Source organism: Ictidomys tridecemlineatus, chromosome 11 (assembly GCF_052094955.1).
Source record: "Ictidomys tridecemlineatus isolate mIctTri1 chromosome 11, mIctTri1.hap1, whole genome shotgun sequence".
NCBI lineage: Eukaryota > Metazoa > Chordata > Mammalia > Rodentia > Sciuridae > Ictidomys > Ictidomys tridecemlineatus.
Window position 1 is genome coordinate 126,153,856 of NC_135487.1, and position 136,963 is coordinate 126,290,818.

At 52.2% G+C, this 136,963-nt stretch overlaps 7 protein-coding genes and 1 long non-coding RNA gene across 21 annotated transcripts in view; 3 read left to right on the plus strand and 5 right to left on the minus strand.

Annotated features, from left to right (window-relative positions):
- Positions 1 to 3,872, minus strand: part of Bcan (brevican) — a 16,806-nt gene extending 12,934 nt beyond the window's left edge. For 2 of the 4 annotated variants that reach the window (XM_078027366.1, XM_078027364.1), the window contains exon 1: positions 3,694 to 3,872. The gene's annotated coding sequence lies outside the window, so the exon portion shown is untranslated. The remainder of the gene's footprint in view (positions 1 to 3,693) is intronic. The other 2 variants (XM_078027367.1, XM_078027365.1) reach the window with 1 other exon arrangement.
- Positions 3,873 to 17,666: 13,794 nt separating this feature from the next.
- Positions 17,667 to 23,384, minus strand: Hapln2 (hyaluronan and proteoglycan link protein 2). Of its 9 annotated transcripts, none has more exons than XM_078027372.1 (7): positions 22,730 to 23,384; positions 22,335 to 22,508; positions 19,755 to 19,899; positions 19,178 to 19,531; positions 18,880 to 18,996; positions 18,585 to 18,767; positions 17,667 to 18,272 (listed from the first exon to the last, which is right to left on the minus strand). In XM_078027372.1, exons 3-7 carry the CDS (start codon positions 19,888 to 19,890, stop codon positions 17,992 to 17,994), a joined length of 1,071 nt encoding a protein of 356 aa, XP_077883498.1. In that variant the 5' UTR covers positions 19,891 to 19,899; positions 22,335 to 22,508; positions 22,730 to 23,384; the 3' UTR covers positions 17,667 to 17,991. The 9 variants fall into 9 exon arrangements, with proteins under 9 accessions (XP_077883498.1, XP_077883497.1, XP_077883496.1 ...); XM_078027371.1 differs by having other exon boundaries at positions 22,335 to 22,520; XM_078027370.1 differs by having other exon boundaries at positions 22,335 to 22,533.
- A 7,956-nt stretch (positions 23,385 to 31,340) lies between these two features.
- Gpatch4 (G-patch domain containing 4) lies at positions 31,341 to 39,896 on the plus strand. The gene is made up of 8 exons (XM_005331396.5): positions 31,341 to 31,781; positions 34,697 to 34,825; positions 35,290 to 35,363; positions 35,459 to 35,551; positions 35,651 to 35,734; positions 37,912 to 38,003; positions 38,362 to 38,412; positions 38,619 to 39,896. Exons 2-8 carry the CDS (start codon positions 34,747 to 34,749, stop codon positions 39,391 to 39,393), a joined length of 1,248 nt encoding a protein of 415 aa, XP_005331453.3. The 5' UTR covers positions 31,341 to 31,781; positions 34,697 to 34,746; the 3' UTR covers positions 39,394 to 39,896.
- A 446-nt stretch (positions 39,897 to 40,342) lies between these two features.
- Naxe (NAD(P)HX epimerase) lies at positions 40,343 to 43,388 on the minus strand. Of its 2 annotated transcripts, none has more exons than XM_005331395.5 (6): positions 43,156 to 43,388; positions 42,949 to 43,057; positions 42,719 to 42,829; positions 42,522 to 42,635; positions 41,082 to 41,229; positions 40,343 to 40,533 (listed from the first exon to the last, which is right to left on the minus strand). In XM_005331395.5, the coding sequence occupies exons 1-6, from the start codon at positions 43,377 to 43,379 to the stop codon at positions 40,394 to 40,396; spliced, it is 846 nt and encodes a 281-aa protein (XP_005331452.3). In that variant the 5' UTR covers positions 43,380 to 43,388; the 3' UTR covers positions 40,343 to 40,393. The 2 variants fall into 2 exon arrangements, with proteins under 2 accessions (XP_005331452.3, XP_005331451.5); XM_005331394.5 differs by having other exon boundaries at positions 40,343 to 40,596; positions 43,156 to 43,387.
- Positions 43,389 to 45,175: 1,787 nt separating this feature from the next.
- On the minus strand, positions 45,176 to 54,551 carry Ttc24 (tetratricopeptide repeat domain 24). The gene is made up of 9 exons (XM_078027865.1): positions 53,750 to 54,551; positions 53,413 to 53,616; positions 52,388 to 52,516; positions 52,110 to 52,222; positions 51,278 to 51,376; positions 49,062 to 49,159; positions 48,788 to 48,966; positions 47,520 to 47,613; positions 45,176 to 47,063 (listed from the first exon to the last, which is right to left on the minus strand). Exons 1-9 carry the CDS (start codon positions 54,438 to 54,440, stop codon positions 46,982 to 46,984), a joined length of 1,689 nt encoding a protein of 562 aa, XP_077883991.1. The 5' UTR covers positions 54,441 to 54,551; the 3' UTR covers positions 45,176 to 46,981.
- A 6,926-nt stretch (positions 54,552 to 61,477) lies between these two features.
- Positions 61,478 to 100,978, plus strand: Iqgap3 (IQ motif containing GTPase activating protein 3). Its single transcript, XM_005331393.5, has 38 exons — positions 61,478 to 61,600; positions 63,929 to 64,016; positions 65,812 to 65,968; positions 66,698 to 66,775; positions 68,496 to 68,572; positions 69,208 to 69,275; positions 69,364 to 69,477; positions 69,707 to 69,885; positions 70,341 to 70,419; positions 70,994 to 71,157; positions 72,412 to 72,499; positions 74,134 to 74,297; positions 76,086 to 76,243; positions 77,994 to 78,115; positions 78,218 to 78,381; positions 80,173 to 80,263; positions 81,203 to 81,370; positions 81,461 to 81,600; positions 81,703 to 81,873; positions 85,155 to 85,238; positions 85,398 to 85,469; positions 85,570 to 85,639; positions 87,452 to 87,660; positions 89,028 to 89,180; positions 89,391 to 89,554; positions 90,274 to 90,498; positions 91,441 to 91,581; positions 92,883 to 92,967; positions 93,353 to 93,585; positions 93,912 to 94,044; positions 94,171 to 94,273; positions 94,870 to 94,996; positions 96,634 to 96,721; positions 97,500 to 97,712; positions 98,147 to 98,313; positions 98,553 to 98,654; positions 99,132 to 99,240; positions 99,820 to 100,978. The coding sequence occupies exons 1-38, from the start codon at positions 61,564 to 61,566 to the stop codon at positions 99,931 to 99,933; spliced, it is 4,899 nt and encodes a 1,632-aa protein (XP_005331450.1). The 5' UTR covers positions 61,478 to 61,563; the 3' UTR covers positions 99,934 to 100,978.
- Positions 100,979 to 112,018: 11,040 nt separating this feature from the next.
- LOC144368467 (uncharacterized) lies at positions 112,019 to 120,345 on the minus strand. Of its 2 annotated transcripts, none has more exons than XR_013428223.1 (2): positions 120,027 to 120,345; positions 112,019 to 113,091 (listed from the first exon to the last, which is right to left on the minus strand). It is a non-coding gene; the product is annotated as an uncharacterized LOC144368467 (long non-coding RNA). The 2 variants fall into 2 exon arrangements; XR_013428222.1 differs by lacking the exon at positions 120,027 to 120,345 and adding an exon at positions 116,848 to 117,309.
- A 6,767-nt stretch (positions 120,346 to 127,112) lies between these two features.
- LOC144368768 (myocyte-specific enhancer factor 2D-like) overlaps positions 127,113 to 136,963 on the plus strand; it is a 27,867-nt gene continuing 18,016 nt past the window's right edge. The window contains exon 1 of the mRNA XM_078027866.1: positions 127,113 to 127,177. The gene's annotated coding sequence lies outside the window, so the exon portion shown is untranslated. The remainder of the gene's footprint in view (positions 127,178 to 136,963) is intronic.

Sequence of the window (136,963 nt, forward strand, 5' to 3'; positions counted from 1 at the left end):
GAGGCCCTGAGCAACTCAGTGAGACATTGTCTCTAAATAAAAAAATATAAAAATGGCTGAGGATGTGGCTCAATGGTTAAGTGCCCCTGGGCTCAATCCCCAGTACCAAGAACATAAAAGAACCCCTGTATCAATGCACAGCATGAGGCACACAGTAGGAGATTAGTAAATGCTTATAACAGTTGGCCTTCCCTATCCGTGGGTTCCATATCTGTGCATTCTGCAGATCAAAATATTCAGGAAAACCTGTCTGCACTGAACACGTACACATCTTCTTGTCATTATCTCCTGAGCAGCGCAGTGTAATAATGACGGTTTCTGTTGAACTGGGAAGTGTAAGAAGTCCAGAGATGACTTAGAATCACAAGAGGTTGTGCACAGGTCATATGCACATAGTAGGCCCCTTTATATAAGGGACCTGAGCCTCTGCAGAGTTTGGTATTCATGGGGGGGGGGGAGGGGCTCCTAGAACCAATGCCCCCTCCCCCATTCTGGCAATAGTACTTAGAACTCCACCTGCCCTCCCGGTGCCACATGCCTTCCTTGAACCAGAGCCTCCTCTTCCCATAGGACCCCTCCAACCTTTCCTGCCCATTCCTTCCTCCCTGGGGACCATACCCACCTGGCCTCCTCCAGGAAGGCCTCCTGGCCTGAACCTGGGCAATGCACAAATTCTCCCCAGCCCAGCCCCTCCTCTTCCTCTGTGTGGGGGTTTTCCTTTTGGTTTTTGTGCAGGGGATTGAATCCAGGGCACTCCACCATGGAGCTAAGTGGTTGAGGGGTCTTGCTAAGTTGCCCAGGTTGGCCTCAAATTTTCGATCCTCCTGCCTCAGCCTCCTGAGCTCTTGGGATTCCAGGTGTGGGCCACCGTGTCCAGCCAGCCCCCTGTCCCCTGCCTCTGCTCTGCGCGCCTGTCACCCTCGGACCCCCCTTCCCCACCGCCCTCCCTCTTCCTCCCAGCCATTCCTTTCTGCCTGGCTCGGGCTTTCCCACCGGATCTCCCGGCTCACAAACCAGCTGGGACAAAGCCCCCGTCTCTGCCAGTCTGGACCCCATCCAGCCTCTCCTCCCCCACCCCACCTTTTGTGAAGGCTCCAGGCTGGGGGGAGGCTAAGGGGGGTGAGAATAAGAGGGAGCGAGCACCCCTTCCTACCCCTGGTGGTCAGACGCTCCGGAACTCAGAATCCTCTTCTAAATATCTCAAGTCTTCTGAGAGGTGGAGTGGGACACTGGGAAACGGAGACTGATGCCCAGAAAGGGACAGAGCTGCCCCTAGGTCCCCAGCAAAGACAAGCCGGGCACAGGCCAACGTGCCCTCAGGAGGGAAGGCTGGAGAGCTAGTGTCCAACATCAGCTTTAAGGGTCAAGCTAGACTTAGAAGAACATGGGGACCCGCGTTGGCCGTGGAAGAAGCTGATGATGCAGCAGGAGGGATGAAGGTTAGACTGCAGGCAGGACTCCTAGAGATCAGGCTTATTCTTACTGGCTACTCACGGCGCTCCTGGTACACTGAATGTTTAACCTCCATCTTCCCTGCCCTTTCAGGGTCTGCCTTCATACATGTCCTCTCCCTCCGGAGCCTGAACTGATGGGAAATTGTCCTCTCCTCCTGGATCCTCTCCTAGGCTCTCCTGCCTCTCCTCCACTTCAAGCTCTGAGCCGGTCCTACTCAGGGAGGAGAGGCAGGAGGCTCAGGGCCTCTGACAGGAGGAGGTTGCTGACAGGGCCAAGCAGGGGGTGCTGAGGCCAGCTCCGGGCTGGGGACCCTGGGCTGGAAGGGGGACTTTTTGGCGTGAGCGGCAGGGCTCACCGGTGCCAGGAGACCGTGTGCCCTGCGTCTGAGCTGGCTGGGCCCCTCTCTCTGGTGGAAGCGGAGCTGTTCACAGACCTCGGCTCTCTGACAGGCGCCCGGAAGGCCACCCTCCCCGCTCTGCCCGACAGGAGGACGAGGGAAGAGGCTCTGAGGTCAGGGAGGACCGTGGAGACCTGGAGGCCAACCCACCCCATCTCTAAGAGTGGGAGTCCCAAACCAGAGGGTCCAGTTCTTGGAGAGCGCCATCTCTCCTCTCCCCAGGGTCACCCGGGAGCCCTAGATTTGGATCCGGGCGTCCAGGGGCTGGGTCCCTCCCCCGCCCACACCACCCTCTCGCTCCAGCCTGAGTCTCTGCCCTTGTCTTATGTCCCAAGCTGTTCAGGAACTTTCCTCCTGTTACAGGTCATTGCTGTTGACCATGGACGTCCACCTCCTGCCCAGACCCGGTCCACAGGGAATCAGGAGCCCGCTGCACATGTGCCAACTTGCGCGTCCGGGCACGCGGGACACCCACCACCTGCATGCTGAGTGCCCACTGGGTGGCAGTCCAAGGTCTGCTCCAGAGGACCTGAGCCCCAGCCAGCAGGGTCAGTAGGGAGGCACGGAGGCCAGACCTCCACCTCAGCAGGAGGGAAGCTCTGGGTCACGCCTTAGTGACTGTCTGAGGAACAACTTGTGCATACACAATACCAGTGAGGCCCCGGGGCACGATCCTGTAAATGGCCCTATTTATTGCAAGAACAACTAATAATAGTGTGAGCCACATCCCCAGCCGAGCTGTTGCAGACCCTGTGAAGTCTGAGATGTGGGGGACACGTCCTCAGAGGCAAAGTCAGCTGTAACCACCCAGGCGCTGGGACCCTGTGGGAGGGCCTATTGGGAACACGGTTCACCGAGGAATGAACCCAGGAATGCATGACCACTGAGCCACCTCCCCAGCCCTTTTTGAGTTATTTTGAGACAGGATCTGGCTGAGTTGCTTAGAACCTCTCTGAGTTGCTGAGGCTGGCTTTGAACTCTCCATCCTCCTGCCTCAGCCTCCCCAGCCTCTGGGACTAGGGAACACGGTTTCTGGACCTGACTGGTATCAACTGCCATCTATGTGATGCAGATCCCGGTGCCAACAAAATCAACGTCCATCCCTTGCTGGTCCTGGGATTGGAGGAGGGTGTGGGAATACCTGGGGCAGGAAGCCTCCAGCCCCGGGCCGGTTAAGAAGGGAGGACGAGGAATCCCAGTCCCAGCCAACTGTTCCCAGGGTCCACAGGAACCAGGCCCCCTCCAACGGCCTCCGTGGATAACCTCTTTGTGCTTCCTTCAAGTAAGGAGGAGCCCAAGGTTCAAGGAGGTCGCCCAACTTGCCCAAGGTCACACAGCAAAGTAAGTGGCGGAGCTGGGAGTCCCGCTCCAGAGTGGGCGCCGCCACCACCCTGTGCTGCGCGCCCTGGGGAGGTTCCCAGAAGGCGGCCGCGGTTCCTCCCGGGGACCCACCGCTCCTGCGTCGCCCAGGGCCAGGTCGAAGTCCTCCCCGCCTGGAGGGGCGCGCATCGGGCAGCAGGACAGAGGGGCGCTCCCGTTGACCGGACCCGGGCTGCAGCCGGACCGCGAGCAGCCGAGTGCGCGGGTGTGCGCGGGTGTGTGCAGGTGCGCGGGTGTGCGGGTGCGCGTGTGCGCAGTGTGCAGTGCGCGCGCCCAGGCACCGCTCAGGGCTCCGGTGGCAGCAGGAGCCGGCGCCGGGACCGCTCCCCCGACCCCGCCGGGCGCCCGGGTCTGCGAGCCGCGGCCTCCGAGGCGGGGGCTCCGGGTGCGAGGCCGGAGGCCGGGGGGCGCCCCTCGCCTCGCCCTCCCACGCCCGGCGGCCAGGCTGCGGCGGCACTCACCTTCCTGGGGCCGGGTGCGGGCGGCACTGTCCAGCTCGCCGCCTCCTCCTGGGGCTCCGGGACCCACGGCCGGTCCTGCAGCCGGTGCGACTGCGGCGGGCACTGCGCGGGCGCGAGGGGAGGCCGGGCCTGCAGGACGCGCGGAAGAGGGCGCCGGCCTGCCGGGCGCCGCACAAAACCCCCTTTCTTCACCCCCCACCCGCCCTGCCCTTCCCTGGGGCCACCCCCCCGCCCCCTGTCCCGGAACGAGAGGGGCTCGGGGTGGTCACGGGACCCGCTGCCTTCTCTGCGTCGGTTCCCGGCGGCAGCGGAGAGGGCAAGGACAAGCGAAGTAGGACATCGTTCCGGGGATACGATGAGGACTTGGAGTAGGAAGGGAGGGCAGAAGGGGCGGGGAGGGAGCGCCAGAAGATGATGTTGTAGCTGGAGGGATGGAAGTTAGACAACTGGAGGGACTTCCCATTGGTCAAAGAAGGAAGAGGAGGGACTCAAACTTATTAGGGGAAAGGATGAAGGATCCTGGAAGGAGCGATACCCCGCCTCCCACCCCCAAAATGGGAAGCTGTCTTTTGGAGACAAGGATGAGGTGCAGATGACCGCGGCCGCCTCCCTGGGGGATGTTCTGATTGGGTTCTGACTCCCGCGGTGCTCCCACTGCCTGCCCAGAGGAGGAGCTGACTTTGCAGCTGGGGGGATGGAGGTTAGACAGCAGAATCACGGGTGAAGCAAAGCGAGTCAAGAAACCTCTAGCCGAGGGGGTGCCGGGGCACTCTGAGCCGGTGCCGCTGGTCATGCAAACCAATGTGCAGAGTCGCCGCGTTGCCGGGCGCCCAGGGCCTGCTGGCCAGGGCCGCGGCTGCTCCATGTGCGGCGGCTGCCAAGGGGTGGGCCTAGGCCCCAGCAGTTGTCAGGGCTCCGAAGCGGCCAGAATACCAATGACGCTCCCCTCCGCTTTCCCAGGCCCTCTGCTCGGCTCCTCTCTCCCTCCCCCTCCTGGGACCCAGGGACACCCCTGGCACGGTTGCTGGTGCCTGGATCCTCTCCTGGACAGGAGGGCAGCTTTGTGATCCCCGTAAAATGCAGCCACATCCTCAAAATATTGCAAGCCCAGTGGGGTGTCCACCGCAGGCACAGGCTCCCACGGGCCCTGGCTCCCCGGGGACTGCACCCCAAGTCCCTCCTGGGGGTTCTGGACAGCTCCCTACCAGAAGCCCACCCCCAACCCCACGGCCTGGGCTTGCACCCCGGGGCCAGGGGCTGAGTTCCCAGAGGCTTGAGGTGGAAGAAGAGTCCAGCCACTCCCCAGAGGTCCCTCTACTGTAGGGACAGAAAGGTCTGGGTGGCAGTGATCAGATCCCTCCGCAGGTGGCTCGCACAGATGCAAGACTGAAGGGCACAGGGCAAGGTGCCTCTGGAGGCCGGGGAGGAGGCGGCCTGGCTTTGTTCATTTCATTAAACACATATTAACTCAATATTAACTAAATGCCAGCTAGGAACCCACGTGGGCCAGGCACTGTTTAGGATCCAGGATTACAGCGCCCGGCCCCACTGTCCTGGAGAAGCTGAAGAGTTGGAGAGGTGGTACCTCTGGGGACGAGGCTGAGCAGTGCCTGGTGGCTCCAGGGCCTGTTTGCTCACCTCGACCTCCCGACTCAGGGCTGGAAGAGAGCCCCCGCCCTCAGGGGGGTATTGACAGGGTGGCCTGTGTCCCCTGCCCCCACAGGCTGGGGCTCGCCCCACCAGGGCTCCACAGACAGGGCTTCAGGCCAGCCAGCCTGAGCCAGGCCACCAAGTGGCTGACATTCAATCCCAGTGGCTGCAGTTCCTGGGGGGGGGGGGGGACGGACCTGCCTGGGACCAGAGAAGGCCCAGGAAAGTGACCTTCCCGGCCACCCCCCTCATGACCAGAAGTCCAGGTGCACTGCTGCTGCCCTCGGGGAGTCCCACCTTGACCCAGGGCCAGCACCTGGGGCAGTGTGTTCAGGAGGCCGGCTCCTGGTGAGGGAGCAGGCACAGGGAGGGACAACGGGGAGGGACAGGGAGGAGGGGGAGCCTCAGCACTGCAGCCAGAGTCTCCACCTGCCATTTGCAGTGGGAAATCTCAAAGGGTGTCACTCCTCTGACACCATTTTGTCACCTGTACACCTGCTCTGATGGACACCATTCACCTGCACTGGGGGAGGGGCGACCCAGTCCACAGCTCCTGCTCTGAGAAGATCTGGATTTTTTTTTCTTTTTTCATATTTATATTGGTACTTTTTTTTACTTTTTTAAAAAGTATTATTATTAGTAGTAGTAGTAGTAGTGGTACCGGGGATTGAACTCAGGGGCACTCAACCACCAAGCCACACCCCCAGCCCTATTTTGTATTTTATTTAGAGACAGGGTCTCACTGAGTTGCTTAGCACCTTGCTTTTTGCTGAGGCTGGCTTTGAACTCGAAATCCTCCTGCCTCAGCCTCCCCAGCTGCTGGGATTACAGGTGTGGGCCACCAGCACTGGCATAAAGCATTATTTTTTTTAACTTTTATGTTATTTATGTATTTTTATGTGGTGCTGAGGATCGAACCCAGTGCCTCACAGGTACTAGGCAAGTGCACTACCACTGAGCCCCAGCCCCAGCCCCACATTATTTTTCAAAATTGTTTATTTGTTCTTTTTAGTTACACGTGAGGGTAGAATGTACTGTGGCTTATTGAACATGCATGAAGTGTAACTGCCCATTCTGTGGTTGAACGTGATGTGAGTCACACTGGCCGTGTGTTCCTATGTGAACATGGGAAAGTGATGTCCCAATCATCCCACTGTCTTTCCTGTCCCCATCCCCCCCTTTCCTTCATTCTCCTTTGTCTAATCCAGTGAATTTCTATTTTCCCCCCTCCTGTTGTGGGTTAGCATCCACATATCAGAGTATATTAGGCCTTTGGTTTTTTGGGATTGGCTTATTTCACTTAGCATGATAGTCTCCAGTTCCATCCACTTACCAGCAAATGCCACAATGCCATTCTTCTTTATGGCTGAGTAATATTCCATTGTGTATATATACAACATTTTCTTTATCCATTCATCTATTGAAGGGCACCTGGCAGGCTGGGGATATAGCTCAGTTGGTAAGTGCCCGCCTCGCATGCACAAGGCCCTGGGTTCAATTCCCAGTACCCCAAACAAGAAGGGTCCAGAGCTTACCCATAGAGAATTGAAGATCTGGGTCTTTTCCTTTGCCAGACAGTGTTCGGTGTGTGCAGCCCTAATCTGCGCCAGAAGCTCACAGCTCTCCCCTGTGAATGGAGATGGGGCTCGTCATTGGGGAATGGAGTCTTCCTGAAGTTTTCTCAACAAGGCAATGAGCATCTCTTTAAGATCCTTTCAACATCTCTAGCTGGGAAAGCCTTCATGTTGTCTAACCTGCACTCTGAGGTGGTAACTGCTGAGTAGGGACTTTCCTTGCCATTACAGAGCCCTTCATCTGGATGCACAGCCATACGACTGTCCTCCATTTCTATTTGCTTTCTGAGAAAAAGCCCCTCCAAATCCACAGGTATTCGCAGAAATCAAGCAGGACCCACAGAAGCAGGAAGGATAAAAGTCAGACTCCAGGTAGAAATCTCAGTTATCTTCGGAAGGAGGACATTGAGACCCCCAAAGTTGCAGTAAGGTTCAGGGGCACACAGTAGGGAATTAACTGAGACCAGCGCAGAAGCCCAACTCTGCTGCCTCCGGGGCCAGAGGTCCTGCCAACACGGAGAGAGAGCCCGAGGGGGAGAGGGTGGGCAGGAGAGAGAGTGGGCAGCTCTCCCTGCCTCCTCCACGTGCAGCCCAGCTGGCCGCCTCCCAGCCTCCCGGGCTGGGGAGGTTTCCAGCCTCTGGTTAAGAACAATCCAGCTCCTGCGTCCACCCCGCCCCCATGCAGGCCCAGGCCAGGACCCAAGTGGGGAGAGCCTCCCCCATCCTCCTCCACCCGTCAGCCCTGGCCGCCCTTGCCGGGCTCCCATCCACAGTGGGCGCTGGGAGAGCCCATCCTTCCAGAGTTTCCTACGCGCTCCCACACCAGGGGGTGGGAGCCAGGCAGCTGAGTTCCTCTGAGGTCTTGCCCGTCGCGGACACCTGGGTCCAGGCCTGGGGACATGGGATGCGCGGCTCGGCGCTGGCCCAGCTGTGTTCAGAGAATGGGGGCTTTGACAGCGTCTGAAAGACCCCAGCGCAGGCGGGCGGGGGGGGGGGGAGGGCGCCTGGGGCAGCTCTGAGGGCCCTGCAGCCGCGGGGGCCGGTGGCAGAGATGTGGGAGACCCTGCTGCATCTGCCCGGGTCCCCGCCTGTCCCCGACTCTCACCAGGGGGTACAAGTGAGAGCGTCCAGAGGTCACTGCCAGCCTGCTCCAGGGACAGCAGCCATGAAACCAAACCAGGGCTCACCCCAAGTCTGTGCCCATCTACTCTGCAGCAAAGTCTGTCCCCACAGGAGGTTCCCTACAGCCCCTCTCCCCGCCTGCCCAGGGGAGGCCCCTCGCTTCTCCACGTGGCTGGGACCCTAATGTCTTAGCCTCAGTGTCTTCATGCTTAAGATGGAGAGAACCCCGACTGGACTTGATTTTACTTATTTGGTATCGGAGATTAACCCAGGGGTGGGGTACCACTGAGCCACCTCCCCAGGCCTCTGTATTTTCTATTTTGAGTCAGGGTCTCAGCCAAGTTGCTTAGAGCCTCTCTAAGTGGCTGAGGCTGCCTTTGAACTCTCCATCCTCCTGCCTCGGCCTCCCGAGCCACTGTAATGACAGGTGTGTGCCACCACACCCGGCTCAACTCCCGATCCGGCCAATTCACGGGGTATAGTGGGTCCAGTGAGTCTCCCACCCGCTCCCCCTTAGCGGTCACCCTCCAAGCCCAGGGCCGCTTGCTCCTGAGGCTGTTCTTCTGTCTGCAGGGTTTTGCTTGACCTGAGTACACAGCCATCAGGAAACGAGAGGGTTGGTTCTGTTGGTGGCGATCCAGCAGTGACAGACGGGACACTGGACAATCAACACCTCAGCCTTCACGGCCCGGGTGGGAAGACTCGGAAGGAAGTCCGTCTCCCAGGGTCTCCCAGCACAGCCATGAGCTGTTCAGTCACACACCCCGTCCCTGTTCACATGCCTGTCACTACCTGAGAACTCTCAGTGTCACCCCATCATGAGGACACCTAGGCACAGCAGCAACCCCCATGGTGTGTTTGTGGCTAGGTGTCAGCAGGTTCAGAGGTCCAATGCGCAGGTGGCCCAGGTCCCATGTCACCTACCTCTGCTATCCCTCGTCTCTTATCTTGCCTCACCCTGTACCTTGTGCAGTTTTCTTTAAGACCGGACTTCAGAGGAGCAGACCTCCAGGCCTGGTTTATGGACCCCTCCATCCATCCGGCACAGTGGTGTGAGCTCAGTACGGGGGCACCCCGTAATCCCAGCAGCAAGAGGGTCACAGGTTTGAGACGGGCCTCAGCAACTTAGCGAGACCCTCTGCAACTGGCAAGAGCCTTGTCTCAAAATAAAAGGGGCTGGGATGTAGCTCAGTGGTTCAGTGCTCCTCCTGGATTCAACCCCAGTGCTACAATAAATTAAAAAACGTTAAAAATAAATAAGCCAGGGCTGGGGTTATAGCTCAGTGGTGGAGTGCTTGTCTTGCACGTTCGAGGCACTAGGTCCAATCCTGGGCACCACATAAAAGTCAGCAGATAAAGTAAAGGTCTCGTGTCCATCTACAACTAAAAATGTTATAAACAAACAAATTAACCAGGTATGGTGGCGCACACCTGTAATCCTAGCAGCTCCGGAGGCTGAGACCAGAAAGAGCGAGATGGGAGGGTGGGAATAAAGAAGTCAGAACGGAGGTCTGTGGATGGACTCAGGGCAGGGAGCACCCGGTACACAGAGCTCTGTGTCTTAGGTCAGGGCCGTTACAGAGCCCCCACTGCAGAAGAGGCCTTGAACAGCTAGGGGACACAGGACTCCAGGGCATGACAGGCAGCCTCTGTCCTCCTCCACGTGCGGGCTGGCACGAGGGGACCTGGATGAGGTAGCTGTGCCATGGGTATGGAGACTGGGCCGGGACTTGGCAGCCGCAGAGCCCCGCGCTCATCCCCAGGAGCCACCACCCCGGAGTCAGCCCCCACACCAGGCAGGGTCTCTGAGCACGGTGGTTACAATGTGTCTTTCCAATCTGGAAGGAGTGGCCGTCTGTCCTCCTGGGATTAGTGCGTATTCTGGGCGTGGATTTGCCTTACCTAAGTGCTTTGGCCAGCACCGACATCCAAGGGCGCGATGGAAATGAGTCCCCTTATGGTCTCAACCGTCAGCGAGAGGATCCACTTTGGCTGGGCGCAGCGGCCCGCGCCTGTAATACCAGTAGCTCTGGAGGCTGAGGCAGGAGGATTGCAAGTTTGAGGCCAGTCTGGGCAACTGAGCAAGGTCCTCAGCAACTCAGAGAGACCGTGTCTCAAAATAAAAAATAAAAAGGACTGGGGCTGCGGCTCAGTGTAGAATTCCCTGGGTCCACTCCCCAGTGCCGGGAAACAAAACAAGGTCCACCTTATAGAGAAGGAAATGTGACAGGAGGCGCGTGACCCCGATCCGTTGGCCCTACAATATACCACCTCACCGTCAGTGCCCAACTCGATAGTTGACCAGCATGGCCTTTTTTTTTTTCTTTTGATACCGGGGATTGAACCCAGGGGCACTTAGCAACTGAACCACATCCCAAGCTCTTTTCTCTTTTTAAATTTTTAAGAAAATAGTTACTTTTTAGTTATAGGTGGACACAATATCTTAATTTTATTTTTATGTGGTGCTGAGGATCAAATCCAGGCCCTCGCACCTGCTAGGTGAGTGCTCTACCACTGAGCCACTACCCCGGCCCCCCAAGCTTTTAAAAAATATTTTATTTTGAGGCAGGGTCTCACTAAGTTTCTGAAGCTGGCTTCGAACTCGAAATTCTCCTGCCTCAGCCTCCTGAGCCACTGAGATTACAGGCGTGCGCCCCAGCACCTGGTTTAGCGCGGTCTCTTTACAGCATATCCAAAACCAGTTTGGAGAGAAGGTCCTCTGGCACTGGGCTGCTGCTGCTCAAAATGCAGCATATTCTTTGGAGTATATTCGTTGGGTCCTTATGCAGTGCTGAATCCTAGGTAGCTAGGAATCACGGGCACAGGAACCAAGGCCTGAAAACGACCACCTCCCTCATCATCAGTCCTAGTGGCCCATTGGGGAACTGGTGCTTCCACTTCCTATCCAGTTAGGCTCTGCATGACCAGAAGCCCTGGTTCCTGGGGCAGAGGACGCATTACCAGAGGTCACAGTAAAGGTACCACGAAACCTAAGGCCACAGCAACTACGGGGTCATTTTGGGCACCTCATGCCAATTGGTCAGTAGGTAAAGAAAGAAATTATGTTGGCATAGACATTTGATTTGTTTTATACAGTGAATGGACCCCAGGGGTGCTCTACCACTGAGCTAGAGCCCCAGCCCCCCAGCCCTTTTAATGTTTTGAGACAGGGTCTCACTGAGTTGCTCAGGGTGGCCTTGAACTTGCAATCCTCCTGCCTCAGCCTCTGGGGTTACCATGCACGGAGGATACTTGATTTTGATTATCCCATAAACAAGAAGTGGTAGCAACAGTGGTTGGTGAAGAGTTTGATATTGAAAGACTGAGGCCTTCAGGGATGAGAGTCTGTTTTTCCACTGGAGAGCTCCAGAGAATGAATCCTAGAGGAGGGAAGTGTTACGTGTGATGCAGGCTTGGAGCTATAGTGACTGTAGTTGGTCCCACTGACCCTTCCGTTGTAAGACTTTCTTTCAAAGCAACAGAAATCTTGAGCAAGGGATGTAGCTCAGTGGCAGGGCGCTTGCCTAGCATGCTGGAAGCCCTGGGTTCACTTCCCAGAGCGGAACCAGAAATAGCAATGAGAAGCTGAGGCAGGAGGATCATGAGTTCAGAGCCAGCCTCAGCAATTGGGCGAGGCCCTACACAACTCAGGGAGATCCCATCTCTAAATAAAATACAAAATAGGCCTGGGGAGGGCGCTCCGTGAAAAAGTATGGAAAGAAAAGAACTAGCAATCAGTCGTCACCTTGAAGCATCAGCGTGACAGGACAAAGGGAATCAGTAGATCTAACACAGGCACAAAGGATCTGAGCAGGCAGAGTGGATTGCAGCGGTGACCCAGTTTTCCAGCATTCACCTCTACAAGGAGAAGGGATCTTTGTGACATCTGTGACTCTGCCTGAGGGATTTTTTTTTTTCTTGTTGTGAGAACACTTTTGGACTCAGGACAAGCCAGAAATGCTTGAGAGCTAAAGCTCCCAGAGGGGACTCAACCAACAGTGGAGGTGACAAATAAAATGTGTATGAATATATGCATATATATGTATTGGTACTGGGGATTGAACCCAGGTGAGCTCCACCACTGAGCTACGTCCCCATTTTTTATTTTAATTTTGAGAAAGGGTCTTGCTAAGTTGCAGGGACTGACCTCAAACTTGGGGATCTTCCTACCCCGACCTCCAGAATCACTGGTCTTACAGGTATAAGTCACCACGCGTGCCCCCTAAAGTACAATTTTGATAATGATCAGATTGGACAATGGAGTTCTTCATTATACCATCTTCTCTCTGTTGAGTATCTTTGAAATTCTCAGAAATAATAAAAAAGATTTAATGCTATGAGCGACATTCAGGGTAGTGGTGTGATTCACTGGCATCATCTCTACGGGTGTCAGAAATGAGCATTGCAGCAGATGGAAGGCTCTTCCCATGGCCTTTTTTGCTGCTTTGGGTAGTTTCGGTTGTTTGTTTTGGTACTGGCCATCAAACCCAGAGCCTTGACCTTGGCCCTGGGCCTACCAGGGCTGCACCCCGAGCCCCCTGGTCATGGCTCCTGGGGTCTCTGGTCCAAGGCTGAAGGCACTGTACTGCAGAGAAGCCCTTTTCCTGCTGTCTGAACTGCGGGAGCCCAGGGCCTTGGTTTCTGGGGATGTGATTTTATCATAGGCTAGAACATGGAAAACTCTGGGGCTGGTGGGTGGATGGGAGATTCCCAATGCAATACGTCCCAGAATCTGGTCCTGGGTCTCCTGAGCAGATAGTCCCAGTTCTGCTTCTAGTCCCAAGTAGGATTGTTCTCTCCTGCCCCCTTGTGGTTGTGCGGGGCTATGCAATTGGTTCTGGCCAATGAGGTGTGATTTTAAGGAACAGGTGTCACTTCTGCGTGGAAGACTTAATTGCTAGGGCTCTTTCTTTTTTTCCTCCTGGAGTGATGATTGAAGGCATTTGAGATGGTGGCTGCTCTATCAGCCTGGGTCCTTGAATGTCTAAAATAAGATGACGCCTCTTTTTTGAGGGGTGTGTGGGTGGTAACCAGGGATTAAACCTAGGAGTTTTTATATTTTATTTAGAGACAGGGTCTTGCTGAGTTACTTAAGCTGAATTGCTGAGGCTGGCTTTGAACTTACGATCCTCCTGCCTCAGACTCCTAAAATGTTGGGATTACAGGTGTGCACCACTGCACCTGGCTAGATGAGCCCTCTTATTGACCACATGTAGACTGAATGAGAAATAAACTTTTGCTGTTTTAAGCCCCTGAGATTTGGTCTAGCTAATCTTGAATAATACGTTCACATGCAACAACCAGTCCTACAGGCTGCCTGGTACCATCCTGAACAATAATTATTACTGTTGCTATGTTATTGTTACCATGGTCATTACAGGTGCCACTTTTGAGTGCCTCTTGTGTGGACCAGGCATATGCAACCCAGTGTATGCAATGTTTCCATTAATGTTTACAACAAATTCAGGAAACAGTTATTATTATCCCATGATCAAGATGAGAAAACAGAGGCTTAGGGCCTCTGTTTGGCACAGATGTTTTACTTGCTGTATTGTGGTCATTGAAGATGCTGTTCACTCCCTGATCCTTAGGTGATGTCCTGTGCAATCAATGCTTTTTAACAATGAGAGCAAAATGATTGAACAGTTATTGTCCCTTGGAAGACAACTTTAAAACGTGTATCAAGCACCATTAGAATATTTATATATTTTACCCCACTCATAATTATGGTTTAGGATGTTACCAGGCAGCCTGTAGGATTGGTTGTTCTATGTAAATGTATTATTCAAAATTTGCAGTGTGGTTGGATTACTTGAGCAGTAAATACAATCACGTACAGCATTTCAGTCAATTGAGGACCCCATATATAATAGTGGTCCCATAAGAGGATCATGGAGGTGGGAGGGAAGAATAGAAGAATACTGGACTAGACAGCTGGGACTGAAGGGAAGGGTGGAGCAACAGGAAATAGGAAAGACAGTGAAATGAATCTGACTTAACTTTCCTATGTGCATAAATACACACAGTGAGTCCCCACGTCATGTACAATCACAAGACTGGGATCCCAATTAGAATAAGATGTATCCCATGTTTGTATGAATATGTCAAATTATGCTCTATTGTCATGTATAACTTTAAAGAACAAACTTAATTTTTTATTAGAGCTTTATAATTCTATATAGTCGTTGGGTTAACATACCATTTTGTGTGTGTGTGTTTGTGTGTGTGCTGGGATTAGAACCCAGGGCCTTGTACATGCAAGGCAAGCACTCTATCAGCTGAGCTATATCCCGAGGGCTTAAAAAAAAATTAAAAATAAATAATGTTCAAAAGATGATAACGGAGCTGAAATGTTCCTATTGCCTAGTGAAATTAAAGCTAAAGAAAGGCAAGAGAAAAGGAAACTTCAGAAGAAAAAGAAGTCCCAAGAAAATTCACAGTGAAGGGCTTGCAGAAGCTTTGTAAACCTCAGAAATCTCCTTAAAAAGTTTGAAAGCGTGGATGGGGCTGTGGCTCAGTGGTAGCGGTTTTTTTTTTTTTTTTTAAGAGACAGAGAGAGAATTTTAATATTTATTTTTCAGTTTTCAGCGGACACAACATCTTTGTTTGTATGTGGTGCTGAGGGTGGAACCAGGCCGCACGCATGCCAGGCGAGTGCACTACCGCTTGAGCCACATCCCCAGCCCCAGTGGTAGCACTCTTGCCTGGCATGTGTGAGGCACTAGGTTCAACTCAGCACCACACATAAATAAATAAAATAAAGGTCCATCAACAACTAAAATAAATAAAGTTCGAAAACACAGACCCAACACTGAAAGGTTCTCATTTATAGAGAAGAGTATTATCCACATGTAAGCAAATCACCATGAAGAAAGAAGCAAACCACCATGCACACAGTTCTGCAGAGTGCCACCTCTTCAAGAGCCTCAGGAGGCCCTTCAGGGGTGATTCCAGAGAAGGCGTCTCTGTCAGAGGAGACGCAGCTCCGGCAGCTCCCAGTGTGTTGCTGTCCCTAAATACCTTCCAGGGGGACAAGATGTGAAGGTAGCAGACTGTGGCAATTATGATTCTGGCCTTGTGTAGGCTAATATGTGTGTGTGTGTGTGTGTTAGTTTTTAACAAAAAAGTTTTTAAAAAATGATTAGTAAGGGCTGGAGGCGTGGCTCAGTGGTAGAGCGCTCGCCTGGCCTGTGTGAGGCCCTGGGTTTGATCCTCAGCACCACATATAAGTAAATAAAAAAGATCCACTGACAACTTAAAAAAATAAAGAATGATTAATAGATGAAAGCTCATAGAGTGAGGATATAAGGTAAGAAATATTTTTGTATGGCTGCTATAATGTTTGTTTTCAACTAAGTGCTATTACAAACAGACTGGAAGAGTTTTTAAAGATCTCAAAATTTATGAAGTAAAAAAGTTACAGTGCAGGGGAGTGTAGCTCAGTGGTAGGGAATTCCTCTAGCGGATGTGGGGCCCAGGGTTCAATCCCCAGTATCACCAAAAACAGAACAATCTAACAAAAAAAAGGGGGGGTGGAGTTACAGCAAGCTAAGGTTAATTTGTTAATGAAAAAAGAAAAATGTTCTTTATAAAGTTGCTGTGGCCTAGAGTGTTTATAAAGTGTACAGTAGGGCATCAGGTCCACTCACTGCATAGTCACTGACTCACCCAGAGGAGCTTCCAGTCCTGCACACTCCACTCACCGCGAGGGCCCTGGACAAGCTCACCATCTTGTTGTCTTTCATACCATAATTTTACTGTAACTTTTCTATTTTTAAATCCCCCAAACACCATTGTGTTACAATTGTCTACAATACTATGTCCAGTAACATGCTGAACAGTTTTGTGGCCTAAAAGCAAGACTCCACCCTATAGCCTAGGCATACAGTAGGCTCTACCATCCGGGTTTATGTAAGTGCACCCTGTGATGTTGGAACGAGGAGAAAATCACGTGAGTTCTTAAAAACATTTCCTTGTTGTTAAGCTATACATAACTGTGTGTGTATGTGTGTGTGTTTGTGTGTGTGCGCACACGTGCATGAAATACATGAAAAATAAATTGGTAACATTAGAGTTTGTCTATTGATTAGTAATTTTAGCCATATGTTTAGAGGGTCATTGTTCTAGTTCTGGGTTTGCCTGTGGCCTCGAGTTTGGTGTTTATCTCCTCTGGAAGGATTAATTTCCCATTGATTTTAACAGCTCTTTCCTTTTGAATTTTTATTTAATTAATTAATTAATTAATTAATTAATTAATTAATTATTTATATGTACCAAAGATTGAACTCGGGACACTCCACCACTGAGCCACATCCCCAGCCTTATTTTGTATTTTATTTAGAGACAGGGCTCACTGAGTTGCTTAGTACCTCGCCTTTGCTGAGGCTGGCTTTGAACCTCCAGTCTCAGCCTCCTGCGCTCTGGGAGACTGTCAAGATGTAAACACATTTTGAAATATGTTTAGGTCCACAGTATATTTGTTCTCTGGGGCCCAGAGGGCAGGCCTCGGGGTGTGCAGCTCTCCTAACAGGAGAACTAGAGGAACCCTAGGTGAGTGCGCGGCGCCCCCGCGTGGCACCTGTCGCAATAACAGTCTGGGTTCTCCCGCTGGGGTCCTGGGCCAGGAGACTTTCCTGCTCTCTCCCTTGGCCTGTGATAGCCCCTTTTTTTTTTTCCCACCTTTTAAAAATCACATTTATTTTTATACATTTACATATCACATATTTCTAAATTTGATACATACCATCACATATCAGGTTTGAGTATTTGTACAGCATGTTTCTGTGTTTGGTAAGTTACATTGTAAATATTTTATTGCCTGTAGTATGCCTAGGGTGCTTCTTACTCCAGCGTTATGTTTGATTGTATAACCCTTATTGAAATATTTAGAATCTTTTAAGTCCTGACAAAGGCACCTAGGAAGTGGGCCCCAGAGATATGCTAGGCACTTTTACCTACACTTTTTAATTCTCAGTTTGGTCATTAACGTCCCCACTTCAACAAGGAGGCTGAGACCAGAGGGGTCAGAAAAGCCCTGGTATCGGAGTCCTTCACCCTCGTCCTTCACCACTCCGCGTTGGAGCCTCCCTGTTCCTCTTCCTCCTGTTCCTTGGAATCACAGGGTGACCCAGGTCGTCAGGTGTAGCCTGGGTGTGGGACTTCAGCGCAGGTGTGCCATCGCCCTCTTCTACTGCACCTGCATGGCCTGCCCTGCCCAACAGGGGCATTGTTCCCCAAGTGCGACCAGGACACTGGGTCCCTAGTGTGTATGAACCCTCCAAGCGGGCCGTGGACTTTGCTCTCTGGGGACACTGAACTCACGGCCGGAACCTCCCCCTTCAGGCCGCCCTGTTCCTCCAGCTGCTCCAGGAAGCTCCGCGCCGCGTCCAAATTGTGGCTCGTGGCACCATCGGCCCGCAAGGTCCGGTCCAGTAGTTGCGCCCAGCGCTACCAGCCTGTGATAGCCCTTTTGTCGCAATGCTGTCTTCTGATAACCCATCCTTTGGAGGCAGTGGATCCCCTCCTCCTACCCTGTCTTCTCAGGCGCGCAGTCTGCACGCTGGGTCCCGGGTCATTCCTCCCGCACACCCACACCCGCACGCTTCCCAGCCTCATCAGACACCGAAGGTCCCCACGTTATTTTATTACTGTACGCAGAGGCCAGTTAATTCCTCGGGGCGACCCTCCGCCCTGTGTGTCTGCGTTCTCTGGGATAGGAACCCCGTGGGTCTGCGGTCCACCGGTCCAAGGGTCGCACGCAGCCATGAGGGATGCCACCACCTCCCCTCCCCAAAGCCGGGCCAGCCGGAGTCCATGGCCCGAAGCCCCTGGCTGGGAAGGCAGGTCAGGACGGACCGCTCCGAGTGTGGCGTGACAGAAGGCTCCTGGGAAGGGGGCGGCAAGTGACCCCGCCACCACTCTTCTTGGCGGGCGCTGATGAGGGCCGTGGATTCTACTCCGCGTAGCAGTAGGTCCCGTAGGCCGCCTGCTGGGGTCTGGGGAAGCCGAAGCTGCGCACCCCGGGGTCCGGGAGGCCCCCGCAGCGCGGCCTTGGCGCAGTGATGGGGAAGCGCACGCTGCCGTCCGCCAGCCAGCCGCCGTCGCATTGGTCCAGCCCCGAGAACTTCCAGGCGGCGTAGAGGTGCCCGACCTTGGCTACCACCGCCCCGCGCCGCCGGCACGCCGCGTGCGCTTCAGAGAGCGTCAGTCGCCCAGGCACGAAGAACACCTGGCCTAGGGACCAAAGCAGGGTCACTAGCCGCGAGGAGCGGGGAGGCGCGGTGGCGCCAGGATTCAGACCCCCGGGCTGCGGAGCAGGGCGCAGGGCCAGCACCACTCGGGTGGTGGCAGAGAAAGGGTTGCGGCAACTGGCTGCAGGTGGGTTTCTGAACGGGGAAGGAGCCCCGGCGGCGGGCTGCTGGAGGGACGGCGGAACCTCGGGAAGGGAGGCCACCGCCGGCGACACGCGCTTTGCGCCCCGAACTTTCCGTCCCTATTCTTCAGACCCCGCCCCAAGTCCCGGTGGCCGGCTCCTCCGCCCCTCACCTGCCAGAGCCGAGGTGAAGCAGAAGGCGTCGTAGCGGTCGCGCTTGCGGTCGCGTGGCCCGTAGCTGCGGATGCCCGGCCGCCCTCGGCCGCCGCACGGAGCGCGCGCGGTGAGCACGGGGTAGCGCACGGAGCCCTCCAGCAGCCAGCCCGCGTTACACCAGTCCAGCCCCTCGGTCCACGCTGCGCAGGGCGGAGGGCGGGGGAAGACAGGCGTCAAGGCACCGGGCTCTCCGGTTGGGCCCCGGGTGACACCCGGGGTGGGGTCGGGCGGTGCCGGGGCTTGGCCGCTCACCCTGGTACAGCTGGCTGTAAGTGGCCAGGCGTCCGTCCTGCTCCTCGCACGCCTGCTTCGCCTCGTAGTAGTTGAACTGGTACCGGCCGCGGCTGGGTTGGTAGGGAAACACCACACCTGCCGGGGCGGGGAGTCGGGCGGGGCGACAGGTGGGCGGAGGGGAGAAGAGGGCGGCGCGGCCTGGGGAGGCTGCTGCGAGGACCCGGGAGCGGCCGGACGGTGCTGGGACGGAGTTCTGGGACACCCGCGCCAGGCGACCCTGTCCAGGGAGGAGCAGAAGGCCGCGGAAGGGCCTCACCTTCCAGGCGCAAGGTCAGCGCCACGCTCTCGTCCTCGATGCCGTTGACCAGCTCGCAGCGGTACCGGCCCTCGTCCTCCAGGCGCACGCCCTCGATGACCAGGGAGGCGTCCAGGCGGTGGCCCCTACGCATCCTGGCGCGCCCTCCCAGAGGCCCATAGCCCCGGGCGTGCAGTCCGTTGGTGATGAGGATCAGTGTCTCCCGGAGCTCCCCGGGCTCCACTTTGCTCCAGCGTACCTTGTAACTGGGAGGCGAGGCGCCCAGGACGCAGGGTAGCGTGGCCGTGGCCCCACGACGAGAGTGAATGACCTCGTGGATGGGGGGCAGGAGGTAGTGGGGGCCCGGGTGGAATGCTGGGCAGAGGGGGCCACAGTGGCAGGAACCCCCTGATCCTCACTGCGCCAAGTGCCCATGCAGACCCTGCCCCCAGAGACTTTCCCCTGGTCCCCTGACCCTCTCCATTGCCCATTCCCCACTGACTCTCCTAGTACCTCTAACAGCGGCCCTTTCCACTCTTCCCACCCCTGATGGCTTCCCCCAGTGTGTTCCAGGTTCTGGGCTGGGCTGGGGTCTTACCTGAATCCCCCAGGGCTTTGTGGAAGATGGCAAAGGCCCAAAGGAGAAGGAGTTGGCACAGTGCAGGAAGGGTGAGGCCACCTGGCATGATGGGCCGTGGTCGGAATGCACGGTCTGCAGGGCACAAAGGGGACATTCCCTAGGACTGGGGGAATGGGGTGGGGAAAGAGGAAACCCCTTAGGAACTCCAGGAGGGAGCTATCCAACTGGGAAGCCCAGGGGGCAGAAAAGGAGCTGGTGACAAAAGGAAGGTATGGCGAGGGGAGGGAGTAAAGACCCCACCCACTCTGCCAGAGGGCCATCCCTCTTCCTGGCCCACCTCCCCTCCATCAGCAGGTCCTGATATAGCACCTCTGTCCCCTCCCATCCTAGGTGCTACTTCCTGAGCGTGCCATCCAGTTGTCATCTCCAGTCTGTCCCCCCCACACCCCTTCTCCATCCCAAATTCAGAATAAATATAACCTTGACATCTCCTACTTGAAACAATGGCTCCCCAGTCTCCTGACTACAGTTTCCCTATGATCCAGTCTCCCCTGCACGGCTGAAATCACCTGGTGCTGTCCCTCACCATCCCCCACTCTTCACTGTGCTCCAGACTTGCTGGACTTCTGGCAAATTCCAAAGCAGCCCAAGTTGAAGGTCACGTCCTTTACACAGGCATCAGTTGGCCCCCACCCCCTCTGGGAAAACTTTTCTCATTCCCAGTTTGCTATATTATAGTGCACTGTGATCTAATGTACTGGACTGGGGATTGTTTTTCCTTAGAAGTAATTTTATTAGTATCTAACCTAATGGTGTGAATTTGAAAATAATCATGTGCATGTGTAGATTATATAAGTGAGGTTTTCCAGAAGTTATAAAGTATAAAATTATAAAGCCATAAAAACTATTTCAGGACTGTGGTTGTGGCTCAGTGGTAGAGTACTTGCCCAGCATACAAGAGGCACTGGATTCGATCCTCAGCACTATATAAAAATCAACTAATCAATCCATATATTATTAAAAAACTATTTCAAATGCAATTGTCTGTTTTGTCAGAAGATTCCCCCCTTCTTTGTCATATCTATTTTAAATTAGACTGAGGACCCCTTGAGCTGGTTTTATTTTTCAAATGTGGCTCTTCCACATCCTAACTGCAGAACTTTAAACAAGTTATTCAACCTCTCTCTGCCTCCTGTCTGCATTAGTAAAATGTGGATAATAATAGCCTACCTACCTCACTGAGTAGTAAGTAGTTGTGAGGATTTGATGAATTAATATGGTAAATATAAAGTGTTGAAAGCAGTTCCTGATACAGAATGTGTGTGTGTGTGTGCGCGCGTGTGCTTTCGTCACCATCATCTCCAGTTCTTAGCTCTTGTTTGTGACACACAGTAGGAGTGACTGTGGGTGTTTTAATGAATGAACTTACATTAAGGACCTCTGAGAGGAAGAGAGAGGGTATGGGGAGAGCAAGGAAACTTCCTGAAGAGTAGCCAGAAATCTAAAGAACTGAGCTCCATCTTCCTGCAAATGAGGGCCAGACACTAACGTGCTGGAGAAACAGTTTAGACATAAGTAAGAAGTTCCCAGTAATTCAAAGTGAGAGTACTTGGGACAGGATCTGAATGAGAGACCCTCTTGCACTGTTAGGAAAACCTGCTAAATAAGGGTGACCATGGCCAGGTGTAGTGGCACACACCTGTGATTCCTGCAGCTGGGAGGCTGAGGCAGGAGGACTGTGAGTTCAAAGGCAGCCTCAGCAACTTATTAAGGCACTAAACAACTCAGGGAGACCCTGTCTCTAAATAAAATCCAAAAAAGGGCTGGGGATGTGGCTCAGTGGTTAAGTGCTCCTGGGTTCAATCCTCAGTTACCCCGCCCCCACCAAAAAAAAATAAAGAGTGACATGAGAACTGACATTGAATCTGGAACCAACTATAATGACAGCTAGCATCAACATCTTAAATGTTCAACATGTATAAAGACATGAATTGGCGTGAACATACTTTATACAAAGATGTGAAAAATTGTGCTCTATATGTGTAATAAGAATTGTAATCCATTCTACTGTCATGTATTTTTAAAAATAAATAAAAAATTAAAAAAGAACTCTGAAATGACTAAAAAAATGTTTAAAGTCAAATATGCCTGACACCACTTCAAGCACTTTGTGTATATACTTATATACATAAGTGTGTATTTCCCCTTCCGAGCAATCCTGTGAGGACAGGAACTAACAAACACCATATGACACATGTTGAAACAAAGGTGCACACTTTTTAGGAAACTTCAGTGTGGTCCCATAGTAAGAGGAAGGATCTGCTGGGATTTTAACCCAGATCTGACAAGCTCTTTATCACTGATCTATATTTCTGTATTGTTTAAAAGATATTTTCTTGTCAATAGACATTTATTTATTTATTTATATGTGGTGCTGAAAATCTAACCCAGTACCTCCCACATGCTAAGCAAGTGCTCTACCACCGAGCCACAACCCCAGCCCCCATATATTTCTGTATTTTAAAATACAGTGTTTTCACATAGTGTTTTCATCCTCTGGCCAAAAATGACACGGTAGCCAGCAGCCCCATTGCCTACCTGTGAGAAGCTGGTCTCTTCCAGAGACGAAGGGAGCAGTGCTCAGCCGCTTTCTGTCCTGCTCAAGGCAGTCAAGTGGGTCCTGGTAAAGGTGTGTCTGGGTCTCTCTGGAAGTCCAAGCACTTTGAAGCCCCAGGGCTTGAGCACTTGACCAAGTGGTTACTCCCTTTATACCTGTGAGAAAGGCTGCATCCCGGTGCTCAAAGAAGAAGAAGAGTGCTGGAAGCTTCTCTCAACCATCGGTCACTAAGCCAGGCTAAGTGACCTGTGTCCAGCCCTGCACCTTTATCTGTGGAGCTCACCGTCCTGGGACCAGGAGGAGACGATGGGCTTGGGATGAGGGGTGGGAACCAGGAGGGAAGACGGAGTAAAGGGATCATCTCAGAACTAATTACCTGGAAGAGTGCAGAAAGCAGGTGCCTTGTTTCTTCTAAACGCTCTTGAACCAGAAGGGGGTGGACTGACCAGTGGGCGTGAAGGTGTAGGACCGGTGGGATGGGAATGAAGCCTGAATGTGGCTCACAGATCCATAGCAGTCAACCTCGGTTCCTCTGCACTTCCATGTGGGTCTCATTTAGGCAGCTCCTCTACCTCCCTTCCCAGCACCTCTGCCCACCGGCGGCTGGGTGTGCATGGCCCTTTAGGAAGAGGCTCTTAAGGTGGGCTGCTTCAAGGAAGCTGACCCCTTCTATCCAGCTCTGCCCTCCCCATCTGTCCGTCTGTCTGTCCTTTCCTTCTCTGTTCCCACCCATCGGAAGCACAATTTCCCATTGTCTCTGTCTTTCCCCCTATTGTTGACTAACAGGGCCCCTTTCTTTATGCCGTGGGTAATGGCAACGAAATGTCAACAGCTGGGGATGTGGGATGCAGGACCGGCTGGCACATACCACCGGAAAAAGAGCCTGGGTGCGGGGCGGGCTCCGGACAGGAATTGACATCCAAGGAGAAGAGAATGGGCTGAGGGGGAGAGAACAGGTGGTGGGAAGGTTGAAATGGGTCTCCCTCAGAATTCCAAGTTGCAAGATTCTGAAGAGATTTTATCTGAGTCCAGGGGAGTGGCCTGGTGCTACTATTAATGCAGAGACATAGAAGAGGTGGAAATTAGATGAGGAGGAGGACTTTTCTTTCTTCCTTTTTTTTTTTGGGGGGGGGAACCAGGGATTGTACCCAGGGGACTTAGCATTGAATAAACCACACCCCCAGCGATTTTTATATTTTATTTAGAGACAGGGTCTCACTAAGTTGCTTAGGACCTCGCTAAATTGCTGAGGCTGGCTTTGAACTTGCGATCCTCCTGCCTAGCTTCCCAAGCCACTGGGATTACAAGTGTGTGCCAGTGTGCCTGGCTTAAAGTCTTTCTGTTGAGGGATGATTCACATATTCAAAGAGCACACAGATCTTAAGTGTAAGATCAATGACTTTTTTACCTGTGTACACATCATGAACACAGGTAACCCCCTCCAGATCAAGATACAAAACATTCCCTACAATCCAGAATAAATCCAACTCCTTTTTGCTTGTTATCAATAAATATATACATGGGCTGGGGAGGTGGCTCAAGCGGTAGCGCGCTCGCCTAGCATGCGTGCGGCCCGGGTTCGATTCTCAGCAGCACCACATACCAACAAAGATGTTGTGTCCGCCGAGAACTAAGAAAAAATAAATAAATGTTAAAATTCTCTCTCTCTCTCTGTCCCCCTCTCTCTCACTCTCTCTTTAAAAAAAAAAAAAAAAAAAAAAAAAAAAAAAATAAATATATACATACATCCCCATTAATAGTTGCTTAGGAAAATTCAGGGCTTTAAATTGCTTCTTAGCTTTTTTTTTTTTTCCTCTGCTGAGCAAACCTACATCTGTAGCGTTGGGCTTCTAGAACCATACAGTTCCAGAACTGGGGTCACCTCAGAACAGTGAGCTTCCTCATTTACCAGATGAAGAAGAGATGGGGAAAAGGGTGGTTTGTCCCAAACCAGAACTTTCTGCTGTTTTCCACTAATCCCTCTTTGGTTTCTCTTCAAGTCACAAGAGCTCCAGGTTCTCATTTGGACCACACAAGGGCACCCCAGTTATACTCTTCAGGGGTCCAGTTGGCTGTATTCCTTCTGTTCACTCCATCCCTGTCCCCAAGCCTTTCCTTCCTCCTCCCTGGGCAGTCTCTCATGAGAGAAGACAAATAGCCCCCTGTCTCCTCGCACAGGACACCCTGATCCAGTGCATCTGATTGGCTTCTTCCCAGTTCAAAGAGAGGGAGAGGGAGAGGGAGAGGGAGAGGGAGGGGGAGGAGTTTGAAGCCTGGATGGTTGTCTCTTTCCCAGGTTCACGGATCCTCCTCCTCTCCTCCAAATCACTTCTTAACTGTGGCTGGAAGTCTTTGGTATGTGAACCCACAAAGGCTGAGCTGGACAGAGAGGAAGGCCTTGAAGTATTTGATAGATGCAAGAGGAACCCTTTGAGGATGTCCAGAGATCACATAGTAATTAAGTAGCCCAGATAGTTCATCGCCAACGCTAGGGGAGTTCTTCCTTGCCACGAAAGAAGAATCCCTCCTGGGGGCTGGGGATGTGGCTCAAGCGGTAGCGCGCTCGCCTAGCATGCGTGCGGCCTGAGTTCGATCCTCAGCAGCACCACATACCAACAAAGATGTTGTGTCCGCCAAGAACTAAGAAAAAATAAATAAATGTTAAAATTCTCTCTCTCTCTCTCTGTCCCCCTCTCTAAAAAAAAAAAAAAAAAAAAAAAAAAAAAATCCCTCCAAATGTAGAAAAAGGTGAAAGGAGGATTGCTTTGTCTCCCTCCCGCCCCCGTTGTGTTTTGTTTTATTTCTACTGAGCCACACAACACCTACCCCACTTTAAAAATTTTATTTATTTATTTATTTACTTTGGTGCCAGGAATTGAACCCAGGGCTGCTTAACCTCTGAGCCACACCCTCAGCCCTTTTTTATTTTTTGTTTGAGACAGGGTCTCACTAAGTTGCTGAGGCTGACCTCCAATTTGTGATCCTCTTGTCTCAGCCTCCCTGGTTGCTTGGATTACAGGTGTACACCTTGTACACCACTATGCCCAGCTTTTTTTTTTTTTCTCTAAATCTTATTTTAAGGTAGGGTTCTGCTAAGTTGCCCAGACTGGCCTTGAATCAGTGTGGGCAATTTGTGAGCCAGCCTCCCAAATCTCTGGGATTACAGGTGTGCACAGCCCCTCCCAGGTAATTTGAATAAACATAAAAATGTTGGACACAGCTCAATGGTAGAGTGCCCGCCTGGCATGGGAGAAGCCCTGGGCCCCACAAAAAATTTTAAAAGAATCCAAAACTCCAGGCGCAATGGTACACACCTAGTAATCCCAACTACTCAGGATACTGAGGGAGGAGGAGCACAGCTCTAGACCAGCCTAAGCACCTTAGCAAGACCCTGTCTCAAAATAAAATTAAAAGGGCCAGAAATGTTGCTCAGTCATACAGAACCCCTGGGTTCCATCCCCACAAAAATACATATATAAAATAAAATGAAATTAAGGTTGGGAGTGTAGGTTAGTGATAGAGCTTTTGCTTCGCAAGAGCAAGGCCTCGAGTTGGGTTCGATCCCCAGCACCGAAGAAAAAATGAAAATTCCCCTTTAACACTTTGTTATCTATCCTTCCAATCGTGCAAGGCACTTATATATTATACATTTACATTTCCATACATTATACATATAATTTAAATGGTAACATGCAATACGAAAGATCGCCAGCAGGTGGAGCAAGAGGGCTGCGTCAGCCGCGCGGAGGGCCTCTGCAGAGTTCTGGGCGCCACACCCAGTTCCTGCCAGGGATCACCAGATGTTTAAGGCAGAGGACGCTCAAATCAAAGACTTCACCGCTCAGGTGGTGTCCTCCGACTCAGAGCGCCCTGCGGACGCTTGTTTTTCTTGTGTTAGGCTAAGCTCTAGTTGTGAAAGAGGGAGACCCAATTTCTCAAGATGCCTTGCTTCATGTTTGGGGCAGCAGGCCAGGAGAAGAATAAGGCTGGGATTCCTTGGTGTCTTTTTTGCATGGTGGTTCCCTTTCCCATCTCTACTCTGGCTGGTGTTGAGATCTTTTATACAGTCCCTTTCGGATTTTTTTTTTTTTTTTTTTTGGTACCAGGGATTGAACTCAGGGACACTCGACCACTGAGCCACATCCCTAGCCCTATTTTGTATTTTATTTAGAGACAGGGTCTCACTCAGTTGCATAACACCTCTCCTTTGCTGAGGCTGGCTTTGAACTCTCGATCCTCCCATCTCCGCCTCCTAAAAAGCTGGGATTACAGGCCACCACGACTGGCCCCTTTCAGAAATTTTTCCAAAGCTTTTTTGTTTTTCTTTCCTGTCTCTCTCTTTCTCTTTTTTTTTTTCTCTCTCTCTCTCTCTCTTTGGTACCCAGGATTGAACCCAGGGGTGCTTAACCACTGAGCAACACCCCCAGCCCTTTAATATATATATATATAAATTTAGAGGCAAGGTCTCACTGAGTGCTTAGTGCCTAGCTAAATTGCTGAGGCTGGCTTTGAACTGGAGATCCTCCTGCCTCAGCCTCCTGAGCCACTGGGATTACAGGCCATGTGCCACCGTGCCCGGTTTCCACAGCATTTTTGCTGATATTTCTGAAACTATTCCATTTGGATTTAAAAAAAAAAAAAAAGCACAGGGTGCAATGGGTGTTGCACACCTATAACCCCCAGCTTCTCCAGAAGCTGAAGCAGGAGAATCACAAATTCGAGGATTACATAGGCAATTTAGCAAGTTTCTGTCTCAAAATAAAAAGGACTGGGAATGTAGCTCAGTGGCAAAGTGCCCCAGGGTGCAATACCCAGTAAGGAGATGCCAGAGAGAATGAAAAAGAAATAAAAGAAAGCCAGTGTGTTGAAACCTGTAGTCCCTAGGACAACTCTAGAGGTCCAGCAAGCACTGCAAAGGAGAGCTGGCCACCAGCGTTTACACAGGCTGGGGTTCCAAGCCCCTTGAGAGAAGTGTGGCCATGGAAAGGCGAGGCACAACTAGAGGAATGGGACTCAGGGGTCAGAGACAGGTCTTGACCCAGATCCCAGAGAACAGTGGCTCCAATGGCAGATGACAGCACTGCGTCTAGAGAATAAATAGTGAGCTGCACCCACACTGACGGCAGTACTAACGCTGTGAGCACATTTTAGCCCACTTCCTGTCTCTGTGCTCTGCCTGGCCCTCAAGTTACTCATCTTCAACTGGAGGCAATTACATAAAATATGGGATAATGGTGAGAATCAAAGAAATCACCCCTCAACATCCACAGGGGATTGGTGTTAGGACCACCTGCAGTACCAAAATCTGGATGCTCAAGTTCCTTACGTAAAACAGCCTTGTATTTGCATGTAACTGTGGCACATCCTTTCAAAAACTCTGCTGAGCAACATCCCCAGCCCTTTTCATTTTTTTGAGACAGGGCCTCTTAAATTGCTACAGGCCTTGCTAAGTTGCTGAGGCTGGCCTTAAACTTGCAATTTTCCTGCCTCAGTCTCCTAAGAGGCTGGAACTATAGGCGTGGGCCACCACATCTGGCCCTCCTGTATATTTATTTATTTTTAAAATTTCACATTTTTTTTTTAGTTGTAGATGGACACAATACATTTGTTTTGTTTATTTTTATGTGGTGCTGAGGATCAAACTCAATGCCTCACACCTGCCAGGCAAGCTCTCTGTTTTTCTTCTCCAACTTTTTTTTTGAGGGGGGGCTACCAGGGATTGAACTCAGGGCACTCAACCACTGATCCACATCCCTAGCCCTATTTTATATTTTATTTAGGGACAGGGTCTTACCAAGTTGCTTAGCACCTCACGGTTGCTGAGACTGGCTTTGAACTTTCCGTCCTCCTGCCTCAGCCACCCTAGCTGCTGAGGTTATAGGCAAGTGCCACTCAACCTGACCCCGATATTTTTTATCTGTGCTTGGTTGAATCTGTGGTTACAGAAGGCCAGTTATATGTTGATGTTTGTGAAAAATGATATTTTAAACTATAAACCACTGTGCAAAAATGTTATTTTATTTATTTAATTTTATTTTCATACTTGAGATGGAAATCACAGGCACTTAACCGCTGAGCCATATCTTCAGCCCTTTTTATTTTTTATTTTGATGCAGATTCTTGCTAAATTGCTGAAGCTGGTCTCCAACTTGAAATCCTCCTGCCTCAGGCTCACAAGTTGCTAGGATTACAGGCATGTGCCACTGTGCCTGGTAAAAATGATTTTTAAATGGTAAAGCACAGTATGCTGGGAACTATAAAATTTTTACTCTCATGAACTCAAATGGTTAATGAATTAGGAAAATTAGAAACTGCCTAGACTGAGGATTAGGAAAGATCTTATAAGATCAGGCACACCTTTTTTTTTTTTTTTTTTCTGAACAGAAAGAAAAGTAAATAACATTCTCTTAGGTAAATATTGCCAGTATTTGTTATATAAGCATAAAAAAATCTCACATTGTATTGCAACCACAGTTGTTTCTCTTTCTGCAATTTCAGATCCACTGATGGGAATAAAAATGAAAGAGGAGGAAGAAGAGAAATGGCACTCTAGTCCATGAGCCACGGAGGTTTTCTGAAATGGAATGCTTTTTATAATTGTTCCTCACCTTTGGCCCGTTTCCCTCAGCACTGAGAAACTCTAATTTGTATCCATTTGCTATTTTGAAATTATTATTCCTAATATAAATAACGCATTAATTGATTTTTTTGAATGGTACTGGGATCGAATCCAGGTCCTCATTCATGTTAGGCAAGTGCTTTAACACTGAGTTAGCACTCCCAGCCCTGATCGCTGACATTTTTAATTGCAAAGATTACTGTTAAAGAAAAACCTTATTTGTTGATGTTTGTCAAAGCACAGTAAGGCCGACTTCATTCAGGGCCAGAGAGACAGGTTTAGATAGGTCATGGTAATGGAATTCTGCATTGGGGGAGAAGGATTGGGTTAACTCTGAATAGAATAGGGGCAAGTGGAAATTTATAGCCAAGGAGTAGGATGGGTTATGAAGAGAGAATGTGAGGGGTGAGGGGATTCTGGCTAAACCAGCCTAACAAGGTGATCAGGCATCGCTTGGGGCTGGTGAAGGATGAAGAACCTGATCAGATATTGAGAGTGATCATATATGAAGGGTGGGGGGGTATTGCTGAATGGATTTAGCAGGGTTCTTTGCTAAAACTGAATTTTATAAAGTGTGTAGATTTGGCTGTGAGAAGCTTCAATAGATTCAATAGCCTGACTCAAGTTTGGCTAAGCAATCATTGTCAATATAAAGAAGGGGGAAAGGGCATGGGGGTGGAGCACAGGATTAGCCTGTTCAAGGGTTCAATCCCCAGCACTCCATACCTGCACCCCTCAGAAGAAAAGAGCAGGCCAGGCGCAATGGCGCACACCTGTAATTCCAGCAGCTTGGAAGGCTGGGGCAGAAGGATCACAAGTTCAAGGCCAACCTCAGCAACTTAGCAAGGCTCTGTGCAATACACTGATGCTCTTCCCTTATTTTTGTGTGCTTATGGAGAATGGAGCATGCCTGTGAACCTAGCAAATCAGGAGGCTGAGGCAGGAGGATCACAAGTTTGAGGCCAGTCTGAGCAATTTAGTGAGACTCTGTTTCAAAGTAAATAAAGCCAGTCATATGTGTAATCCCAGTGACTCAGGAGGCTGAAGCAGGAGGACTGCAAATCCCAGGCTGCTTCAGCAACTTAGTGAGACCCTGTCTGAAAATAAAAAATGAAAAGGGCTGTGTATGTAGCTCAGTGGGAAAGAACCCCTGGGTTCAATCCCCAGTTCGGGGGGGGGGGGGGGATCTGGATGGAAAGGAACCTTGAGGGCTAAATCATTTGTTTTCAAACCTTTATATATATATATATATGCTGTATACACACACACACATTTTTGTTGTTGTTGTTGTTGTTGGAACTGGGGATGGAACCCAGGGCTTTGCCAATGTGAGGCAACAGCTTGGTGGCAGAGCTACATCCCAGCCCTCACACACACAAATAAGATAATGGGGGTAGAATTGGGGGAGGGGTAGTAGAAATTGAAGTCCTGTCTGTGGAATTTCTGGGATCCCTGAAATACTATAATAAAACTCACTTTGTGAAAAAGATTGAACCAGTCCAATACTCTAATAGAACATATTAGGGCAAGGATGTTCTTGATGCTAAGAAGTAATTTGTTCAAGGTCACACAATTAGTAGCAGAGTGAGAAAAGGACTCCCATTCACAGAATGCTCTTCATTTGGATCCCGCTAGAGGAATGTCTGTGGCATCCCAGGTTCCTTCTGCAAGCATCTAAATTTCCAATATCCAGGATCCAGAGTTACCATATTTTAAAGTAAAGGTAAGACGCTGCGTGGTGGTGCATGCTGTAACCCCAGGGATTCGGAAGGTTGAGGCTGGAGGATGTAAAGGAGGATCCTAAGTTCAATGCCAGCCTTAGCAATTGAGAGAGATCCTGTCTCTAATAAAAACTAAAAAGGGGCAGAGGACGGACGTAGTTCAGGGGTAGAACATCCCGGGGTTCAGCCCACAAACTAAAATAAATAAATAAATAAATTTGTGGGGAAAAACTTCACGGAGGATGAACTAGGAATAGTATTCTAAGTATCGGTGCCAGGCCTAACTGTGAAATGGCACTTTTTTTTTCCTTTTTTCTGTTTACAAGTGTCCAGGGGCGTTAAGCCCTGGGAGGACGGATGTGCGGAGGCGGGTGAGGGCACTTGTCGTCCTCCCTGGCGGCTCAGGAGACCCGGGGCCGGTGAACACTGGGCACCGCTGCGGTCGGCGGCACGTGCGGCTCCTCCCGGGCTTCCTGGCGGTGTCCTCCCTCCCTCCCTGTTCAAAGACCCTCGTGTCCACAGGGAAGCCCAACGGCCGGGGCAGGCGTGCGGGCGGGATCCCGCGGGCTCGCGTCCCCGCCTCCCCGAGTCCCAGGAACCGGCAGGTCCAGGCACCCCGGGCGGGGTGGGCGGGCACAGAGTGTCCGAGGAACCTACTGACATTTCTAGTCTCAGAATAACTGTTCCCTAAAGCTGAGGTCCACTCCCGTCCAGCACAGCTCGGCGGCCACCCCCTGCCGCCCCACGACCTGCTCAAGCAGCCCCCGGCGCAGCCCAAAGCTGTACTCGGCATCCCGCGGGGACTCGGTGACGACGCAGTCCCCTGCCCCTCGTGGCCTGCGGGGGGGAAGCAAGTGGACCACCCAGGGAACCCGGGGCAAGGCACACCCCAGCGCCCAGCGTCTACGGCACCGAGCCTCCAAGACGGCTTCCGCAGTGGTGTCTCCTGGGAGGACTGGGACCCTAGGGCCCACTCACGTCTCTATGGTCCCCGCAGCCTAGAAGGACCGGGACGCGGTTTCCGGGAAAATGGCGGCGCCCGAGTCAGGCGTGGCACATGTTTCCGCGGAGAGCACCTCTCGAGGAGGGTAAGGCTCCCTTCCCCGGGCTAGGAGCAGCTGGGAGGGTAGGAGAGTAATTCTGCCCGAGAGACCCTGCAGCTGGAGGTTGGAGGCCGGGGAAGAGCAGCCGGCTCCAGGGCTGCTCTAAGACAGAGGCCCTGCGCCATCTGGGAAGGCAGGTTGGGCAGAGAGTGTCCCCAAGCGTGCCCGGCCTTCACGAGGATCGCGGGGCACCCCCGAGACTTAGTTTTCCCCGCACCCATTGGAAGTCCGTTTAAAGCGATCCCCATGCATGTCATTCGGTTCGACAGATGACCCAAAGCATTCTCGATTTCTGGAGAGGCTCTACGTGTCAGGCGAACAAAGCCTGCTTCTGAATTGAGGGCGTGTGGTTTTGAATTGCCAAGACAAGGGTAGACTTGGTAAGCCTTACCGCAGAGAGCAAGAGGGGCTGTAAGGAACCGAAGAGCTAGTGGTTAAGGACAACAGTTCTGGAATTGCCCGACTACCGATCCTGCATCCACTCCTCGCCAGCTATTTGATTTGGGCAATAGCGTGTCTGTTTGCTTTTTTTTTTTTTTTTCAGTTGTAGATGGACACAGCATCTTTATTTTTATGTAGTGCTCAGAATCAAACCCAGGGCCTCATGCGTTTGAGGCAAGCGCTCTACCACTGAGTCACAACCCCAGCCCCCTGTTTCCTTTTTTTTTGTTTTTAATTACTGATAACGCTTCCTAATGTCGTTGTTGATCAGGTGAAATGTGATAATCCATGTGAAGTAGTTAACAACAGGCTGGTACAGAGTAAATGGGCAATGTGTAAAATATGATTGTTTGAAATCTGGGGATTGATCAGAGATGACTTCTGAAAGGAGATTGTTTTGAGGTGGCCTAAAAGGCTTCAGCATTTGAATTTTACTTGTCTTAGGGTATCAAGAAACAAGATAGAGCAATTTTTTTACTTAAAACTTTCTGTCGAAGCTCATAAGGTAGCAGCTATGGTTTCAAGTTATCAGTAGAAATGTGAAGCATCCTGAATTTGTACTGGGGCTGCTCACCATTCTTCTTTTTTTAATGTTTAATGGAAAATGCTTAGAGCAATGCATGTTTACACGTGAATTAGAAAAAAAATGGCAGAATCCCCAGGGCTCTTCTGCTGGGATGGAAGAGGGGGGATAAGAGATTCACAAAAACCCCCTTAGATAGAAACTGCCCCTAAATATTTCCAAACAAGCTTACAAAACAGGCCAACAGTCTCCTGCTCACCATTCTTAAATCTAACATATTATGTTTAGGAGGAGTGGCTGTAATGGTGTGTCTCTCTCTTTTTTTTTTTTTTAAAGATACTTACTATGTCTTCTTAAACAAAAGTTTTCCCTTAAGAGTTGTCACTTTGGAGACTGGGGTTATAGCTTAGTGATAGAGGGCTTGCCTAGCACATGTGAGGCACTGGATTCAATCCTCAGCACCGTATAGAAAAGTAAACTCATAAAATAAAGTTGAAAAAAAAAAGTTGTCACTTTGGGGGCTAGTCGTTAGTAGAGCACTTGCCTAGCATGTGTGAGGCATTGGGTTTGATCCTCAGCACCACATAAAAATAAAAAAAAAAAAATAATAATAAAGGTATCGTGTCCGTCTACAATAACAACAAAAAAGAGTTGTCACTTTGGGAGGGTATGAATTACCCTGAGTTATTCTTGACAGTCATCTGCAATAAATGAAATGTCTATAATAAATGAAATGTCTGCAGATATTAGCACAAGTTAACTGGAGTCAGCATTGATAATCTTAGTTTTCACTGTCTTATGTGATAAGACACTTTAACCATTTCAGAGGCAAATTTACATATAAGTTGGATAATACCATTCTGGGTTCAAATAGAACAACATGAGTTACTGTAAAGAAATGCCTCTAATTGATGGAGTGATAGGGAACCACTCTGGAGTCACGCTGATTGGGCTATTATTCCATTTTCATCAGCTGTGTGCTCGGGCAAGAAACTCATAAAGGAAGCATAACTTATCTTGGAATTGTCAAGATTATATGACAATATGTGCAATCTACCTGTTAAGAAAGCATTAGCATACCTTTGTGGTGAGCTCTTCATAAATCCAGGCATTAGTGTTAACACCGTTCCTTCTTTTTTTTTTTTTTTTTTAAAGAGAGAATTTTAATATTTATTTTTTAGATATCGGTGGTCACAACATCTTTGTTGGTATATGGTGCTGAGGATCCAACCCGGGCCGCACGCATGCCAGGCGAGCGTGCTACCGCTTGAGCCACATCCCCAGCCCCAACACCGTTCCTTCTTGACTCTGAGATATGTTGGTGTTGGACAGTCAGGGAGCTCCCCAGGAGCAGTCAGGAAGAAACAGGCCCTCCTTCCTGTCTCTCCTGAGAGCTCAGGAAAGAGAATTCTTACAAGAGCAGCCAGAGTAGAGTTCATTCTGCCATGCAACCAGCACAAGCTTCGTAAAAGAAGGTTCAATGCATTGCATAAGAAATTGCTAGTGAGTTTTAAATTAAAGATACAGACTTTCATTTACCTTTAACTCCAGCTCATGAGACGGCTTCTCCTAGCTCCCGCCTCCAGCCACCTAATGCGGTGGTGAGGTTTACAGAAGAAACAAACGAGAGAGGGAGAGCATGCCAGGGAGTGAGCTTTTTTGGGGGAACAAAAAAATTAAAGGTAAAATCCCATCCAATGAAGGTTAAGGGGGGTAGCATCCCAAGGTCAGGGCCGGCGATTGGGTCTTCAGGTCAGTGGCCAGGGATGCCTCTGCACAGACAAGCCCTCAGACCTGGGAAAGGGTGTGGGATGGCTTTTACACCGCTGTGTCCAAGCGCCTCTCACCCAGCCTGGGAGGTAACTCAAATCACGTGCGAGGATGGCCTCTCACAGTTCACGGCTGCTATGGGCACTTTCTTCTTTCCTCTTAAAAGGATGATGTCATTTCTCCTCCTCTGGTGAAAGCCAAGCCTCTTTGCCCACCATGAGCATCACCCCAGAGGTCAAGAGTCGTGGGATGAAGTTTGCTGAGGAGCAGCTGCTAAAGCATGGATGGACTCAAGGTTATCCCCATGGAGCCTCTTCCATAATCCCCAACTCCCTGCCTACCTTCTGCCTTGGGGAGAGGCCTCCTGGATTACCCCCTGTATCCTTTAGTCAGAGGAAAAGGTAGTTTAAAGGAAAATTTTACAGAAGAATAAGTTTTCTGATTTATTCAGAAGAGAGAAGAATGGGGAAAATTTGACAGTGGATAACAAGAAGTGGTTGGGAGGACCCAGGGAGGGAGGGAGGGAGGGAGGGACCTGGACTCTGTCCCTGAAGAGTCAGGGTAGAAGGTTAGCTCAGGTTTAGACACAGTGGGAATGCATAGAGTGGTACTAGAAAGAATGAGACTAGAAGTCCTTCTAAAAGGGACAAAGTATACCCAAATGCTAAGGTGTACAATGGCAAGGAGTGACATGTATGGAGTGGCTGGTGGCTCAAGGCAGGCTGCAGAATAAGCCAAGGTATTCACTGTTCTCTGCAGGCAAAGGACTAGGCCGGAAGGAGAATGGCATCACCCAGGCCATCAAGGTGACTCTGAAGCAAGATACTCATGGGGTAAGACTGGGCAGGCTGGTCAGCATGGACGAGAGAGGGGACCCTTGAGGGCTTGATGGACAGGTACTCAAGGTTCATACTTATTCCCCTGGCAGGTGGGACACGATCCTGCCAAGGAGTTCACAAACCACTGGTGGAATGAGCTTTTCAACAAGACTGCAGCCAACCTGGTAGTAGAAACTGGGCAGGTATGAGCTCTGATAGGCAGGCACAGGAAATGGAGGGCCTGAGACATGGTGGGAAGGGAACATATGGTATGTCACCTACTCACTGATACCTTCCTGCAGGATGGAGTGCAGATAAGACGCCTTTCCAAGGAGACCTCTCATAATCGTCCCAAGCCTAACATGCTGTATCAGAAGTTCGTGAAGGTATTAGAGGCTGGGGTGAGAGGGCCATCCTTTTTGCCTTCCTGGCTTCTCTTGGAGCCTGAGCAATTGCTTTGGGTGCCTTACCAATTATCAGGACCATCATAACCTAGTATGATCCTGTGCTCATCTTTCTGGGTTAACTTAGACTGCCCAAGTTCTTAGTAAGAATGGAGATCTTCAGAGCTGGATGAGTGGCACATGCCTGTAATCTCAGCAACCTGGGAGGGTGAGGCAGGAGGATCATAAGTTCTAGGCTTGCCTTGGCAACTTAGCAAGACCTATGTCAAAAAACAAAAAGGGCCAGGGAGGTAACCTAGAGTGCACCTGAATTCAATCCAGTACTAACACACACACATACAAATATTAACAATATAGGGGGGATATAGCTCAGTGGCAGAATGCTTGCCTAGCATGTGAGAGATGCTGGGTTCAATCCCCAATACTGCAAATATACAGATCTTCAGCTGCATGGATCCCTGCCAGTCACTGGGGGAGGAGTAATAGGGAATGGAGGGTAGGGTCCAGATGGTGGCATCTGTGTCTATTCAAAGGACTTAGAAGGTAAAGGGGACCTGAGAATTTATCTAGTCCATCCTTATTTTGCATGTGGCTAAATGGGTGAAAAGTAACTTGCCAAAGAGCCCAGTTGGCTAGTAACAGCAAATAGGACCAGAACCCTGGTGTTTGGTCTCTCTCTCTTTTTTTTTTTTTTTTAATATTTATTTTTTAGTTGTAGTTGGACACAATACCCTTATTTTATTTATTTTTGTGTGGTGCTGAGGATTGAACACAGGGCCTTGCACATGGTAGGCAAGCACTCTACCTCTGAGCCACAACCCCAGCCCTAGTCTACTTTTTTTTTGGTTTTTTTTGGCATTGGGGATAGAATTCAGAGGTGCTGTACACTGAGTACATCCCCAGCCTTTTTATTTCTTTTTTGAGACATGGTATTGCTCAGTTGCTTAAAGCCTCACTAAATTGCTGAGGCTGACCTTGAACTTGTGATCACGTCTCCTGCTTGGCCTCCTGAGTTACTGAAATTACAGGTGCGCACCACCACACCCAGCTGGTTTGATTTTACTGTACCAGTAGAAGGGAGCTAACATTGAATGGCTATTATGTGCTCAGGGCTTTGCATATTACCTAGCAGATCTTTCCACTCTCTGTTTCTCTCTGTTGTACTACTCCAGTTCATGTCATGGTCACTTCTTTAACAGCCTCTTCACCCCTAGTGTCGCTCCCCACCCCAATCACTTTACCCTCTACAAAACATCCAGGATGTGGGCTCTATTTTCAGCATGTCACCAGCTCTTCTTGGACTGGGATGGTGTGGTCCAGGTTTATCTGGCTGGGTACATGGGCCTTTATGCCTTGTCCCTGCCTTTTCTCCAGCCCCACGTGTTGCCAGTTCCTCGAGGACAGTTACACTTTAGCCAACTAGAATGTTTCTTTTCTTTGAAGGTACTGTGTTCTTCCACCTGCAGGTTTTTGCATGTACTATTCCCTCTGCCAGGCGTATTCTCCTTTTGCTGATTTTCTTGTCTTCTAGACTAACTCATCAGTTACTTTTAGAAACCCCCTCCCAAGCCCTTAAGTCTGACTTGGTCCCCCCTCTTCTACCAGAGGTTGCATTTCCGTCATAACTGCCTATGTTGGACTGTATTTCTTACCCCTTTCCCTGTAGCTCCACCTGGGCTGGACCCTTCTCATTTTTATTCAACTTTGTATCCCCAGCTCCTTGGCCCATGCTGAGGGCCATTACCAAGTAGGAATGACGCATCGAAATTTCCTTGCCAAGCGTACCCATTGTAGATTCTCAGTTAATCTAATTAAATGAAGGTGCCGTGAGTCGGTATTGGGTGGGGGTGGGTGGATGCCATCTTTGTTGTCAGTTGTTGGCACCTGTTCTGTGACGGTCTGATGACCCAGAGCACTCCCATCCTGTCTGTTCTGCCCACCAGCCAGCTAGGAGCCCAAGGTTGCTTGCCTCCAGCAGCTGCAGTCCACCTTCTGCCAGGTTGAAGTATGCAGGCCCCCCGTGCCTGTGGCTCTGCAAGGAGCAAGTTGGGGGCTAGCAAATTCCTGCCTAGGCTATGAATTCCTGGGAGGCTTCCACACAGGAAGAGGGGTGGTAGTGGTGTTGAGTGGGCCATGTCCACGCACTTCATCCCTCCTAGACGGCCACGCTGACTTCGGGTGGAGAGAAGCCAGACAGAAACTTGGAGAGCAGCAGTGATGACGACAGCCAGGGGCCCAGGCCCCCAAAGATGTGAGAGTCCACTTTAGCATGGTGGGCGGGGGTGGGGAGGGAGAAAGAGCCGAGTTCAGTGCCTGCCTGGGTTTCTTGGGGGTGGAATTGAGTTGTATTAATTAGTATGTCCTTAGCACTTCAGAAAGTGCCAGGTCTTGGGCCTGGGTTGTGGCTACCATGTGTGGAACGCTAGGTTCAATCCTCAGCACCACATAAAAATAACACAGAGATATTGTGTCCACCTATTACGAAAAAGTAAATATTAAAAAAAAAAAATGCCAGGTCTTGAACAAAAATCTCAGTGTTAAAGAAACATTTTAGAGGGAAGGAGAGGTCAAGCCTTTCTGCCAATCTGTAACTCCTCATCTGCCCCCAGCCTGACTGATGAGATGCTGCTCCAGGCCTGCGAGGGGCGAACGGCACACAAGTAAGTAGTAGTCACTTCTGGGCTCCCTTCCTTTCTGCCTACCAAGCCTGTGCTACCTTTTGATTATTTCTACCCCAAAGAAATAATTCTTGCTGTCTACCCATATACTGCCTGAAAATAGGTAGTTCTCTGCCCAAGCCCCAACTTTCCCTGCAGGCCTAAGGATAGGTCCAACTCCCAATACCCTTGCTGACACTCTGTTTCAGGGCTGCACGTCTTGGGATCACAATGAAGGCCAAGCTTGCTCGGCTAGAGGCCCAGGAGCAGGCCTTCCTGGCTCGTCTTAAAGGCCAGGTCTCTGAGGCCTCTCAGCCACAGTCTGAAAGCCAGCCTCCCAACCCCCCAAAAAAGAAAAGGAAACAGAAAGAGCCTAGAGCAACTGAGCAGAGTGTGGATGAGGAGCACCCAGAACACACTGAGCATAGCACCAGGAAAAGTAAAAAGAAGAAAAGACGACATCAAGAAGAGGTCTCAGATGAGAGAGGGAGTGGAGAGGACGAGGCCGTGGGGCCCAGGGGGCTCGAGGAACCTGGGAACAGAGAGCAAGCCCGTCAGTCTCTTAAGAAAAGGAAGAAGAAGAAGAAGAGGCAGCACCATGAAGGGGAGGAGGGGGAGGAAGAGTTGGGGGTGTTGGGTGGAGAAGGAAGAGGGAAGGATCCTGCAAGTGGTGTCGGGAGAAAGGAGGTGACGAGCAGAGCGCACAGGGACCTCTGCCACAGAGACAAGAAAAAGAAAAAGCAATGGCATGAGGAGGACTTGAGCGTGGCTGATGGGGACCAGGAGGAGACTGCTCTAGAGGGTGCAGCCAGGGAAGCAGGAAGCTCGCCCTGCGGTAACAGAAGCAAGAAGAAGAGACAGCGGTGCAGGAAAGAGGAGGAGGTCTCAGAGGTAAGCTGTGAGGGTGACAATGACAGGACTGAGGAAATAGAGAACAGAGGTAAGAAGAGGAGGCGGCAGCAACTCGGGGAGGAGAGAAGGTGAGTCAGCACTGACCAGAGCACCACAAAGAAGAAACAGAGGAAGAGAGACTGAAGGCCTCTCAAGCTGGAGTAGTTCCTTTTCAGTTGTAGCCTCCGAGACCAGGATCAGCATCCTACAGGAGGAACCCCTTCCAAAGAGGAAACTGAGCTCAGGGACAGCAGTCTCCTGCTGGAGACAAGTGCCGCGTCTTAGTCAAGGGAGTGGACGTGGTCTCTCCTACTCTCCCTGCAGCCTCCAACCCAGAGACATGAACTCGAGTGCCTCCAGGAGCCAGGCAGCTAAGGAACAAGGTAGACAGGGGCAGTGGGAACAGGAATATAGACAGGCGCATCCCTACCAAAATACGCCAAAATGCAGACTTATGGGAAAGGTCTTAGCTTTTAAATATCATGAAGGCTAAGAAGAACAAATTTGGGGTTATGGGCTATATTCAGCTCATAGGTTGCTTGTTTCTAACACTATACCAATTGACTATAAATAAATACGAACTTGAGCTCCCAGCCTACAGGTACATACAAATTGGCATCTTTAATTCCAGCCTTGGAAGGTCCTGAATACAAGGTGTGGTACACACAACTAAAAACGGGTGGGGATCTGATCAGTAGTAGAATGCTTGTGTAGCATGTTAGAGGCTTTGGGTCCAATCCCCAGTACCATAAAAAAGAAAAAGAAATTTCCTTGAAGTCTTTTGAAGAAGTTCCTTCTGTTAACCTCCTGGAGTCTTGCTACATTAATGTAAATGGAAGTAGCTTAAAGACAGCATTCAGCTCGCTGTCTCAAATGGATAAGTGTCACTTGTGTATGAAAAACAGCACATCTGACTTGACAACTAGTTAATTATCTTTTTTTTCTAAATGCCACATGACCTCTCTTGCCTGTTCTGTACCCCCAGAGAGGCAATACCACCACCCATTAATCGTTATATCCAGAAGAACTCCCAGGACAACAGTTCTGGGAAAGGCACTGAGTCTTTATTGAGGAGAATTCCCACCCACCTGCCTCACTGCAGGCGGTAGACGCATTCAGTGTCCGGGTAGGATGGCAGGTTCAGCTGATACTTCTTTTCCAGAGCAGGTGGTACAAAACGACCTCCCAAGTAATGGTAGCGACCAGTGAACTGGGTAGCAGACTTTTTAGGTGCTGTCAGAGAGATGAGCAAGTCTGGCTGAATCCCTCCAGAGTTTCCCTTCTCCACATCCCATCCTGAAAAGAGGGTGATGCTCAGAAGTGTGGAAGAGGCCATAGGTCTAGTCCCCTTCTTCACTTCGCTTTACCCTAGCCTTTTTTTTTTTTTTTAACTTAGTTGTAATTGGACACAATACCTTTTATGTGGTGCTGAGGATCAAACCCAGGACCTCGCACACGCTAGCTAGTGCTCCACTGCTGAGCTCCAGCCCCAGCCCGATTTACCCTAGTCTTAAGGACTGGGATGCCCCTTCAGTCCTTGCTGGAGGAACTGTCACCATAGGAGCTCCAGATACCTCTGGGCTTTGTTTTCTTCATGGGGCCAGCATGTGAACTCCTCCTCAGCCCTAAAAAATGTGGGACCTGGAAAGCTGTGTTCAACCCCTCTATACTCGTCATTTTAGACCTGGTCCGAGCTCTGGCTCAACAATCAGGATTCCAAGGTACCTGCTTTGTGACAGAGGGTAGAGCCCCAATTCCCCCAACCTTCTGGGTCCCAGCACCTGAGGGAATGTCGATGCTGGCAATCGGCACAGTGAGTCCACTGAGGACACTCAGGATGCTGCGGAATGGCTCCCGAACATCACCCTTGAAGCTGAAGCCAAAGATGGCATCCACCACCAACTCGTACAGCTCATCAATCATCATGGGCTGTGGTGGAGCAGGAAAAGGCAAGGATGTCAGACCAGCAGCTGCACAGAGAGCCTTAACTGGGGAGGGCTGTCTTCTGTATCCACGGAGCACTCAGAGGCACAGAAACTATCTCACTCAAAGCCATCTTTTTTTTTTCCCCCTTGGCACTAGGAATTGAACCTTGGGGTGCTCTAACATTGAGCTACCTCTCCAGCCCTATTTATTTATACCAGAGATTGAAACCAGGGGTGTTTAACTACTGAGCCACATTCCCCAGTCCTTTTACTTATAAGTATATTTTTTTAATTGTAGGTAGACACAATTCCTTTATTTTTATGTGGTGCTGAGGATCAAACCCAGTGCCTGACACATGCCAGGCGAGCCCCAGGCCCAGTCCCTTTTTTATTTTTTGAGACGGGTCTCACCAAGTTGCATAGAACCCTTGCTAAATTGCTGAGGCTGGCTTTGAACTTGGGATCCTCCTGCCTTATTATTCCAAGCCACTGGAATTACAGGCATTTGCCACCATGCCCTGCTTGTTTATTTATTTTAATTTTTTTTGGGGGGTGGTACCAGGGATTGAACTCAGGGCACTTGGCCACTGAGCCACATCCCCAGCCCTATTTGGTATTTTATTTAGAGACGGGGTCTCACTTAAGTTGCTTAGTGCCTCACCATTGCTGAGTCTGGCTTTGAACTTGCAATCCTCCTGTCTCAGCCTCCCAAGGTGCTGGGATTATAGAAGTGCACCAACAAAGGGCATACTAGAGAAAGGGGGGCATGGCCGCGGATTCAGGCCAAGCTGAGTTCACACACATTTTCTGAGTGCTTGCCACTGGAGAGGCTACAGTGCAGAAGAGCCCAGGACACAATCAGGAGGGCCCAATTTCTGGTCTCAGCTCTGCCATGATTCAATTCTGTGATTTTGGCAAACCATTTAACTGCAACTCTGTATCCTTGTCTGCAAAATGTGTTAAGAATTTTTCTAATAAAAAACTCATGCACCTGCAGAAAAGATTTAGAGTGAGGCAGTTACTCCAGCCAAAGAGGGACAAATCATGTTTACAGCATGCAAGGGGAAGAGGATCTGATTACAAAGGGACTGGGGAAGAAAGCTGTAAAAGTGGTGGCATTGGGGACTCATATGAGAACACCTTGTGGAGGAGGAGGGGCTACCACTTCTATTCAAATAGCATCCTTTAGGCATGTTCTGTGCTGGGACTGGGTAAGTGAGCTCCGCCTGGAAATGGGCAGAAAGCAGAGCCTGGAGTGGTTACTGGGGAGATGGGCTATTGAATGAAGCCACCTACCTCTGGGGGCATTTCACCAAGGAAAGGGATGTCCATTTTCTGGCACTGAGTCACCAGTGCAGAGAAGAGTGGTTTGTTGGGCCTTTTGGGGTAATAGATGGTTGGCTGGTAACCCTAAATGCAAAGGGAAGTGGCAATTTCACTTCAGATCCCAGAACCCTAAAGCCCTCCCCCAGGGCTCCTCCCCACATACTCACAAAGAGTTTGAGGTGTCTAGCGCAGACCAAACCGTCTCCTCCGTTATTGCCGGGGCCACAGATGACCAGGACAGTAGGGGGGTTCCTGGCCATGGACGAGGAGGGATATGCCTGAAGGCAGAGTCAAAGGGTTTTCAGGCAGTAACAGACCAGTTGGGCCAGCTCCTATCCTTTATGCTCGGGAGTGTGACACCTTGCTCCTCCCGGAGATCGCGGGTTGTGCCACTGACCTTGGCAATGGCTGTAGCGCAGCTCAGCCCAGCCAGCTCCATAAGTTGGTCCACGCTGAACTGGTACTCGTTGAACAACTCCTGGTCCACGGCCTGGGCCTCCTCCTGGCTGAGGGAAGCCCTAACCTGAGATCCTGCCCTCGGGTGTCACGAGGCGCCGGCCCGAGGACAGCCGTCCACCGCGTGCCCGCCCCCGGCCTCGCCTACCTCAGGTACTTTACCGCGGTGCTCGCCATGGCCTCTGGGTCCCGGGGCCCACCCACGCTCAGCCGCTGCGTTCCCCACCACGTGGGGCCCGCGCGGCAGGCGCCGGCCTGACTTCTGACTCGAGGCAGGCGTGAGCCGGCAACCAGCAGCCCGAAGCCCAGCAGCGCCCGCAGCCCCGACATCAGCTCGCAGGCGCGCGCCTCCGGCCCGGCCCAGTAGTTCATGCGCAGGCGCGGCGCTCCTCCCACCCGGAGAGGCCCGGCCGCGGCGCAGGCTCCGGAAGTGGCTTGGCGGCGGGCGGCGCGCGGAGCTCTGCGCTCCGGCCGCTCTGCCCCCGGCCGCGGGATTCGGGTCCGCCCCGCCCGAGGCCGGACTCCCGTGCGCCTTCAGTGACCGCCGGAGCCCAGCCCTTCCCGAGAGCGTGGACTCGTCTCCTACTCGTGGACGTACTGAAGGCCTCGGGGAGTGACCCGCGATTCTCCAGCTCTGCCTGGCTGTGAGCGCGGCGGCCGCTGGACCTGCTGGGGGGACTTGGGCCTCCTGGTGGCGGGGCCGCAGACACACACCGGGGAAGGGAGGACCCGCATCCAGCTCATGTTCATATTTACCTAATCTAGGAACCCCTCCACTACGTTAGTTCCCACCTCGGTTCCTACCGGAACATCACGCCGTACTTGTCTCCTATAAATCCTAAATAGGTTAAAGATGTCGTTGAAACCAGAGGTTCCATTAGGAACCTTGAGGAGAATAAATTTTATGCAAGTACTTTTATTTACCTATTTGCAATACTAGGGATTGAACCCTGGGCCTCGCACATACTGGACACCCTACCACTGAGCTTATATCCCCAACCCTTTATTTATTTATTTATTTTTCTTAATTTCATTTTCAGGTAGGGTCTTGCTGAATTGCCCAGGTTGGTCTTTTGTAATCCTCTTGCCTCAGCCTCCGGAGTAGCTGGTGTTACAGGTGCACATTGGCTATCCAAGTACTTTATTTTTGGGGGGATTGAACCCAGGGGCACTTAACCTCTGAACCACATTCCTAGCCCCCCCCCTTTTTTTTTTAACTTAGAGACAGGGTAGTGTCTCTCTTAGTTGCTCAGGGATTTGAACTTGTGATCTTCCTACCTCAACCTCCTGAGTTGCTGGGATCACAGGCATGCACCACCACACCCTGCTATTCGAGTACTTTTGAGAATGCAAACAGTGCTGCATGGGTAAGAAGCTGGGGAGTGTACTCCCTGTGAATTCGTTCGTGGTACACCAAAAAGCCTCAAGGGTGACAGAGTATGCCACCTCAAAATATGCCACTTTGGCATAAGGATTATTTTGAATTAAAGTCATTGGAAAAACAGTAAGAATAGAAGGCGTTCCTACCTCCCCTTTTCTTCTTGTACCAGGGATCGAACCTAGTGGTGCTTTACCACTGAGCTACATCCCCACCCCACCCCCCTTTTTTTGAGACAGGGCATTGCTGGGATTACAGGCATGCATCACTGCCTGCAGCTCTCCTTTCCTTCTTGAAAGCAGGAGAAATAAGATTCTCATGTGAAAGACATGCTCCCGGTACTAGGAGGAAAGAAATATTCTTATTCCTGAAGACGGGGAACAGAGGTTAAGAACTCTGTACAAACTCTGTTAAAATTCAACAGTATATCTTCCTTTAGCCTCCATATATATTTTAGTTGATTTTCCACAATTTCTTCCCTTTTTTCAACCTAAAACATTTAGGTTTTGCTGCTTTTTTGAGTTGTTCCTTTTGTTATGATATGAGGGGCCCTGTGTCACAAAATTTTTATTAAATATATTTGTATGGGCTGGGGATGTGGCTCAAGCGGTAGCGCGCTCGCCTGGCATGCGTGCGGCCTGGGTTCTATCCTCAGCACCACATACCAACAAAGATGTTGTGTCCGCCGAGAACTAAACAATAAATGTTAAAAAACTCTCTCTCTCTCTCTCTCTCTCTCTCTCTCTCCCCCCTCTCTCACTCTCTCTTTAAAAAAAAAAAAATATATATATATATTTGTATGTGTTTCTCTTTAATCTGTTTTACATCAACTTAATTCTCAGGCACAGTCAGAGCCTCCAAGGAGAGTAGAGGTTAAATTTTGCCTCTCCTACACCCTCTTATCAAATATGATCAGGATTAAATTATCTCATTTCAGCTTAAAACACAAAACACATTCATTTGCTTCTTGTCAAACTGGGACCCAAGTCTTTTCTCTGCGGTTAGGGTCCCCTTTTTTCTTACATAAACCTCACCAATTACTTATTACCTGCAATTTCCAGTTTTCTTCCTTAAAATGAGTCAATTAATGGGCATGTCTGAAGCAATCCAATTGCAGAATTCATCTAGAATCTTGTGATTTCCTCCCAATTTGTAATAATTTCCTTGTTCAAGTCTAATTCAACAGCAGCTTTTAAAAGTGACTCACCTTAATCAGGTCTTTTAAGGATCCAGCTTAGTTTTTGTAGAAACACTGCTTGTTTTCACACTTAGTTCATCAATTTATACAATATTTAACTAAGTTATATATTATAATAAAACATCCATCATGAGCACATTGGAATAAATCACTGGTTGAGGATGTGGCTCAGTGGTAGAGCGCTTACCTAGGATGTACAGTCCCAATCCCTAGTACTGCATGCATAAATAAACAAATAAATAAAATAAATCACACCAGACAGCAAGCACCTAAGTTTGAATCCTGCCTTCTCCACATATGGCTTGTGTGACCTGGAAATTCCCCTTTGAGATTTCTTTTTCCTATCCGTGAAAGGGGATAATAATAGCACCTCATAAATTTTGTTGTAAGGAGAAAACACTAGTAAAGCACTTAGTATATGGGACATGTGCTAAGTACTCAATAAATGTTAATAATGTCATTGCTAGCCGGGCACAGTGGCACACACCTGCAACCCTAGTGGCTCAGGAGGCTGAGGCAGGAGGGTCACAAGTTCAGAGCCAGCCTCAGCAACCAGGAGGCGCTAAGCAACTCAGTGAGACCCTGTCTCTAAATAAAATACAAAATAGGGCTGGGGATGTGGCTCAGTGGTCAAATGTCCCTGAGTTCAATCCCCAATGACCCCAAATAAATAGTGTCATTGCTATTTCCCTGGCTGGCAGCTGGCCTTGTCCTACAGGCTGTGGGCCTGAGAAAGCAGTGAACAGAGGTCTGGTCGGTTAATGTAAGGTCTTCTGTAGCATTACATCTCCATTTCCCATCTGAGAAAAGAAGGTCTGCAGTAAGTCAGTGACTTCAAAACCACCTGACCAAGAAGTCAGAGTTTTAGTGGTTGATTGTTCCTGTGTTGAGCCCACGGGTGCTTTACCACTGAGCTATATCCACAGCCCTTTTTAGTTTCTATTTTGAGACAGTTTCACCATGTTACCCAGGCTGGCCTTGAACTTGTTATCTTCTTGCCTCAACCTCCAAAGTCTCTGGGATTACAGGCATGTGCTGCTGTACCTAGCAAGAAGTCATAGTTTTTAGAACTGGCAAGGGCTTTAGCAATCATGAGGTCTAGACTCAGAAGGAAAAAAAAAAGAGAGAGAGAGAGAGAAAAAAAAAAAAAAAGCAGGGTAGGAGTTCACTATCCTTTTTCTTTTGCCTCTTGAGTCCAATAAGGAGCAAAGAGAATCTCTTGGAACTGGGACTGCAGAGCCCTTAGCCCACCTGCTCAGGAGTCCACTCAGTGACTGTGTTGTTCTATTTCCATACAGGGTTCAATGATTTGGGAAGAGGCTCAGTCCCCAGAAGTCTATGAAGTGTGTGTGTTGAGGAGTCCTGCAGAGGTGAGGGCTGCAGCGAGCAGGGTGCAGGTCACATGATTATGCAGAAGCCAGACTGGGTGACTCTCCTCTGAGGGTTCTTGTGGAGGGCTTCCCTGGGCCGCCTGGCTGACCTGAAGGAGGGAAGGAGGGGTTGGCCAGTGGGATCAGCGAGGGAGAAGAGCAGGGGGCCTGCCCTGGCTCCAGCTCCCTAGGCCCTCACTGGCCTCCACTGGTGGGCTCCAGTGGAGGAAGCAGAAGGCTTAAACTTCATGTTCCCCACTTCTGTAGAGATCTCTCTCTCTCTCTCTCCCTCTCTCTCTCTCTCTCTCTCTCTCTCTCTCTCTCTCTCTCTCTCTCTGATTCCCATAGTCAGGCCATGCAGGAGGCAGGGAGACCCTGGGCTCCAGAGCTGGGTGAGGGTTGTTCAGACTGCTGAAGTAAGACAAACATTCAGGGCCCCATATCCCAGGCACCAGATCATTTCTTTTCCCAACTATGACAGTGGTCATGTTCCATCAAATATCATCCCAAGCCACACACATCTTCTGCTTCCTTCATCCATTCTTCTCCCCTCCTCCAGGACTCACCTATTGGCTTGGGAGCCATTGGGTATCAGGATACCAGAGTACTCTCTAGGGGCACCCAAACCTCCAAATGGAAGATGGGTCCTGGGTCTTGGACCTAGAATGGAGAGGGTCAAACATTCACCACAAGCCTCTTCACACCAAGGAACATCATGGTGGGAAAGAGAAAGCTCTGGGGGAGGAACAAGGAGGGTGGGTGTCAGAAAATGCATTGGTCCTGGTACAGGGAGGGTGTACCAAAGACTGTGCCCTCAGCTGGGCATGTCTGTAATCCTAGTGACTTGGGAAGATGAAGCAAGAAGTTTGCAAATTTGAGGCCAGATTGAGCAACTTAGTGCAACCCTGTCTCAAAAATAAAAATAAAAATTTAAAAAGGGGGGTGCTGGGGATGGAGATGTAGCTCAGTGGTAGAATACGCTTGGGTAATCCTCAGTACAAAAAAAAATAAAAAAATAAAAAGAAGAAAGGAGGAGGAGGAAGGAGGAGGAGAAGGAGAAGGAGAAGAAGCCGGTGTGGTGGCACATGCTTATAATCCCAGCAGTTTGGGAGGCCAAGACAGGAAGATAGCAAGTTCGAAGCCAGCCTCAGCAATTTAGCAAGGCCCTCAGCAACTTAGCAAGACCCTGTCTCAAAAAAAAAAAAAAGCTGGGTTGGAGTTGTGGCTCAGAGGTAGAACACTCGCCTAACACATGCAAGGCGCTGGGTTTGATCCTCAGCACCACATAAAAATAAATAAATAAAATAAAGGTATTGTGTCTGGACTACAACTAAAAAAATATTAAAATAAATAAAATAAAGGAGCTGGGGATATGGCTTAGTAGTAAAGCACCCCTAGGTTCAATCCCAGATTAAAAAAAAAAAAAAGACTATGCCCTCCCTCTATAGGGGCACATGGGCCAATTAAAAGCTAGTAGTCAGTACAATTTGCTGTGCTTGGAAGGAGCTCAGCAAGTAACAAGGAACTTGGCTCCCAGAGTTGGGAGCCTTTGAGGAACATTCTAGTGAAGATTAAGCTGGGGTCAGAAAAACACCCAGCCTAGTACCTGGCAGGTAGCAAGCTCTCAACAAACCTTGGTGCTCTGAGATGGAAACTTCTAGAGGTTAGGAAAGCCTGAAGCATGGAGGGAGAGGCCAATCTGGAAAGGGCTAGGGTTGGGGTGGAGTTGAGGTGTCGAGGAACAGGCCAGGGCCTTGAGAGGGAGGCAGAAGTGTGGGGAGGACTCTTCCAGGGGTTGGCAATCTGGAGAGCTGGATCTGGGTGACTCAAGGACAGACGGAGGGCGGGAGGACCAGGAAAGTAAGGAGAGAGCACCAGCTGAGGCGAGACGGGAACCACCTACTTGACTCACCCTCTAGTTTCTGGGACACAGACATGGGAACATTCACCGATCCCTCCTCTCCTTTCTCCTGGTGCTCCTCAAATTCTTTATCTTCCCATCTACCAGAAGGTCTGCAGGGGAAGGTGACCCAGGTGTGGAGGGGCAGAGGAGGTCCCACCCCTGCCACACCACCCAACACCCCAGTGTCTGACCCAAGCTGCCTCACCTGTGCTGGGCATCTGCTGTACTGCTTTGTACCCTGGTTGAGGTCCCTGCCACTTGGCTGACCCAGCCTGGAGCCTGGGGTCTTCCTGGTGCTGGGATCTGGGAAGAAAGAGGAGTCCAAAGAATTGATTTAAGGGGCTGGGGATGTGGCTCAAGCGGTAGCGCGCTGGCCTAGCATGCGTGCGGCCTGGGTTCGATCCTCAGCAGCACCACATACCAACAAAGATGTTGTGTCCGCCGGGAACTAAGAAAAAATAAATAAATGTTAAAATTCTCTCCCTCTGTCCCCCTCTCTCTCTCACTCTCTCTTAAAAAAAAAAAAAAAAAAGAATTGATTTAAGAAAAACCCCTCCCCACTGCATATGCGTAAGTGAGTGTGTGTTCCCTTCACCTGCCTGCAGGGAGACATCATGGCCCCAGAGAGACGGTCTCACCTAATAGAGACACCCCAGGTGTGCCCACATTACTGGGAATAAAATTCCAGGATAAAGTTCTTTATTCCACTAAGGTCCCCAGTAACAACTTTCAAGTTAGAACTTAGGCTCATGGACCTGGCCAGAGCCTGACTACCGCCCCATCCTGCCTAGGGCCTCACCTAGCATAACCACAGAGTTAGTGGCAGACTTCAGGTGGGGCCCAGGTCTTCTGACCACAAATCCAAACTCCTGCCTGAGCCAGGCTAATATTTTTTTCAGAACTCTTTTCATTTTTCCCATATTTTCTTACTGGTGCATTATAATTATACAAAATAGTGGGATTCATTGTTACATATTTGTGTGTGCATGTGCACGCGCGCGCGCACACACACACACACAATCTAACAATACAATTTGGCCCAGTGTTCCCTAGTATCTCCCCAGCCCCATTCTGGTCCCTTTCCTCCAGTCTACTGGTCCCCCTTCTATTTCCAGGAGATTCACCCCCCCCCCACATACAACACTTTTCCTCCCTTTTTTTCCATAACTTCTACATACCAGAGAACACATATGACCCTTGACCTTCTGAGTTTGGCTTCACTTAACACAATGCTCTCAAGTTCCTCTATTTTCCTGCAAACGATATAATTTCATTCTTCTTTATGGCTGAATAAAACTCTACTGTATATATATCCCACATTTTCTTTATCCGGTCATCCATTGACAGACACCTAGGCTGGTTCCATAATTTGGCTATTGTGAATTGTGCTGCTATAAACGTGGGTATGCATGGATCACCAGGGTATGCTGACTTTAATTCTTTTTTTTTTTTTTAAGAGAGAGTGAGAGAGGAGAGAGAGAGAGAGAGAGAGAATTTTTAATTTTTTTTTTTTTTTAGTTCTCGGTGGACACAACATCTTTGTTGGTATGTGGTGCTGAGGATCGAACCCCGGCCGCACGCATGCCAGGCGAACGCGCTACCGCTTGAGCCACGTCCCCAGCCCCTGACTTTAATTCTTTAGGATAAATACCAAGGAATGGTATAGCTGGGTCATTTGGTGGTTCCATTCCTAGTTATTTGAGGAAATCCCATACTGATTCCCATAGTGGTTGAACTGATCCCCACTAACAGTTTAAAAGTGTACCTTTTTCTCCCCACATCCTCTTATTTTTGCATGTCCCTCCCCCAATCTGGAGACTCTCCAGTAAGATTTCCTCAAACCAACATCCCCATCCTGTGGCCATTTAGGGAACTGCAGCTAAAGATTTACACCTTTCAACCCTTCACAAATGGCTTGGTATCCTTGCTTGAACTCATTTACTTGCACCCAGTGGGCTTGCTGCTACCAACCAACCAAAGCCCTGGAGCAGCCCTTGTTTTGCTTTCTTTTTTGGTACTGGGGATTGACCACAGGGGCATTTTACCACTGGGCTACCCCCACTGCCCTTTTTATTTTTTCTTTTGGAGACAGGGTCTCACTAAGTGGCTTAGGGCCTTGCTAAATTGCGGAGGCTGACCTCCAACTTGCAATCCTCCTGCCTCAGGTCTCCCAAGTCACTGGGATTACAGGAGTGCACTACAGCTCCCGGCTCCTGGAGCAGCTCTTGTGCTGGATGTGTGCCACAATCCCTACCCACCTCCCAGCCACTGAGAAAGTGATACACATCCCACACGCCAACCCAGATGACACAGATGAGCAGTCAAGCTCAGCATCCCTGAGAACATCAACCTGCGCACTGCCCCTTCTCCAGGCAACCTCTCCCTCCTCCCCTGCTTCGTGTTTCAGGTGTCGTATCTCACCGATGGGTGAACCTGGACCAGTCCCACCTGGGCCAAGTGGGTCTTCATGGCATCTGCCAGCTTGGCCACCAGCCGTTCCCGCACAGAATCTGGCTCCTTCTGGAAAGAGGGAGATAGTGGGGGAAAGGAAAGGCCTGGACTTTGTAGTTCTCAGGGAACTGGGTGAGAAAGAAATAGGAAAGAGGGGAGGGAAAGGGCCTTTATCTCCCCTCCTCAACCCCAGCCCTGTGCCTTTCCCAGTGTCCTGACACTGACCGCTCAGTGGACAGAGAATGCCTCTTCCTCCCAGTAGTATACAGGACCCAGCACTCAATGTGTCCAGTGTATGGTTTCCTTTTTAAATTTTTTTTTTAGTTGTAGACAGACAGAAGACCTTTATTTTATTTATTTTTATGTGGTGCTGAGGATGGAACCCAGGGCCTCAGATGTGCTAGGCAAGCACCCTACTCCTGAGCTACAATCCCAGCCTCCAGTGTATATTTTCTTTATTCCTTTTCTTTTCTTTCTTTCTTTCTTCTTCTTCTTCTTCTTCTTTTTTTTTTTTTTTTTTTTTTGTTTTGATACTGGGGATTGAACAGAGCCACATCCCCATCCCTTTTTATATTTTATTAGAGACAGAGTCTCGCAAAGTTGCTTAGGGCCTCACCAAGTTGCTGAGGCTGGCTCTGAACTCAGGATCCTCCTGCCTCAGCCTCCGGAGCCACTGGGATCACAGGTGTGCACCATCACACTCAGCTCCAGTGTGTTTGAGAATGAGTAAAGGAGAAGGAGTAAAGGCAGGAGTGTCACCTGGGAGGGCTTCTTGGAGGGACAGTGGGGAAGAGGACCTCACCTGACACTGTATCAGCGCTTCCTTATAGTACTTCAAAGCCTGGTCATATTGTCCCAGTCTGGCTGCAGCAGCCCCAAGACCCTCGTAGGCCTGCCACTGCCCCTTCGTGTCCCCTGGGAAAGAGAGTCTGAAAGGTTCTCTCATCCTGTCCCATCCCGTGTATCGTCCACTCCAGAGGTACTCCCCACCCCTAGATCCCCCGTCTGCCTCCCCATAGCCCCAAGGATCCTCAGTTTGGGGGTACCCCACCCAAGTCATGGCTCCCCCTCAACTCTTACCAGCATCCTGGGCAGCCAGCAGGGCATGCAGATAGTTGTCCCTGGCGGCCCTGTGGTCCCCCAGCTGGCTCAGGGCAAATGCCAGGCTGCCAAAGCTTCGTCCCTGCTCCCACCGCTGCCCCAAAGAGCCTGATGATAGATCGAAGCCCGTCCTAAGAGGGGACTTTGGTTGCCGGGGCATCAGGACCCTGCCTCCCAGCAAGTAAGGAAGGGTGCCCAGGGATAGGTGCCCAGGGATCCCGCGCCCAGCCCCGGCCCAGCTCCAGGTGCACCACAGAGACCTGAACTCTCTGTGCCAGCTTTTCTGTCCTGAGCTCTGACCCCGTTGCCCACCCTGGCTAGTTTTACCATGCACCAACCTCGTGAGGTAGGCAAGGCACATGTTTTGGTTGGTTTGGTTTTTTTTGTTTTTGTTTTTGTTTTTTTGTAGTCCTGGGGATTGAACCCAAGGGCTCTTTATCACTGAGTCACATTCCCAGCCCTTTAATTTTTTTACTTTTAGGTATCGAGGAGGGAACCCAGAAGTACTTTGTCACTGAGCTTTTATTTTTTATTTTAAGACAGGGTCACACTAAGTGGCCCAGGCCTGGCCTTGTACTTGTAGTCCTCCTGTCTCAGCCTCTGACTGGCTGGGATTACAGGCATGAACCTCCTTGCCTGGCAAAGCAGACCTTAATAGCTCCATTTTATATGGGTGGAAACGGAAGCTCAGAAGGAGAGCTCACACACTCAGTCAGAGGAAGGCTAGGCTCCACCCCAGGGCCTCTTATCCCAACCAGTGCCTTGCCTCCTAGTGTCCATCGCTGCTTGCAACACGGGGTCAGAGCTCAGGACAGCTGGCCCAGTCTCTGTTGCACCTGGGGGGGCGCGGGATCCCATTTCCTGTACTCTCAGCCCTCACTTCCTCACTCTCGGCTTCCAGGCCCAATGACCTTGCAAAGGTCATCTACCTTGAGTCCTGGGCCCCACTGAAGCCCCCCCTTACTCCTTGAGCCCCAGTCTCATTCCCCAGCCCCTGCACTCACCATGGAGGTCAGCAGCCTTCTGGTGAAACTGCCGGGCTTCCTGATAGTTGCCAAGGGCATTGTGGGCCATCCCCAGGTTCCTTAGCACAGTGGCCTGCTCTCCTGGCCTCTGGCACAGGGAAAGGGCCTGAAGGAAGGTCTCCACGGCCAGAGGGAACAGCTGGAGCTGGGAGTAGCCCAGGCCTAGATCGTTATAGAGCTGTCCTGGAGGACACAGACAAAGCAGTCACGTCTAGGGCCTGCAGGTACGACTGTCCACTAGCCCCTTCCCCGACCTCACAGTAGCATCAGCTTGGTGTCGCCCCAGACCCCACATCTTCCCTGCCCAAGGCCTCACCCAGCAGCCCCTGCTTGGTGCTCCTCTTGGCCAGCCTCCGGCTCCCCTCCAGCGCCTGCACCACCTCACCCACCCCGTGCCGCCCACTCTTGAGCATACACCCCGCCGCAGCCCCCAGTGCCAGGGCTGCAGCCCGAGGCCGGCCAGCTTCGGCGTAGGCTTGGCTTGCTTCCTTCAGGCACTGGGCTGCTCTCTCGGGCTGTCCCAGGGCTTGGTAGCAGGCTCCCATCTTTGCTTGGGCTTCCCCCTGGTCACCCTGTGGCTGGTAATGACTCAGGGCCTTGTGATACCAGTTCAAGGCTTGGGGCAGGTCACCCAGGGCATGGTAAGCCAAAGCCACGTTGAAACACTGGTCACCATGACACGTGCTCTGTGCCTTCTCCTCAGGTTGGGCTCCAAGGAGCAGCTCAAGGCCTCTGGCCGGGTCCCCAGTCTCCACATAGGCAGCCCCCAGGTTGAAGGCGCAGGCCCGAAGCACAGGGGTGTTTCTGGTTCGTGGGGCCTCACAGGCCAGGAGGAAAGCCTTCTGGAAGTTGCTCAAGGCCTCGTGGTTCTGACCAGCTTTCAGAGCCCGGTGGCCAGCCCTGGTGAGGGCCTGGATAATGGGCTCTTGCTGTAGCCACTTTCTTTTCTTCTTGTCACTCAAGAACTCTGGCTCCTGGGGGATATCCTCAGGACTGGGGGGAGACATTGGGCTGACAGTGGGGAACAGAGGGTCAGTACGTCCACCCTGGCTTCCCCGAGAAGGATCCCTAAAGGGCAATCCAACTCTGCCCCTGTCCAGGGGAACCCACAGGTTCCGGGGTCTCCCTCTGACATCTCACCTCATGTCATCTGTCCCGTTGTGCTGCAGATTGACACTGATTCTGAGGTCTTGTTCTTAGCTCTCCTTCAGCTCTCAGGATTCTTATTTTTTCTTTCAGAAAGTCCCCTTCCCTGCCACCGACTGGAGACTTCTGTGGTCCTACAGCCCCTTATGCCTGTGTCTTTTACGGTATTTATTACGCTGGTTTGGAGATGCTAACTTTCTTGTCTGTCTCTCTCATTAGATTTGGAGCAACTTGAAGGCACAGAATAGATTCTTAATAAACTTAATGAATGAGATCTAGGGACGGCTGCTGGTGATGGGTATATAGTGTGAGGGTACTCAGTGCCACCAAAGTGGACACATAAAAGCCTGTAATCCCAGTAGCTCAGGAGGCTGAGGCAGGAGGATAGCAAGTTCAAGGCCAGACTTAGCAACTTATCGAGGAAAAAAAAAAGATAAGGAAAAAAAATGGTGAGAATAACTGGGCATAAAGGTGCAAGTCGGTAATCCCAGCTACTTGGGAGGCTGAGGCAAGAGCAATACAAGTTGGAGACCAGCCTGGGCAATTTAGTGAGATCCTGTCTCAAAATAATAATAAAAAGGGGTTAGGGTCATAGCTCAGTGATAGAGCACCATTGGGTTCAATACCTAGTACTGCCACCACTTCTGGCCTCAAAATTGTCTTTTAATGAAAATGGGGGTGTAGCTAGTGGCAGGGTACTTGCCTAGCATGCATAAGGCCCTGGGTTCAATCCCCCAATACACACACAAAAAATTTTTAAAGGTTAAAACAAATTTTATATTATATCTACTTTACCACAATAAAAAAGTTTATGCAAGCCAGGCACAGTGGTGCCCGCCTGTAATCCCAGCGGCTCAGGAGGCTGAGACAGGAGGATTTCGAGTTCAAAGCCAGCCTCAGCAAAGGTCAGGTGCTAAGCAACTCAGGGAGACCCTGTCTCTAAATAAAATTCAAAATGGGGCTTGGGATGTGGCTCAGTGGTCGGGTGCCCCTGAGTTCAGTCCCTGGTACTCCCCACCACCAAAAAAAAAAAAAAAAAACAGTTTATGCAAAAAAAACTTTTAAAGTTTATGGAATGAACAAAAAAAGAACAAGAAACACAGGACCCCTGCTCCGACACCTCGTCACACTATGCCTGCACATACACTGGCCCAGTCATAATCTAGGCTCCTGCTGTCAAATCCAAGATGTAGTTGAGGTCAGTGAGCTCCTGTTGTGGTCAGGAGCCATAGGAGGCATGGGGGGGCCCAAAGCTGAACAGGCTACTGAATGGGCAAGGAGCCAACCTGCAGAAGAGCAATTCTGTCTCCAGATCTCCTACATCCTCCCTTCCTCAGGGGGCGCTTCTCTCTCCCTGTCTCTGCCTTCTACCTGCTTGTCGGTTTCTGTCCCCCAACATCCTGCTCTAGTCCCCAGAGTTCTCTTAAACCCCAACACATTCATCTCATCCGCATGTGTATCCTATTAGTATTTTTCCTGTTGAAACAAATGCAAAGCCCATTCCTGAACTCTTTCCTAGGACACAGGAAAAGGAGTGGAAAAGACCCAGGTGTTGGGCTCTTGGCCCCTCCTATTTTCTCCCCTGTCTCCATCTTTTTTTAGGAAGGGCTGGCAGAAGTGAGGCGTTCTCTTTTTAAATACAGTCTCTTTGGCCGGGCGCAGTGGCACCAGCCTGTAATTCCAGGACCTCAGGAGGCTGAGGCAGGAATATTGGAAGTTCGAGGCCAGACCCAGAAACTTAGTAAGACCCTGTCTCAGAATTAAAAGGACTAAGGAAATAGCTTGGGGGTAAAGCATCAATCTCCAGTACCAAAGAGTTCAATCTCCAATATCAAAAACAAACAAAAACAGACCCAGACCTCCTGACTTTCCAAGATCCTCGACCCTGGCGTGTTCCTGGCCATCCCCAGCCAGTCTGGGTGCCCTGCTGCAGAACGCCTTACCTGTTGGGTTTCTCTCTGCAGCTGGCTTTCTGGAATGGTTCCTCTGGCTTGGGTTACTTCCCCTAGCTCTAGGCTCGGAGCCCCCAGGGTTACCAGACAACGGGGTACCGCCCTCCACTCGCAGGGAATTGAGTGTCAGCTCAGGTGGCCTATGTTAGTGCTATGCCCTGATGGTGCTGAGACAGACACTAGAGGTCTATTCCCCTTCCTGTCCCCCACCCCAAGTCCCTTCCTTCAAGGAAAGTATCACAGCCTCATAGGGCTGGTTACCAATTAAAACTCTAGAGCTCATCTCTCCCGTCCCTTCCCTGCACAGGCAACATGGCTGAGGCTCAGAAAGAAGATGTGACTTCAAACAGGGCCCAGAGCAGTCATGTAGCTGGGATTAGACCCCAGGTTTTCTGGTTCAAGATAATTAGCCCCGAGCCCCTTTGCCATGCCACGATTACAAGCTTTAATGGGCTTGGGCTGTTCTGGAGGTGAATCCGTTCACAGACACACACACACACACTCTGACAAACTGTGCCTCTGTGTGGTAGTCTCACATTTGGGAACAGGGTGAAAAAGGTGGATGGTCAGAAAAGGCCTGAAGATCAGAAGATCTCCCTGCCCCCAAACTCCTTTTCCTAGCTCCACTGATCTGCAACCTCCAGGTTCTGCTTAATGACAGGACAGCAGGCCCCAGGACCACAGGGACCTAATGACCCAACTCTCCAAGGGTGGCCTGAATCAGAAAGCACATGTCCTCATTTACCTAGAGAAAGGCTTCTTTTAAGTAGAGAGTTCTTTGCCAGAAACGAACCTATCAGGAAGTTGTTGGGCTCACCTGCGTTTGCCCTGCAGCCTCTGCTGAGTGCTGGCTGTGGGCAGGCATCCTGCCAGACATCCTAGAGGGTGCCCTTGCCCACGGCAGGCTCCTCTAGGGCCTTCAGGACCCTACCACAGTCTAGCCCCGGGCTAAATACGCAGCTCAGTCTGTCCTTCAATCAGCAGCCTTCCTTAAGGACAGATAGGATGATTTGTGGTGAGGGAAAGGACCCAAACTGCTCTCACCAAGGTTCCAATGACCTTCCAATGATCCAGCGACCATTTCTGAATTTTTTTTTTTTTTTTTTTTTTTTTGTACAGGTGCCAAGCTATATCCACAGCCCGTTTTATATGTTCTTTAGAGACAGAGTCTTGCTAAGTTGCTTAGAGCCTTGCTAAATTGTGCTGAGGCTGGCTTTGGACTTGTGACCCTCCTGCCTCAGCCTCCTGAGCTGCTGGGTTTACAGATGTGGGATTACAGAAGCACATGGCTTCTGAATAATTTCCTTGTTTGGTTTCACGCTGTATCTACCACATCCTTGCGCCTCTCCATTTGCTTTCCATGAGCCATGTGTCCTGGCTCTGTCTTTCCTTCGCTGACAATTCCTCTTTCCACTTCCTAAGCTAGTTTTCCCCAAACTCTGTCCTTTGCCCTCTTTCAAGAACATTTCATCCACTCCTTTGATTTTGACACCACTGATAAGTCAATAATTTCTGTAGACTTAACTTGTCCAAATGAAACTCGTGTTTCTTCATGTTCATAGTGTTACTAGTAGAAACCCAGGAGAAAACCTCAGCTCCTTCTTTGATTCTTAGCCCAATGATTGCACCTTTCTTTCTTTTTCTTTTGTTAGTGGGGTGGGGAGTGGGTACTGGGGATTCAACCCAGGGGCATTTTACCACTGAGTTACATCCTGACACGAGTAGGAGACTGCGGCGAGGTCCCTCGATCGCTCCCGGGTGGTCCTGAAGTCAAGATCGGCCCTGCCCCAGGTAACTTCTCCCGGCCGACGATCCGTGTCTTGAAGAAAGAAGCCGCTGCACACGAGATGCCTTTTCGAATGCTCGGTTTATTCACGCCAGGGGCATCACATCACATGAGGCACAGGAACAGAGGCTGGCGGGACTCAGTTCGCTCCATGTTGACCCACCAACATAGCGGGTCTGAACTGGCCAAAGAGCTCAGCCTTCCTGGCCTTTAAATACTATAGTTGTTTACAACACTTCAAACCAAAAACATGTTTATTCCATAATTTCTATTTCTTATCCTATCTTAACAGATTGTCTCTATTGCATCACATCTTGCTTATCTTAAACTATCACACTTGTTTTGTGCTAAAATACCTCAAAACATGTTTACCTTATATCCTTATCTATTTCACACATTTTTCTAGCTTAGGCACCTTTCTTCATCAAAACATGTTTACTTCAAACTCTCCTGTCCTTTGTTTATTCCAAACTCTCCTGTAACTCTCCTGTCACATCCTCAGCCCTTTTTATTTTTTGAGACAGAAGCAGTTACAGCCTAAGTTGCTGAGGTTGGTTTCAAACCTGCAATCCTCTTGTCTCAGACTCCAGAGCCACTGGGATTACAGGCTCTCCAGTCCTTTTTTAAAATTTTGAGATAGGGTCTCACTAAGTTCCTCAGAGAGGGTGTCCCTAAATTGCTGAGGCCAGTCTCCAAATTGCAATCCTCCTGTTTCAACCTCCTAAATTGCTGACATTATAAGTATGTACCTCCTCACCTGGTTAATGGTTTTACCTTTGAAATTCATGTCCAGTGTATATTCTTTTCCACAGTCTCATGACTATGACCTTGGAGGTGAAACTGTATATAGTGGCTAAGAACTTAAACTTGAGAGCCACAGCCGAGTGAGAATGGTGCCTGGCATACTACCAGAGGAGTGGTTGAGAGGTGACGCCAGCGAGCCATTAAGATGATGATAAGTAAGTTAAGCTGTGTATAATTGCTGTGACTGGATGATGCTGGATTGAAACAGGCTGTCTATTCAGTTGTATATGGACCCCTGCTGTCTGGCAATAGGGCAGCTCCTGCCCAGTTGAGTTCCCATTGAGTTCTGGTGGAGCTCCCGCAGGGATTCCTGAAGAGTTCCTGTTGGTTGGTGAGGTTCCGGTGGAGAGAGTTCCGGTTGGTGTGTGGTGTTCCTTGGAGGGCCGCCCGTGGGTGGCGTTCGCGGGAGTTGGGGCAATAAAGGAGTTCCTGTTTGAACCTACAAGTGCCTCGTGGCGGCTCCGTTATTTTGTGCCCAGCCAGACTGCGGCATCTACCGATTATTAGCTGTGTAGAGCCTCAGTTTATCATCTACATTGTGAAGATTAAGTAAGATGGTTCTTATGATGCTAAATAAAGCATCTGGAATATAAGCACTCAATACATATTGACGTCATGTGTTGGGATATAACTTTGGTGTACAAGAAATACATCTCTACTCGTCTCGGTTTCTTGCCCCAATTCTGCTGGGATTGTAGAAGCAACGTGTGTCAGTTTGGGGGTTTGCTCTCTTCTTTCTCCAAGGGTGGGGCCCAAGAGGAGATGATATGATGATATGTGCTACCAAGTTGTGAGAGGGGAGGCCCATCTGGTCCTCAGCCATCTGTTCACAAAGGTGTCCACTGACACCACCCTCCTTCTTATCCTGCTGACCCTTTCAGGCCCAGACCTTCACCAAGCAGAAGAGGAGGGAACTTGACTTCTTCTTGGCTAGGGAATTTCTGCACAGCTGTCTAAGGGTGTATCTGCCTGGCTTCTGAAACTCTTCGTCTCAGGGTCCAGTACTACTGGAGGCCTTCCCAGCCTCCCCAGGAAGTAGAATATGGAACTCCTATTACCAGGAGCCCCCGGGCACCTGGACTCTCTCTACTTCCCCCAACTGGCAAGAGGCAAGGGGAATGACCCGCTCACGTCTTCAGGGGAATACGCACTGTCTTCAAATCTTACTTTTCTGAGTATTGCCTCAGCACTGAATCTTCTCTGTTCCTCTGAAGGCTGTAGGTTTGGATGGTGTTTTCTGCCCATTCACACGTGAGCATAGATTCAGTGAGCATACATGGCCTGGTTACTTGAATGGAGATAGAAAAATACAAGATGAGGGACCCCATCAAAAAACATGCCAAAAATATTTTTCAGCATAATTATTGTTATAGTTCTCTTTTATTAGTTCAGGTCTTTATTATCTTTCATCAGGGCTACTGCATTAGTCCCCCATTGGTCTCTGTCCTTAGCAACATCTTCCTCCAAGCCCCTGCTATAAGAGGACTCTTTCTAAATTGTAAATCGGGTCCTGATCTAGGTCTAAAGGGCTCCCTGACTGATAACTGCTAACCAGACCCCATCCCAACACCTTAGCATGACACCATGGTTGTGTGGGACCTGGCTTGACCTCAGAGATCCCATCCTGCCTCTCCCTGGCTGAACTTTGTTCTCCCCTGAAGCTGAATTTGGTTTTATTTCTCAAAATCACTTAGAAACAAAAAACAAAAAACCGGGGATTGAACTCAGGGGCACCCGACCACAGAGCCACATCCCCAGCCCTCTTTTGTATTTGGAGACAGAGTCTCACTGAGTTGCTTAGGGCCTCTCTAAATTGCTGAGGCTGGGGTTACAGGCAAGAGCCACCCCTCAGGCTTCTCCAAATCACTTTTTGAACAAGCTGTTTCCGCTGACCCGAATGCCTCTCTCCTTCAATCTGATAAATTCGCTTTCACTTTTCAACCCACATCAGCTGTCAACCTCCCAAAGGAAGACTGCCCAGCCCTTCACTGCAAGGACTGCCTCCCTCCTGTGTGTCGCTGACCCTAATGTATCTGACGACAGCTGTCCGGCTGTCCGTCCTAGAACAGCAAACTCAGCTCCAGCTTTCACTGCATCATCCATCGCTGCTCCACCACCTGCTTTAGTGCACAGCACCTAGTAGGCCCGCAAGCTAGCGAGACCCAAGAAAACAATGGGAAACGGGGCCAGTAACGGGAACACTACGGAGGAAGGACAGAGGCGAGGCTAGGGGCAACGAAGGAGCCTGGGGAAACGGCGAGGCAGGAGAGCGCCGCCTCAGGTGGCCCGCATCCTCCCCACCTGGGCCGCCGGACTCCGCGGCCGAGGACTACAAATCCCAGGGTCTCCCGCGGCGGACACCGGAAGTGTCCTTCCCAGGGTGGCGACGGAGAGGGGCGGTGGCCCAGCGGCGGGAGATTCAAACCTGGAAGAAGGAGGAACATGGAGGGGAGAGGAGCGGGCCGGGGCCGGGCGGCCTGTGAGTGCTGAGAGGGTCCCGGAGGGTCCGGGGGGCTGCTGCTGTGGGGTCGTGGCCATGGCGGGCAGGGTGGCTCGGGGGCTTCGCCGGGCTTGCGGGGCGAGCGGCGGGGGACCTGGCCGGTGCGAAACGCCCCCCGCTGCCGGAGCTTTCCAGAACCTTCTCATCCCCGAACCGTGGGACTGCAGGGCGGGAGAACGCAGTGGCCTAGGCCCCTGAAAAACTCAGCTGTTGCTGGTGACCGACGGCCTTGCCCAGCGCCGCCGAGGAACGGGACTCCTGGGGAACCTGGGAAGCCCTTGGGCTTTGAGACAGCGTCCCTCAGGTGCCCGAATGGCCCGAGAGGCTTGTTAGAGTGCAGATTCCCAAGTTCCACCCTGGAGTTCCTGCTCCGTAGATCTGGGTTGGAGCCCGTAGTCAGCGTTTATAAGGAGCACCCCACCCAGGTGCTGGAGGCCGGTGGTCCTGAGCCTCACTTCCAAGACACTGCTCTAGGGACCGAGATGGGTTGGAAGGGAGGGAGGGCAGGTCTCCGTCAGATCGTCTGAATGGCAGGCAAAACCTGCTAGCTCTTCCTTCACCCCCTCCTTCTCCATTAGGATTGAGAGAGAGAGAGAGAGAGAGAGAGTTGTGTGTGCAAAGTCCTTCAGTCCTCAGTTCATAACTCTGAGGTGATGTCACCCACTTACTGTTTTATTTTCCATGCTCAACAGCCAACACTTGTTCCTTGTACACCCCCTCAGAGGAACTGATGGATTTCCTGTGGTTGGCCAGTGCTTTCAAATCTGTACTTGGAGATGTGTGTGTGTGTGTGTGTGTGTGTGTGTGTGTGTGTGTGTGTGTGTGTGTGTTAGCTTTCATAACTGCCAGTTCATAACTGCTACTGTCCTGCCCTCTCCCAAACCATATTGCTGGATATGCAATATGAGGAAATAGGATCAGGAGTGAGAATGACATTAAATGCTGAGTCAAAGACAGAATCACCAAGCTCTGACTCTCTAGGATCTCTCTGTTTATCCTTCTGGTGGGTGTGTTTCGCTTTCTCTCACCCTTTGTGTTTGATTTTGAATTGTCTTCCCTAAAGAGAAATAAATATATAATATATAATATATATATATATATATATATATAACTTTTTTATTTTATTATTTTTTATTTCTTTTTGAGAGAGAGAGAGAATTTTTTATTATTTATTTTTTTAGTTTTCGGTGGACACAACATCTTTATTTGTATGTGGCGCTGAGGATCAAACACAGGCCTAGAATATAGAGTTGGGAGAGAGGAGGAGGCAGAGCTTAAATGGAGGCTGAGGCTAAGTTCACGTGGGAGGACAATATCATTTAAGGCATTTCCACTTCTCAAGTTTAAATTCAGAATGCTGTCTGCATTTTATTTAACTTGAAAGTTATTTTGCTCCTCGATGACCTATAACAAAAGAATAGCTAAAGTACCTTTGTGGTTTACAAAAATTCTCTTTGCCCTTCCACTTAATCCCAAGTGAGTAGTGTGGTTCTCACTGCTGGACCACCTTTTCTTCTTTCTGTTTGTTTGTTTGTTTATTTATTTCTGTAATACTCAGCACCACATATAAATAAATAAAATAAAGATATTGTGTCCACCTACAACTAAAAAATATATATATAAAAGAAAAAGTAAAGTTCTGGGGGCTAGGAACATAGCTCAGTGGTAGAATACTTGCCTAGCATGCATGAAGCCCTGGGTTTGATCCCCAGCACCATTTAAAAAAAAAAAAAAAGAAGAAGAAGGGGCTGGGGTTGTAGCTCAGTGGTAGAGCACTCGCCTAGCACGTGCAAGGCCCTGGGTTCCATCCTCAGCACCAAATAAATAAATAAAGGCATTGTGTCCAAGTACACCTAAAAAATAAATATTAAAAAAAAAAAGAAGAAGAAGAGTAGAATCCACTAGTGCCCAGGGCCTGGTCAGAAGGAGGTATTGAATGAATGAGTGGCTGTTGAATGATGAATCCTGGGTGGTTCTGTTAATTGAGCCTTTGAGAGAGCAGCTGACTAGGATGGCAGGTCACCCTCTTGGAGAACTCAGAGGCTAATTAGGAATAAATTATGGAGTGAAATTCTCAGCCAAGGAAGGTTCTAGACAGCCCTGCTTGGGCAAGATGGAGGGAAGGAGGAGGAGGATAGGAAGATGTCTACAGAGGCAAAGGAAGAAACGCCTCTGGCATAGGAGGCCCCCGGTAAAGGCCGTCCTGGAAGAGGAATGGGGACGTATCAGGACTCTGAGCAGGGCTGCCTCGGGAAGTCTGCTAAAGCTTCAGTGCTGAGGCCTTCACGGAGCTTCTTCCCTCCGCAGATGAGCGCCTCACAGCTGAGGAGATGGATAACCAGAGGAGGCAGAACGTGGCCTATCAGTACCTGTGTCGGCTGGAAGAAGCCAAGCGGTGAGTGAGGCCCAGCAAGATGGACTCCTCCTGGTCTCCTTTCCCACTCCCCCACCCCCAGGCACCTGCTCCCAAAGCCAATGCAACAGAATGAAGGTCTGTTCTGTGGGAAAGGGCAAGCTAAAATAGCATCTTCTCTCTTGAGGGGGTTATTTTGGTACTAGGGGTTGGCTCAGGGGTGCTTTACCATTGATCTACTCTCCCAGCCCTTTTTTATTTTTTATTTGGGACATTCTCACTAAGTTGCCCAGGCTAGACTTCAACTTGCCTTTTGCCTTAATCTCCCAAGTTGCTGGGACCACTTGCGTGGGTCAGCATGTTCTGTTTCTTTAAAGCAAACCCCAAACATTACATCTTTTTAATCCCTTTCATACTTTAATGCATATTTCCAAAACCTGTGGACATTTGCTTACTTAACCTCAGCGCCATTATAATACCCAACTAAATTATCTGTCAGTCCCTGGAAGATCAATGCCCAGGCCATTTTCAGATTGTCCTGATTGTTGAAAAAGACAACTAGTTTTTTCCCTTCGACTCATTCAAATAAGGTTCTAGAGAAGCTCTCGTATTTCACCTACCTCTTCAGTCTTCTTTAATCCAGAGCAGCTCACCTCCCCGTTTTCCGTTTTTATGTCATTGACTTGTTTAAGAAACTGGATCACTTTTCCTGTAGAACATCCTACATTCTGACTTTATTTGCTTCCTTGTGTCATTCAACTTGTTCCTCTAAACCCCAAATTTCCTATAAATGGATGTTGGTTCTAAAGGCTTGATTAGATTCAGGTTCAACATTTTTTTGACAGACTTCATGGGTGGTGGTGTGTTTCACTTCACATCTCATAGGAGGAACAGTGTCTGCTTGTCCCACTTTAGGGATGTTAGTGTGATCTGGGAGCTCAGGTTATAGCCTTTTCTTTATTTCATTAAACTCACCATTACCTTTCTAATGGCTTCCTCCATGGTTGACCCACCAGAATCTATTATTTTATTGGAAATGCAAAGTAACTGTTTTCTAATTCTATTATGTCTTTTTCATTAATCAGCTGAAAATCTGCTCAAACAAGACCAAACAAAACTTTCCCTCCTCATCTTGGGACTATTTGGTTATTCTACCATCCAATTTATCCAGGAGGAGGAACAGGATAAACATCTAATTCTTTCCTTTTAACCAACAGTCCTTTTGTGTGTGAGGGTGGGAGGGAGTACTAGAGTTTGAACCCAAAGTGCTGTACCAGTGATCTAAAGCCCTAGTCCTTTTTATTTTTTATTTTGAGATAGGGTCTCATTGAGTTGCTGAAGCTGGCCTTGAATTTGTGGTCCTCCTGCCTCAGCCTCCAAAGACTGGGATGACAGGCGTACACCACTGCGCCTGGCCAAAGCTGAGTTATGAGCCACATAACATGAGCTTTCTGCACCCAAACATGAGCAAACATGAGTTTTCTGCACCAGCTTCCCAGGGAACAATGCAATATGGAAGAAGAAGCAGATTCACCTTGGTTCAGTAGACTGTTACGCAGCCAGGCAGACGAGAGCTTATGTTATAAAACAAGCAAAGTCTGTTTAAGCCTCACTGAAGATGGGCAGGTGCAGGATCCCTGAGGGAGGATTTTCTGGGGTCACTGAGGCTGAGGGTTGGCTTGTCCAGGTATTTGGGGCAGCTTGGAAGAAGGTAGGATCAGTCAGGCAACGGGGCAGAAGGGGAAGAGAGTGGGAGGGAGGACAGGTCCTGCAGTTGGTATAAACTAGCATGGCCCACCAGAGCGGGTGAGAAGGCTCTCTGCTTTCCTGCTCCTAGCTGGATGGAGGCCTGCCTGAAGGAGGAACTTCCTTCCCCGGTGCAGCTGGAGGAGAGCCTCCGTAACGGAGTGTTGCTGGCTAAGCTGGGCCACTGTTTTGCGCCCTCTGTGGTTCCCCTGAAGAAGATCTATGACGTGGAGCAGCTGCGGTACCAGGCGAGCACTCTCTACTTTCCTCCTCTCAAGCTACCCCGTCTCCTTGCAGCTTTGAGGGTAGAGTGCCCATATAATTTATTGTCCAAATCTGGATACTTTAAATGATGAAAGAGGATGCTATTAATCATTGCACTGGGACAACAGGTATTAATCAGTGTGTCTCTGTCAAGTGGGCATGGATCATTTTTAGCAGCAAGGACACTTGCTAGGTGTGTTTTAAGATGGCCCTGAAGGGCTTGGGATGGAGCTCAGGGATGCAGCTCAGGGACAGAGCACTTGGGTAGCATGTGCAAGGTCCTGGTGTTCATTCCCAGCACAGCAAAGTTAAAAAGAAAATGATGACCCTGAGATTAGAACTGCTTGCAGACTCCTCTGCCCACAGGCTTCACACAGTGACATATGGGCTTTGCCACCTGAGTTCTTCCTGGGCATGCACCTCTTCTCCATGCTGTAGCCAGCTCAAACCTCCTCTCGGCTCCAGACTCCCCTTTGCTCGATTGTTAGCCCCACCCCTGTGCCGTTAATTCCAGCTGTCCAAGTGGATCATCCATTCCTGGTGGCTTCTCTGTCGTGTTCCTCTGTCCTGGGAGGATGGGAAATCCACAGGGCGGGGTCCTCCGGCTTTCCCCACCCTTTCCTCTTGACTTTCTAAGCTGTGGTCTGCTCTCTGCCCATAAGGAGCACTGACAACTGTGGAAATAAATTCTTCTCTCTTCCCTTCCCTTTCAGGCAACGGGCTTGCATTTCCGCCACACAGACAACATCAACTTTTGGCTGTCGGCCATTGCCCACGTTGGTCTGCCTTCGGTAACACTGGGCCTCAAGATGGTTTCCCATGTTCGGGCTCTGGGTGGGAGCTCAGTGGCAGGATGCTTGTCTAGCATGCATAAAGCCCTGGTTCCATCCCCAGCACCGCAAAGAAACAAAAAGATTGTTGTTCATCTTTACCTTCAACAGTCCCCCCCTCCGACCCCCAGCTCCATAAGCTTTATCTTCCTGGGCTCCCATCTTCATGTATCTTCTAAATGACTCTAAGAGAACAATTCCTTGGGGCTCTGTGTCTTTGAACTGAGTTCCTTAGTCTCTGTTCCACTTCCCTATGGATAAAATGAGGTGAAGGTCTTCTGGCCTGAGTTGCAGCTGCCATTCTGCAGTGGGGCCCCTGTGTAACCCCACAGATATGCTTATATCAGCCAGCCATCTCTCCATGAGAATTCCAATGGAGTAGGGACATCCTTAGGTGGTGGGCTTCAAGTTGGACTCCTAGGCCCAAGACCCTCGCTGGGTGCCTGCTGCATGTTCCTTTACTCTGTGAATCTCAATTTGTTTCTCAACTTTGAAATGGATAAAGAACCCTGCCCTGTTTTATCTTCTGATGGGATTCCATGCTCAGTGCAAAGCCTCTTTGTAAAGAACTACAAGGCATGATAGGATTCTCTAAGGTGTGGTTCTTTTGCATTTTGTTTTCCTTCCCTGTAGAAGGGAAACAGTAGTGAAGAAAGATGCCCTTTTTTTTTTTTAAGATAGAGAGAACTTTAATATTTATTTTTTAGTTTTTGGCGGACACAACATCTTTGTTGGTATGTGGTGCTGAGGATCGAACCCGGGCCACACGCATGCCAGGCGAGCGCGCTACCGCTTGAGCCACATCCCCAGCCCCCTTTTTTGGTTTTTGATGGGAGGCAGAAGCGATGGAGGGCGTGTGCCTTTAGTGGGTCTGGCATTAAGTCTCTAGATTTGATCCTTTATCCTAAGCCTACATGTAACCAAGATGTATTGAGGTTAGGTCTCATTATAGTCACCAGAGAAGACATGCCTGGGGTGACCCAGTTCTTAAAGGGGCCATCACTGATCAGGGCCCTAACTTGGAGGCAGGGATGGCATACCCTGATGTCTTTGTGCTCCCTGGCAACGCATGCCTTGCTGGGCTCCCCAAGGGAACATGGCCAGCCCCCCAGCATATCACCTTTCTGGTGGGAATCTAAGGTGAGGGGCACAAGCATAGGCTTATTGTGGCTATAAGTGACTGGGGCCTGCTTTTCCTGGAAGATAGGGTTTGTATCCTGTGGCCTTGATGGCATCATCTGGGGTTGAGTTAAACCGGGCACCCTGTGACTGAGTGACTGTGGCTGTCTTGGCTTAGTGTGTCCCCAGTGCCGTTCTTTTTTTATTATTTTTTGGTACTGGGGATTAAGCCCAGCGGCACTTAGCCACTGAGCCACATCCCCAGTCCTTTTTTATATTAGAGGCAGAGTCTCACTGAGTTGCATAGGGCCTCGCTAAGTTGCTGAGGCTGGCTTTGAACTCACGATCCTCTTGCCTCAGCCTTCTGCGCAGCCACCGTGCCTGGCTGCCTTTCATTTATATTGAACTGCCTAGAAATGACTAAGGAGACTGACTTAGAAGCCTCGGGCATAGGGGACACACCTCGGGTTGGAGAGGAAGACCCAGTTGCTCCGCTCCTCTGTACATGCCTGGTGCTGCTCAAAGGTCCTCAGTGGTAATAACTGGCTGGTTTCCCCTCTAGACCTTCTTCCCGGAGACCACAGACATCTATGACAAGAAGAACATGCCCCGGGTGATCTACTGCATTCATGCTCTTAGGTGAGAGATCCCAAATTCTGTCTCCCAGGTTCCTCTGGGTAGATGTAACCAACAATTGTCAAGAAACACAATAGGAAGGAGGGAGGGTAGACCACAGAAAGCACCTCTCCAGAAAGTTAGACTCACCCGGGTAAGTTGAGATTTATGTGACATTTATGTGAGAAAGAGCAGTTGGGGTGGATCCTTCAGCTTGTGACTGGGTATAAAGGAATCAGAATAGGATCCATCGAGAGCGTCACATGCAAGCCACTGAGTGTGAATGGCAAAGGCTGTCATTTAACTAAACCACAGACCAGTTCCTGTGGTCACCATGCCATCTCTTCCTGCCTTCCCCTGTCCTTTGTGCCTCCATTCCTGGGCTTGCTGAGCCCTTCCTGTCCTCCGTCTCCATCCTGTGACCTCCTACTGCAGTGTACCCTTTGCGGAGCCTTCCCAGTCCCCTGGACCTCCCACAGCATCTTGCTGACCTTCTGTAGCACTTGCTTTGGGCTGGTGGACAACATTTCTCCCTGTGAATTGGGGGTGACTTGAGGGCAGGCGTTGAGTGGCCTTCTGGTCCCCACAGTGTCCCCACAAACTCACTGTAGGCAGAGTACTGAAATGAACAGGCCCCAACGCCTTCCGTTCTTCCCCAGTCTCTTCCTCTTCCAGCTAGGATTGGCCCCTCAGATCCATGATCTCTACGGGAAAGTGAAATTCACAGGTAAGCCCAGCTCCTTCCCAGACGTCACCACCTGGCCAAGGCCTGGGGATCCCTGGCCTGACCAAGGGCACCTGTGGTCTCTTTCCAGCCGAGGAACTCAGCAACATGGCCTCTGAACTGGCCAAATACGGCCTCCAGCTGCCTGCCTTCAGCAAGATCGGGGGCATCCTGGCCAATGAGCTTTCTGTGGATGAGGCTGCAGGTGGGGCCTGGGCTCTGCCCTGCTGGGAGTCGGCCCAGGGCCCAGTGAACGTGGGAGGACTCCAGGCCTCACAGTGCCCGGCTCTGTTCTCTGGCGTCCATAGGCGTGGGTGGTCAGTTACCTGGCTTCTGGGGATGAAAAGGGGGTGACGTAGAGTGGCCCACAACTGGTTGGGCTCTAGCCTGGCATTTTTCCTGGCCTTCTGACCTGTTCCCGTGTCTCCGCCCAGTCCACGCAGCTGTCCTTGCCATCAATGAGGCAGTGGAGCGAGGGGTGGTCCAGGACACCCTGGCTGCCCTGCAGAATCCCAGTGCCCTTCTGGGGAATCTTCGAGAGCCTCTGGCAGCCATCTACCAGGAAATGTTGGCCCTGGCCAAGGTGGAGAAGGCTGCCAATGCCAGGAACCACGTAAGGACCCCAGGGGAGGGCAGAGCCAAAGTGAGTGGCTGGGGAAGTCTCAAGTGGAACAGGACACCTGGGTCCTGTCTCTAAGTCCCGAAGCTGCTGCTTAGAGAAACTGTAACTAGAGCATCTTAGAGAAATGGAGAGGAACATGGGAGAAGGGTGAGAATTCAGAAGAGTCAACTGGAGAAAAAGCTCTGGCGGCATGGTCTCCAGGGGAAGCCTGAGCGGCTCTGGAATGGGGGACAGGATGAGATTAGGCTGGAGATTCCAAAGGTGGGTCTGGTTTAACTGTGTCAGGGTCAGGGGTTCGACCCCACACTGTCCCCAGAGTCCTTAGGAGTGGACTGACCTTTGGTCTTAGGAAGGTCTACAGAAGAAGAAATCAGTGTAGACAGGGAGGAAGGAGAAGACGACTCCATTGGTCTTCCTAGGAGTCCCACTCAATGTGGTTTTTGCAGGATGACAGGGAAAACCAGGACATCTATGACTACTACCTAACCCAGGCTGAAATCCAGGGCAACATCAACCATGTCAATGGTAAGAGACAGGCCTGCAGGGGTTGGAGGGGCTGAAGGGTGAGCCTTTGCACTGAAAGGCTGAGGGATGCCTTCTCAGGCCAGGAAGCCCTTTGGGCCAGCTGTTACCTCGGGGAAATCTAGGTCTGAGGAGTGCTGCTCTGCTTTCTAGCCATCAGTGTCCAGAGGAGAAGTGGTCCCTCCAGGGAAGTTTCTGTTTGCTTGAAGGCCCAAGGAGGGAGCAGAGACAAAGGGGCAGAACTTTCAGCTCCTGGTGCAGGGGGGCAGTTGGACCTGGGGACCCTTGGAGAAGGGAATGGGGTAAAGATGAAGGAGATCAGGGCAGGAAGGGCAAGATGGGTGGGCATTTTCCAGTTGGGGTTAGAATATCCTCAGGGTCCAGGATGGTAAGATGGAAAGGCTGTGAAGACCAAGCTGGAGAATTGGGGCTGGACCAAATGGGCCCTGGAACCCAGGGGGCAAGGGTGGAGGTAATTCTGGGCCTATAGGAAGAAGCAGATTCCCAGGGCTGGGCTGGGCTGTAAGAGATGGGCTGTCTCTCACACTAATCATCGTGGAGTCTTGGTCTTTATCAGTCCGTGGGGCTCTAGAAGTCATCGATGAAGCCCTGGAAAGACAGAGCCCTGAAGCCTTGCTAGAGGCCCTTCAGGACCCTGCCCTGGCCCTGCAAGGGGTGAGAAGAGACTTTGCTGACTGGTACCTGGAACAGCTGAGCTCAGACAGGGAGCAGAAAGCACAGGTGAGGCTCTGTTACCTGACACTCTTCCTGCGAGGTAGGAGAGGGCTCTTCTCAGCGTCTCCACTGTTAGTTCTTTGTATTCAGTAGGATGTGATCAACTGCTTAGATGGTTCAGTCACCCCAAAGCCTAGTGCATGAGACTAACCAGCTTCTACTCTCTGACAATCCCTCAGACTAACTGGGAGGGACCCAGGAGCCGTCTAGTTGGCAGACTCCCCCATTGCTGAACTGAGACCTCAACTTAGTCTTGTTTTCAGTGCTGCGGACTTTCTCTCTGACACTGTGGACATTTGTGTTGTCTAAGTTGTTGTTTCAAGTTCTTGGTAAGAAAAGTTAACGATGGGTTAATTGCCTGGGTGTCATAGTGCACACCCGTAATCCCAGCTGCTTGAGAGACTGAGGCAGGAGGATCACAAGTTCCAGATCATTCTCAAAAACTTAGCAAGACTGTCTCAAAATAAAATAAAAGGGAGGGCTGGGGTTGTGGCTCAGTGGCAGAGCGCTTGCCTAGCATGTGTGAGGCACTGGGTTCAATCTTCAGCACCACATGTAAATAGATGAATAAAATAAAGATTCATCAACATCTAAAAATATTTTAAAGATATAAAGGACTGGGTGTCAGATGCAGTGATACCCATAATCCCAATGATTCAGGAAGCTGAGGCAGGAGAATTGCAAGTTTGAGGCCAATCTGAGTAATTTTGTGAGACCCTGTCTCAAAATTTTAAAAATAGCTGGGGCTATGACTCAGTGTTAAAGTACCCAGGGGTTCTTGGAGGACACTTGTAATCCAAGCAACTCCAGAAGCTGAGGCAGGAGGATCACAAGTCCAAGGCCAACCTAGGCAACTTAGGGAAACCTTGTCTCAAAAACAAAAAATTTTTTTAAGAGATGGGGGTATAACTGAGAGATAGAACGCACCTAGGTTCAATCCCCAATGCCAATAATAATAATAATAATAAGAAGAAGAAGAAGAAGAAGAAGAAATAAATAGAAAGGGCTGGGAATGTAGCTTAGTGATAGAGCACTTGCCTAGCATGTGTGAGATTCTGGGATCAATTTTCAGTACCAGAAAAGAAAAAAATATATATATGGGTTAATAGGATGGGTTGACCAGGTTATTTTGCCTAAAGGCAAGAGAGGTAGGACTCGGGGAGGGTGGGTTGGTGGAGCTGGGAGCTCTTGCTGGCCACTCCTGAAGCATGTCCCAGGTCCTGGAGACTTTTCTTTTACTGGATCTCTTCCCTCTTTCAGGAGCTGGGCCTGGTGGAGCTTCTGGAAAAAGAGGAAGTTCAGGCTGCTGTGGCTGCAGCCAATACCAAGGGTGATCAAGAGCAAGCCAGTAAGTCCTCCCCAGGCCGAGGCCCAGACTGGGTGGCTCCCAACCCCTTAGAAGAGCATCCCATCCCTTCCCGGGTTCTGTACTGAGCAAGGCTCACGACTGCCCAGTGTCCCAGCCCAGCAAGGGACTTTCCCCCTCACATACTCTGCTCCCATTCCTGGCTGGCTTGAGGGACACTACAGATAAGTTAATCAGGGCCTTAGAGATAGTGCCTTGTCAGTGCTGCACTGGCCTGGACTCCTGGGAATGCAGTTTCCATCTGGGCAGTTCACCTATAATTTTGACAAGTGTCAACCTGCTTGAATTTCTTTGGCTTATGAAATGTAGTGATTTCCCAGGTGAGAGAAGAAACTCATATTCTAGCTCAGTTTCCTTTGAAAACATTACTTACGAATATCATTCCTTATTCAAAGAATGTGAATGAGTCATGATTTCCCTCCAAGAGGTCAGTCTGTCTAGCCAGAGTGAAGACAGGGATGCTCAGGCCAGCTACCGTGGCCTGCAGAATTAGATCGGTCACGATTGCTTGACTCGGTGTGACTTGCTGTCAGGTTCTGAGGTTGCTTGGTAGCCATTTACCTATGCCTAGCAGCTTTCCAACGCCAGCTCGCAGTAGCCCCCAGGTCACTCCTGGCTAGCTGCTTGCCTTATCTGCGTGGCTGGAACATTCCCGCTGGCTGTTGCCAGAGGAATCTCAGATCAGATCTCCTCTCCCTTGTTGAACATCTTCAGATCTTCGTGGGTTCTTTCATTATTTATCCTCCACTTTGGTCCTATCTCCTTGGCCTGGCAGATAAGACCTTTCCAGAATTCTTCCCCACCTCTCCTGTCCGCATTCCATCCCGCTCTGCTGAGCTGAGGACCTGCTCCTGATGCCCCCAGCCTTTCCCAGCACCAGGCCTCTGGTCCTCTGGATTGCATCTCTCCCACATTTTCACCTGTCAGGAGCAGACGGAGACACCTCTTAGAGCTGTCTCAAAGACATGGTTTTCCTCCGTGAGGCCTTGCTGCTCTTTCGCAGCCAGAATCCCTCCTCCTCTGCTGCTCTAGCCTTCCCTGGGGACAGGGAGAGTACTTCTCACCTGGCCTTGACAGCAGTGCTCCGCGGGTATTTTTGTAGCCGTATTTCTCCCCAGGAGGCTGTGTGCTCCTTGATGCCAGGGTCCACATCTGCCCAGAGTTTATAAACTGAAACTACTCAAATGCACCATGGCCCCCTTCGAGTTTATTCCCGCCTGTTGGAGCTGGTTCCATACTCCTCTGTGCTGTCACCAAGGTTTGGTCCCTGGAGCCCCTTGACTAAGCTTCTCTTAGTTACGCTTCGTAGCCACCTGTCAATCTTGTGCTCACTATCTTAGGAGCTCACCTCTGCCTTGACAGCCGCTCCTGTTCTTGCTGAGCTACTCTACTTCCAGGCCTGACAGATTGCTTCTTCAGGAGCCTCTTCTTAAAGCAACCCAGCCCCTTTTCCTCCTGAACATTTAGAAACACGTTTTGAGCCTGAAGAATGAATGGCTTTCTAGAGCGGTTACAAGGCCATTACCCCTCGGAGGTCCCCCGCAGAGCCCAGTTGCCAGGAGAACTGGGGCAGGGAAGGCTGAGCCTGGGCATCCTCTTGCTTTCCTCCCCTGCAGTGCTCCAGGCTGTGAGGCGGGTCAACAAAGCCATCCAGAGGGGAGTGGCCGCTGACACTGTGCGGGAGCTGATGTGCCCCGAAGCCCAGCTGCCTCCAGTGTATCCCTTTGCCGCCACTGTGTACCAGCAGGAGCTGGCAGTGCTCCAGCAACAGCAGCAGGGGGTAAGCCCAGAAGGGCAGGGCCAGGGGCTGCAGGCAGAGGGACCAGGGCAGTCCGTTCTCCCAGATGCTGGCAGGAGATAGGCCAGGGAAAGTGCTGTCACTTTTGCTTTCCTGAGCATTACCTAGCCAACACCCCTGAGCAAACCCTGCTCCGCACTCACTTAGTCCTTAAGGGGACCCCGCTGGGTAAGGAGGAGTATTTCCATTTTAGAGGTAAGGAAACCGAAATGCAAAGTAACTTGTGCAACCAGCAATGCTGGTAGTGAATGCGAGGTAGAATGTGCTGGAAGCACATGCTCTGAACAACTCCACCGTTCACCCCAGTCCAGTCCGTCCAGCTTCTCTGACAGTGAGATGATGGGACCTCGCTCAGGGACTCCCTGTCTATGGGGGAGTTATAAAACCCCTGTGGGTCCAGACAGAGACAGGAAGGGAGAGCAGGCGACGTAGCTGCAAGAAGGCTTTGGAGCAGGGGGTGAGGCAGCAGAGCCTGGGCCCTGAGAAGGCTTCCAGAGACAGGAGAATCGTCCACCCACAGCAGGCATTTGCAGGGCGGCCTCCCTGGCACAAGCTGCGCCTTCAGGAGGAGCAGTCGCCACCTGCGAATCCCCTTAGAACAAGGAAGCGCGGAATGAGTACCAAGAGGTAAACCAGAGCGAGTGAGGTTAGGGACTTCAGAGGCCCCAGTTTATGTCTGCTAGTCCTTAGCTGTGTGACATTGGGCAAGTCGTTCACCCTCTCCACCCATCACTGTTTTGTGAATAAAAAGGGAACAATAAGCCAAGCATGGCGTCTCATGCCTGTAATCCCAGCAGCTCAGGAGGCCGAGGCAGGAGGATCGTGAGTTCAAAGCCAGCCTCAACAACTTAGTAAGACCCTAGGCAACTCAGTGAGACCCTATCTCTAAAATATATATAAAAGGGCGGGGGATGTGGCTCCTTGGGTAAGCGCCCTCTGGGTTCAATCCTTAGCGCTTGCCTAGCATGCATGAGACGCCAGGTTCGATCCTCGGCACCACTTAGAAATAAACAAATAAAGGCATTGTCTCTACAACTACCAATAATAATAATAATAATAATAATAAAGGCATGGGGCAACAATCATGTATCTACCTCATTGGATTGTCATAAGGATTCAATGAGTTAACAGGTGCTTAGAGAGAGGGCCTGGTAAGGAGGTTCTGGCTATCTTTACTATTTGTTGTTATTTGCACTGTTCTATTTATAGAAAGCAGGAAGGGTGCTCAGACAGAGAGAATAGCATCAGCAAATATTTGAAGAGGAGGCGGATGAGAAATGGGTCCAGGGCCTTGCCATGCGCAGCACAGGGTGGAGGTGCCCTCTGCCCCCATCTCTGGCCTAGCGCAGTTCTCTTTTCCCCTGGTACTGAGGATGAAGACCAGAGCCTTGCTCTGCTATCAGCCCAGAGCAGGACTGACGTGAAGTAGAGACTAGAAGGTCTCTGGCAGAGTCCACTGCTTAGGTCTGCGCTCTGGAATCGGCAGTTGGGTCAACAGACATTATTGGCCCCGGGCTTGGCTGTGAGATGGGACTCTTCATGATACTCGCCTCATTGGCTTGTTATGAAAATTAAATGGTGCTATGTGTGAAGTGCTTCTAGTTGCACAGAGTAAGCATCCCCAGGTTTTGAGTACGATTGTTGTCAGTGAGTGAATCCAGACCCCGGGCTTTGAGCATAGTCTAGGGGATGGTAGGACCCTGGGCAGGCCAGCAGGATTCCCCCAGGAGCCCAGCTGCCCCTTGGGAACCACCCTCCCTCCCGTTGCAGGAGCTCTGCCAGGAGGAGCTCTTCGTGGCTGTGGAGATGCTGTCGGCCGTGGTCCTCATCAACAGGGCCCTGGAGGCCAGGGATGCCTGTGGCTTCTGGAGCAGTCTGGCGGATCCTGCCACCGGCCTGGCGGAGGTGGAAGGAGGAAATGCTCAGCGGTGAGAAAGGTTCCGCCCTGTGGGAGCCGGGGATGGAGGGAATATGGATGAGACTAAGACTTGTGCTGGAGATCAGCCTTTAGCGGGATGCTCCACCCTGGGCCCAGGCGCCCTCGGGTCTGTTCACAGCTCTGGGCCTGTTCTCCAGTGTGGGTGAGTTCGTTCCCCTTGTCTCCACTGACGGATTCTTTCACAGCAAATGTTTGAGTAGCTAACCCACAGGCCAGGTACTATTCTAGGTGTCGCTCTCCTCAGACCTCCGTGAGAGAGCAGGAGAAGGGTGATTACCAGAGGGCAGGCACACGGGAGGGGCGGGCTTCCTGTTCCCACTGTGCGATTTCAGATGACCTTCTGCATGGGGGGTCATCCAAGAGGGACCTAAAGGGCCTAATGAGGCAGAGGCCTAAGAAAGAAATATTCTGGGTGCATTCAGAGGACACCAGGAAGGACTGGGCTGTTAGCTCAACGGCCAAGCGGGTGCTTAGCATGTGCAAGGCCCTGGTTTGATCCCATCCCTGGGGCCACAAAAAGTGAAAACAGAACACGAGGAAGCCCGGGTAGCAGGGTGACCTGAGGCAGGGAGAGGAGTGGGAGGTGAGACGGGGTAGCAGAGGCCAGACCATGGAGGCCTCTGGATTTTACTCCAAGTGAGCAAGGAGGGAGACAGCTTGACCTACTTTAGCAGGGTCGTTCTGGCTGCTGGGCTGAGGATCGATGGCAGGGATGCGAGGGGCGAGGCAGGAAGACCTGGTAGGAGCTATTAGAGCAATCCAGACACTAGTGATGGGCTGTGGCCCAGGGCAGCAGCAGTGAGGGTGGAGAGAAGCGTCAGCTTGTGGCTGTTTTGAAAGCAGAAGTGGCAGGGTTGGGTGGTGGAGTGATGTGGGATGTGACAGGGAGTGGAATCGGGTATGACTTCAGGGTTTGGGGCAAGGAAGAGACCTTGGGACACAGTTTAATGGGGAATCAGGAGTCCAGATGTGAGCTGAGGGGTGTCTGCGTTTTTGTTGTTGTTTGGTACCAGGGATTGAACCCGGGGCGCTTAACTGCTGAGCCGCAGCCCCAGCCCTATTTTGTATTGTATTAAGAGACAGGGTTTCTTGGGGCTGGGGATGTGGCTCAAGTGGTAGTGAGCTCGCCTGGCATGCGTGTGGCCCGGGTTGGATCCTCAGCACCACATACCAACAAAGATGTTGTGTCCGCCAAGAACTAAAAAAAAAAAAATTAAAAAAATTCTCTCTCTGTCTCCTCTCTCTTAAAAAAAAAAAAAAAAAAAAAAAAAAAACCAGAGACGGGGTCTCACCAAGTTGCTTAGGGCCTTGCTAAATGTCTGAAGTTGCTTCGAATTCCCATCCTCCTGCCCCAGCCTCCCAGGGCACCAGGATTACAGGTGTGCGCCACCGTGCCTGGCCCAGGTGCTCCTTGTACACTCGAGTGGAGGTTCTGAAGAGGCTGCTGGATATCTGGCAGCTGGAGGTGTGCCTTGGGAGTCATTAGCATTTAAGTCCTGAGGTTAGGGGTGAGAATTCAGGGAGAAGAGTTCTACAGACAAAAAATTAGGATGCACCTAATTTTCGGGAGAAACCTGCAGAGAAGCCTTAGAAAGAACTGCCTGAGGCAGAGGCAGGGGTGAGGGTGAGCCCAGAGAGTGTGCTGTCCCGAGGCCACGAGAGGAACTGGCTCAAACGACTCCTGACTCTGGCTGACAGTGCACACACCACTCACCTCGCTCCCCTCTCCCTGCTGCCAGGTACTTTGATGCCTTGATGAAGCTGCGACAGGGACGTGGAGTAGATGGGACCTTCCTGAGCTGGAATGACCTGCAGGCCACCGTAAGCCAGGTCAACGCCCAGGTCCAAGAAGAGACCGATCGTGAGTATAGTCCAGGCCAGGGGGAAGGCGGTCTCACTAAGGCAGTCCCTTCCCTTGGCCACAGTTCTGGGGCCTCTGCCCATCTTGGTCTCTCTTTCTCAGAGGTCCTTGCAGTCAGTCTTATCAATGAGGCTCTGGACCAGGGCAGCTCTGAGAAGACCCTGTCTGCCCTGCTGCTTCCTGCTGCTGGCCTGGAAGATGTCAGCCTTCCTGTTGCTCCTCGGTATCATCTCCTCCTTGTGGCAGCCAAGAGGCAGAAGGCCCAGGTGAGGTTAGGCTGGCCGGGTGGGGTCACCAGAGCAGGAGGAACAGCCCTGTGGGTACAGCTGTGCCCAGCATGCACCCAGGTAGAGCTCCATCCTGATGGCCACACGCCAAGGTGTGGGGCACAGGCAGGATTCAGATCTCACGGGGGAAGCATGGTTCCAATTGCCAGGGCCCTGGACAGCAAGTAGCTGGAGGCTGCAGGAGCCACCCTATTGCCGGACAGCAAGGGTCTACATACAACTGAATAGACAGCCTGTTTCAATCCAGCATCATCCAGTCACAGCAATTATACACAGCTTAACCTAATTATCATCATCTTAATGGCTGCTGGTGTCACCTCTCAACCACTCCTTCTGGCAACATGCCAGGCACCATCCTGATTCATCTGTGGCTCTCTACAAAGCACTAAGCAACTCAGTGAGACCCTGTCTCTAAATAAAATACAAAATAGGGCTGGGGATGTGGCTCAGTGGCCAAGTGGCCCTGAATTCAATCCCTGGTACCAAAAAAAAAAAAAAAAGTACTTCAGCAGGACACAGTGGCACACTCCTGTAATCTCAGTGACTTGGACGACTGAGGCAGGGGAATCAAATTCTAGGCCAGCCTGGGCAACTTAGTGAGACCCTGTCTCAAAATAAAAAGGGGCTGGGGATACAGCTCAGTGGTGGAGCACTCAGGTTCAATCCCTAGTACTGATAATAGGATCCTTCTTTCTCTCTTTCTCTCTCCCTTTCTCTCTCCCCTCCCCCCCACTCTCTCTGCGCCTGGCACATATTTATTAAGAAAATGTTAGCTTCCAACGTCTGCTACTTATGAGGAGAGTTGGGTGTCAGTCTGACACTGTCACAGGCACAGGCTGTGTTGTCCTGTGGTCTCACCTAATCTTCCTTCTACTTTGTGAAGTTTGTCGGATTGAGGCCTGTGGAGCAAGAACAGTAAGGAGTAGGTAAAGGTTGGGGCCAGGACCAGCCTGAGAAAGTATGAATTGAGGTGTTGAGAAGTGGGGGTGGGGACTGGTAGGTGGAGACTCCAGAGTGGGCTGTCCCTAGGCAGGGCTGAGACACAGGGCAGGGAATGGAGCTATTGGGAAGGTGGCAGAGACTGAGATGTTGGTTGGAGTGGTGCACACCTGTAATCCTAGCTACTCGAGTCACTGAGGCAGGAGGATCACAAGTTCAAGACCAGCCTGGGCAACTTAGCAAGACCTTGGGAATGCAACTCAGTGGTGGAGTGCACACGGGTTCAGTTCCTAGTCCTGAGGGAAAAATAAAAAAATACATTGAAGGTATGAGAAGATAGGCAGGTAGAGACCCATGGACAAGTGGAATCAGTGCTTGGGACAGCCTGGATAGAAAAAGAGCCTTCTGAAATTGAGTGCAATGGCACACGCCTGTAATCCTAGTGGCTCAGGAAGCTAAGCCACTAGGATTAGATTAGGCAGGAGGATTGTGAGTTCGAAGCCAGCCTCAGTAGTATAGCAAGGCTGAAAGCAACCTAGCTAGACCCTGCCTCAAAATAAAAAAGGGCTGGGGGTGTTGCTCAGTGGTTAAGCACCCCCGGATTCAGTCCCTAGTATCACACACACAAAAAAGAAAGCCTTCTGTGCCTGGGTGCCTGGTGGCAGTCCCAGGGAGCCACAAGGCCATGCCTGCGCAGGAAAGAAGGGAATGAAGTTTGCCATCGCTGGGTTCCTGGTGTCTGCCTGCAATTCAGCTCTCCCTGGCTCCTTAGCCTGGGAACCTGGAGAGGTCAGCCTAGGGTCTTATCTTTTTTCTGTCTCAATTTTCCAGGTGACAGGTGATCCTGGAGCTGTACTGTGGCTGGAGGAGATCCGCCAGGGAGTGGTCAGAGCCAACCAGGACACAAGCACAGCTCAGAGAAGTAAACGGGCTGAGCAGGGGCACTGGGAGGGCAGGGGAGGACACAGGGACTCGGCAGCATCCCAGATAAGCAGCCACCCAGCACCCCCACACCCCACCCTGCCTCTCCCTCCAGCTTCTGAGAGGAGGCAGAACAGGAGGCTTGCTGCCTGTACCACAGGGTGGATTTCCTGGCAAGCAGCAGGGCAGGAAATTCTTAAGGAATGGACAGCCTAGCCCACCACTGCTTCCTGCTTTGCCCTCCTGTGGGCGCTTTCCCTGCAACATGAGCCTATGAGATCATGGGGTGGCCCAAAATCCACCCCATTTCTGCTGGTCGGTTGAGTTTTCTTCCAACAATGAGCTCTGGCTTGGCTAGAGAATGTTGATCCTGGGGAGGAGAAGAAAGGTTGGCTGGAGTTGGAGGGGAACGGGCAGGATTGACCCTGGTGTGCTGGGGGTACTCAGGGGGCCGGTTTTCAGGGTCTGTGGGGACTGGAGGGCAGGTGCACATTAGCCCTTCCCACTTCTGTACTCTCTTCTAAGAAACTGTCCCAGAATTCCTTGCCCATATCCATCTTTGACCTTGGAATGAGCCAATGTTGCTTCCCTTGAGCGCCTGCCTGCCTGGCCCACCTGCTTCCTCAGGAGCGTCCCGCACGGCCAGCTCCTCCTTCAAGCACAGCACCCGCTGTTGCTCCTCATGACTGTCTGTCCATCCTGGGATATCCCCATCTCCATCAGATAGGGTGACCTCATGGCCTTCTATTTTTTTTAATTTTATATTTATGTGGTGCTGAGGATCGAACCCAGTGCCTCACACCTGCCAGGCAAGCGCTCCACCACTGAGCCCCAGCCCCAGCCCTGTCCTCCTCTTTTGAGTCCTGCCCCACTGGGTAGGACAGGGCCTGTGGGAGGGACTTGGAGGGCAGGACTGACTGCTCTCTCCTGTGCCTGTCAGTGGCCCTCGGTGTGGCTGCCATCAACCAGGCCATCAAGGAGGGCAAGGCGGCCCAGACAGAGCGGGTGTTGCGGAACCCTGCCGTGGCCCTCCGAGGAGTGGTTCCCGACTGTGCCGATGGCTACCAGCGTGCCCTGGAGGGTGCCGTGGCCAAGAAGAGGCGTGCAGGTAATGGCCCTGCTGGCCCTCGGCTCCTCTGCCTACCCCGGCCAACTCGTGCCTTGTCAAACCTTGTCTGCTTCCGTGGCTCCTGCTCAGGGGACACGGCTTTCTGGGTTCAACATGACATGCGGGATGGCACCGCCTACTACTTCCACCTGAAGACCTTCCAGGGCACCTGGGAGAAACCCCTCAACGGCCACCTCCACACCTCCCACCTGAGTCGTGAGGAGATCCAGGTGGGCAGGGACCCTTCCAGGGCAAGGGGTCACGGACGGGTTACCCTGAAGGAGAGGCCCCTACACGTCAGAGGACTTAGGCTTTCTCTCCTGCCTCCACAGTCGGCCATCACCAAAGTCACTGCTGCCCATGACCGCCAGCAGCTCTGGAAGGCCAACGTCGGCTTCATCGTCCAGCTGCAGGCCCGCCTCCGTGGCTTCCTGGTCCGCCAGAAGTTTGCTGAGCGGGCACACTTTCTGAGGACCTGGGTCCCAGCTGTCATCAAGATCCAGGTGCATCTCGGCTGTCTGAGTGTCCTGGGCCCGGGCTGACCTGAGCTGTGGGGTGATCGCTCCCCTTCCTCCTGACCGCGGGATTGGGAGGTCCTGGGCCTGTAGACGGTGGCGGTGGAGCACAGAGCCTGGAAGGGACAACTGAAGGTGGAAGCCAGCCCTGCCCCTGTTAACTGTGTGACCTTCAAAGTCACTCTCTGCCTGTTTACTCCCAGAAAAATAAGAGATGATGGTAGGGTTGTTACAGAGTTCAGTGAGTGACGTTCAGTGTTTATGAGCAGTGCCTGCAAGCAGGCAGGAACAGGAGGTGACCTGGTTAGTGGCCTCTTCGTCACTGTCCAGAGAACGGAAGGGGTGCTTTTTAGCCTCCCCAAAGGAAGAGTGAGGTAAGATTTAGTCAGACACCAGGGGGGTGTGAGGAGGTGAGAGGGCTGGACTGTGCCTGGGGACAGGGGGGCCTTCCGCCTTTCCTCTGCATCCAGCCAGCCCTTCGGGTTCGTCCACCCTCTGGGTGGTCCAGTGTGGCCTCTGAGGCTGGCCCTCACGCACCTGGCCAGCTGGGAGGATAGCCAGGGCACTGTGCAAGCCGGGAATAAGGGAGACCTTGCAGGCAGGGATATCTGGAGGACCAAGTGGGGATGTTAGCTTGATCTGTTTAGTGCCTCTGAAGGCCCCGAATCTGCAAAGCACGCCACACGGCAAGCACGGGGGATGGGCTTGAGACCCAGTGAGTGGTCACGTCTCTCCCCTCGCAGGAACTGCAGGCGATGTTAGATGTTGTGACAGTCAGGATACAAAGACGAGCAGAAATACCAAGGGAGACACATGTGAGCCTGAGACTGGCAGATGGCCCTCGATTATGACCTCGGGCCTGCAGGGCAGGAACTGAGAGCTCGGGCTTTGAAGTCAGAGGCCAGAGTTTGCCTCCTTGACCTACCCCTTCCAGGTCAAAGACGCTGTCTGTGCCCCTTACCTGCACCCTTCCGGCAGTCAGTTTTCTCCTTGATAATGACGGTACTCGCCTCCTCTGTTGATGATGGGGAGTAAGTAGGAAATCACATGGAAGGCTTAGTGGCTCCATTAGTGGTTACTGTTATGAGATGTTGCGATTAGGGCATTGGTCCCTCAGCTCAGTACAGAGCTTCTGGAATTTCAGGTAGTGCTCTGAATCATGGGGACTCCCCTCCTGAGCCGAGGCTAGGATTTCACACCTGGAGATGAAGAGCCACACGACAGTGGGAGAGGAGACGGGGATGGTGTGCGTGTTTGTGTGCAGGGGCATTTGACTCTCATTCTAGAACTGTGGGGTCCTGGATCAGAGAGGTAGCTGAGACCCTCAGGCCACTTGCCCTCCAGCCTCAAAGATGAGGCTGACTGGGCATGCTGAGATTTCAGTCTTTCCTGAAACCTCTGATCCAGCTGGAACCCAACCAGGGTTCTGAATTCTGACTAGTCCAGATTAGGAAGCGTGTGTCTTTTGGTCGTTTTTGGTCATTTTGTGGTGCTGGGAATCCAACTTGGGGCCTGGCTTATCTGAGGCAGATTCTCTGCTACTGAGCCATGCCCCAGCCCAGGAGGCAGATTATTAAGGAAGCGCTTTTTCGGGGCTGGGTAGGGACTGAGCAGAGAGAAACCCTCTGGTGCCAAGTATGGTGGCACACTCCTGAAATCTCAGCAACTTGGAAGGCTGAAGCAGGAAGATTGCAAGTTCGAGGCCAGTCTTAGCAATTTTGTGAGACCCTGTCTCCAAATTAAAAAAGAAAAAGGCTGGGTGCAGTGGTGCACACCTATACTCCCAACGATGCAGGAGCCTGAGGCAGGAGGATCACAAGTTCAAGGCCAGCCTCAGCAACTTAGCAAGACTCTGTTTAAAATAAAAAATAAAAGGGGCTGGGGATGTAGCTCAGAGGTTAAGTGCCCCTGAATTTAATCTTTAGTACCAAAAAAGAAAAAACAATAAAAGCAAAGAGAGAAGAGCCCTCTGCCTTTCCCTACAGTGCCTTCCACTGTGTACATCGGCAGAGGCTGAAGTGGGCAGGGGAGTACAGAGGGCAGGCAGGGGTTTACTGGCCTCTGGGCTCCAACATGGACCACTGGTGGGGGGCCAGGCTGCCTCTCTTTCATCCTAGCTTAACAGGGACTGAGTAGCCTGAGGAAGAAACCTATCCAGGAGAAGTGGCTTTAGGCAGGATGGGGGGACAACTGGGTGAAGCCACAGCAGTGTCGGTGGTAGAGGACCACCTAGGCTTGCACACTGGGAAGTGCTTGGCACTGGCCTAAAAGACAGGAAGAATTTCAGTGTGTAGAGGTAGAGCTGGGGCTGGGGGTGGGCACAAATAAAGGTTCAAGGCCAGAACCTCATAAGGCGTGAAATGTTCGCTGTGGCCGGCATCTTTAAGATGGTCGAAGACCAGTGGAAAGTCAGGTGGGGGTGGGGCCAGGGGGTCGGGAACTTATGCTATCCAAGTGGTACTTCAGAAAGGTTGATCTCACCCGAGCCTGGGGTGAAAGGAAGAGGTTCCTGGGAAAGACTGAAACAGGAGGGCTGTGAGGTTTGCATTTGAGAGAGAAGATGGGGTGTGGCTTGGGGAGGGGTTGGTCAGGTAGACCCTTTGCAGCAGACCAGCCCCGGAGAGGCCAATAGACTGACAGCTATTCAGGAACCTTGGCGGGAAGATTTGCTGAGAGCTGGGGTCCACTGCTGGATGGTGTCATTATAGAGAAAAGTGTGACTTATCAGAACAATAGGAACCTGCTGCCCAGGTGGCCGCTGGCAGAGATGGACACGCGGCTCTGTGCCTGTACACGCTTCCCATCCGCAGCTGCATGTTGCTCCAGAATGTTCTCTACCCACTTTCTGTGCGTGTGAGGGAGGGAGTGTGTGATAGGGTGTGGGTGGTCTGCATATGGGTGTCTTGAGTGTATTTTGGGGGGATATGGTGGATGCTTTGGTGAAGTTGGTGAGTAGGTGTTTGCTCTATTAATAGATCATCTCTTAGGCCTGTTTCTTGCAGTTGAGTTTCCATGAGGGGGTGTTAGTGTGGAGGGGTGGTGTCTGTGTGTCTGCGTCTGTGTCCTCTGGGGCCAGGGAGTGTGCAGGAGACATGGTTGGCTACGTGTAACCATTCAGTCTTCCCCATAAAGTGGGAAGTTCTTTGAGAACAGGACCAGTTTCCCTTTCTCCCCACCCTCTCTGCAAACCCTAGGACAGGCCATTCCTGCAGGACTCTTGAGCCAGGGACACCTGCTGTGGTTACCTCCTTTTCTCTCCTGCTCTGCAGGCTCACTGGCGGGGTTATAGACAGCGCAAAATTTACCTGGAACAGTTGCAGTATTTTAAAGCAAACCTGGATGCCATAGTCAAGGTAGGTATCGTGGCTTGGTGGGTTTCTGAATTTTGAGGGACGCTCTGAGAACAATTCTGTAGTCCTCTCGCAACCCTGTGACCTCTGGAGTTGGCTGAGTTGGCCTGGGTCTGTGGGTGGGTCTCTAGCCTTGGGCTCTGAGGCAGCGTCTCCTCCCAGATCCAGGCCTGGGCCCGGATGTGTGCAGCTCGGAGGCAATACCTGAGGCGCCTGCGCTACTTCCAGAAGAATGTGAGTGTCACCCTGGTCCCCTGGCCCTTAGTCCAACCTTTGCCCATGAGACCAGAGCGAGGACAGCCAGCCACCTTGTTGCCGTCTGTGTTCCCGGCAGGTGGACTCCGTTGTGAAGATCCAGGCATTTTTCCGAGCCAGGAAAGCCCGGGAGGACTACAGGATGTTAGGTGAGCTGCGCGGCCTACCCTGCCTCTCTTGATGGGGACATAAGACCCCAGAGCCAGGCAAGTCTAGGTGGTCCTTCTTGGGGTGCACAACAGTTAGGGGACAGGCATTCACAAGTCGCCCGTGCAGGAGTGTGGAGCGGGGGTGGTGACACAGTAACAGCCTGTTGCAGGCAAAGGGCCTCTCGCCAGGTCCTCTCTGCTTCCGGCGAATCTACCACAGCAGACCAAACGACAAGATTCCCCTCCTCTCCCTGGGGCTCCCACCTTCTCCAACTCTGTCGCTTCCCTGGCCCGTGACTCTGCCACCTCACTTTGTGGCCCCCACACATGAGGCCTTAGCAAGGCGGGCAGTCTTGGTACCACGCAGGGGAACTTGGAAAGCACTGGAGGGGGCGCCATCTTCCTGCCCTTTATTTCCCAAGAACACCCTTCTCTGCTGCTCTTGGCCCCGTCCCCCAAATCCAGAAGCCTAGACTTGAGGTGCCTTTCTTTTCTGTGGAATTGACTAGTGTCATCTCCACGTTTACCTCTGGCCCCGGTCCTGCGGCCCCCTGCCTCTCTGGCTGGAGGCTATGCGCTCTTGGGCTTCAGGTTGAACGTGCCATTTAGAGTCCCCTCCCTCACTCCTCAGTCCTCCTTCCCCCTTCCTGTCCTTCAGGGGCCTCGGGCATCTCCAGGGCAGCCAGCTTCCGTCCCTGCCCACCTCTCCCAGCCTGGCTGTTGCACTAACACAAGACCGTCCTTTATCTTTTCAGTTCTTGATTTTTCTAGAAAAATTTGTTCTTCCCGGTCTTGTTTCCCAACTTCTTCAGCCCCCAGACTCTGCCCAGAGCTCTGCCACTCGCTAGTTGTGTGGCTCAGACAAGTTACCTAACCTCTTTATTGCCTCAGTTTCCTCCTTTACACGGTAGAGATGGTGACACCCATCTCGTAGGGTCATCAGTCAGATGGATGGTTATGGTGTCTGGACCTCGTGGAGTGATTTTAAAACACTTAGAACAGTGTGGCGCACCCCTGTAATCCCAGCAACTCGGGAGGCTGAGGCAGGAGAATCATGAGTTCAAAGCCAGCCTCGGCAATTTAGTGAGGCCCTAAACAACTCAGTGAGACCCTGCCTCTAATAAAATATAAAGGGCTGGGGATGTTAAGGTCTGGCTCCATGGTTAAGCGCCCCTGGGTTCAATCCCCAGTACCCCTCCCCCCAAAAAAAGAAAAAGAAAAACCAAAGCCCTTATCATGACGTCCATCCTATAGTGGACGTTGTCTGCATTGGTGGCTTGGCGGCTCAGAGGCTGCTGCTTCCTCTTCTTCCTTTTCTGTTGCTCCTCCTCTCCTCCCACCTTTTCTCTGTCTTTCTCTGACCTCCCCGTATTATGGAACCCGTCAACCGCCCCATCTCTTGGGCTCCCCTGCATGCACAGACCCTCCCCACAAGAGCTCTGTGCCAGGCAGCGGGGCCAAGAGGAGGCTGGTCAGTGCGAGGAGAAGCAGCTCAACCCAGTAAGAGGGGGATGGATGGGAGGAGGCCTCCAAGGAAACCCGGAGGGAGTTGGGCTCTGGCTGTGCTGTGGCAGGTCACCTACAGAGGGCAAGGAGCACATCAGGGCAGAAGAACAGCTCCCTGTCCACCCCAACTGTAAGACAAGGAGCCCAGGGACAGGCCTGGCCGGGAGACAGAGCCAGTTAGAGCAGATCTGAAGTTCAGGGCCTGTGGCCTCAAACAGAGGTCAACAGAGGGGCCTGAGGGCGAGCTGACTGGAGTGGAGAGAGGCCGGGGGAGGCCTCTGACCCCACACCTCTGCCCTCCGGCAGTGCGCGCAGCCCATCCCCCGCTCAGTGTGGTGCGCAGGTTTGCCCACCTCCTCAACCAAAGCCAGCAGGACTTCTCAGCCGAGGCCGAGCTGCTGAAGCTGCAGGAAGAGGTGGTCAGAAAGATCCGCTCCAATCAGCAGCTGGAGCAGGACCTCAACCTCATGGACATCAAGATCGGCCTGCTGGTGAAGAACCGGATCACCCTACAGGTGAGGGGCCCTCAGCCACACCCCCACCGCCAAATCCAGCTGCCTCTGGGGAGGGCACCTTGGCCAGTCTCTGGTTGCTGATGAAATCTTTTCAAAATGTGTGGATTTTTTCACTAAAGCCTGAGTCTTGTTCCAGTGGTCCTCTGGCCTTGCAGTGAGCCATTGGCTGGGATGTGGGCAAGAACAGGGGAGGTGGAATTGGAATGTCCGGCTCTGCTGCCTGCTAGTGAAGAGCTGTGGGTGGTCATTTCACCTCTAAGCCTGTTTCCTATTTAGGAAACTGAAATAATAAGAGTGTTTACCGCCCCACCCTCAGGCCACATGTGAAAGTAAATATGGAAACTTCTTAAACTGTTAACGGACATACAAACATGCAGTGAGAAGATGGTAGTGACACTGTGATATTGCCCTCGAATTTGCATAACAGTCTAATACGAAATGATAGCAAACTGGGCACAGTGGCACACACTTGTAATCCCAGCCCCTAGGGAAACTGAGGCAGGAGGATTGCAAGTTTGAGGCCAGCCCTGGACAACTTTGGAGACACTCTGCTTCAAAATAAAAAACAAAAAAGGGGGCCAGGTGCAGTGGTGCACACCTGTAATCCTAGTGGCTCAGGAGGCTGAGGCAGGAGTATCACAAGTTCAAAGCCAGCCTCAGCAACTTAGCAAGGCCCCAAGCAACTTAGTGAGACCCTGTTTTAAAATAAAAGATAAAAAAATATAAAGGGCTGGGGATGTGACTCAGTGGTTAACAGCCCTGGCTTCAATCCCCAGTACCAAATTAACAATAATAATAGTAATAATTAAAAATAAATAAATAGGACTGGGCTGGGGCTCAGTGGTGGAGCCCTTGCCTAGCATGTGGGAGGCACTGGGTTTGATTCTCAGCATTGCATATAAATACATTTTTTAAATGACCATCGACAACTAAAAAAAATTTTTAATTATTTGACTTAAGATATTGTGTCCATCTACAACTAAAAAAAAAATTAATAAATAAATGTACATAAATAAGGGCTGGGAATGTAGCTCAGTGGTAAAGTGTCCCTGGGTTCAATCCCCAGTCCTGAAGGGGGGGGAAAAAAAGAGAGAGAAAGAAAGCAAAACACAAGTAGACACAATGCCTCCAGCCTGGCAGCCGGGTCCTCTTTGGGGACTCACTCCTGTGAAAGCAGAGGTGCCAGATGGAGTCTGGGCAGTAGGAGGGGCCCTCCCTCGCCCCAGAAGCGCTGCTCTTTCCTGGCTCATGCCTATTCCCTGAACAGCAGAGAGCCCTGGCCCTTCCAGGCGCTGATTCTAGACCATATGTTCCGTGCGCGGTGCTGGCCTGGGCTGGTCGCATTGCCTGCTCTCCTGCGCCTGCAGGAAGTGGTCTCCCACTGCAAGAAGCTGACCAAGAAGAATAAGGAGCAGCTGTCAGATATGATGGTTCTGGACAAGCAGAAGGGATTAAAGTCGCTGAGCAAAGAGAAACGGCAGAAACTAGAAGCTTACCAGCACCTCTTCTACCTGCTCCAGGTGAGCAGAGGACTTTGGAAGGAGAAGTCTCTACCACCCCCTCAGGGCCCAGGACCTTTTCTGAGTCTTTTCCCCCTTGCAAGGTATCCTTTCCCATAATCCTAATGCCCCATCCCTGGGGGAGAGACTGTCTGCTTCCTAAGAAGGTGAGACTACTTTCTCCAATCTGGGTTCCATATCAGCCCTTCCTGGCTCCCCAACTGTTTGCAGACTCAACCCATCTACCTGGCCAAGCTGATCTTTCAGATGCCACAGAATAGGACCACCAAGTTCATGGAGGCAGTGATTTTCAGCTTGTACAATTACGCCTCCAACCGCCGGGAGGCCTACCTGCTGCTCCAGCTGTTCAAGACTGCGCTGCAGGAGGAAATCAAGTGGGTACTCCAGATGCAGAGGAGGGGAAAGGGTGGGCTCAGAGGTGATGCCCCTGGGACTCCCTCACAAGGTGACGGCTCCACTGGCACAGTGGCGCACACCTGTAATCTCAGTATCTTGGGAGGCTGAGGTAGGAGGATCATGAGTTCAAAGCCAGCCTCAGTAATTTAGTAAAGCCCTAAGCAACTCAAGGAGACCCTGTCTCTAAGTAAAATATAAAACAGGGCTGGGGATGTGGCTTGAGAGTCCCTGGGTTCAATCCGAAAAACCACACAAGATGACGGCTTGTTGAGGTGCAGGGTAGATTGGCAGCAGAAGCCCAGTCTTCTCTGCCTCCGTGGAAGGACTGTAGGGCATTTCCGGGTAGCACAGTGGGCCGACATGGGCTGACATATTAACAAAAAGGATGAAACCGAGATAGCAGGTCATTTCTTAAGATAAAGACCGTCTAGGCATGGTGGTGCATGCCTGTATCCCAGTGACTCAAGAGGCCGAGGCAGGAGGATTGCAAGTTTGAGCAACTTAGCGAGACCCTATCTGGAAATAAAAAATAAAAAGGTTGTAGCTTGGTGGTAAAACACCCCTGGGTTCAATCCCCAGCACCAAAAAAAAAAGGGACACCAGAGCAGGCTTCCAAGAACCAAAATCCCAAAAAGGAAAAGCAACTCTCTGTCCTACACAGAGCGGAGACCAGCTGCACTGATCTTTTGAACCACAGGTCAAAGGTGGAACGGCCCCAGGACATAGTGACAGGCAACCCAACGGTGGTGAGGCTGGTGGTGAGATTCTACCGTAATGAGCGGGGACAGAGCGCCCTGCGGGAGATCCTGGGCAAGGTTATCCAGGATGTGCTGGAGGACAAAGTGCTTAGCATCCACACGGACCCCGTCCACATCTACAAGAGCTGGATCAACCAGACTGAGGCCCAGACGGGGCAGCGCAGGTGAGCAGATGGGCAGAGGAGAGCTCTCTCTGATCAGCTTCAGCTGGACCTCACTGGGGAAGCCTGGGTGTGTTTGAAGGTGACATACGGATGAGCATGGTGATTCATGCAAATACGACACCACCCCTATAGGAGTAAATAAGGTAGCCTTTCAGACCCGCTCTGGTGATTGACTCCAGTGGGCTCAACATAAAGTGGGCACACATGACTATGCTAGTGTGCCCCATAGCTGTGGGAGTTAGGATGTAGACTTCTTATTGATAGGGGGTCATATGAATATTCAGATTTACAGATAAATAAGCAAATGAGAACATGCAAGTAATAGGTTATCCTTGTAGGTTGGGGGCATTGCTCAATTTCACAGGTGCTAGGGAAATGGATCCAGTGAGGAGATCTGGCAATCCCAATGGCTGCTCTGGATGGCATAGGAGGCTATAAGTGAGGGAAATACAAGTCCCCAACTTTCCCTGTTGTCCCAAGCGCCAAAGACTATTTGATGGGGCGGGATACAATGGCGCAAACCTGTCATCCCAGCAACTTGGGAGGCTGAGGCAGGAGGATCACAAGTTCAAGGCTAGCCTTAGCAACTTAGCAAGACCCTGTCTCAAAATAAAAAATAAAAAGGGCTGGGGATGTAGCTCAGTGGTAAAGTGCCCCTGACTTTAATCCCAAGTTCCATACACACACAGACACACCTCGATGGGCAGTCCCCTTATTTCCTCTGGTTCCCTTAGGAGTCTTGACACAAATTCTAGGTTCTCCCTTCCTTCCCACACTCTCCAGCCTCCCGTGGGTACGCTAACTCTTCCTCCCCTGCCACACAGTTCTGTAAACCTCCCCGAGTCCTTAGCAAGTCAGTGTGAAACCCTGGTGTTGGGAGAGAGATTGAGGGAGAGAGGCAGCAGGAGGGGCTCTGGCTTTACCTGGTCTCTCTGCCCACAGCCGTCTCCCCTATGACGTCACCCCCGAGCAGGCCTTGAGCCACCCCGAGGTCCAGAGAAGGCTGGACATCTCCCTGCGCAACCTCCTTGCCGTGACTGACAAGTTCCTCGTGGCCATCGTTTCTTCTGTGGACCAAATTCCGTAAGTAGGACTGCTGTGCCGCAGGCTGGGCACTGGATGCCCAGGGCAGCCATCAGGGGAGGGCAGAACTGGACGACAGCCCGAGGGAGGAAGCCAGAGAGGGGAGTGGGGCTGGAGGTGCCCGAGCGGGCCGGGAGCCACTGCCAGGGTGGAATTCAGCGGCGGGTCTGTCCCATTGGAGGTCACGGGAGCCAGAGCAGGGAACCTGAGATGATGATGGGGACATTACTGTCTGAGCAAATGGGGATCAAATGGAACTCTTTGATCCACAAAGTCAAACAGAAGAAATACTTCGAAACAGTAAAGCACCTTATAGTTTTTCCCTTCTTAAAATTTAGTCAATAAAAGCTTTTGAAAGTCATCTGACTAGAGCTGAGTATGGTGTTGCACATTTGTAATCCTAGCTGCTTGGGAGGCTGAGGCAGGAGGATCTTGAGTTCAGAGCCAGCCTCAGCAACTGAGCAAGGCCCTAAGCAACTCAACAAGACCCTGTCTCTAAAAAATATATATAAAGAATGGGTGGGGTTGTTGCCCCTGGGTTCAATCCCCAGTACCAAAAAATTTTAAAAAATTAAATTAAATTAAAATAAGCTAGAAAGGACAAGAGTGGTCATTGCCACTTTCCAGACCAGAGAACACACCCTCAGAGGGAAAGTAAAGGGCCTGAAGTCTCCGGCTGGTGAGCAGTCGGACCGGAGTGTCCACTCCCATTCATTGACCTCCTTGGGCAGGCCCTGCCTCGGCCCAGACAGGCCTCTCACAGCTCCTAAGATCCCTGACAAGATTGGCTGCCTCTGGGGCTGGGTCGTGGCTCAGTGGTAGAGCACTCGCCTAGCACGCGTGAGGCACTGGGTTCAATTCTCAGCACCGCGTATAAATAAATGAATAAAATAAAGGTCCATCAACAACTAAAAAAAAAATATTTAAAAAATAGAGCCTCCTGGGTTGTCTTGGGCCAGTGTTGTGTCTATGAATGCCGGATACCCAAGGGGTAGGTTAAAGCCTCCCTGGGGAAGGCCGGGGATAGGTGACCTGGGTATTCCACAGAGGAGCCGGGAGTCTCAAAGAAGAGACTCTCCAGCCATGTTGGAGGCAGCGGGAGAGCTTTAGTAGATGACCAGGCCCTGTCTCTGACAAGGCTCAGAGGTGTTGGGTGATGGCCACAGGGGCCTGCCTGTGGAAGTGGAGGGACGGGGATCGGGCTCAGCTTTGGTGAGGCTGGGAAGGCAGAAGCAGCCAGCCAGCCAGGCCACGCTCTGGCCAGGGATGGCAGAACCAGCAGACCTACTGCTTTTCCCCAGCTATGGGATGCGGTATGTGGCCAAAGTTCTGAAGACAACCCTGGCAGAGAAGTTCCCCGATGCCACAGAGACTGAGGTCTATAAGGCAAGTGTCGTCTCCCCCTCCCCCTCCTGAGCCCTGCTGGCGCCGTACTCCCCAGACAGGCAAAGGGACAGGGAACCTGTGCTGTAAAATCTGAGGAGCTCCCCCCTGTGAACCGAGCCTTGCCCGTCAGCAGGGCTTCCCGCGACAGAAAGGAACCCAGAAAGGAACCCGGGCCTGGGTGGCTTCTTGGGTTCTAGACACGCTTCCTGCTCAAGTTTGATGCATGACCTTGAGCAAATCGCCCACCTGCTCTGGGTCTGGTTTCCTCTCTGCCAAGTAAAGGGTTGGCCCAAGTGGTCCCTTCTAGGTAGAGAGCTGGGAATATAGAGGGGTAGCTGTGAGGGTGGCCTCTGGGCGTTTCTGGGAAAGTGTCCTCTGCCCTTAGGTGGTGGGGAACCTGCTGTACTACCGCTTCCTGAACCCCGCTGTGGTGGCTCCTGATGCTTTTGACATCGTGGCCCTGGCAGCGGGCGGTGCCCTGGCCGCCCCCCAACGCCATGCGCTGGGGGCCATAGCCCAGCTCCTGCAGCACGCGGCGGCTGGCAAGGCCTTCTCTGGGGAGAGCCGGCACCTGCAGGTGCTGAATGACTACCTGGAGGAGACACACCTCAAGTTCAGGTCTGGCCCTGGCATCCCATTGCCCTCTGTCCTTTCTCTCCATTCCCACGCCCGTGGCCCACTTCTCCCCTGTGGGGAGCATGAGGGAGGGAGGCACAGGGGTGAGAGGCGTGGTGACCAGGCGGGGGCCAGGGGAGAGGGGAGGGCTACGTTAGAGGAGGTTGGTTTGAGTGGGACACTGGGACAGAGCCAGGGCAGGAGCTGAGACTGGAGAGTCAGAAGTGGTCCCAGCAGTCGCTAGAGAGGGTCAGGGAAGGAATGACGGGGACAGAACACGGTGGGGATGCCAGCCCTCCCCATCTCACTTGCCCTCTCTCTGTGGACAGGAAGTTCATCTGCAGAGCCTGCCAGGTGCCAGAGCCAGAGGAGCGCTTTGCGATGGATGAGTACTCAGACATGGTGGCTGTGGCCAAGCCCATGGTGTACATCACGGTCGGGGAGCTGGTCAACACGCACAGGGTGAGGGGCCGGGACAGAAGGATAGCGGCTAGGTGGGGAGGGGGTTGGAAGCCCACGGTGGGCAGGCTGGTCCCAGAAGGAAGGCCTTGCTGGGTCCCTGCAGCTTCTGTCCTTCCTCCGCCGCAGCTGCTGCTGGAGCACCAGGACTGGGTCGCTCCTGACCACCAGGACCCCCTGCACCAGCTCCTAGAGGACCTTGGGGAGCTGCCCACCATCCCTGACCTCATCGGTACGTGCCCCCCCCCCCTTGGCAGCTGGGACCTGCCAAGAGGGAGGGACAGGAAGGGGCAGTGGGAGGGCACATGGGCATGTCTGCTCAGCCTGGGGTGCATGCCAGCAGCTGGTGATGTCTCCCTCCCTCGCCTCCCTGTCCTGAGGTGGACACGGGCCTGCAGACTGACCTGGAGAGAGTGGACAGATCCCAGAGGGACCCACTCCCATTATGTCGATGGCCAGTTCAGTCATGTGCAAGAGACGTGGAGGGACAGGGCCTTTCGGGGGTCCCAGAAGGTTTCTCTGATAAGGAGGAATTTCAGGCTGAGGAGTGAGAGGAAGATGTCTCCAAGGGTAGAGGACGGAACGAAGGGGTTGGGGGAGAGCAGGGGCACCAGGCTGTGGGGGGGACGGCCCAGCCCTCGCTCTGGCCCCCAGGGCTGAGATGTGGGGAGCATCACCAGCAACACAAGGTCCTTGCATGGCGCTCAGGTCGAGGGTATCGTGTGGAACCATGGGGCAGCCCGGGAAGGGCTCCTGGGAGAGGGTGTGGGGAGCCCGGTGCTGGGTCCCCATCTGAGCACTGTCCCTCTCGTTCCTCAATCCACCCAGGGGAGAACATAGCTGCAGATGGGCACGTGGATCTGAGCAAGCTCGAAGTGTCCCTGACACTCGCCAACAAATTCGAAGGGCTTGAGGCAGAGGCTGACGACACCAAGGCCCAGAGCCTGCTTCTAAGGTGGGTGTGGTGGCCCCTGCCCCCCGAGACCCTCCCTGGCCTTGCGCCCCATACTGTGGCTCCACTTTCCTGTTGGCCCCTGAGCCTGTAGGAGGTGCTCCCCGAAGCTCAGCTTGAACTCCCCTTGCTTCCGTCTCAGCCCTCTGCCACCTTAACTTTGTGCTCGGGTTATGGCTGAAGAAAAGGACGGTTCAGAAATGGGCGACAGCCAAGCCTGTCACCCCAGCTGCTCGGGAGGCTGAGGCAGGGGGATCATAAGCCCAAGTTCAGCCTGAATACTTCCCAAGCTCTTGTCTCAAAAAGAAAATTAAAAGAGAGAGAAAGAAAAGAAAATGTAACAAATCAGTCCTTGGTACAGCGCCTGCTAGTTTACACGAGGCCCTGGGTTTGATCTCCAGCACCACACACACAAAGAAAGGGAAAAAGAAAGGTTTAAGCAAATCCTATAAACTTAAATAAGACGTTGCCTTAGTTGGGAAAGGTGGAGCATGCCCGTAATCATAGTGGCCTGGAGGATCACAAGTTCAAAGCCAGCCTCGGAACTTAGTGAGGCTCTAAGCAACTTAGGGAGACTCTGTCTCAAAGTAAAAAATAAAAAGGGCTGGAGATGTGGCTCAGTGGTTAAGCACCCTTGGGTTCAATCTCTGATACCAAAAAAAAAAAAAAAAGACCATGACTTAAAATAAAGAAAGGGTTGGGGCTATAGAATGCCTCTAGGTTCAATCTCCAGTACCCGCCTCTAACCCCTCCACCGAAAAGAAAAAGATGGACAACAATCAGAGTTTGAATATTGTGCTATCTATACAATTTTTGTAATTAGAAAATTTTTTGTGGGTGGTACTGGGGATTAAATCCAGGGATACTCTACCACTTAGCTACATCCGAGTCAGGGTCTCACTAAGTTGCTGAGGCTGGCCTTGAACTTGTGATTTGCCTGCCTTAGCCTCCTGAGTTGCTGGTTTGCAGGCAGGCCCCGCCGTGCCCAGCCAAATTCTTTTTAATGTCAGCGTTTAGGACAAGCTATGGGTGGTGGTTCCCCTCTTCATAGCTAAGCAAGGAACTCAGTCGGTAGGAGACTCCTCCAAAGTCCCACAGGCCGTGGGTGAGGAGCTCACGTTCTCATTCCCATTCCTGTGATAATAAGGATGGGGCGTGGGGCTTTTCTTCTTCACCCCACTGCTGCAAGAGTGAGGCAGGACCCCAGCAGGACTGGGCCGGTCACCTGGGCAGATGAGGAGCCAGGCAACCAGATAGTCTCCTGGCCAACGAGGCAGCTGCTTCCATTCACTTATTTGCTCAGTAATCGAGCCAGCAAGGCCTGTGCTTGGTCCTCATCAGAGCGCACAATAGGGTGGGCTGGGGAGAACACAGCCACCAGGAGAAGGAGGTTCCAGGTACCCTGAGAGCGCTGCAGAGGGGACACCAGGGCTGTGAGGAGGAGTGTCCCTCAGCCAAAGGACACTCTGAGGGAGAGGTGTCCTTGGCCACGCCCCTCTCCCCCCACCCCTCCCCAGCCCTCCCTCTCTCCTTACCCCGGAAGCCCCAGGAAGCTGTGATATGGGGCAGGGTACGACCACCCTTGTGTCCAGACCCTGTCCTGCCTCTCCACTCCCTTCCACCACTCCTTCCCTCCACAGCACCAAGCAGATGTTGGCCGATATCATACAGTTCCACCCTGGGGACTCCCTCAAGGAGATCCTGTCCCTCTCGGCTACCGGAGAGCAGGTGAGTGGCCAGGTGACCAGGCCAGCCCACCCACAGCCTCTGCCTCATTCACCCACCTCACTCCCTCTGCGCTGCTGGTTCGCATGGCTGGCTAAAACGGGACCCAGCCTGCCCGTGACAGGGCTCCGAGGGCCAAGCCTCTGCCCTCCACCCCAGCAGGCTGGGGAGCAGCCTTGCCTCAGGGTACCTCGGATTGCTGGGTGGTGGAGGCCTTGTCCCTCCCACTCCCCACGCTGAAATGAGCTTTCCTGCGGGCTCTGCTGTGCTGGGGCCGCAGGGGGCATTCCAACAGGTACTTGGAAGAGTGCAGAAGGGTTTCGCTCCCCAAATGATGGCTGCAGGCAGGAGAAGGTGGGAAGTGGGTGGGGGCTGGGGCCAGCTGGAGTAAAGACGAAGCCGGGCTCCCCAGAGGAAAGGGGGTGATGGCAGTAGAGGCAGGTCCTCAAGTAGGCAGGGAGGGAGGTGCCCCCGCACCCTGAGCGGCACAGAGCTCCATGGTTGGGAAGTCACAGCCATGTCCATCCAGATGTTTTATGCTGCAGCCTCCGTCTGGTTCTCCTGGGGGCCCCTCTGTCCTGTGGCAGTCCACGAGGCCTGTCCGTGTGTCACACCAAGTGTCAGGATGTCCCACCCTGATGTTTTCCACTGCTAGGCCCTTTCCCACCACTGTTCCCCCCAGAAGCTAGGCTCTGGGGGTGCTTTCCCTGGGTTGCTGGGGTCCCTGGCCTGTCCTGGTTGGGGGGAAGAATGGCGCCCCATCCAGCATCTCTGCCCCTAGGAAGCAGCCCACAAGCGTCTAATGAGCCGACGCCAGGCCTGTGAAGCCCAGACCCCCGAGCCTCTGCGTCGACACCGCTCCTTAACGGCTCACTCCCTCCTGCCCCTGGCAGAGAAGCAGCGGCGTGTCCTGCGGAATCTGCGTAGACTAGAGGGCCTGGGGCTGGTCAGTGCCCGCGATGGCTATCAGGGACTGGTGGATGAGCTGGCAAAGGTAATGACCTGGGTCTGAGTTCTGGGTATCTGCACGCAGGCACCTGTGTATGTGTGTGCGAATGCTTGCACACACCTGAACCAGGTACCTGCACACCGACATGAGGGGTCCATGGCAGGCCTGTCCCTGGTGAATGCTTCCCAAGATTGTCACCTGCCAGAGGAAGGACAGGGTTCTTTTCAAAGAAAACGTCCTAAATTTAGCCAGGGAAGGGGATGTTCTTCCAGTTCTTTTGCTAAGAAATGAGGGGCCTGGAGACCAGAGTCGTGAATGCCTTAAGTCCTGGGATGGCATCCTCGAGATTGTCCTCTAGGAAAAACAGTGGAAATCTGCCTCTTCCTGCTCTTCCTAACATCCTCCAGTGAGTGTTTCACAGCCTGTCAGGCCCCAGGGGGGAGGGCCAGCTGACCCCCTCCCTCGGTCCCAAACTCCAGGACATCCGCAACCAGCGCAGGCACCGGCAGCGGCGGAAGGCAGAGCTGGTGAAGCTTCGAGCCACGTTCCAGGCCCTGAGCACGAAGACGGCCTTCTACGAGGAGCAGGGCGACTACTACAGCCAGTACATCCGGGCCTGCCTGGACCACCTGGCCCCCAGCAACAAGTAGGTGCTGCCGCCCTGCACTTGGAAGTTACCTGTGACCGCCACCCTGCCCACCCCCCCTCTGCCCCTCTCTCCCAGTTTGGAGCTGGGAATCTCAGCACAGCAGCTCCCTCCTTTGACTCCCACGATGAGTGAAGCACCTTCCTCGGGCCTCGTTTCCTTCCTGCATCCCGGGGAACAAGGGTCTGTGGTGCTGGAGGGCTTGTTGGATGACTTCTTTGGGCCCTTCTTTTCATCAGGAGCTCCAGGAAGGGGAGGAAGCAGCCATCTCTTCATTACACTGCTGCCCAGCTCCTGGAGAAGGGCGTCCTGCTGGAAATCGAAGATCTCCCCACCTCTCAGTATGTGTGTTTGGAAGGCAGGATGTCGGCCCTTCCTGTCCCCTGTTGGGGACGGCTCTGGGCAGGGCTCAGGGTAGCTGGGGGTAGAAGGGAAGGAGGAGCGTGGTCCCTGCCTTGAAGGAGCCGCTCATGTGGCGGTGCAGGCAGGGCACCCCAGAGTCAAGGACCGTGAACGTGGTGTAGGATGGTTCTGGATGGACTCAGGGTGCTGGGAATGGTTCCGGAAGTGAGGACACCAGGCAGGATCAGCAGGACAGATAACCTGTGAGCAGATGCAGAACTGGGAGAAGACAGAGCTGCCCCCAGCCCACCCTGCCCCTGCTCCACCCTCCCCACACTCCACCCACCCAGGGAGACAGACGGGAAGACTGGGCTCTGCATGTCGCACACTGTCACCCAGGAAGAGAAGCAGCAAGAGCCAGGTTGTAGCTCTGGAAAGAGGCCATGGGTCCCTGTTTTGAATTCTGTTCCCGACAGCTTCAGAAATGTCATCTTTGACATCACCCCTGGAGATGAGGCAGGCATGTTTGAAGTCAACGCCAAGTTCCTGGGTGTGGACATGGAACGATTCCAGCTTCACTATCAGGTGAGGGGACGCTCCATGACCCTCAGGACACCCAGTGGTGGGCTTTAGGTGCTGGCCTCAAGAGGATGGCCACCCGACTTCCCTAGGCCTCATGACTTCAGCTTGGCTCTCCACCCCATCAGCAGGAGGTCCGCTGCCCTGACACAGACCCCAGCACTACCCACGGGGACAGTGGAGTGGCTGGTGGTGTCGGAAGCCCTGTCACATGTACCTCATTTAGTCCCCTCCGCTGCTCTGAGGCGTCATCCCTGGTTTACAGTCCCTGGGGCTCAAAGGTCAGGGAGCCAGCCCAAGTCAGAGCCGGTGTCAGGGAGACAGGTTTAAATCCAGTTCTTTCTGCTCTGCCGTTTTGCCTTTTGAGTGAAAAGACTGATTTCAACCCCGCTCTGCCCGTGTTGCTGCTCTGCCCAGTGACCTGCCCAGTGACCGCACCCCTCTCGGCCTTGGCCGCCCTGTTTGTGAAGTGGGTTTTCAGGGCCCTGTCTCAGTGGCATTCGGCCAGTGCCACCTGTGGCGAGGGAAGGCTGCCTGGGCCGAAGGCAGAGGCCCTCAGCCGCCCTGCCCTGCCGCTCTTCCTAGGACCTCCTGCAGCTCCAGTATGAGGGCGTGGCCGTCCTGAAGCTCTTCAACAAGGCCAAGGTCAACGTCAACCTTCTCATCTTCCTCCTCAACAAGAAGTTCCTGCGGAAGTGATGGAGGCAGTGGGTCCACGCCAGACGCCCTCACCTTGCTGGACGTCCTTCCTCGGCACTAACCTGCCACAGTCCCCACAGACATGCCCAGAGCTCAGGACGGGGCAAGGCTCAGGGACTCTCCCCGAGTCCCGTTGCCAGAGTCCGCCTCCCTGGCCACACAGTATTGCTTCTTATGGTGGAAGTGGGCCTGGCCTCTGGGTCTGGCTGCATGGCTCTTACCACACAGGACCGACCCGTGATTCCCCAGCCAGCGGGGGATGAGCCTAGGGCTTCCACCTTTCCTGGGAAGGTGGCTGCTCTTGGGTCTGCCACTGCCTCCCGGGGTCACCCCAATATTACAAGCACTGTCCCAGCAGCCTGATTTCCCCTCTCCCTGCCTTCTCTCTGCAGACCCCCAAAGTCTGGGCCGGGCTCCATACCCTGCCTCCCACTCCATCAGCGGGGGCTGGTCCTGCCCTAGCCCGGCCACGCTGCAGCTCAACACCACAGCCCACCCCTCGCCCACACCCCCGCAGGGACCAGGGAATGCAGTGTTTATGGGTGCCCATGTGGCACCCTTGTCCTCTGGGGCAGGATGGGCAAAGTGGCCTTCCATGACCCTCAAGCCTTGCCGTGTTCATGGTCTGTTTATATGTGGGTCCCTGGGGTATTTATTTTCTCTCCCATCCTTCTGCTCCAAGCCAGCGTACAGCCTTAATCATGATTTTAATTCTTTCATCTTCTTGAGCTCAAAGAAAGAGTTCTCATTTGCCCTGTTCAAACTAATATCCATGCTGGCCTTTCCACCTGGTGTTGCAGTCACCTTGGGTCAGGGCAGTGGGGTTCCTGCTGGTGTTTAAAATCTCCTTATCTCAGCTTCCTACGGTACAAAGAGCTGTCTCACTTTTCCCTCCCACCCTCAGGACTCTTAGGCCTTACAGCTGTCTCCTCAGGTTCCACAGATCTGCAGGCTCACTCTGCCACTCTGTCCACCCCACCTCTCCCAACTTCCTGTCCCTGTTGCCCTTCTGATTTCTTCTTAATAAAAGCAGCTGTCAGCCTCACATCTGTTGTTAACCCCTTATTTCATTTCCTGCAGAGTAGGCCTCAAGTTCTGGGCTCCGCTCCCCCAGCCCCCTCCTGCCTCGGGTGTGGGCCCCCTCTGCCTGCCTGAGCTCCAAAGGCTTAATGAGATGTGGCACTTGTCCCTCTCTTCCCTCCCCCCGGGGACAAAGAAGAGGAAGGAATGCTTAGGTTTCGATTCTGTGTTTTTGGCCACTCAGAAGACTAAAGCTAGGAGAAGAAACCGGCCCAGGCTCTTCCCACACACTGTGCCCACAGTTCCAGCAGGTCCCTTTCCTGGGCCTTGAGTGACAATACCAAAGGTGCCTGAGCCACACTCTTTGGGTACTGGAGGTCCTATGCTGTGACCAAGATCCCCTTTCTGCTGGAAAATCACCCTTTCTCTCTCCCCTGCATTCGGGGAAATGAGGAGGGACGTGCACGCGCGTGTGCGCACACACACACACACACACACACACACGACACCTGCCCTGACATCTGAACTCCCCACAGCCCCTATTGGGCACCCACGCTTGCCTGGCGCAGCCTGCCTCTCTCCACTTTATTCCGTTCTGTCACTCAGGATCTGTCTTGCTGTCACACTCAATCTCAGTCATAGCCTCTCCCCCCCCCCAACATGTCACAGCAAAGATTTCAAGTACTGCCTTGCTCTGGGTGACAGTGACACATACCAGTGGATCCTAGCTTCTACACGTGCTCAGTCATTAAAAATCTCACACTCACCAAATGGCTCCAACACCACCCCCACGGTGATGCCCCCCGCAGTCACAGGAGCTCAGCCACATATACCACATATAGAAATGTCACAAGAGCTACTAGTGTTGAGGGCCTGTCATGGGCTGGGCTATTTATGTGTATTTCCTACTCAGAACAACCCTACAAAAGTAAGCAGTCACCATCTTGGTGCAACAGATGATGAGACTGAGGTTCAGAGGATGAGACTGAGGTTCAGAGGGCTGGAGAGCTAATTGCCTGTGGCTGCTCAGCTGGTAAGGAGCAGGACAGGTTGTAAGCTCAGGCCCTTCTGCTCAGAGTTCAGATTCCCCCACTTTTTTCCCTTTTCTGAGGAACATTTTCATCATCTTCAACCCACCCCCTCTGCCACCCCGCGTATGTATGCGAGGAACAGGGGCTTGACCGCAGGACCTTGTGCTTGCTAGGTAAGTGCTTGACCACTGAGCTACCCCCAACCCTTTTTAAAATTTTATTTTGGCACAGGGTTTCACCAAGTTGCTGAGACTGGTCTCCACCTTTTGATCATCCTGCCTCAGGCTCCTGAGTAGCTGGGATCTCAGGTGTGCGCCACCACCCCCTGCTGATGTCACTTTCTCTCTAGCCCACCCCACGCTGTTTCACCCTGGGGATGGTCCCCGTATGCTCCTCAGGTTCATCGATGTTCTTGCTGACCTTTCATGGCCAGAGATGCAGGCTCCTTTAGGTGAGAATATACACCCAGACAGCCTCTTTGGAGGACAATTTGGCAATATCAAAAATGTAAGTGCAAAGTGCTGATGCGGTTCCACAGGGAAAGAGTAGTCTCCAACAAATGGCGCTGGGAGAAGTGGAGAGCCACACAGAAGAGAATAAGGTTGGAGCCCTACCTCACACCACATACAAAAATTAACTCAGAACGATCAGCGAACTAAATGTAAGAGCTGAAACTATAAGACTCCTTGAAGAGAGCATAATCATACATTTTCCTGACTTTGAGTTAGACAATGGTTTCTTAGCTAGAACACTAAAAGCACAAGTGATAAAAGAAAAAATTAATTGGCTTCATTGATGCTACAAAGGACACCTTCAGGATAACGAAAAGGACTCTGAATAGGAGAAAGTATTTGCAAGTCACATGTCTGACAACAGACTCAACATCTACAAAATATAAAGAACTTTCACAACTCAATAAAAAGATAAGGGCTGCGGTTGTGGCTCACTAGTAGAACGCTAGCCTCGAGGCACTGGGTTCGATTCTCAGCACCACATATAAATAAAAAATAAAGGTCCATCAACAACTGAAATAAATAAAATTTTTAAAAAAGACAAGCCAGGCGTGGTGGTAGACTCCTTCAATCCTAGTGATTTGGGAGGCTTAGGCAGGAGGATTATGAATTTGAGACCAGCCTCAGCAATTTAGCAAGGCCCTAAGCAACTTAGCAAGAAACTGTCTCAAAACAAAAACGATTAGGGATGTGATACAAAAGAGAAAAACAGAAATGGGCGAAGGATTTGAATAGCCATTTCTCCAAAGAAGGTATACAATGTCCAATGAGCACATGAAAAGATGCCCAACAACAGCACCAGGGAAATGCAAATCAAAATCACTATGAAATATCACTTCACCTCTGCTAGGGTGGCTAAAATAAACAGACAAGAATAAATCTTGGTGAGGATGTGGAGAAATTACAACTCTCTTACGCTGCTAGATGGGGTGTGAGCTGGGTGAGCCCCAACTGATAAATAATTTGGCAATTTCTTCAAATATTAAATAGTTACCATATGACCCAGCAATTCCACTCCTATATGTACCCAGGAAAATTAAAAGTATATGACCACACAAGAATCTGTACACAAATGTTCATGGCAGAGTTAGGCATGGTAATGTCTCAAAATAAAAAATAAATTGTCAGGATGAACCCAACTACTACATACAACTATAGAGTTCTAATAAAATAAATAAGTAAAAAGGTTGGGGATGTAGCTCAGTGGTAAAACACTTCTGGGTCAATTTCCATTCCCAAGGAAAAAAATGTTGCACAATTCAAGAATATAGTAAAAGCCACTCAATCATATTCTTTTAAAAGCTCAGTGTTATGGTATAGGAATTATATTTCCATAAAGCTTTCTTTGTGTGGTGCTGGGTTATCGGACCAAGGGCCTCACATCTGCTAGGCTAGCACTCTGCCACTGACCTGCATCCTCAGCCCTCAGGTTTTTTTGTATAACTTTACTTTGTTTATTTTCTGTTTATTTTTTTAATGTGGTGCTGAGGATCAAACCTAGTGCCTCACGCATGCAAGGCCAGTGCTCTACCACTGAGCCACAACCCCAGTACCTTTTTATTTTTTATTTTCAGACAGGTTCTCACAAAGTTGCCTAGTCTGAGCCCAGCATGGTGGCGCAGGCCTGTAATCCCAGCAGCTGGGAAGGCTGAGGCAGGAGAATCACAAGTTCAAAGCCAGCCTCAGCAGCAGCGAAGCCCTAAGTAACTCAGTGTGACCCTGTCTCTAAATAAATACAAAAAAAAAAAGGGGGGGGCTGGGGATGTGGCTCAGTGGTTGAGTGCCCCTTAGTTCATTCCTCAGTAGCCCCTCACTTCCGCCAAAAAACAAGTTGCCCAGTCTGGTCTTGAACTTTCTATCCTCTTGCCTCAGCCTCCCAAGTCACTGGGATTACAAGCATGCACCTCCATGACCAGCAAAGCTTTCATTTAAAAAAATGAAAGTGCACATGTCCAGCACTTAGGAAATTTCTAGAAATTTTCTTGTGTATCTACCTGGATATTTTGGCAAAGAGCTCCAGAGTATTTATTGCAGCATTGTTTGCAATGGTAAAGCACTTAGTAGGGCAGCCACACAATGGAACATCGTGCAGTCACCGCGAATGATGAACTAGATTGTGTGCCGAGGTGCAAAGCTGTCTGTGCCATCTATTGTCTGGATTGATGCAGAGGCCATTTGGCAGTGGTGTCACCTTAGGGGAGGAGCGATGAAGGAAGTCTCTTTCCAGGCTGTTATTAAAATGAGCTTATATTACTTTTAGAAAAGGAAAGCCCGTGGCAGAGCACTTCCTAGCATGTGCAAGGCCCTGGGTTCCAGGAGGAGGAGGAGGAGGAGGAGGAGGAGGAGGAGGAGGAGGAGGAGGAGGAGGAGGAAGTGGAGAGGGAGGGAGAGGAGGAGGAGAAGGAGGAAACAACTGAGATCTGGGCCCCGTGGAGGATGGCTTGTCCCTTGTCCCTACACTCTAGAGCAGCATAAAGCCCACTGCAGTGAACTTCACAAGCTGTTACTAGTCTGCAACCAGATAAAGCAGAAACTGAGGACAAGCATTCAGAAACTTACAGTAAGCCACTAATAATTCCATGCCTGATAATAGGGAGAAAAAATCGAGGCTTGACTTTTTAATTTAATTTTTCTAGTAACTCATTTGTTTTATATTTCATAAAAGTATCAATACCTAACAGATTGGATTTTTTGTTTCCTTCTCTGCCCTCTAGCAGGTGTATTTCAGTGTTTGTTTTGTGTTTTATTGTTTTCGCAAGCCCTGGGAGTTGAACCCAGGAGTACTCTACCCCAAGCTATATCCCCAACCATTTTAATTTTTGTTCAAAGACAGGGTTTCAGTAGGTTGCTGAACTGAATTTTTGATCCTCCTGCCCCAGCCTCCAAAATTGCTGGGATTACAGGTGTGTGTCACAGTGCCTAACTGGAAAAAAAAAAAATTGTAAATGCATTCTTCTCTACACTTTAGCAGGCGTATTTTAGTAATGTGACATAGGAAGGCACTGGCTCTGTGGAATTAAACTAGACAGAAATATACAAATTTGCCAATTCACAATAAAAACATAAGTAAATAACAGCAGGGCATGATGGCATACACCTGTAATCCCAGCCGATTAGGAGGCTGAGGCAGAAGGATTACAAGTTCAAAGACAGCCTCAGCAATTTAGTGAGGCCCTAAGCAACTCAGCAAGACCCTGTCTCTAAATAAAATATGAAAAAGGGCTGGGGATGTGGCTCAGTACCCCTGGGTTCAATCTCCGTTAACAAAAAAAAAAAAGGTAAGTAAACTGGACTGAGTCAAGTTGCAGAGATCATATTGCATATGTAATTTTAGATTGTGCTCTATTCACTTAGCCATGAAAAAAACTCTCCTGTATCTTCAAAATTCCTCCAAAAACATTATAAATGCCAATAGTATATAGCCCATATATATATTTATTTTTTATTAATAATATTTAAATTATTTATATATTTATTTATTTATTTATATAAGAATACAGTTTTTTTAAAAAGAGAGAGAGAGAGAGAGAATTTTTTAATATTTATTTTAGTTTTGGGCGGACACAACATCTTTGTTTGTATGTGGTGCTGAGAATGGAACCCGGGCCACACGCATGCCAGGCGAGCGCGCTACCACTTGAGCCACATCCCCAGCTCTATAGCCCATATATTTAATGCTTTTAACATTTCTACAGATCGGATGGTGGTTTTCCATTTTTACTATTATACATATGCTGGTGCGGGTGGGGGTACTGGACTGAGTCCAGGATCTTGCACATGCTAAGCACCCACTCTACCACCAAGATACACCTCTGGAGGTTCATTATTTATAAATTTCTAGCCAAGACTGGTGATGCACGCCTGTAATCCCAGCAACTCAGGAGGCTGAGGCAGGAGGATGGCAAGTTCAAGACCAGCTTCAGCAACTTAGGCCCTAAGAAATTTAGCAAGACCCTGTCTCAAAAAATAGAAAGGGCTGGGGAATGTAGCTCAGTGGTTAAGCACCCCAGTTTGATTCCCTGGTGCCAAAATTTGTTTATTTATTTATTTCCAGAAGGGAAGTTGCTGGGTCACAGTACATGCACTTAAAAGAGGTCTTTTAACATGAGTTCTGTTTAGAAAACCTGTACCAATTAACAGAAAGAAAGAGAAACAGAAATTCAGGAGATTTTTTGGTGGTGGTGTGGGTGTGTGGTGGTGTGTGTGTGTGTGTGTGTGTGTGTGTGTGTGTAGTATGTGTGTGTGTGATGTGTGTGTGGCGTGTGTAGTATGTGTTGTGTGTGTTGTGTGTCTGTGTGTGTAGTATGTGTGTGTGTGGAAGGTATGTGGGGGTGTGTTTGGTGTATGTGTGTTTGAGTGTGTGTGTCTGTGGGTGTGTGTCTGTGGTGTGTGTATGTGTGGAATATGTGTGGGGTGTGTGATGTGTGTGTTGTGTGTGTTGTATGTGGTGTGTGATGTGTGTGTTTTGTGTGTGTATGTGTATGGTGTGTGTAATGTGTTGTATGTGTGTGGAATATGTGTGGGATGTGTGTTGTGTGTGTTGTATGTGGTGTGTGGTGTGTTGTGTGTGTTGTATGTGGTGTGTGGTGTGTGTTTGTGTGTGTGTATGTGTTGTGGTGTGTGTAATGTGTGTATGTGTGTGGAATATGTGTGAAATGTGTGTTGTGTGTGTTGTATGTGCTGTGTGTGGTGTGTGGTGTGTATTGTTGTGTATGTTGTATGTGGTGTGTGGTGTGTGTAGTATGTGTTGTGTGTGTGTGTGTTTGTGTGTGTGTAGGTGTGGAATATGTGTGGGGTATGTGGTGTGTGTTGTGTGTATTGTGTGTGTTGTATGTGGTGTATGGTGTGTGTATGGTGTGTGTGTATGTGTGTGTGGTGAATGTATGTGTGTGTGGAATATTGTGTGTTGTGTGTGTTGTGTATGTGTGTGTTGTGTGTAGTATGTGGTGTATGTGTGTAGTGTGTGTGGTATGTGGTGTGTGTGTATGTGTTGTGTGTGTTTTGTGTGGTATGTGTGTGTGTTGTGTGTGTTGTGTGTTGTGTGTGTGTGTTGTGCATTGTGTGTGTTGTGTATGTGTGTGGTATGTGTGTGTGTGGTATTTGTGTGGTATATGTGTGTTGTGTGTGGTATGTGTGTGTTGTGTATGTGTATTGTGTGTTGTGTGTTGAGTATGTGTGTGAGGTGTGTGTGTGGTATATGTGTGTGTATGTGTTGTGTGGTACGTGTGTTGTGTGGTACGTGTGTTGTGTGTTGTGTGTTGAGCATGTGTGTGAGGTGTGTGTGGTATATGGTGTGTGTATGTGTTGTGTGGTACGTGTGTTGTGTGTGGTACGTGTGTTGTGTATGTGTGTGTGGTGTCTATGTGGGGTGTGTGTTGTGTATATGTGTGTGTTTTGTGTGTGTTGTGTTTGTGTGTGGTGTGTGTGTGGTATGTGGTGTGTGTGTATGTGTTGTGTGTTGTGTGGTATGTGTGTTGTGTATGTGTGTGTGTTGTGTGGTTGTGTGTGTGTATGTGTGTGTGTTTTGTGTGTGTGTGTGTTGTGTGTGTGGTGTGTGTGTTGTGTGTTGGGTATGTGTGTGTGGTGTGTATGGGTTGTGTGTTGTGTGTGGTATGTTGTTGTGTGTTGTGTATGTGTGTGTGGGGTGTTGTGTGTGTGGTGTGTGTGTGTGTGGTGTGTGTGTGTGTGTGTGTGTGGTGTGTGTGTGTTGTGTGTGTGTGTAGTGTGTGTGTTGTGTTGTGTGTGTGGTGTGTGTGTGTGTGGTTGTGTGTGTTTGTGTGTGTGTGGTATGTGTGTGTGGTGTGTGTGTATGTGTTGTGTGTTGTGTGTGGTATGTGTGTGTGTGTGTGTGTGTGTGTGTTGTTTGTGTGTTGTGTATGTGGTGTGTGTTATGTGTGTTGTGTATGTGTGTGTGTATGTGTGTGGTGTATGTGTGTCTGTTGTGTCTGTTGTGGTGTGTGTGTGTGTGTGTGTGTGTGTGTGTGTGTGTGTGTGATTGAACCCAGGGGGACTTTACCACTGAGTTCCATCCCAGTCATTTTTATTTCCTATTCTGAGGCAGGGTCTGGCCAAGTAGCTGAGGCTGACCTTGAACTTGTGCTCCTCCTGGCTCAACCTCACAACCGGCTGGGGTTACCGCATCACTGCGTGGCACAAGAGCGCAGCAGTTCTCTGGGGAGTTACTTTCTCTTCTTTAAAGGTCCATAAAAAGGAGCAAAGTGGAACCCCTGAGGGGAGTCAGTCAAAGCTGCTTTTGTTTTCCCCACCCGCTGTGAACAGCTTTTGGTTTTGTCTTTTGGTACCCAGGATTGAACTTGGGGCACCCGGCCCCTGAGCCACCTCCTCAGCCCTATTTTGTATTTTACCTGGAGACAAGGCTGAGTTGCATGGGGCCTCGCTTTTGCTGAGGCTGCCTTTGAACTTGAGGTCCTCCAGTCTCAGCCTCCCTTGCCCCTGGGATTGTAGGCGTGTGCCACTGCGCCTGGCCATGAATAGGTTTTTGGTGAGAAGTCACTGCCTAGTGTCCACTTGCTCCCTCTCTTCCGCCTGAGATGGCAGGTCAGTACTGGGCACTGGAGGAATGTATACGGTAGCCTGTGCACACCACTGGGACCAAAGTTAGAGAAACCCAGACGGAGTGTACCACAAATCAGCACCGGTCAGTCCTTGCTGTGTTTGTGAAACCTCTCGGTCGCCTTTCCACTAGCACGAGGGCCCCTCTGCCCACAAGGAGCATGAACATGCCAACACACAAAAATATGGACTGGTAGATGAAGTGTGGTGCCCTGGGTTGGATCCCGACAGACAAAGAGGATATGAATGGGAAAACTGGTGAAGTCAAACATATTTTGGAGTTTGGTTCATAGTAAAAAAAAAAAAAAAAAAAAATGTTCCTACTGGTTTCTTAGTTGTCACCAACGGACCACAGTGACACGTCATGTTACCCCTAGAGGAATTCAATGAGGAACACACAGGAGCCCTTTGTGCTATCTTTGCAACTTTTCTGGAAATCTAAAATTACACAAAGTTTATTTAAAAAATGGATTGCTTCAATTTATAATCCCACTACGAGGGAGCAAAGCGACAGTCTTACCACACCCTTGCCAGCAGCAAGTATTTTTAAAAATTGTAATCCTTCCACAAATATTTGGGAAGTCTCCTGTATTAGCCAGGCATTGTCCCAGGCCCTCGGGACTTATGGGTGAGCAGAACAGACCTAGGTCAGAGCTTCGTGGAGCAGAGAAAGACAGATGCTTGAGTACGGGAGAGGTATCAAGTGCTTTGGAAAAAGAGAAGAGCAGGATAAGGGGCAGGAGGGCAGAGAAAAGGCGTACGGCATAGGTTGCAGTTCTAAGGAAGGCCCTCGGGTCTGCGGGCACAGCTCCGTGCACAGCACTTGTCTTAGCGAGGATGAGGCCCTGGGTTTGATCCCCAGCACCACAGAAAAAGGAGAGTGATCAGGAGAGACTTCGTTGACAGGCAACATTGTAGCTATGACTTGAAGGAGGTGACAAGGTCTGTGGGCATCTGCAGGGAAGCCTGAGAGGTAGGGTGGAAGGGCAGGTCACGTGGGGCAGAGCCACCAAACACTCACTTAAAACCTCCTGGTTACTCTGCAACCTTCCCAGCCCCCTTGCAGTTGTGACGAGTTTGGGACCATGAAATGTGGCGGGAGATAGGAGTGTGTCACCTCCCAGGCTCAAGGCCATAAAAATCCCATATGTGATTCTCTGGTCTCTCCCTGACATGGTATTTGTGCACCCAGAGAGTAGAGATTCCAATCAGCCTAGAGCCCTAGTGACTCTCTGGAGCATCTCCTGCTAACCTGTGTGTGACGTGAATCGGGAGCTGAGTCACCAGCTCCGCAGCACCCTGGAGAGACAGCCACTAGCCTGGTTCTGAGACGACCCTTATTATGTTGAACTCCTGAGACGTGGGGGGTGGTTATCCTGCAGCACACTCAGCCCATCTGGCCTGTATGGAAGGACTTGGCTCTTACCCCTGGGTTACAACTGAGTCAGCCCGTTCATTCCAAAAGAAGTTTTCATGTCTTTGATAACGAATGTAGCAGGTTGTATTTTCCAAGGTGGCCACAACAAAAATCTGCCATCCCCTATGCCCCTCTATGTCACCCATTCAGAGGTGACATCTATGTCCCCTCCGCCTGAATGTGGGTGGGCCTCTAACTACAGTAAAGGTGAATTTGTGCAACTTACAAATCCAAATGAAAAAAGCAAAATGGCTTCTTCCTGGTCCTTTTGGGCCATTTGCTCTTGGAATTCTACCATTGTGCTCTGAAGACCCTGTCATCTGCAAACAGAGGAGAGACTCTGAGAGAGTAGGGCACAACTGTGCACACCTATCATCCTGGCAACTCAGGAGGCTGAGGCAGGAGGATCGCACGTCAAGTTCAAAGCCAGCCTCAGCAACGTAGGGAGGCCCTCAGCAATTTAAGCAAGACCTTGTTTCTATATAAAAATATAAAAAAGGGCTGGGCTTGGGGCTCAGTGGTTAAGCAACCCTAGGTTCAATGCCCAGTACTATAAACAAAGCAAAAGACTATAAAAGCAGCGTGTGTAACTTAGTGAGATCCTGTCTCAAAATTTAAAAAATCAAAAATAAATAAGAAGGGCTGGGGATGTAGCTCAGTGGTAGAGGGCTTGCCTGGCATGAAACCCTGGGTTCCATCCGACTGTACCACACACAAAAAAGAGGGAGCACATACACAGATACGTAAGCTCCCTGTCACTTGCCATGTGATGCCTTGTGCCACCCTGGGACTCTGCCAGCAAGGAAGTCATAACCCAGTGTGGCCCTTCAACCTTGGACCTCCGTAACTGTCAGTGAAAATAAGCCTCTGCTGTGGTTACTCACGAATTCCCCGGACTTGCAATACTGTGCTTCTAGCAGCAGGAAACAGACCTGGTCCCCTTGGTTTTCTCTCAGGCAATATGCTCCCCCGCACCCCAGTACAGGGGCATTCTACCACTCAGATACATCCCACCCCACCCAACCCCTTTTATTTTATGGTTCTGGGGATTAAACCTAGGACCTCATGCATGCTAGATAAACTCTCTACCACTGAGCTACACTCCCAACCCTTTTTTAAAATTCTATTTATTTTGGGGGGCAGCGGTACTAGGGATTGAACTCAGGGGTACTTAACCACTGGAGCTATATCCTTGAAGTACCCACGCCGGGGAGACCACGGGAAGAAACGAGAGATAGAAAAGGATCATAGCTGTCCCAGATTCCACCTGCTAGAATGTGCTCCACCCAGGTTCCAGGCTTGCAAAGACAACTTTGGGAAGACTTATCCCCCAAACCCCATCAGACTGCAACAGCATGGAGCCCGAGTGACAATCATCCAGCTAAGTCCAGTCCATCCCCACCATAATAATGATTATTAGGGCTGGGTTGTAGCTCGGTGGTAGAGCACTTGCCTAGCACGTGTGAGGCACTGGGTTCCATCCTCAGCGCCACATAAAAGTAAACAAATAAAGAATCAATACAATAAAGGTATTTTGTCCATCTATAACTAAAATTTTTTTAAAAAACATCATGATCGCTGGACAGATAATTAATATGCATGTGCTCACGCGTGCTTATTTGCATAGGTGGCCTGCTCTTAAATGTACTCTGCTGAGATTTGCTGGTTCCACTGAACAGTTTGCCTCCAGCTGTTCTGTGTCAGCAAGCTCAGATCCACTCTGTGCTCTGCACGACGACGACTGTGTGGCATTCCACAGCACAGATGTTTCATAACAGAGCACAGATGATCTTCAGATGTGCGTGGCTGGGGCCTGGCACTTCAAAAGGGAACTTGGAATCCCACTGTGCAAAGCAAGTCAATGGAGCCACCGGGGCAAAAGGGACAGACCCCTACCCCGCCTGGAAGGAGAGGTTCTCAAAGAAGCCTCTAGCTTTCGGTGGTTCCTTTAAAAGCGCTTCTAGGGGCCAGGAATAGTTTCCATGTACCTTCAGCTACTCTGTGACTCTAGGCAGAATGTAGGCTGGGACAGGTGGATACCGACTGAGGTGGTGATTCTCTACATTTCTGTCCACCTTCCAGGGATCAGCAAAACCCAACTAGCTCCTAACAATCCTTTCTTCTCCAACCTTCCAAAACGGTTGTAAAGAGTTCTGAAAATGCCCCTCCTCTTTTCTTTTTGGGTATTCGGGATCGAACCCCGGGGGGCTTTACCATTCACCATATCCCCACCCCTTTTATTATTTTTTATTTTTTTATTTTGAGATAAGATCTCACTAAATATCTGAGGTGAGCCTCAAACTTACAATCCTCCCCCCTCAGCCTCCAAAGTCGCTGGGATTACAGTTGTAGGCCAACGCGCCCAGCTTCTTTCCCCCTCTTAAAGATTGGAACGGCCTATCTCCACCTCCAGTCTTTTGGCACTTCTTCTCTTCTCCAAAACTCCTCGCTCGCCAGGGACAGTGCCACCTCTACCATCTGTGTGCATCCCTTTGGTGCCTCTGGTGAACTTCACAGGATGAAGACAGGAAGTCATTGAACAAATGGGGCGGCAGATTCCATTCTCACCTTCCAGGACTTCGGTTCTTATTCCCACTCTCAACATCTGTTTTAGGAGATAAACAGGAAGAATCTAGGAGTGGGGAGTTATGAGCCACAACCCCAGCCTCCTGCACCCTTCTTTGTTTTTGGTACCGGGGATTGAACTCAGGGGCACTGGACCACTGAGCCACATCCCCAGCCCTATTTTGTGTTTTATTTAGAGACAGGATCTCACAGAGTTGCTTAGCACTTTGTAGTTGCTGAGGCTGGCTTTGAACTCGCGATCTCCCTGTCTCAGCCTCCCGAGCCACTGGGATGACAGGCGTGGGCCAGGCGTGCACCACCCGCACCAGGCCCATGCACCTTTCTTGAACTTGCCCTTGGCTACATATTTTCTCTCTCTGCAGGGGATGGAAGGACAGGGTAATTCCTACTGCAAAGCAACACAGCGCATTGTACATTGTTTCCATTGTCTGCTGTAATCTCTGTAGCATTTTATGAGTAGCTCTCACATTATCACCGAGGAAACAAGGCTCAGAGAGGTTCAGTGACTCACCCAAGGTCACACCACCACTAGATCTAACTGAGCTGGGACTGGATCTCAGGTCTGTCTGACCCAGGCTTATTTCCCAGCCTTCTCTAAATCGGACCAACTCAGAGGCCGCTGCGTGACCACATGGGTTTCAGTGCAATTTTTGTCCTTAGGAGCACCTTCAAGGTCAAACAGATGAGGGCATTGTCTAACTACCCTTTAGGGTTTTCCTTCCGGTTTCCCCAGCATGTGGAGTCCTGCGCCCCACAGTGTCCTTAGGGGCATGGAGTCCGTGTTCTTCTTCCCAGTAGTGGTGAGACCCAAGCTGTTTTCTCCCTTGACCCTTGGCCTGGCCCAGGCAGTCCTGGGTTAGCATCCCACAGCCATTTCTTTGCTAGGTGAACATGAACATGCTCCTTAACCTCTCTGACCTTTGGTCTCATCTTCTGTAAAACGAAGATCAACTGGACTTGGTGGCACACACCTGTTATCCCAGCGGCTTGGAAGGATGAGGCAGGAGGAGAGTGAGTTCAAATCCAGCCTCAGCAAGGGCGAGGCGCTAAGCAACTCAGTGAGACCCAACTCAGTGAGACCCTGACTCTAAACAAAATGCAAAACAGGGCTGGGGATGTGGCTCAGTGGTTGAGTGCCCCTGAGTTCAATTCCTGGTACCAAAAAAAAAAAAAAAAACAGATCATTTTGCCAGGTGAGGTCCTGTATGCATGGTGCCCATGGTGCCAGCGTAGTGGCATAGAGCAGGAATGAAAATAAACACGCACTCTTTTTAGCCCCAGCCTTTTCTTTTCCTTGGGGGTCTTGAATGAGGCCTCTGGCTCCCTTCTCCTTCCTCAGCTATCCAGCTGCGGGGCTGGCTACTTAGCCTCATGGGGCTGAAGCACACCCTGTTCCCTGCAGAATTTGGGGACCATGCCAGGACGGTCAGCAAGAAGCTGTTAACCCGTGTGTATGACATGTCTGATGACGGAGGGAGCCGCCTGCAGCCAGCCAGCAGACTGCCACAGAGGAGGGACTGGCTGTGGGTGCCCCAGCCCCGGGCCGGCCGTCACAGTGCCTGTTGAAGCAAAGGGCTCTCTTCTGGCCGGGGTCTGACCCAATAGAGGGAGAGACACGAAGAGTGGCGATGGCCCTGTGTCAACACCAGGTAAAGGACTGAGCTGCTCTTCATGCTACAGGTCCCCAGATCTGCTTCAAGATGCAGGGAGGTGGGTGACAGGGCTCAAAGGAGAGTCTAGCCTGATGGTTCCCTATGGACCCCTAAAATTTCCTCCTGTTGTCCAGTCAAGTGGATTCCTATCGACCTCCTTCATGCAGCAATTGAAAAATAAAATAAAGCTGGGTGGGCTGGCTCCCACCTATAATCCTAGTGGTTTCTGAAGCTGAGGCCGGAGGATCACAAGTTTGAGGCCAATCTCAACAACTTGGCAAGACCTTGTCTCAAAACAAAAATAAGGCACACAGCAAAGGAAACAATTAAGAATGTGAAGAGAGAATCTACATAATGGGAGAAAATCTTTGTTAACTACTCTTCTGACAGAGGATTAATATCTAGAATATATGAAGAGCTCAAAAAACTTTACATCCCAAAATCAAATAACCCAATGAATAAGTGGGTAAACGAACTAAACAGACACTTCTCAAAAGAAGAAATACAAATGAGCAACAAATATGTGAAAAGAAGGGAGGACTGGGGTTAGCTCCGTGGTGGATCACTTGCCTTACATGCATGAGGCACTGGGTTGGAATCACAGCACCACATATAAATAAATAAATAAATATATTGTGTCCATCTACAACTAAAAAAAAAAAAATTAAAATGTGAAAAAAATGTTCAACATCATTAGCAGTTAGGGAAATGCAAGTCAAAACTGAGATTTCTTCTCACAGCAGTCAGAATGGTAGCCATCAAGAATACAAATAAGGGGCTGGGGATGTGGCTTAAGCGGTAGCGCACTTGCCTGGCATGCGTGCGGCCCGGGTTCGATCCTCAGCACCTCATACAAACAAAGATGTTGTGTCTGCCAATAACTAAAAAAAAAATTAAAATATTCTCTCTCTCTCTCTTAAAAAAAAAAAAGAATACAAATAATGGGGCTGGGGCTGGGGCTCAGTGGTAGAGCGCTTGCCTAGAATGTGTGAGGAACTGGGTTCGATTCTCAGCACTGCAAAGAAAGAAAGAGAGGTCTATAAGTAAATATAGACCTTTATATCCTCCCCCTTTCCCTACTGGTCCTGGGAGCCAGGCTTAAGAGTTTCCGGCCCCGCCCCAACCCGCCTGGCCCAGAGGCTTCACACTCAATCCCAGCGTCCGTCCGTCCGGGAGTGGGACCCACACTCACAGCTTCCTCACCTGGGCTGCACCCTCCTGCGCCTGTCAGGGAGCCGGAGCCCTGAGCTTCCCCCCCCCCAGCTCCTTTTCTGTCTCGGGTATGGGAGCAGGGCCTCCTCCAGGCCCTCCAGGGACGCAGCCTCCTGTTCCTTAGCAACAGCGCCCCTCTTCCCCACCTCTCAGCCACCTTCTGGGGAGCTCTGGTAGCAGCGCTGTAGGGACAGCAAGGCTGGACGCTGTGGGAACTGCCATTGCCACCCCTGAGCACCATTCTGACCCTTTCTCAGCTCCTGTCAGATAATGCTTGAGACCCCTTCAAGGCAGGGCTCTCAGGTGTCTGCCCTCTCTGTGCCTCGGGTCTCTCAGTTGGGATCAAGTGTCACTTTTGCTGCCCCTTGTCCCTTGGTCCATACTGTAACCTCTCATCCACGTGTGTGTCCCTGGGGTCTCTGGCTGCTCTAGCCCCTCTTGCATGTCTTTGAGTCACACTGTGTCGCTGCCAGTCTCTTCACTAACAGAAGTCCCCTGAGTGCCCACCTCCAAGGGCCAGTCACAGTGGTAACCCCCTGTCACCGGGGCCACCACCCACCACACCCTTTCCCCTCTTTGGTGGAAAGGCCTGTGGCAGGACAAGTCACAGAAGACAGCCCCCCCCCCCAGTGCTGCTTCGTGCTTCAGTGGAAATGGACTCGGGACTTTGGGCCAACCAGAAGAGCCCTAGGCCCAGAAAAGAATGAATGGACCTCCCACAGCCTGACCTCTGACCCTGCAGCTACTGAGGATGCAGAGTCCCCAAGAGGAGCTCCGGAGGGGCTCAGCACCTGTGACAGCCAGGAATCGCTGATCTCCACCAGCCCTGGATAGGACAGTGAAGTCCCCCCAAGGCATGGCCTCCCTTTCTCTGTCACGGCACCCACCCAACTTATCCTCTGCCACCCTACCTGGCTCAACTAGGGATGCTGAGGTCTGACAGTGTCATCTGGGGGTTAAGAAGCCAGGGCCGGAGACCAGTCAGCAGAGGGAGAGCTAAGAAACAATCTCTCTCGAGGGTAAAGGGGGATAGAGGGAAGCCCAGCTGCAGCAGGACAGAGCTGGAAGGAGGCGGAAATGGGGACGTGGGGGAGCTCAGGGAGGGGGCGCTGGAAACCGCCTTCCAGCTGAGGAAGCAGGCCAAGCAGGCAGAAGGAACTTTGGGCCAGGAGGCTGGACCAAGTGACCTCACCCAAACTCTGGTCTGCTGCTGTTGCCACCTGGCCAGTCTCCCAGCCCTCCTGGGTCCCCAAGCAGGAGAGCTTTTTATAGTCCCCTCCCCGACTTGGGTTTGAATAATTAAACAAGATGGACAGAAATAGCAGCCGGACAGCCAGGGCGGGTTATTTTGGGGTTTTCTGGAACACAGTGCTCCTGGGTGTCACCCCACCCCTGCAGAGGGCGGGGCCGGCATCTAGGCTGCCGGGAGATTCCTGTGGGGGAAACCCACCCGCACCCCTAAGCTTTCTTGGGTTGACAGAGTTGCTCTCTCTGCCAGAGGAGGGTCCTGCCACTTCTTCCTCCCCAGGAAGAGAGGGCTCCAGCCGCCTTCTGAGCCTAGCTGCTCCCTGGCAGGAAGTGCCTTCTGTTGTCTGTCAGGTCTTCTACTTCTGAGATGGTGAAAGATATTTACAATCAGATCGATAAGCAGCTGCAAGACAGGCTGAACCAGGAGGACGGGGCCACTGCTCCCATGGCCAAGGAGCTGGAATCAGGTGATAGGAGGGATAGGAGGTCGTACCCCCTCCCCCAGTTATGCCCACTGGGAAGCCTCAGAGGGAATGGAGGCTGGGTGGGGAGTGGGGGAGAGCTAGGGAGAGGGAGGAATTGGCTGGGGCGTGGGGGAAGGTTGGGTAGGGCTCCAGAGAAGAAAAGGCCAAAGGTGGGTTAGTATCTGGGCAACAGTGTCCCGTCCCTGGCAGAAGCCCAGCGCGGGTTTCCAGGGACAGGTTTCAGAAGCTGTGCTGGAACAGGGAGAGGTGAGCGCTCCTCTGCCCGCCAGGTCTTACTTGCTGCTGGTTCTCCAATACTTTTATTTATATTACTTTATTTTTGGTACCAGGGATTGAACTCAGGGGCACTTGTTCACTAAGCCACACCCCCAGCCCTATTTTGTATTTATTTAGAGATAGGGTCTCCTTGAGTTGCTTAGTGCCTCTCTGTTGCTGAGGCTGGCTTTGAATTTACAATCCTCCTGTCTCAGCCTCCAGAGGTGCTGGGATTACAGGTGTGCCGCCACCACGCCTGGCTTCAGTACTTTTATTTTTTTTTTTCTTTTGGGTACTGGGGATTGAATCCATGGGCGCTTAACCTCTGAGCCACATCTCCAGCCCTTTTATTTTTTATTTTAAGATAGTATCTTGCTGAGTTGCCCAGGCTAGCCTTAAACTTGCAATCCTCCTGCCTCAGCCTCCCAAGTAGCTGGGATTATAGGCTTGCACCACTGCTCCCGGCCATTACTTTTATTCAACGACAGACATCTATCTTATTCCTACCTTGAAATTCCTTTAAAACCTAGACACAGAGGGGTCACGGGAGAGGGAAGAGAGAAATCTGTCATGTTTTCTCCCTTTGGGTAACAATATCAGGGGGTGGGTTTGGAGGTCAGATCTCAGGAAATACTGATAGAATTCATTCATTCATTTTATTCATGCAACAAAAGTTTTAGGGGTGAATCACACCTGTAATCCCTGTTACCAGGAGGCTGAGGCAGGGAATCACGAGGCCAGCCTGGGCGATTTAGCAAAACCCTATGTCTCAAAAATATTTAAAAAGGTTGGGGATGTAGCTCAGAAGTGGAGTGTCTCTGGATTCAATTCCCAGTATGAGAAAATAAATGTTTTAGAGCACCACTTATAAGCCCCCACATTGTGCTTGGTGCTGGAATAAATTAGTATGTCATGGCCTTGCTCTCAAAAATCACACAGTTCAGTGGGAGAAATCACCTTTTGGGTGTTTTGGGTTTTTTTATTTTTTGGTGCTGGGGATTGAGCACAGGGGTGCTTAAAAACAGCCTCCATGCCCAGTGGGGGTAGGGGGGCTTTTAATTTTGAGACAGGATCTTCTTCTAAGTTGCTTAGACACCCGCTAAATTGCTGAGGCTGGCCTTGACTTGTGATCTTTCTGCTTCAGCCTCTTGAGTTGCTGGGATTGCAGGGGTGCGTCACTCTCCCTGGTGGGAGATGGCCTTTTTTAAACCTATTCTCACCATTTCCTGAGTGCTTGCTGTGCAATAGGTGCCCCACAAGAACTTCACAGAAAGTGTTCCATTTAATGTTTACAGCAAGTCTACGATCTAGGTAACACTGGCCCCACACATCAATTATTATAAGATGAGGAGGTGGATCCAAAGTCACTCAACTAGTAAACAAAATAAATGGAGTTGAAACCCAAATTTATATGATTCCAAGTTCTGTGCTGTTAGCCACTGCCCTGGGTGGTCTCTATGGCATGAAGAAAAGACAGGTTCATTAAATGCAGTAAATGTTCACAACAGTGAGACTGTCTTTAGCTGAGTGTATGTGTGTGTGTTACTCTCTGCTGGGTGGGCAATCAGGGGAAGCCTGGCTTTGCACTGGACTCAAAGGATTAATTAACTCATTCTACAAACACTTAAATTGAATACCTACTATGTGCTCTGTTCTTAGTGCTGGGGACAGAAGAAAACGGAACTCTTTGTACTTGGGGGGACATGCAGAGCTGGACAGGGAAAAAAACTGAAACCAAGAGTCTTAAAGCCAAGCTTCCTTTCCCTCAAAGTTATTCTGCTCCTCTTGCTTCTGGGTTTCTTATCCAAGTGCAAATACCCAATCTTTTGGAGAATCTAAAGGAAAGAGCTGGCTGGGAATACACTCTCCTGAGGCTGCGGATGTAGCTCAGTGGTGGAAAAGGTTTAGCCTGCAGGAGGCCCTGGTTCAATATCAACACACACACAACAAACCCCACCCTCCTACTGTGGGAAGTGCTTCCTAAAGTCTACCCTAAATTTCCTCCTACTCCAATATATTTCCCCACATCTCATTTCATTCCTCCTTTCCAAAGCCAAATTTCATAGCAGTAACTTTGCAGGCCGGTGGCCCTTTAAGACTACCTTCTTCCCCCCACGTGCCGTCTGGTTGGGCTGGCGACGCTGACGCACGCGTGACGTCAATGGCAGCTGGTGGAGTCTGGGCACGAGGAGCGAAGTTAGGATGGGGGTGGGGGGGGAGACGAAAGAGAGGGCGGTTCATTTGCATTTAAAGGAGCCACGCCAGGATTAGTGATGGGGGCTTTAAAGAAATGAGTGTTCCGCAAACTTTCGGTCCAGAGCTATGAGGCAAGAAAAAGGCGTGGTACAGCTGAAGTCGGTGACGACTTGAGTTTACGATATCAATTATGTCCTTCCGCGGGAAGGGGGAAATAGTCCGCCGGTGCCCAGGCTGGGAGCACGTGACCAGGAGGGGGCGGATGGGGGGGCAAGAGAGAAGGAGGGAGGAGCTGGGGAGACGACTGTCAGACTGCGTTTCAGCTGCCCCCACCCCCACATCCTGCCCACCCTCCTGCAGCTGCCACCACATCCTGCCCAGCCGGGGGCAGGGAGCTCATGTGGGGGGATGCACTGACCGAGACCCGGCTTTGGCACCCCTTCCCTGCCCCCTTCAGCTCCAGGGTGGGGCCTCTGCCCTTTGCCCCAGGTCTGGCCCTAGGCTCCCTGGCACTGAGCTTGGGACACTGCTCTGCCAGTACAGCCTTGGACAGCTCTCTGAGTGACTTTGCCTTCCCTTCCCCCAACTGTGACCTGAAGTGGAACTTATTGGGAGCCCTGACCAGATCCCCATCCCTGGGCTGGCACAGTTATCAATAGACAAATAGAGATGTTCAGTAAAGTTTGACAATTCTTAACTCAGGTACAGAGCTACACGCTCATCCACACAGAGTCATGTCACACATTTGCTGAACACGCATTCTGCATTATCCCAGCCAAGCCCTGAACACCCAAAGTTGAGTGTCCTGCCTTCAAGGAGCTCAGGATCTGGTCAGAAGTGTAAACTGGAAACCAAAAATGTCATCAGGCTGTGGTGTGTACTGAAGAGAGAGACCCATAGGGTAGAGAGCGCTCTACAAGCAGACATGGGATGATACACAAGTCCACGCAGAGAGCATATGCACCCAACTATTTGCTGAGAGTCCTTCCCTTTGCAAGCAAGGTGTCACGTGGGAGAGATGGGGGGGGCCTTTGCTATGATCACCCAAAAAACAAAGAATGATCGGCCAAATAGGAGAGATGAGGTCGATGGAGATGGCGAGTTGGAGATTGTCCAGAGGGCCATGGGGAAGATGAGACCAGCCAGGCAGCCAGAGAGGTTAAAGCTTGGATTGGCATTAATGGCTTCCCTGTGTTATGGAACAACAGACAGACAGAGACAGCCCTGAAGGAGAAGAGGATGAGGAAGACCCTTTCCAAATGAAGTCCGATTAGGGAAGCATGAGAAAGGGTGAATAAAAGGATTGTCGATTTCTCTTTGCCATTAAACTTAGGAAGATGATATTGTAGAAAGGAGTTTATACAGCATGTTCTTTGTAGGACTTTGGTGAGCCTCCTAGTGTCTGACTTTCTAGGGGACTGTACTGCGGTTTTGGGCCCCTAATTAGGTGACTTTTCACTAGAAAAAAATAGGTAGTCAGTCAGAAGTGAGGGAGGAAAAACGAGCCCCCAGCATCTGAGCGCGGTCAGTCCTTTTCTACCCAGAGGATTCTGGGATGGGAGGTCAAGGGCCAGAAGAAAAAGAGTATCTGGGAGCTGGGGCTGGGGCTCAGTGGTAGAGCGCTTGTCTAGCATATGTGAGGCACTGGGTTTGATTCTCAGCACCATGTATAAGTAGATGAACAAAACAAAGGTCCATCAATGTCTAAAAAGATATTTAAAAAAACAAAAAGATTGTGTAGTCACTTTAAGGAAGTTCTTATTTCCAGCAGCATTACTCCCTCCACCATGGAAATCAAGACTTCATGTTTATTATTATATCTTCTCTCATGAAGGTTTCCCTATAGTCTAAATGCTGTCCCACTTGTAGCATCAGCATTTCCTACTATGTTCTCCTTGAATTACCCTGTCAGCATCTCAGGGTGTGGGACATTCCATCACTCCAACTCTGTCCTCTCTTCCCTTGTCCCTCAGGCTGCTGGCCCTTTAATACCCTCCCCAGGTGACTCACCTTCCTTCCTCATTCCTTTGTTAAGGACCCAACATTCCAAGACTGGGAGGACCAGCCAGCCAATCAAAGCCCTGGCAGACCTGCCTCAGGCTGGAGATTGGCTGGAGCTGTGCTTGGCGGGAGGCTCGCCCTTGCAGATCTAGTGGAGGTTGGGGAGGGGGTTTCTGGGAATCAGTCCTGGGAAAGAATTTGTTCCGGAGCTGCTTATGTTTTGGAGAGAATCCTCCAAGTGGAGCGGGGGCCAGAGGGTTCTCTGCCTTGGAGAGCCTCCAAACTGGAGGCAGGTTTGGAACTTAGCTGTCTTGGTCTCTTGGGGGCCTGGGTGCCCCCTGCCCATTCTGGATTTTCCCCCCTCTGCGGTGTGGGACCCGATGGTCCGAAGGCTGTGTTCCCATGCCTGTTCCTAAGAAGTCTTTTCCAGCAGCCCTGGATCTCTCCAGTCTCAACATTCTGCTTTCCCGACGTCGGAAACAGCCGGAAAATAAACACCCTGATGACTAAACGGTTTCTCCAGCTAGAGCCTGGGGAAGCACTAAAAATAGAGGCCACAAGTGAGGGGAGGTTCCCCACTTGTGTGTGGGGGGGCACTTTCTCATCCTGCTACTGCCACAGCCTCAAGGCGCTGTTCTTCTCCAAGTCCTTGGGGAAGGGGCAAATGGGCTCCCCCTGCCTACCCTGAAGTTTTGGGGGCACGCTAGCGCTGCCTGGCAGGGAGGATGGACACCTCTGGGGCTGGAGGCCCCATCTCCCATACCGATGGGGAACTGAGAAGCTCCTCATTTGGGGACAAAGTGGGACACTGTATAAATCAGGTTTCCCGAGGAAGGAGTCAGGTAGAAAGGTTGGAAACCGAGGCCAAGGAAATAGGAGTGTTTCTTCCTGTCTGAGGAGGTATAAGCCTTCAATCTGCTGGTAGAACAGATGAGGCTCGTGTGGACTAAAAGGGGTCTTTTCAGACCAGCCCTTGGCACAAAAGTCTGAGTTGTCATAATGCAGTGTGAAGCACCTGTACTAGGCAATCTGCTTACATGAACTAATTTAATCTTCACACCAAATTTGAGTTAGGTACTAACTTATCACCATCTTCTTTTCCCCCATGAGGATCTAAAGGAGAGTTAAACAATGTGCCTGTGTTCACAGTTAATAAAAGGTGGGGTAAGAACTTGAACCAAAGCAGATTGATTGCTAAGTTGATGTTTCTAACCACCAGGTCCTGCTGCCTCTCTGTATATATCGGTCTCTCAGCACTAACCCAGAATTGAGTCTTTGTCCCATAAATCAGACCCAGCCTGATAGAAATCAGGGTGTGTGAAGAACTGAGTGCCCTTCTGTTCTGCAAGATTCAGTTGAGATCTATGCCAGATTCCATCATTTCCGCAAGCTCCAGGTAGAAAGCAGCAGGACTTGGAAATAACAGGAATGTTGGACAGCAAGCCCGATGGTCAGAGGATGGTACCACACTCCTGTGGTAAGGCACTTCAAAATTCACCACACCCTAAGGCAACCAGGAATTTAAAAAAAAAAAATTTTTTTAAGAGCTACTATTGCTTCTTTAATAAGATGCTTCTGGATGTTTCCTGTGAGGCGGGGTGGGGTGGTGAGGGGTAGTGGTGGTGGTGGTTAGGGTCCCGCCCCTTTAAATTGCCCCCTCGGCAGTAAGTGCGCTGGGGCCGCCAGGCACTAAAGATTAGGTCACCCGAGAACTATGAGCTGTCGCTTTAAATTGCTGGGCGTCAGCCGAGCCAGGCCCAGGGAGGGGAGGGGGCCTGTCACAGGTAGAGGGAGCAACTGAGCTCCTCAGGTAACCCCCCGCCCCAAGGAAAGAACGCGGTCCTTTAAGTGGAGCTTTGTCACCCATTAAGTGAGGGAGAAGGAGTCTTTTCACCACTTACAGCCGCCCCTTAATTTCTCCACCCAGACTCCCACCTCCCAGCCCTCCTGGGGCTACTGGAGCGAGTGTGCGGGTGAGGAGTGCATGTTGCGCGCACAGCCTCCCCGACAAGGACCTCCTTGAGCGCGTGGCGGCAGCAGCGCCAGGCGGCCGTCCGGCGAGCTCCGAGGGGCACCATGGGCGCGGGCCGATCCCTTTAAAGGCCTCTGGGTCTCGCCTCCCACTTGGCCTCGCTCAGTCCCTTCCTCCCTCCCTCCCTCCCTCCCCGCAGGCGGAGGGATCTGCCGCTCCCGGCGCCGCAGCCTAGCTTGGGAGGGCGGAGGGGTGGGGGCCGGCCCAGCCGAGCCCGGCCGGCCCGAGGGAAGCGAGGGGCGGGGCCGCGCCCTGGGACCGCCCTCCCCGGCCCCGCCCCTCCGCCCCCCACGTTTCCTCCCATTGGCTCTTCCGCGTGTCCGTCACCGCCGTTGCTCCCACCCCTCAAGCTAGGCTGAGCTGTGCCTACGTCGGCCTCGACTCCCGGGGGCTGGAGGAGTTACCTTTGGAGCCTGAAAGGAGGAAGGAAGCAAAATATCAACAACTGTCGAGGCGGCTCGGGCGCTCGGCCCCGGTCCCCAGCTTGCCCGACGTCCGCCTGCCCGCCCCCGCGCGCACGACGGGGGCCCAGGCCCCCCGGCGCCGCCCAGGGCCCGCGCGGACGCCGGCCTCATTTATTATTCCTCCCGCCCGGAGCTGCGGCTTCCCGGTGTTGAAGATCCCCCGGACCAGGGGCGAGGGTTACCCCCTTCCCTGCCGTGACACCCCGTTCCCCTCAGGGGCTGGTGAGTAGAGAAAAATAATGCGCCTGCCACTTTAAGAGGCCCCCTCCCCCACCCGGTCCCGGCCCGGGCAGAGGGTGGTCTGGCCCGTCCCCCGAGGGTGGGCTGCGGTAGCCCCCGGGCTGCCGGGCGCGCGCGGGAGAGCGCCGCGTCGTCGCGTGGCGCTGGCGGGGGCCCGGGGCTGTTTGTGTTAGGGAGTCGGCTGCGGGCCCCGCGGGGTGGGCTGTCATTCCCTGGGGTGTCGGGGGCTCGGGCGGGCCCGGAGGGTTGGGGTCGCGCCGGCCTCCCAGCGGCCGGCCAAGGGGCGCCTTCCTCCGAGGGGTCTCCGGTGACAGCCGGGAGCGACTGACATTTTAACAGCCGGCCCCCCTCCCTCCCTCTCCTCCTCGCGCCGCCTGTTCCCTCCTCCTGGCCCGAATGGTGCCGAGGGGCCCGGGAGGGCCGCGGGAGGGCGGGGGCGGGAGCCGCAGCTGTTTGGGAAGCGGGGGGGGGGGGATGTTGTTCAGATGACACCGGGGTGGGTTGGGGCGTGAGTGTGTCCCGGGGCCCGCGTGCCCGGGCCGGTGGAGTCGGGACGCCGAGTGGCCCCGGAGGTGGGCACGCAGCTCCCTCTTTGGGACCTCCTAGCTCCTCTCCGAGTCCCTGACCTGGCTTGTCCGCTGCCCCAGCTGGAGAAGCCCCTGGCCAGAAGTTTGCAGCTGGTCCACATCTGGGCCCGAGTCCTCCAGTTCCCCTCCACCTCTGGCAGGCCGAGCTGCGGGTAGTGGGGTCTGCCCAGGGAGTGGGGGCAGCGGGATGCGCTCACTTTCCCACCGCGGTGCGAGCCCCCTTCCCATCAGCCCGAGTTGAACAGGGGTCCAGGGAAGGCGTCTGCCCCCCTAATGGTTCCCGCTGACCTCTTAGCAGCCCTTCCAGGTCTCCTCAAGAAAGGAGGAGTCCGGGGTCTGGGCACACTTGGAGCCACTGACTTGGTTACCCCAGACTTGTCCTTCGAAGTGGGAGGCTCTGTGCCTCCCCTACCGCGTGCAGTTGGGGGTTGGGGGAGGGTACGGTGGGCGCATCCTGTGTCCCCCTTCTCTGCGCCTCCCCCATTTGAGTTTTCCTCAGAGGCTAGTTTCTTTGGGGGTGGATCTTAGTCACCCCTCCTCCCATCCTCTTGGTGGGTCTCCCTGCAATTCAGGGGCCAGCCTGGAGTATGGGAAGTTTGCCGTCTGGGGCGGTGACCTTGGGCTGCTCTGGCCTGGAGATAGGAGGGGAGCCTGAGCCAGCAAGAGATTGGGCCTATTGGAATTAGGAAGGTGTCCACCCCCCCACTCTCCTCGCAGCCCCCAAGGGGGAGGTCTTAGTAGCTAAGGAAGGCATTGAAGAGGCACATGTCAGTGTTCACAGATGTCCACCTGCTTGTGGCCACCAGGTCACACGGGCCCCAGGACTTAGCCTGGCTGTCCCAGCTCCCACAGCTTGCCTGGGAATGAATTTCCTTCCTGTGGTTTCCTGGTGGTGGGCAGGAGATGGGGGTGGGGTGGGATCAGTGTGGGAGGGGCTAAGGACCTTTTTATATGGAGCAATTCAGGGACATTGGAGCTTGGGTATAGCTTTTTCCTGGCTTGCCCCAGCATGGCATTTGGGTCTCCGTGGTCACATTCTCTTTGTTGTGACTCCCTTGTCCCTCCAGTAAACACTGTACATGTCTGCATGTGTGTGTATGGATGCGTGTGTGTGTGTGTGTGTGTGTGTGTGTGTGTGTGTGTACACTTGTAAGGGGGTTCTTCTGGGGAAAGGAGGAGTTTTACTTGCTCTACTGTAGCAACCTGAGAGGTTGAGCTTTTTACCTGAGATCACACAGCAAATCTGTGTCAGAGCTTTAGTCCCTCCACTCTTTCAGGTTCAGCTTCAAAGTAAATAGAGACTGGGAAGGAAGACACAGCAGCCATGCACTTGGAGATGGTGGTCAGGGAGAAGCAGGACCCAGTCAGAAAGCATCTTAACCCTTATGTGGGGGGATGGGCATGGGGATTGGGCTGGAACTTGTGTCTGCTGTAAACCAGCGTGTAAAACCCGTGGTGGAGGTCTAGGAGGGTGGCAGGTGCTGCCTGCTGTCCACCCCACTCTGGGGCTGGTGGCCCTGGGCTGGAGGCCTCCGCTGCCCGGCTCTGCCCCTCGGAGCTCCTGGCTCTCATAGGCCGCGATGTGATCGTCTTTCTGGCTGCTGTTACATAATCTCTCTCCAGCAGGGCTTTTTTTTTTTTTTTTTTTAAATCTTCCCTGGGTCTTTCCTGGGAGGTAGGATGGGGAGGAGAAGGTGGGGCGACACACCAGGTTGGGGGCTGGAGGAGCAGCGGTAAGGAGTCTGAGGGGGTGCCCTTGACCCCCCGGGACTGGGAGGGGAGGCTTTGGGATTAGTGCCCTTCCCACCCTCTTCTGATCTTGCCCTGGAAAGGTGCCTCTGCCACGAGTGTCCCTGGTCCTCCTGCCCTCGGACACCTGGATCTCTGCCCGTGCTGTCCACCTTCTCTTCCTGGCCAGCTGGGCCTTTCATCCTCCCTGGCCAGCATCGGGTCCAGAGTCTGAGCGCTTACCCCAGACTGGTGGGGGCCCTGTGGCCACTTTGCCGGCCACCTGTGAGCCTCAGTGGGGGAGGAGTATGGGGACAGGTGGGTGCGACCCGCGTTTCCCTTGTTGTGTCTGAGCCAGCCCTGCTTGTCTGCCCTTCCATGCAGACAGGTGGCCTTCCTGAAGTCAGGAGCCAGTGGGGGGGCCGGCGAAGGTCTTCCCCGTGGACGCTGCGCACCTGCGTCTGCCCGGGCTCTGTAAGTGGGATGAGGACCCAGGCGAACCCATCATCAGGGTTGGTGTGGGCCTGTGGCACTGTGGTGGCAGGTCCTCCCACCCCCCAGGTCCATGGCTGGGACTCTGCAGGCTGTCCACGGCCAGCTGGCTCGAGGCAGTCACCTCCCTGTACAGGGAAGAGGGAAGGAGGCCATTGTGGCTCATGGTGGGCAGCAAAGCCTTAGCATCACTGTAATCGCTGGTGGCTTTTATGAGCTAGTCATGGGGCCAGAGTCTGGCCAACCTTCTGTCCTTCTGTCCCAGTTTGGTGACTTACTCATGGGGGAGAGGGTGGTGTTAGGTCCTAGGAGCTCCATTCTAGAAGTTGGGTGGCTGGCTGTGTTGTTCACATTGCCCTATCTGTCTACAACTACAGCAGACAGGACCAAGCTCAGACTCCAGGGAGAACTTCCCAGTGAAGCTAGGTTGGGAAGAGATGGTGGCTTTTACTTTGGCCTGGGAAAGGAGGGGATCGCAAAGCATTTTCTCCTCCTGTGGCTCTGCTAAAAGGCCTTGACCTTTGGCCCAGTGGGTTGGTGCTGTTTGGCTCCTGGAGTATTTATTTTCTCTTCTCTCCGCTGCCTAGGACCAAGAGTGTTGAGAGGAGTCTGTCCTGCAGTGCAGGAGGGTAGGCTTGGCCCCCTCCCTCAGCAGGGCTGGGAGAGTCTGGTGCCGGTTTGGTGCTGTGCGGAGGACCAGGAGGGCCCAGGCCCTGCGCCATGGGGGGCCACAGCACTTGGTGGCACACGGTGAAGGTGTAGACACCCTCAGAGCAGCTGTGGTGGCCGCGGGGGAGGGGGTGGCGAGTGGCAAAGATGATTAAAGGATTGGAGAGCGGGGCCAGGGTGAGGGACCAGAGGCCAGAGGACCGAGGGCAGAGCAAGAGAGCAGGAGGGATTGAGGTTAGACCACAGATGGGCAGGCGAGAGCCCCGTCTGCACAGTAAAGAGCCCGCTGTGAGTCCAGGCGCCCTGGCTGGCTTCCGTCCCTCCCCCACCTGGCCCTCTCCTTGGCCCTGGCGCACTGGTCTCCGCCCCTCACACTGGCCTTGTGTCCTTGGGTAAGTCACCCTCTGGGGGCCTCAGCTTGCCAGGTGCACTGGAGTTTTGCCTTTTGGTGATGGGACATCTGGGTGTCTTGGTGTCAGTCACAGGCTCTGTCGCCCTCCCTACTCACCCGCCCTAAAGAGGGAAGCCGTTGGGAGGCATCAGGTCCTTGGGTGCTCTCGGCACTGGGGGCAGACCCCGGCCTGAGTGACCCGAGGCCTTCCATGTCTGGCCTTGCCCCAGGCGGAGGCCACCGCCTGCCCTCCAGGGAGCCCAGCCATGTTGCAGACCGCTGCTGGCCGCGTGGAGGCCGGGGAGTGCTCCCTTGACTCTGCACAGGCCTTGATGGCCCTCCTGCTGTGGGCCAGGAGGGGAGGGACCTGTCCAGGGCTCCCTGTGGCAGGCCACACCCAGGCGGGACCATATTTACTCATTTAAACTTGCCCTCCCAGCAGGCCCTGGCCTTGGCGAGGTGCCTCTGGCTGTGCGCTCTGGCCACTCCCTGAGCTGGCCACCGCAGACAGGGACGCCAGGTCAGGGGCTTTTACTCGCCCTTTCGGGGAGCTGCCCCCAGCCATGCCCCACTCACCCAGTCTTCTAGGATGTGTCCTTCACCAGAACCAGAACTCTGTCACTGTGTGCCCAGCTCTGTGCTGGGCATGGGAACGTCTGCAGACTGCTTGTCCCCACACTATTTTTTTTAGAATCTGGAAAACTGAGCCTCAGAGATCTAAGTGACAATGCTGTCCCTGGGGCTGGGGGCTCTGACTGAGGTTGAAGGAAGACTCCTGTCCTGCGGGAGGGGCCGTGGCTTCCCAGGAGGCTGTGGGAAGGGGACTAAGTCCAGCCTCTAAGAGGCCCGACACCCTGAGGGAGGGGGCTGCCTGGATCCCGAGGAGGGGCTGCCTTTGGGTTTGGGTGTCTGGACGAAAGCCCCCAGAGCAAGGGGTCAGGAGCACATGACACACGGCCCCATCCTGGGTGTCCATGAGTGTCCCCTTGGGCTTCTGCGTGAGGTGGGGGAGGGGGCTAGAGTGGGAGGCCTGGACCCCCTAAGAGCTGGGCCTGTCCCAGGGCCAGGAGCTCCCACAGAGAGCGCTCCCTCCCCTCAGTCCTGTGTGCGAGGGGCACACTGTGCCTGCAGGCAGCCCTCCTGTTCCCCTTGTCCCTGATGCCCCTGGGCGAGTCCCTGCCCATCTCCAGGTTGATCTTAATGTCTGTTAAAGGAGGTGACGCTGTTTGCCCCCCGTGGGAAGGAGAGGGGTTCCGTGAGAAAACGTGCTGCTCAGCAAGTGGCACCGCCTGACCCAGGACTTGTCTGCCAACGCTGCTCCATGCCAGCGTCTGGTGTCCTGGAAGGGGCCAGGGAGGCTTTGGGGGGATGTGCCGGCTCAGGGCTCAGCTGGGCCCTGGGCAGGCTTGGAGCCCAGGGGTCTGCCTTCCCACCAGCTGCCTCCAAGGCTCAGAAGCCACCCCTGCCCCAGCTCCTGGCTGACGGTGCTGTTCTCGTGGTCTCCTCGCCAGCAAGTGCCTGGGGGAGGCCCATGAGGACAGAGCCGGACCAGGTCCTCAGGCCTGAGGGGAGACTGGCCCCACTGGAGGCTGGGCGAGGTGGAGGAGAAGCTGCTGTCTTCCCGCTCCGTTTGGATCCAGCGATAGGAGGCAAGGAGATGGAGCAGGGGCTGGGGTGACCTTGGGCTTCCAGCCCTCCCCCTAGGGCAGGTGCGCTGTGTGTTGGGCCAGAGTGCCGTGGGAGGGCCAGGCCTGGGCCCTTCTCCCCAACCTCTGCGCCCCCTCCTGCCCCCAACCCTGATCTGTGCTCACTCCTCCACGTCGACCCCTTGTGTGGCAGCCCCGGGGCCCAGGCTGGCTGGCTGGGGACAGGCCTCCTGGCCCAGCTGCTCCCTCTTGTCTCTCCCACCTGTCAGCGGAGGGTGGGGAGCTGAGGGCAGGGGAGAGAGGAACCCTTCACCTGTTCCCGGGGGTGGGGCCCTAGTTGTAAAGCCTAGCAGAGAGATTGAGAGTAGACAACAGGCAGGACTTCCCCCTCAGAGCAAGGCAAGCTCCAGATGGTAGAAATGGCAGGGAGAGCGTGGTAGGCAGAGGTCCTTACTGGCGGAAGTTCCATGGGACTTTGCACAGTGTCCTTGTGAAAGGGTGAGACGCCAGGTCTGGGGACATGGGTCTGCCTAGCCTTGCCTGCGAGGCCCCTCTGTCCGGCTGCGCATCTCAGCCTCACCTGGCACCTTTCCTGAGAGCAGCGAGCTAATCCTATAGGAGCTGCCTGGCGGCCACCCTCCCTCCCTGCCAGGGGCTTAGAGGACTGTCCTCCAGTGAGAAGGAGACCCAGCCACTGCCCCAGGCGGCCCCTTTAAATCCTTGGTGGCTTCTCGAGGTCATGATGTCTCTAGGAGGATTTGCTCTCCCTGATTGGATTGGCCTCTTTCGGTCCCAGTCCCCTGTCCCTTGTCGGTCCCCTGTCCCTTGTCGTAGGTGTGGGTGTCACATTCTGACCCTCCGCCTCCCTTTCCCCTAGCACCCATGGTGTCCAGATTGAGGGCCCGGCTCTCCTGGGCCTCTGTCCTGTGGATGAGAAGAGGGTCTTCCTGTTTTAAATAAGGGGACCAAGCGGCTTTCTGGAACTGCTGCCTGCTTCTCTCCACTTATTCCTTTGGCCAGGGATCATCATTACTCCCTGCTCTCATTTTCATGGGAAGTTCCTCCCCTTGTCCAACTAGCAGTCTACCCACTTCAGTGGTAGGCAGCCCAAACCCAGCACTGGTGGCCTTATGCTCATCCCAACGGCTCTCAAGCTGACCCGCCCCCAAAGCCCCAGCTGCCACTTTCACTTCTGTCTCTTAAGACCCCAGGGGGAAGTAGGGTGGGGAGGTGGAAGGTGACACACTAACCGTCCCAACCGCCCCACCTCTCCTCAACTGAGGCTTCTGATGGCCAGGGGCCCCTGTCCACCACTCTTGTTTAGATGACTGAAATGGGCTTGGGTTGCAGTGGAAGGGTTGGCTACTGTGGTTAGATAGCAGGAAGGACTTCCCAGGCTAGGAGACCTCTGCTGGGCTTCCTTGTTTCTGAGAGTATGGCTAGAAGTATAGATACTGTAACTGGACAGATGGAGGTTGGACTTCAAGGTAGGTAGGGGACTGGTTGTCTTGCCAGCTCTCATTGGTAGGAGTTCAATGCTGGGGCCTCCTTGCCCTCCCACATGTCACCAGCTGCCCATGCTGGATTGGGTACCTTCTGACAAGCAGTTTTGAGCCCCAAGGCTACTTTGAATCTAGGGACTCAGCCCTCAGAGGTCCCCTTTGTAGTCTGGTGTCTGTCTTACTGTCCCCGGCCACATCCTTCATTCTGCACTCTGGGGTGGGTCCTAGAAATGGGCATGGAGACAGGAGTAGAGGACAGCTCCCTGCCTTGCCACTCATGCCCAGCCATGGCCCTGAGGGGACTGGGGCTCTTGCCCTGGAGAGCCCCCAGGAAGCAGGGCAGTGGGCAGCCGCTGGACCTCATCCTGGGAGCCTCGGCAGATCCCCCTTCCTCCTGACCTCACCCCATCCCTGCCTGGACCTGGACGGAGGGGACCCAGCTAGACTAAAGCTGTCCACTGTTGCCGGAGGTGTTTACATTCAGCAGTGCTTTCGGGGGGGGAAAAGATGGAACCAGGGGTTTGAGGGGCTGGGACACTGGGCTGGGGTCTCTGGGTGGGGTGGGAGTCCTGGGGTGGGAAGTGGGATCTGAAGGAATGAGGTCAGAGGCACTATGCAAATCCTATGCAAATGAGCGCCAGTGAGTCAGGCCAGGCCTGCTGGGTGGGGCCCAAGGAGCACCTCGAGTTTCAGAACCGGCCCCACCAGTGACTTGACAGTGACCTTGGGCCAGACCACGACAGTGACCCTGGGAGGCCCCAAGCTCTGGGTCTGATAGGCGGTCCAGATGTGTGAGGGGACTGTGGTGGCCTGTGTGTCCCACCTGGTACTTGCCTTGGCCCAATGTGAGCCTTTGTGGTGCTTTGCAGCTGGTGGAGGGGCTCCCCTTTAGAACGCGCCTTCTCCCGCCTCCAGATTGCCTCCCCCCCAGCTGGAGGACCGACTGGGCCACCTCTTGGGCTGTTCCTCTATAGATGCACACAGTCCTGATTCCCCCTTCCTCTTGGGCCTCTCCAAAGAGCACAGGGACAGAATGTCTGGCCTGGAACGGCACCGCGTGCCTCATGCACTCTACCTGCCCAGGCTCCTGGTCAGTAGGGTGCAGCCCATTCACTGGCTCAAGGTCACAGAGTGAGTTGGAGCCAGAGCAGAGACTAAAAGCCCAGCCCAGAGTCCCCACGTTTCCCTGGACTGTTCATCACCCCACCTCAGGACTCCATCTCCTGTTGCCCCCAAATACTTCCTGAGGTCAGTCTGGGGTTTCTAGGAACTTTCTGGGGTGGGGGTGGGGGGAGGAATAGGTGGGAACCAGCCCAGAGGTCCCCAGGGGAGGTCAGAGCTAGGGTGGGAGGTGCTGGAGCTGCTGCCTCCATAGGGAGCCGCACAGCCCCCTGCAGCACAGGAAGGATGAGAGCTAGACTACAGGAAGGACAAGCTGGGGTGGGGAAGCAGTGGAGGAGGCTCAGGAGACAGACCCTCAGTGGAGAGGCATCTCCTGGGCAGAGAACAGGATGACCCCATCCCAGGAGACTTTCCGGGGAGGAGAGGGTGGGAAGCCTGGGGTGGAGCATGGAGAGTTGTCCAGCGGAAGCTGCGGGAGGGCTGCCCCGCGCTCCCCACCCGGCACTCCTGGGGTCAGTTCCTGTCCCTAGTGCTGAGGCGCAGGTGCCTGGGACCCGAGACTCCCCTGCCCCAGGCCCAGCTTTCTTGGATGGCCCCCTTTCAGCCCGCCCCCAGGTCCCCAGTCGGTGAGTTAAAATTAGCTCAGTGCCCAGGCTAAAAATAGCCCCTGCCCAGCCCTGAGGCTGCTGGGCGGGGGAGGGAGTCCCTGAGGAAGGGAAGATGGTGGGAACCAGGTCTTTGGGTAGAAGTCTGTCTGACCGAAGTTTGAGGGTGGGGCTGGGGCCCTGCCCTGGGCTGCGATCCTAGAAAAACTGGGGGGAGAACAGCCTGGGGGGGGGAAGGAGCGGAGGCAGGGCCGGGAGCAGGGGTGGGGGGCAGGCTGTGCGGGGGCGTGAGAATCGGGCTGTGTGGGGGGACCTCGGGCTCTGCCTTCCTCAGGCTTCCAAGGGACGAGCCCCCTTCCTTAGTGCACCATGGGAAGATGCCCCGCAGCCTCTGGCCTGGGCTGGGGAGTCACGCCCGCCCTGCGCCGGCTCCCAGGGTGCTCAGGCTCTGGGGAGGCCGGCTGAGGCCCAGCGGGAATGGCTACCAGGGCTTGGGTCTGGGGTCGCTCCCTGGGGGCTGGAGTTGGACAGCTAGTCCCGGGTGGGTGCTCAGGACCCGCCTGCCCTTGGGAGATGGGCAGAGCGCACACAGTCCTTCCCAGGGCAGCGTCTGGGCCCCAGCCAGGGCCCCAGGGCCCCTGGCCTCTGCTTTCCCTTGCCCAGGCGCCCCGCCCTGCCCTGGTCTACCTCTTGGCGGGACTGCAAGTTCTCAGAGGGCAGGGAGGGTGCCCGCTGCCTGGTGCCCAGGGACCAGAGTCTGAGCGGTGGCAGTGCTTGGCCTGACTCCTCCCACTCCGGGCCCGCCCCTGCTCCCTGGTCGGCCCTGGCCAGCCCTCCACCGCGGCCCACTCTGCCTCTGGGCCTGCTGCTGCTGCTGCTCAGGCTCCTTTCCTGTGTCTGTGCGTCTGTCCCCCTCTGCACCCCCGCCTCCCCCACGCTCCTCCCTCGTTAGTGAGCAGGCTGCTGGAGGCCGCCTGACTGGGGGGTGACAGGTGGATTGGGTTGTCACCCCTCCCCCAGCCCTGCTGCTTATTTCATGCCCTGCAGCCCAGCCACAGGGAAGGGGCGGGCGTAGGGGTGACAGCTGTCTCCCGCCTCCTGCCTGCCCCTCCAGCTCCGTTCCCAGCCCCAAGCAGCCTGCAAGGGAGGGACAGGCTGCCTAATGAGCGCAGGTTGAGGCCCGTTGCTCTGTGAAGGGGCGCTGCCCAGCCTCTGTGGCGTGTGCTCCACTGGGCCTGCACCCCCAGGTCCTCTGAGCCCCCGGGACAGAGAGCCAACTGGGATGGACTGGACAGTCCAGGAAGAAGAGAGGGAGGCACTCCCCTGACAGCCAGGAAGGAGGAAGGTGGCCATGGGAAAGGAGCCCTCGGGCCCTCCCTGAGGACAGCCCTGCTCAGCCCTGCCGCAGCTGCAACTCCGAGGGGGGCTGCCCTGACCGCTGGCCCTGGCCACCTCACACAGGAACCGAGATAGCATCATTCTGAAACCCCAGAATGGTTTGAATATTGCTCAGGTACCAAGAGGTGTCACTGGGAGGCAGGGCCTGCTGCTTCTCCATGTCCCCTCCAGACCAGGCCCGCTGTACCTTGCAGTGTCCCTCATTTGCATATAAACATAACCACAGTTCCTATTGGGTCTTTAGCCCAGCTTGGGAAAATGGCTGCTGTCTGTGGGGTCTCCGCTGCTCTCGGGTCCCTTCAACTGCCCGCCTTGTCCGTTGGGCTCCTGCCTCGCCACCTCTTCCCTGTGTGCAGGGCCCCTCTGTAGCTGTCCTTCCCTCACAGTCCGGGGCAGCCCCACAGTCCTTTCCCCTGTGTTCCACCTCCTCTCCATCAGGAAGGGCCACCCCACCCAGGAGGTCCACCCTGCCAGCCCTGCCCTGCCCTGCCCTGTCCATCGAGTTGGTGAGTCAGAATCAGGCAGCCAGAGCCTTGAAGGGGCACTTCTATGACAAGGATGAGGCCAGCCAAAGGAGTCTCAGCTGTGGCCTGAGGTCAGAATGGAGCAGGCCCTGGGCCTCAGAGCAGGAAGGCCACCCTGCCCAACCTGGCCTCCAAGCCCAGGGCTGCCCAGAGTGAAGGAGAAAGGGTGAGAGCAGGGCAGCCAGGGGCCATGGCTTCCTGGAGGGGAAGAGGAGTGGGCCAGCCCAGGCCCGGAGGAGAGCTCACATCTGGGGGACAGATGCCGGGGCCTCTGGCTGCTGGCAGTTGGTTAGGTAATTAGGCAGAGGGCTAATTAAGGAGATCCAGGTGTTCATTAAAATTTTCCTAATGGGGTAGGAGGGAAGCTTGCGCAGGTTAGGCCTCCACACCTTGGCTGGGGTCAGTTTAGGGTCCTTTGGGCTCATGTAGGCCCCAGCCACCCTCTTTCAGAGTCATGGTTGAGTTCATGTTCTTGCCCCAGGGCTTTCAGAGAACCTGCAGTGAAGGGGAACGAGGTTAGTACAGGCTGAGCCTGCTTTGTAGGAGGCCTTGTGGTTAGACAGGAGGAAGGACTGCCCAAGGCAGGGACATCTTCTCCTCTGGCAGTGTTGGCACAGAGGGGGAGCAGCAGTGGGGAAAGGGCCGTGGGATGTGTGGAATTATAAAAAGTGCTCTGAGCTGCCTTGGAGGGAGTGGGCTAGATGGGGCCTAGTCTTGTTGAACCCTGACTTTCCTCTATCAGAGGATGCTCCTTGGGTCTCTGTGGCTTCTCTGCCTTTTCAGTCCTGATCCCTCTTGCATCCCAGCTCCCCCAGCATGAGGCGGGGGTGGGGGGGTGTAGGAGATCAGCCAGGGAGCTGGTTGCCAGGCAACAGTTGCCTGAGCAACCCCATCCTCTCCATCTCCATGTGCTCAGGGCTGCTCCTTAGAAGACTTTAGAGTCTCACCCGCTGCACCAGCCAATCCTAGGGTGGGGAGAGTGGAGGACTGAGGTGGCAGGGGTATTTGGAAGGTGGGTGGTGTCCAAACAAACGAGCTTCAAGGGCAGTCAGGAGAGGGACAAGTTCAAGCTGCACAGAGTGAGAGGAGCTCAAATTGCAGCAAGAATAATGGAGGTTAGACTGCAAGAAGGACTTCTCAAAGGGCCATGACGATGAGACAGTCTTGTCTTTTTGTAGGTGTTTCCTGAGCTCCTTACAGGGTCTAGAGTAATGAAAAGGACAGATGTAGTTCCTGCCCTCAGGAAGCTTCAGTCTCAGGGAAGCCAGGCATGAATCAGAAGCACAGAGTGTAACATTGACATCGTGGTGAGTGCTAGAGATACTGCATGAGTGGCTTTTTGGAGGATCATGAGAACAAAGAGAGGGTTCTCCCACTGTGGAGGAGGGGACAGAACTGGCCATAGCCTGCCAGAGATCACATCTCAGCCAGCGCCTGCTCAT

Bases quoted from the DNA above. Each gene is read 5' to 3' on its own strand.
- Gpatch4 (XM_005331396.5), top strand. From the start codon at position 34,747: ATGAGCATCACCCCAGAGGTCAAGAGTCGTGGGATGAAGTTTGCTGAG. The intron at 35,364-35,458 runs GTAAGACTGGGC...TTCCCCTGGCAG, and splicing joins TGAAGCAAGATACTCATGGG to GTGGGACACGATCCTGCCAA. The intron at 35,735-37,911 runs GTATTAGAGGCT...CATCCCTCCTAG, and splicing joins TGTATCAGAAGTTCGTGAAG to ACGGCCACGCTGACTTCGGG.
- Ttc24 (XM_078027865.1), bottom strand. From the start codon at position 54,440: ATGTCTCCCCCCAGTCCTGAGGATATCCCCCAGGAGCCAGAGTTCTTG. The intron at 53,617-53,749 runs GTGAGGCCTTGG...TGTGTCCTCCAG, and splicing joins CACCAAGCAGGGGCTGCTGG to GACAGCTCTATAACGATCTA. The intron at 52,517-53,412 runs GTGAGTGCAGGG...ATCTATCATCAG, and splicing joins GAAGGCTGCTGACCTCCATG to GCTCTTTGGGGCAGCGGTGG.
- Hapln2 (XM_078027372.1), bottom strand. From the start codon at position 19,890: ATGTCCCCTTTGTGCCCTGCAGACCGTGCATTCCGACCACGGCCCATC. The intron at 19,532-19,754 runs GTAAGACCCCAG...CCCTCTGCCCAG, and splicing joins CAAAGCCCTGGGGGATTCAG to CATTCCACCCGGGCCCCCAC. The intron at 18,768-18,879 runs GTGAGCGGCCAA...CGCCCTGCGCAG, and splicing joins TTACAGCCAGCTGTACCAGG to CGTGGACCGAGGGGCTGGAC.
- Iqgap3 (XM_005331393.5), top strand. From the start codon at position 61,564: ATGGAGGGGAGAGGAGCGGGCCGGGGCCGGGCGGCCT. The intron at 61,601-63,928 runs GTGAGTGCTGAG...TTCCCTCCGCAG, and splicing joins GGGCCGGGGCCGGGCGGCCT to ATGAGCGCCTCACAGCTGAG. The intron at 91,582-92,882 runs GTAAGTAGGACT...GCTTTTCCCCAG, and splicing joins TCTTCTGTGGACCAAATTCC to CTATGGGATGCGGTATGTGG.
- Naxe (XM_005331394.5), bottom strand. From the start codon at position 43,379: ATGAACTACTGGGCCGGGCCGGAGGCGCGCGCCTGCGAGCTGATGTCG. The intron at 42,830-42,948 runs GTCAGTGGCACA...CTCTGCCTTCAG, and splicing joins GCGCTACAGCCATTGCCAAG to GCATATCCCTCCTCGTCCAT. The intron at 40,597-41,081 runs GTGCTGGGACCC...CCCTCTTTTCAG, and splicing joins CAGCATCGACATTCCCTCAG to GATGGGATGTGGAGAAGGGA.